At 36.6% G+C, this 144,179-nt stretch overlaps 1 protein-coding gene and 1 pseudogene across 8 annotated transcripts; both read left to right on the forward strand.

The window, feature by feature from the left end:
• The first annotated feature begins 20,153 nt into the window (after positions 1–20,153).
• Positions 20,154–109,568, forward strand: C2CD5 (C2 calcium dependent domain containing 5). 8 transcript variants are annotated; one of them, XM_058558657.1, is made up of 28 exons: positions 20,154–20,335; positions 20,490–20,608; positions 29,125–29,211; positions 35,668–35,839; positions 37,294–37,389; positions 40,144–40,299; positions 41,413–41,611; positions 47,407–47,558; positions 50,514–50,705; positions 52,333–52,418; positions 58,453–58,561; positions 70,644–70,758; positions 73,619–73,714; positions 76,436–76,627; positions 80,726–80,912; positions 83,995–84,159; positions 87,945–88,085; positions 90,286–90,349; positions 90,737–90,798; positions 91,021–91,119; positions 91,938–92,027; positions 92,524–92,611; positions 93,567–93,653; positions 102,803–102,853; positions 103,730–103,831; positions 105,143–105,333; positions 106,140–106,286; positions 108,270–109,568. In XM_058558657.1, exons 2-28 carry the CDS (start codon positions 20,519–20,521, stop codon positions 108,399–108,401), a joined length of 3,348 nt encoding a protein of 1,115 aa, XP_058414640.1. In that variant the 5' UTR covers positions 20,154–20,335; positions 20,490–20,518; the 3' UTR covers positions 108,402–109,568. The 8 variants fall into 8 exon arrangements, with proteins under 8 accessions (XP_058414640.1, XP_058414635.1, XP_058414636.1 ...); XM_058558652.1 differs by lacking the exon at positions 50,514–50,705 and having other exon boundaries at positions 20,155–20,335; XM_058558653.1 differs by lacking the exon at positions 50,514–50,705 and having other exon boundaries at positions 20,155–20,335; positions 103,733–103,831.
• LOC131416498 (leucine-rich repeat-containing protein 34-like) lies at positions 37,814–38,787 on the forward strand (annotated as a pseudogene).
• Positions 109,569–144,179: the final 34,611 nt, after the last annotated feature.

A 144,179-nucleotide genomic window follows, 5' to 3' on the forward strand; every position in this document is an offset into this window, starting at 1 on the left:
ACAACCTAAGTGCTCATCAATGGATGAATGGATAAAGAAAATGTGGTTTATATATATACCATGTGATATTATTCAGCCGAAAAAATGAAAGAAATCTTGCCATTTGTGACCATACGAATGGACATTAAGGAGGGCATTGTGCTAAGTGAAATAAGTCAGACAGAGAAAGACAAATATCATATGATCTCACTTATACGTGGAACCTAAAACAAAAACAAAAACCAAGGTCATTGATACAGAGAAGGGATCGGTGGTTGCCAGAGTCAGGGGTGGGGGAGTAGGTAAAATGAGTGAAGGGGGTCAAAAGGTACAAACTTCTAGTTATAAAATACATCTACATGTGACTTAATGGAGATGTAATGTATAGCATGGTGACTTAATAATACTGTATTACATATTTGAAAGTTGCTAAGAGAATAAATCTTAAAAGTTCTCATCACAAGAAAAAATGTTTGTAACTATGTATGGTGACGGATGTTACCTAGACTCATTGTGGTCACCACTTTGCAGTATATACAAATATCAAATCATGTTGTACACCTGAAACTAATATAATGTTATATGTCATTTATACTTCAAAAGAAAAAATTTTTTAAATTTCAAAAATAGTATTTATGTTAACATCTAATGGGTTTATAATTATTATTTTTAAATGAATTAACAGATTTTTTTTTAAAGCCTCAATTTTAATTTCCAGTGGCACAAATATGAATAGATGTAAACTACATAACCAAAAGCTCTTTGAGGTTCTCAATAATTTTTAAGAGTGTAAAGGGAGTCCAAAAATTTTGAGAACTACTGGTTTAGAAGTTGGGGACATGAGGGGCCAGCCTGGTGGCTTAGTGGTTAAGTTTGCGCGCTCCACTCCTGTAGCCTGGGGTTCATGGGTTCGGATCCCCCCGTGCGGGTTCATGCACTGCTTGTCAAGCCACGCTGTGGCAGCATCCCATATAAAGTAGAGGAAGATGGGCACGGATGTTAGCCCAGGGCTTATCTTCCTCAGCAAAAAGAGCAGGATTAGCAACGGATGTTAGCTCAGGGCTAATCTTCCTCACAAAAAAAAAAAGAAGAAGTAGTTGGGGACATGAGAAGGAGCCAGCAAATAAGACATAGGAGGACCAATTCACGAGGAAGGAGGAAAACCGGAAATGTCATGCCCTGGAAGCCAAGTGAAGAAATTGTTTCAAGAAGGAAGAGGGTGTGAGGTTAACTGTGTCAACTGACAATAGTGTTGTCAAGATGCTAACGGTAAGGAACCAATGGACAGGGAAATGTTGAGCTTCAAGGGAGACGAGGGCTGATCATTTGCAGTAGAGCACTGGAGAAGAGGAAGGTGATGGCGTCCAGAGCACTGGTTGAAGAATTCGCTTTAAATGAGTGAAAAGTCCTCACTTCTACTGAAACAAGAGGTAGTCAACAAAGGATGAGGCAACTGCAGGCAAATTTGCAGGTGCAGGAGCAGGAAACTGAGAGCACGCCAATCTGACGGCTTCTATTTTCACTGAGAAGTAGGAGGAGAGGCGTCTTTTGAGATAAGGGGGTAAAGTGTTTAGAGGTTTAGAAGAGTGAAAAAAGTGAAAGGAGAGGAGAGAGAGCTGACTAGGGAAATTAGAAGGGCATTCCGGTAATGTTGAGTTTCTAGGTGGGATTAGAAATCATAAATATATCATCCAATGCAGCAATCTATATAAGTGATGGATTTTCTCTAGCAAATATTTAACAGCCCAGGTGTTTGTACAGAGAAGACAGACAACAGACCTGCTGGACCCGGGGTAGGCAAGTTTTTTCCTTAAAGAGCCACACAGTACATATTTTAGGATTTGTGGGCCATACAGTCTCTATCACAGCTATTCAACTCTGCCTCTGTAGTGTGAAATCAGCCATAGATGATACGTAAATGAATGAGTATGGCTGTTTTTCCAATAAAACTTTATTTAAGGACACTAAAATTTGAATTGAATACAATTTTCATGCATCACAAAACATAATTCTACTTTTCATTTTTTTAACTGTTTAAAAATGTAAAAATAATTATTAGTTGGTGGGCCATACAAAAACAAGCATCAGGTGATTAGGTCTGCAGAACCCATAGTTTGTGAAACACTGCATTAGACTATGTGGCAGATTAGAAAAAGTTGCACTCTCCAGGAAGAACTACCCCAGGACTCTGAGAGTTCTTCAAAATTGGTTTCTATTTGTTCCCTTTGCAGGGTGCTCTTATGCAGTGTGCAACATACACCTGTGTATGGGACGGTCCTCACAGAGTTAGAGTCTATCAGATGAAATGACAACAGGAAACAAAGCATGGGAATTGAGGATATTGGCACAAAAAAATGGCTAAAGTGATGTGCCACTGCAGTGTAAGCTGGATAGGAATAGAAGTGAAGATAGAAAGTGGATGATAGGGCCGGCCCCATGGCTTAGCGGTTAAGTATACATGCTCCACTGCTGGCGGCCCAGGTTCGGATCCTGGGCGCGCACCGATGCAGCGCTTCTCCAGCCATGCTGAGGCCGCGTCCCAGATACAGCAACTAGAAGGATGTGCAACTATGACATACAACTATCTACTGGGGCTCTGAGAGAAAAAATAAATAAATTAAAAAAAAAAGAGAGAAAGTGGATGATAGACACTTAGTCGAGGGGGTGAAGGAACTAACATAATAGGAGTGACTGAAGGGGGAATTGGAAGGAAGATTAAAGTCTTAGAGTGTTATGTTTGAATTTAAGGATTTTAGAGTGCAAGAGCTCCAGGTAATAACAGGATGTGTGTGGCTCATTTAGGGGTCAAAGTCTTCGATGAGAAAGAGGGAAGCACCAAATTGTCAATAAGTGACAGAACAACAAAGGTTAGAGGTTGATACAGCTGATGACATGACCCATAAAGGAACAGTGAGGGTGAAAGTGTAATGACCTGAAAATGGTTCAGGGACAGAGGGAGGATCCATCAGTTGCTCTAACACATGCCTGACACTCCCTGATCATCTCCCTTCCAAAAATTAGCTTCCAACTTTTTGCCCCTATACCCCAAGGAATTAGGTCCTTCAAGGTCATTTTCTCTCCTCCCAAAGAACTGGTCTGGCAGGGAAACAATAGTGAAAAAACTCAAAAGCTCACAGTTGAGGGAGCAGAAAAGCTGGGGTAACAATTTTTGCTTCATTATATTCACATATTTCAATTGCCTACTGGAATCTCCAGTTGAATGTATCAGAGGCTTCTTAAACTCACTGTGTCCAAACCAGAACTTAATTTCCTCCTTGACACCCTCTACCATCTCCCCCTATCTTTTTGCCTCCTCTTGAGTATACTCTCTCAGTAAAAGACATCACCAACCCTTCTCCCACTGTGACTCCTTTCATAGTTTTCCTTAATCCATCTAACTTTCGTATATCCAGTGCTACTCCTTTGCTTCAGGGTCTCATAGTCTCTCACCTGGATTATTACAATATCCTTTCAACGATCTCCCTAATAATCCTGCCTTTATTTAAAATTTTCATAAGCTGTGCATCGTGGATTTTTTTTGCATTAATTTTGATTTTCTAAAATGTTGCACTTGGGGCTGGCCCCATAGCCTAGTGATTAAGTTCAATGCTCTCCGCTTCAGTGGCCCAGGTTTGGTTCCCAGATGTGGACCTATACCACTCACAGCCATGCTGTGGCGGCAACCCACATACAAAATAGAGGAAGATGGGCACAGATGTTAGCTCAGGGCAAATCTTCCTTAAGCAAAAAGAGAAAGATTGGCAACAGATGTTAGCTCAGGGCAAATTTTCCTCAGCAAAAAATAAAATAAAAATAAAAAATAAATAAAATATTGCATTAAAATATCATTTATCTTGTTTACTGAGTCTTTTGGTGTCTCCTTAAATCGTGCATACAAAGCAAGCGCTTCACTCACTTCACCCTTGTCCCAGCTCTACTTCACCCTTGTTTCAGCCCTGCTTACTACCACTAGTCTTGTTTCCTGTAATCAGTTTTCCATTCAGCAAGGGCAGTCAACTAAAATACACGTGTAATCATGCCACATTTCTGTTTAAAATTCTTCAGTGGATCCCTCTCAGGCTAATTTGACAAGACCTCAAAAAGATCAGCCTTTTTCCAGTCCCTGCTTACCAGTTTAGCCTCTTTTCTAGATTTCCTCCTCCTCCTTTACTCATTGTCCGTGGATAACGTTATGTCTGAGCATAGAATGAACACGCTGTTCTTAGAGATTTACATGTATTATCTCATCCTATATGATGAGGTGAGGTAAGTACTGTTATTAAGTGGGGTGAATAATATTATTTTATTTCTATACTATTTTATAGCCAAGACACTGAGCTATCAAGTTTCACAACTCCCTTCCTCTAGGTCTCTCTTACGCTTTTCCACATGTTTCCACTGCCTGGAAGATGCCCCAATCTCCTTCTGCAGTTACTTCCTGTGGCAGGCTGAATAATGGCCCCCCCCAAAGAGGTTCACATCCTAATCCTTGGAACCTGTTATCTTACATGGTAAAAGAAGCTTGGCAGATGTGATTAGGTTAAGAATTTTGAGATGAGGAGATTGTACTGCATTATCTGTGTGGGTCCAGTATAATCACAGAGGCCCTTACAAGAGGGAGGCAGGAGGATCAGAGAGAGATGTGACATGAAAGTAGAGGTCAAAGTGATGCTATTGCAAAAGTAGGAAAGGGCAAGGAATGGATTCTCCCCTGGAGTATCCAGAAGGAATACAGTCCTGCTAACACCTTGATTTTGGACCTCCATTTCCAGATCTGCAAGATAATAAAGTTGTGTTTTTTTTTTTTTAAATGCAGTGTATTCAACATATAACATTATACTAGTTTCAAGGGTACAACATAATGACTCAATATTTGTATATGTTGCAAAATGATTGCCACAATAAGGCTGGTTAACATCTATCACCACACACAGTTAAAATTTTTTTCTCTTGTGATGATAACTTTTAAGATCTACTCTCAACAACTTATTAAATATACAGTACAGCATCATAAACTATAGTCACCACTCTGTAGGAATGTGTGTTGATTTAAGCCACTAATTTTGTGGCAATTGCTTACAGCAGCAATAGGAAACACTTTCTTGGGGAAGCCTTTCCTGATTCCCCCACACTGGGTTAGATGATCCTTGTCAATGTTCCCCCAACTCCCTGTCCTTGCCGCTCTCATAATAATTGCCTTGCTGCATTGCATTTCCTGGGTAGAAGCCCATCTCTACCTTTAGACTGTAAGTTTCTTTGATAGGAATCGTGTCGGTCCTTTGTATTCCCAGCGTCTAACTTAAAGATACACAGCTGCAGCTCAATAGATATCGGTTGGGTGAATGAATAAATGTGACTTTGTTACCGAGCAATGGGCTTGCTCTGCTTGCCACAATCTGAGCCAATTAATCACAATGAGTTAGAGATCAAGAAAGGAAGCTTTTATTTGATTAGTCAGCATAAGCAGAAGATGGCAGACTAATGTCTCAAAACACCATCTTAAAGGCCAGCCCCAGTGACCTAGTAGTTAATTTCTGTGCACTGTGCTTCAGCTGCCCGGGTTCGGTTCCTGGGCACAGACCTAGACCACTCGTCTGTCAGTGGCCATGCTGTGGCGGCAGCTCACATACAAAAAGAGGAAGACTGGCACAGATGTTAGCTCAGGGTGAATATTCCTCAGCAAAAAGAGGAAGATTGGCAAGAGATGTTAGCTCAGGGTGAAGCTTCCTCAGAAAAAAAAAAAAAAAAACTATCTTAAAGAATTACAGAATCTTGAGGCGGTTATATAGGGAAAATGGGCAATAAGGAGGGGGTTTAGAAATGTCAGCCTCCAGGCATGACAGACTCCAGGGTCTCTCATTGTTCTGTCAGTGATGCTGAATATCCAACAGGTGTTCCTTCTTCTTGGCAGACTTCTTGTTCCTTGGGAACATTTGTTAAGATTGTAAGGACATAGCTATCAGAGTACCTCAGCAGGCACGTGTGAAAATCATGAAAACGTGAAGTAATTTAAAATGATTACATGCTAGAAGGGTTTTAACTAGGAAAGAGTCATTTAGCATGACAAGATGGCCTCACTTCTGTTCACTTACAACTCCTCAATCAAAGAGGGCCGAGATTATGTGTTTATACTAAAAATCATGTGTAGTGGCTATTAAGTTTAAATGTAACCGAATTTGTCTCCCTGGCAAGAAAAAATAAAAATAAAAAAGGCATGTAGTGGGCTGTTCCTAAATGCCCCATGAACACAGAGGGAGGGAGTAGTTACCTTGACAACGATGAGAAACCTGCTCTCCTCAGAGAAACGAAGCAACAAAGCAAGAGGGAGTTAAATAATTAAGAAATTTTGAGGTTTAACAGGGGCTTTTAAGTTTTTTACATAATAAGACACATACTTAGACATGACACATATGCCAGCTATCAGAAGATTTTACTCAGGATAACAGTGAATTAAATATGGCTGTGTTGGGCTTGCTACTACTGAATATGACACCAACATGAATCAGGGCCACAGGACACTTTATTTATTCCTATTTTCCTTTTATAGTAAATCAAATCTTTGTTATGCTCTAGTTTCATAATGTAATTTATGAATGCTGATTCTCTGGGCCAACCCCGCTGACCTAGTGGTTAAGTTAGGTGTGCTCCACTTCGGTGGCCCAGGTTCAGTTCCTGGGCACGGACCTACACCACTGGTCTGTCAGTGACCATGCTGTGGCAGTGGCTCACATACAAAAAGAGGAAGATTGGCAGTGGATGTTAGCTCAAGGCAAATCTTCCTCAGCAAAAAAAACAAAAGAAAAAAGAATGCTGATTCTCAAAGGGAGAGGTCATTTCAGAATTGTGAGGGGTCATTACAGAGTCACCTGAGCTTCTCTCCCATCCTCTACCTCACCAATTTGTTGATGTAAAATAACCAATAACCATTCTATAAATAAAAGAGATAAAGTCAGTTTTACTTGAGTCAAGCTGAGGATTATAACCTGGGAAGGCAGTTTCCACAACGGAAGAAAGTGTTCTGGAGAAGCAAGGTTTTCAGTACAGTTTTATACTTTTTTAGAACAAAGAACATACATTAAACGCCCATAATACATATTCCTCAAAGTTTCAAAGAGGTACTCGGCTGCAAATTAGCAGGTCAACATGACCCTGAATTCCAGGAAAGGGAATTTATCTTCAGGAGTACCAATAAGAGTGTGTCGATATAGGAAGGGAAGTATGCATTCTTGTCTTAAGAGTACATTCTTTTACTTTGAGAGAACGTTTAATGCATTCTTTACTTTAACAGTTAAAACAGATGTACAATGTATTTCGATAGGTCGTAAATCAGGCTTCAGTTCAAGCTGAATCAGTTTTGCACCAGAATAGCTACCCCGTATACCTCAATATGGGAAAATCTCTTGTCAAGTTGTTCGGAAGTCTGGCATGGTGTGGCTGGGATCTCTGTTCAGGGCTGAAATCAAAGTGCCAGCGGAACTGAGTTTTTGTCTGGACACTCTCGGGAAAAATTCACTTCCAAGTTCATTGGGTAGCTGGCAGAATTCAGTTCCTTGCAGTTGTAGGACTGAAGTCCTGTTTACTTGCTGGCTGTCAGCTGGGAGCTGCTCTCAGCAAATAAAGGCTACTCTTAGGTCCTTTCCCATGGCCATCATTGTCATTTCACAACATGAATGTTTGCTTTCTCCTAGGCCAGTCAGTGGACAGTTCTTGAACTTCCCCCTCCTTCATCTAGCCAGAGAAAACTCTCTACTTTTAAAGAGCACATATGTTTAGGTCAGGCCCACCCAGATAATCCTCCTATCTTAAGGTCACCTCTCTCATGTAACAACATAATCACAAGAGGAAAATTCATCATATTCATAGTCCCAGGGGTTACCAGGGCATGCATAACATGCAAGTGGGAAATTTCGGGGCCATTTTAGAATTCTGCCCACCACACCACTACCCATGAAAGTTTATCAGAATGGGGAAAGGGAGTGTATTTTGAAAACAACCCAACAAATAAACAAAAAACACCTAAGGTTTTTCTTAATACTTTTCCCCACATTCCCATAGAGAACCACTCCTTTAACAGAATTAAACTTGAACTTAGAATTATATAATTAGTTTCATTCAGTGTGACTAGTCTAATTCTTCAATCATGACTCTTAACTTCAACTGATTACACAATGATGGTGGCAGGTAATTAGCTTATGCAGGCCACTCCTGCTGGCCCATGAGTTCACGTGAGTTAGCTAATCCATAAAACAACAACAAAACATTTTTCTGGAGAGCTAACAATATCAGGTGATGGTTGTCTTATTGTACTAGAGTTTTGCAAGGTGCTGCTACTGGGGGAAAGTGGGTAAAGGGTACATGGGATTTCTCTGTATATTACTTCTTACAACTGCATGTGAATCTACAAATTTCATCTCAAAATTAAAAGTTTAATTTAAAAAATTTCCATTTTTTTGGTGACACATTAGATCCAGGTGCCACATGTCAGGTATCTGGAATGCAGGCATTGGTTCTGCTCTTTTCAGAAAAAAAGAAGCATGAGCGGAGGCAGGATAGAATTGGAAGCTTGAGGAGTGGGAAGAGGGTTTGTAATACCCTAGGGAGGAATCTGATAAGAGCTCAATGAAAGATGACTAAAAGTTCTAGACAGCCTCTTGCTCAGTTGACTTGGCAGTTTCCAGATTTTACAGAAGGGGTAAATTTGGCTATTCATGTTTTGGAATTTATGCATTGTTTAGAAGATTAGAAATCCAAAGCTTTTTCTAAGTTTCCATTATATTATGCAAAGAACCAGATATTTTTTTTTTTAAAGATTTTATTTATTTATTTTTTTCCCCTTAAAGCCCCAGTAGATAGTTGTATGTCATAGCTGCACATCCTTCTAGTTGCTGTATGTGGGACGCGGCCTCAGCATGGCTGGAGAAGCGGTGCGTCAGTGCGCGCCCGGGATCTGAACCCGGGCCGCCGGCAGCAGAGCGCGAGCACTTAACCCCTAAGCCACGGGGCCAGCCCCAGAACCAGATATTTTAAGCAAAAACATTGTGACTTTTGTAACCACTTAATAGGAAAAGATAAAAAAAAATTTTTTAAGCCCCCGAGGAGCAAGGTACCTATTTTCTCCTACACACTGTTTCTCTCATTCTATTAGAGAAATAGAATGGTAACTATTACCACGTGAGGAGGAAGGCCCATCAATGTGTTCTTCTCTGTGGATAGGCTACACCCTGGGCAAGGTGAGAAGAGAGCTGAAATGAGCCTTTGATTCAGTCAATTATGGTTTCTACTGTAAAAAATATTTAAAATAACTATTAAATTTTAGCATGCTACATAATGAAATTATTTAAATAAAAGTACCATATTCTAAGATTGACTTCAATAGCTAACTTATTTATTCTATTTGATCCCAAGCAAAAATTTTCCAGGCAAGTTTCAGATGCCATCCATTAGCTATTTTTTCCTTGCATCTTAGTTATTAAATCCACATGCATCTTTACTCTAAGCCTGTAATAATTGAGGTCATTGACTGAGGTGTCCTCACTCTGCTAATCCCTGCTTATTTTTCACAAAATTACTAATCTTCAGCCAACGTCTGAAACCATCACTTCTATTTCTGAGTCAGAAAAACAAAAAGTGGAGAAAGTTGTGGATGACAAGGACTCTTGGAACATTAAACTTCAACATGGGCCATGTGACAATCTGTCTTTTATCTGGAAAGAGATGGATTTGATACACTGTCATTAGAAGTTGAAGGTGCCCCAAAGCTAGGATTATTCTATTCTCAATACATAAATTTTAAAAACTAAGACAAGGTCTAGGGAAATAATATGAAGGATGTTTTTGTCTTTGTATCTTACTCTATGTCATGAGAATTTTTGTATGCATGTAACACTTCAATTAAAGGAAGCCCACCTTTCAAGCCCCTAAATATAAAAAATAAAATGTTTTAATTTGATGTCATTTTAGATATCAAGGTCATTTTGCAAGGAGAGAAGTGACTAGATCATAATAATGGGTCCTGACCATTGATGTGCTTTTCAAACTTTGAAAACAATTAAGGCAAGAAATTTCACCACAGATAGCTTTGGCCTTATTGGAATGCTGCCTGAGACCACCACGTTAGAGCCAATCTATGCTACCGTAGGATAGCAGGTCATGACGAGAAGACCTGAGACCCGTAGCTGACAGCCAGTGCCAAACTGCCAGCCTTGTAAAGCCACATTCCAGCCTAACCAACCTATATGCAGCTGCATGAGTGGGCTCAGCAAAACCAACAGAGGAAACATCCAACCAACCCACAGAACTGTGAGCATAATATATTCTTGTTGTTAAGCCACCAAGTTTTGGGGTGGTTAAAATAGATTGGAATAGTTGAGGAAGACTTCATGGAACTCAACATGTACAAAACTAGACTCGTTTTTCTTGACTTGCAGATTTCACTTTTTCTGGTGATTGTGCCACCATTTCTCTTTTACTCTGTTTGGAAAGAGGCGTGTTTTTTTCTTCATTTTCTTTATTTCCTTTCCTGATATACAGTATCTAAGTCTCATCAATCCTTTCTTAATGATTTCCTACTCAACTTTCCCTTCTATTAACATTGTCACCATGTTCCTGTTAATTTAATAACTAAAGTACAGCAATGATTCTGTGCTTTTGGTCTTCAGCAGTTCAATTTATCCTGAATCCTCACGGAACTGTCTTTGTAGTAAAATACGGCTCTAATTACGCTTCTTTCCACCAAAAATTCCTTAAATTCCTCTGCCTACAGAATAATGTTCTTGCTCCTTAGCCTTATTGATTGAATCATCTCCCTTCCAATTCTTCTTGCCACATATCTTTCCAGGCATAAGCTATCTTTCTTCCAAGTTATCACTGTCAAACTTGACTTTAGTGGAGCCATTTTAAAATGGAGTCAGAGCTACCCTTCCAGAGAAACTGTCTTGCTGTCTTGAACCTTGGACTGGGGTAAAATGGCAATTGTTTTGCAAGCAATTGTTTGACAAGTCAGCAGGAGAAAGGGCATCCTGATCACAAAAACTGAGGACTGTGGACTTTCTGAAGATAGAATCAATAGTCTATCAATGTTTAGCCAAGACTAGCTCTCTGCCTCCAACTCCAATTAAAAGTCTTTGTAGTACAACCTCCCTTCTTTGCCTTTAAAAGCCCCTGGATTTTACTCCCAGCGGGACACTATTTGGGTTTCTACTTGAATCTGTTCTCTCCAAATTGCAATTCTTTGATCCCAAATAAACACTTTGCCTCTTAAACTGGTTTCTTTTTTTGTAGGTTGACATCATTTTTCTCCAAAACCCCCAATTCCGGCCAAATTAGCCTAGTTATTGTTTCTAGACTGTATTATAAGCATTCTTTCTTTAATACATTTGCTCTTGTTGGGCTGGCCCCGTGGCTTAGCGGTTAAGTGAATGTGCTCCACTGCTGGTGGCTCGGGTTCGGATCCCGGGCGCGCACCGACGCACCGCTTCTCCGGCCATGCTGAGGCCGCGTCCCACATACAGCAACTAAAAAGGTGTGCAACTATGACGTACAACTATCTACTGGGGCTTTGGGGGAAAAATAAATAAATAAATAAAATTAAAAAAAAAAGATACATTTGCTCTTGCTTTTTTTTCCTCAAATGAATCCCACTATCTAGAGCTTGCTTATCCAAAAATGTCTAACTCAAATTCTACCTTCTATGTGAGGCTTCTTTCGTGACCATTCTCAGGTTTCTTTCTTTTTTTTTTTTTTTTTGATGAGAAAGACTAGCCCTGAGCTAATATCTGTTCCTAATCCTCCTTTTGCTGAGGAAGATTGACCCTGGGCTAACATCCGTTCCCATCTTCCTCTACTTTATATGTGGGACTCCTGACACAGCATGGTTTGATAAGCACTGCATAGGTCCGTGCCGGAGATCCGAACCTGTGAACCCTGGGCTGCTGAAGTGGAGCGTGCAAACTTAACCACTACGCCACCGAGCCAGCACCCCAGATAATTTTTTGAACTCCTTTAATATTTTATTGTCAAAACCATCCAGTTAACACCCACCATATAGTCATTTATTATGGTTACATTTTTTATGAATAATAATGTTTCATCCACACACCTAAATTGCAACCTTCTGGAGATCAAGGTCCATATCTTGCACCTTGTATAAGTATAAAGCGTTGTCAGTAAATATTAATTGATGTTGAAGGAGGCAGTAAGATTTGGGTATGTGGGGAGAGAAGGGGCATTCTAGAGGAAGAAGAGCAACAAGTGAGAAAATGCATGATTTGTTCCAGAGATGGGGAAGACAACATCAAATAAAGGGTCAATTTAATTCCCTAACAACAATAACAACAACAACAAAAGCAGCATTCAGCTACGTTCGTCCCCTTGCTTACTTTTCTCCAAGGCACAATGATGCTCATTTTTGTCTCAGGACTTTTACACTTGTGGTGGAAAATATGATCACCAAAATAGAATTTTAAAATTACTTTGTTGTTCGCAAGAACTGTGTTAACAGGAAGGAAAGAGGGGGAGTGTTCACTAACTGTAGGCAAATTACCACCATACCCCAGTTCCTTAACACATGAAATTACAGGATCTATTTTATACCTATGCCCCCCCTCCACCCCCTCAGAGTTGCCTTGTGGTTAGCGAGGGAGGAAATGCCTTGTAACACCCAGCAGGATGGGGGAAGGGAGAGCACTGTAGTCAAAAGTTTCTAAGAGCTCTTTAAAAGGGATGCTGTTTGCATATATTTGAAAGGCTGTCATAGTCGGTCCAGTGAAACCCTGTGGACTATTATTTACATGAGACCTTAACTTTCTCCAACAACTGACGCATAGTCCTGTCACACAACAAAATCATTTATTCAACAAACATTCTCTGAGTGCCCACTATGAGACAGGCACTGTTCTAGGGGAAACGTACCTTACAAGAAACAAAAATTATTTATGTAAAAGTTGAAAAAAAGTAGGAAAAAACATACTATGAGAATACTGACCAAAAGAAAGCTGGTCTAGCTATATTCATATAAAATAAATATGCTTTAAGGCAAAAAATATTACTAGCGAGTCACTTTGTAATGTTGAAATGTTCACTTCATCAAGAAGATACCACAATTTTATTTCTGTATGCTCTGAATAACAGCCTCAATATACACACAATGCAAAAAAAATTGACAGAACTATAATGAAAAATAAATAAATCCACAATCATAGTAGATTATTATGGAGAAGCTAATTTCTTTACCATCCTTTTTCTCCCTACATCTTTGCATTGCATAGTCCCTTCATTTTTTCAGTTACTATCTCCTCAGAGAGTTATTTTCAAATTATTCTATTTAAAATAGTGTTTTCCTATCATTGTTTATTGTATATATATTTGCCCAAAGTTATAGTATTCATTTACTTGTTTATTAATTTCTCCTCTACTAAAATGTATTCCATGAGGGCAAGGATATCATCTTTCTCGTTCACCATGAAATCTCTGGTCCCCAGAACATATTCTGCTGCATAAAAATGTTTGCTGAATGAATGAATAACTAAACAATAGTTAATAATTGTTGGACACTTCTGTGCACTAGAAACTTTAAATGAATTATCCTAATTCTCCCAACACTCCTTTATTTTACAGAAAGGGGTAAGTAACCTGATCTCAGTTAGTAAATGACAGAGTCAAGATTTGAATCCAGGGCCCAGCCCCATGGCCTACGGGTTAAAGTTCTGTGTACTTCACTTCTGCATCCTAGGTTCACAGGTTCGGATCTCGGGTGCGGACACACTCCACTCACAAGCCATGCTGTGGCAGTGTCCCACATGTAAAGTAGAGGAAGATTGGCACAGATGTTAGCTCAGGGCAAATCTTCCTCAGCAAAAAAAAAAGAAAGAAAAAGATTTGAATCCAGGGATATTGTCTCCTTGTGAGTCCTTGACTTTCCGTTGGATGTAAATCCACCATAGGCTCTTCTTAAACAGGAACATGACATTTTATTCCTTAAATAAAAATGTATGAAAATGCTTACTGTGTGTAATATGCCAGAGATGCAATGGTGAGGCAAACATGGATAGTGCCTTATTTCACGAGGCTTATATAATATTAGGGCAGAAGATATTAAACAACTACTTGCATAATTAATTATTTAGTTATAATTATTTAGTATCAGCAAGAATAACTTAAAGTTTGATGAAACTACATATCAGGATAAACTGACATAGTCTGGGGGATGCAGGGAAGGTTTCTTTTGGGAAGCCACATTTGGATTGAAATTGACTCCTACTCATCTTTCAGATTTCATCCTAAATGTCACGAGCACCCCAGATACGGGATGAGTAAAACACTTCATAGTAGAAGAAAGTTTAAAAGAAAACATTTAGGGCCGGCTCCGTGGCTTAGCGGTTAAGTGCGCGTGCTCCACTGCTGGCGGCCTGGGTTTGGATCCCGGGCACGCACCAACGCACTGCTTCTCCGGTCATGCTGAGGCTGCGTCCCACATACAGCAACTAGAAGGATGTGCAGCTATGACATACAACTATCTACTGAGGCTTTGGGGGAAAATAAATAAATAAATAAAATCTTTAAAAAAAAAAAGAAAGAAAACATTTATTATTGTATGTATCTTTTGTAGGGGTGGAAAAATTTTCCCTTCTACCCTTCTAGGTTCTTTGGCTGGTCTAATAATTAAATTGACATAAGACAGATTAACAGGAGAAAAACAAATTTAATTATGTATGCATGGGAGTCCTGCAAAGACAATGAGATTCAAAGGCAGTCAGGCAATTGAGGCTTACATGCCATCCGGAGCTAAGGAATGGGATAGGGGCCTGGGGCTTCAAAGGGGAGGAGGGCAATTCATAGGAAGATAGGAAGAGCAGATGTTTGGTAATCAGATATTTGCTCTGCCACCCAGGTTAAGTCTTTCAGATAAAAAAGTTATTTCTGGTAGTAGGTCTCTTTGTGGGCCAGGCCTCCTATCTACATCGTTTTAGGCAGTTAAGGGAGAGGTAAAAGTTTTTCCTGAATCTGCTGGGTCTTGATTGCCTTCAGTTCAAAATAATCCACATGCCAGAGTGATACATTTTAGGGTGGCATATTCTGCCCCCCTTCACTTTGAAATACAGAGTTAAAATATCTATAATACTGTTATTATGCCTAAGAAACTTGATAATAAATATTATCAAATATCCAGTCAAATTAAAGTTTTTGTGATTGTTTCAGAAATGTTCTTACAGTTGATCTGTAACATAAAGATCCAACCCGGATTCATACACTATATTTGGTAGAATTGTGTCCTCAGTCCTTTAAAATACATAACATTTTGCCATCTCTTTTTTTCTTGCAATATATTTGTTGAAGAAATTTGGTCATTTGTTCTGTAGAATTGCCCTTATGTTGGATTTTCCTGATTGCATCCCCATGGTGTTATTTCAAATGTTCTTCCGTCTCCTGTATTTTCATAGTTTGACTTTAAACAAACCCAACAAGGCAAAAATAAAATAAAATTAAAATTCGATTCCGACTGATGTCCCTCTCTTTAAGTTCTGGACATTTTTACTTTCTTATGAAGAAAAGAGTCTGACAAGAATATGGGAGTGTCCCCTGATCTTTGGCAAAAAATTCCCCTAAAACAGAGTGATACAAACATATTTGCTATTTAAAGAGATCACTTGGGCGGCTTTATGATGAATGGACTAGGAGAAAGCAAGTGTAGAAATGGGGATACCGGTCTTCCAGGTGATAAATAATGGAGAAAGGAGATGGATTTGAGAGATCTTTAGGAGTTATAAACAACAGGACTTGATTAATTGGATGTGGAGAGTAAGGAAGAGTCAAAGATAATTGTTGATGGTGGCTAGTTTTCCACAATGGTCTTAAGTAGACATAAATGGAAAATCGGTAGGCTTTGCAGTTCAGGCACTAATTGGTGCTGGCATAATAAGAAAGTCAAGACCTAAAACTTGGTCAATACATGGGGGTGACTTGGCTCACTGAGTGCCCTGAAAGGTACTGATACAAAGCAATGTGTTCCACTTCAAGAATCTTCCCATCTGGAGAACATCTTATTTAACATGGCCACTATGCCCACTGTACATTAAGCATGGCTTTATGAAAGGCAAGGGAACCAATGGGAAGATGAGCCTACCTAGCTGCCCATTTGGCTCATTTTTACCCTTTACTCAGCTGACTTGCTGCTTTAGAAGTAAATCAAAGCAAAAATAGCTGAACTGAGTCCCAGCTGTCATCTGTATCCACTCTCAAACTCAAACCAGTGAGTTTCTGGCTTGAGCACTTGACTAGGTAGCTGGTATTGCTACTGTTGGAGATGGGGAATGTAGTGGAGGAGGACCTGGCTTTTCATTTTGTTGTTGAAATTGCTGTTGTAATTGTGGGAGAGGTAAAGAAGTAAGTTTAGTTTTGGATATGTGACCTTAAGGTCACTTTGATACTACAAATGGAAACAGGAGCTAGGCAGTTGCATGCATGGGTCCAGATTCCAGAAAAAAGTTGTGGGCTAAAGATAAAAATGTGAGAATCCTTAGCTAAACAGATAGAAATTGAAATTATGGGCATGAATGAGCTCACCTAGGGAGAGAATGTAGTTAGAAGAGAAGAGGGCCAAGAACTGAACTCTGAGAAAAACACATATTTAATAAGGATGGTGATACAACTATCTACTGGGCTTTGGGGAGAAAAAGGAAAAAAAAAAAAAAAAAGGAGGAGGTTTGGCAATAGATGTTAGCTTAGGGCCGGTCTTCCTCAGCAAAAAAGGATTGGCATGGATGTTAGCTCAGGGCTGATCTTCCTCACAAAAAAAAAAAAAAAAAGGACGGTGAGCAGGCTGAGAAGACAGATGTATATAGCAGAATAGGTAGGAGAAGCGTGGTATCTGAATACCGAGAGGAAGAGTATTTCAAGGAAAGCGTGACCAACAGGGTCAAATGCTACTGAGAGTCATGTAAAATGAAAACTGTTCACTGGATGTAGCAATCAAAGGTTACTGCTGGCCTCAGAGAAAGCTATTTTGGTAGAGTGGTGGTAGCTAAGGCCAGATAGAAATAGTTTTAGGAGTGCCTGGAAGGTGAGGAGTGGGCACCAAATACAGACAACCCTTGAGAACTTTAACCCTGAAGGGATGGAGAGAGACTAAAAGGAACATTTAGGAATCCAAGAAAGAAGAGAGGAAAGTAATAGCATATGTGTTAAATGTTACTCAAATTTGATTCCACAAGCATCTGTTGATCACGTGAAGGGCACAGGGCAAGGAACCAAGAATTGAGAGATGAGTAGGAAAAGGTCCCTCCCCTCAAAGTGCTCAAGGTTTAATAGGGGGGAGAGAGAGAAAGAAATAATTATGTATGGACAGTGCAATAAAATATGCATTTATTAGGTTCAATGGTGGCATAGAGGTGGGAGTGGAGAGTATGTTTATTAGAAATGAGACCAGGGAAGACACTAGAAGTGACATTTAAACTGAGTTATGAATTCTTAAGTGTTTGCTAAGATGACTATGAGAAAGCCATTCCAGTTAGAGCAAAAAGCATAGTTTATTGGAAAACTACATGTAGCCTTTAAAGAGCACGGGTTCTTGGAATCATATAGTCTAGATATAAATCCTGACTTCAACCTTACCAGTTCTGTGATTTGGGGTAATCACCATACCTTTGCAAAGCCTCAATTTCCTGATGTATAACATGAAGGCTGATAATTCCTAACTCACAGGATTTTAGGAGGCTTAAAAGTTGTGAAGCTTTTCAATTCAAAAGTTGTGAATTCAGTAGCTGGTACACAGCAAATACACAATATGCAATCCTACAGTAAAAACAAGAGTTCTAAAACGTAAGAGTGGCGAGGTCAGAAGCTAAAGAAGATAATCAAGAACCACATTATATCAGGGGCCAGCCCGGTGGCATAGCAGTTAAGTTCACACGCTCCACTTCTGCGGGTTCGCAGATTCGGATCCTGGGCGCGGACCTACACACAGTTCAGATCCTGTGGCAGGTTTGGGTCCTGTGGCAGAGTCCCATATAAAGTAGAGGAAGATGGGCAAACATGTTAGCCCTGGGCCAGTCTTCCTCAGCAAAAAGAGGAGGATTGGCAATGGATGTTAGCCCAGGGCTAATCTTCCTCACACACACATACAAAAGAACCAGATAGTAACAGATTTGTCAGGAAAGGCAGCATTGTTCCCAGCATTAATTTAAAAAAACTAGTACAACTATTAGAAAGCAAACTGAAGCCAGGCTTAATTCTACTAAAAAAAAGTCTTCAGGAAGCATCTTAATTATAATCTCCTGTTGATGAAGCCTAAGGCAACAGGTATGTACAAGTAGTTTATACAGGCTACTAATTAGGAGGCAGAACTGCTAACCTCTGTGCATTTGCAAATTTTTTTTACATTACAACATCTTGTAATACAATGCATTATTTTCTATTAAGATTGTTGCTAAACTTCAGTTTTCTAATATTTTTTCTTTATATGTTTCGGTATTTAAAAAAATGAACTAGTAGTACGGTAATATTTTGATTTCAGTAAAAATGCTATTTCAACTCTACCACACCACCAGAATTATCAGATAACACGGTGTAGCTGACCTTGAGAGTTTGGGAAGGGCATGTTTTTTATGTGCGTGTGTGACGAGGATCAGCCCTGAGCTAACACCTATTGCCAATCCTCCTCCTTTTTTTCCCCCAAAGCCCCAGTAGATAGTTGTATGTCATAGTTGCACATCCTTCTAATTGCTGTATGTGGGATGCCACCTCAGCATGGCCAGACAAGCAGTGCATTGGTGTGCGCCCAGAATCCGAAGCTGCAGCCACCAGTAGAGGAGTGCACGCACTTAACCGCTAAGCCATGGGGCTGGCCCCTGGGAAGGGTATGTTAAAGGTACAGTTAGCCTCCACAAAAAGCTGCAGGTGGATCTAAGGAAATTTGCATGGGAACTGTGGCCTCTATCCTTTCCTCATAGTTTGAATGGATAAAGGTTTCTCTTGTCCAAGTCAGCGATTTATCTTTTAAATTTTTATTTTGAGGTAGCCTTTTTCTTTTCTTTTTGGAAGAGTTCAACTTCTCACTTATGTGAACAATGTTCCCACTGTAGAAGGTATCTTTGCCTTGAAAAGATAATCCTGGGTCACCAAAGCCTCCAGCACTTAACCTGCTGAGTTATTTTTAGAGTTAAAAGGATTATCCTGATATCTTCATTTGGGAATTTTCCATTCCAGATGAATCCAGTGGATAATCTTTCCACTGGTATTTTAATGCTGATTTTGGTATTTCATATACATGTATTGTTAATGCTGTTTTTGATATTTGGTATGGAATGATTTGTGTTATGTCCTGTGTATACGCCTCAGTTTCCCTAATCTTTTTCTCATGGCCTGAGCCTACAGATTATGCCTCATTTTATGTAAATATATAATCGGGTTTTTTCAAGATGTTTCATTAAGCTCATCTGGTCCATTTATTGTAGTTGACTATAATTTTCTGTGGTAGGAGATCCTGAATTCCTGGCAGCACTGTTGGTTTTATCTGTAGGCTAACAGACGCTTAATAAACACACTGAGACCATCTAAGAGTGCAGCGCAAAGTCCTTCAAGCAGTGGCTTTGGATTTCAAAGTTTTTGTTTTGCCCAAGCCCTACAGTAACATCTACAACCCAGTACACAGTACACGTTTATATGACTGAATACAAAATGTTACTATGGAAAACTTATTCGACTATCCGAGATGTCCCTGGAATTTCTTCCTTTATTTCGTACAAAACAAAATCTGCACCCCTCCCAGGTAGAAACCAGCTACCTTGATTTCATGAACCCCTAACGGGTCGTTAAAGGCAGATTGAAATCGCTCCTCTAGCAGTGTCTGCCGCTGCTCCTTCTGTCACAGCCCTTCGGAAACGCGCCGCTTGCAGGTGGGAAGGCAGCGGCCCGCGGAGAAGTCACTGAGCCGCACCAGCGCTTCGTCCCCGTCCCCGAAGCATGGAGCAGGCTTTCTGCAGTGCAGCGGCGAGAGGGGCACTAAGCTACAGCCCCCACTCGGTGGATGATGCAGGCCTCCACTCACTTCCCTGCCCTGCAGCTTCCTCGAAGTCCGCCCCGCCCCTTTCCTCATTTGTCCGCGAATTTCACTTCACGCCCGCGGAGAGGGCCGAGCGCCGAATGATCGATGCTTCCTCCACGCCCCAAGAGCCGCCATTTTGGGGGGAGGAGAAACACTTGTCGGGGCGGCAGAGGCTCAACGGGATGTTTACTGGCTTTTGCTTCTCTTGCCAGCACTGTGGGACCGGGGGAGAAAAATCCACCGGGGCCACTCCTCCGGCTGCCTCTCCGGAATGAGGCCTCGGCTCCCGCGCGGGACGTCGCCCTGTCTCCTCCGAGAGTGAGTGGCGGCCGCCGGCGCCGCGCGCCCCCGCGCGCCCTCCGCTGTCAGTTACCCCGCGCGCTCCCGCCGGCGCGCGCCGCTCCCCGCGCGCTCCCGCCCCTCCCCCGCCCGGCTTGGCGCTCGGCGCAGACTCGCTTGTTTGTTTCTGCAGGAGCCCAAGGAGAGGCCGAAGCCGAGACGATGCCTGGGAAGCTGAAGGTGAAAATCGTGGCCGGGCGCCATTTGCCAGTGATGGACCGAGCTAGTGACCTGACTGATGCCTTCGTGGAGGTTGGTGCAAGGTCCTGCCCCTCAAAACACAGGAGCGCCCAGCTCTGTGAAGGATCGTACCCACCTGTCCCCAGCCCCTCAGCCCATTCCCCTTTGACTGCCGTCTCGTGCGCGGTGCTTGTCCAGTCCTCCCTCGAGGGCTGACTGTCGAGATTGCAGCCCATGTGACGGGTGCACTGCTCGCAAGCGTCTGCGGCTCACTTCGCCCGCCGGGAGGCTCTGCGTGCTGGGGTGACCCTGATGTCAGGACTCCTAACAGGCCACCTGCCAGTCCGGAGATCCCAAGGCGTGGCCCTGCGGCCACCGAAACACACACACACAGACACACACCCTTCTTTTGGGGAGGGGTGGCTCTTCACCCCAGAGTGATGGAGAAGATGTTTAAGAATGTAGAAACAGCCCGTTATGGGCACTTGGAGACTTCCAGGGCGAGGAGATCCACTCTCTAGCATATTTTCTGAATCATGATGCAAGTTCTAAAACGACTAACACTTTCTGCTCTTGTATAGACTGGTAAGTCTGATGAGCTGTTTCAAGGTAATTTAGTGCCCTGAGGTAGGAAGCCGATTAAGTGCCATGGATTTAAATTGCAAAATTGCTTTTTAAATCTAATGATTAGTTTAAGACTCATGCAAATTAGCACAGGCCTAGGGCCGGGAAAGTAATAACCTGAAAGAAGCCAGGTAAAAATTGTAATAAAAATTGACATGATGAGCCAGAGCGTTAGAACAATAATCATTTGGGCTATTAATGCTTAGAGTTGCTAGATACATGATAATATATAGCTAGATTTCATCTCAGTATGAAATATTCTTTATGTTCCCTAAAGGTTCTCTAACCTAAAAACTGAAGTCTTCCCTCCAAACAATGCCATAGTAATTCTTAATCACAACTTCATTTTCAGTTGAGAAACAGGTACTGGGTATGTTCTTGGACCAGATTTTAGGTAATGGGGATACACAGATTATCAAAGCGTTGTCTTTGCTTTCAGGTAGGTCGGAGACTGATCACACAGGTTAGGTTAATAGCTAATAACTCACCTATATTGAGTCTCATTATTGCCAGGTGTGTGCTAAGTACTTTTTAATTCTTAGTCTTCACAACAGTCCTGCTTTTGTATTATTATCCCATATTACAGTTGACATAACTGAGGCCTAGGAACAATAAATAATTTGCCTAAGATTGCTTAACCTTGTAAATCTCTATAGCCTTGTGGTCTGTTTTGTTAACCACTGTGCTAATACTGCCTCTCCAGACAAGAGGATGAGGATTGTTGTAGACTATGGAAACGTAATTTTGTCTCTGAAGGTTTAGGGAGGCTTCCTAAGAAAGTGACATTTGAGCTGGGCCTTGAAGAACAGCCAGGATTTTACCAGGCAGAGGAAACATCAAAGGCACAGAATGGGATACATGGTATGTTTAGGAAACCATCTTAGTTTGGGATGTGTCTGGAGTCAGAGGAGATATGTGGAAAGTGGAGGTTGTGAAGGATAAGGCTGGAAAGGTAGATTGGAACCAAACCTCAATTTCTATACTAAAGAATTTCTCCTTTCTTCTATAAGCAGGAGTAAGACAGGGGAGCTTTTTAAGTAGAAATGAAATAAGATGACGTTTGTATTAGGTTGTTTCTTTTTATAGGATAACTTGAGCGGTGATGTTATGGACGGGCTGGGCAGGTGAGAGCTGAGGCAGGGAGATCAGTTAAGGTGGTAAAATTATCCTGACAATATATGCACATTGAGCAATGGCATTGGGAACAGTTTAGAGGAGAAAAATTTGAGGGACATTTCATAGGTAAAATTGTTAGGCCTTGGTATCAGATGGTTTTTGCTGGTGAAGGAGGGGTCGGATTCAAGGGTAACTCATTAATTCCTTCTTTGAACAAATAGTTATTGAGTGTTCGCTATTTGCCAGACTCAGTGCTAGTCATTGGTCTAGCCATGCATATGCGATGGTGAACAAAATAGACTTGATTCCTGCTTTTATGGAGCTTATGTTTTGGTGGGAGAGACAGACATTAAAAGTTAAGAAATGATTAAATATGTAATTACAAATTGTGATGAGTGCCATGAAAGAAACAATAGAAAGAGAATAATAGGGAATGTTTACTTTAGGTTGAGTAATCACGAGAGGCCTCTGAGGAAGTGTCAAGGAAGGAAAGACTTGTTGGACAAGAGGGAACTAGCTGCTCAGGGAGTGTATTTGTGTGTGTAGGGCAGGGATGGGGCATACGAGAAGCTGGAGGAGGAGAGTCTCAGCCAAGGGAAAGTCCTGAGGAGATGTGCTTTGTTTTAGGACGAGAAGAAAGACGTGTGTGGCTGGCATGTACTGAGTGAAGGGGAGAGTGGTGTAAGATAAAAATTGGAGAGTTAGTCAAGGAGCCAATCGCACAGGACCTTAGAGGCCATGATTAGGAGTTTGGATTTTGTTCTGAAGTCAATGAGAAGCAGTTAAGATGAGCACCTTTGTTGCTGTTGGGAGAATGGACTGAAGAGGGGAAAGAGCTGAAGCAGGCAACTAGTTAGGAGATTTGGGAACAGTTCAAAAAAGAGGTGGTGAGGGCCAAGGTAATGCTTTTGGTAATGGAGAGAAGTGGGGATTCCAGATATACTTTGCAGATAGGCTCTAGGAGATATATTGGTAGATTGGAGTAGGGGACCAGGGAAAGGGAGACTAACAGATGACTCTTAGTTTTCTGGAGTCATTGGGGTAATTTTCTGAGACTCCATGGGAGTGATAGAGATTGAGTAAGTAGGTGGAGAATCAGTTTCCGTATGGGCATGTTAGGTTTAAGATATCTTGATGACCTTTAATTGGAGTTGTCAAGGAGAAGGTTGGATTTATGAGTATGGTGTTGTGAGGTGTGAGTTAAAAATGAGCTCATACAGGCCAGTGTGTCTCAACTTTGTGAGACCCAGTGTCACCTTTGTATAGCAGGTATTTTGAAATCCACCCTCTACTGTCTTGGCATGATATTCATAACCTATCTATGCTCACAACTTAAAAAATCAAATACTCTAATTGTGATAAGACAGAGAAATGAAAGTATTTTTTAATGTGTATTTCAACATGGAAGTGCTTGTTTGTGACCACAGTGGAAGACATGAAGAAATCAGATTGAGTCCATGAGTATTTATTGAGCCTTTGTGTATATCAGACACTGTACTGGATATAGTACAGTGTGCTGGGGGTATAGTAATGAATAAAACAAAAATTTCTTTAGTTATGGGACTTACATTTTAGTGCAAGGAGGGAGTTCATAAAGAAGATAATTAAGTAAAAGATAAAGTATACTAGATGGTGAGAAGTGCCCCATGTGGAGAAAATAAAGCAGGGCTACGGGGTAGGGAGTGTCTCACCTATGTGAATCACATGAATCATATGAATATGACTGCTCCTCACCCAGAATGAGACAGTTTTGTAGTTTTGGCATCTTAGATAGGCCTTCACTGCCAGTGGCTATCTGATTTTCCAATATAGTCAATTTATGGGAAGAAACAGAATTGTCCCTTACTTTACATGATGGTTGTATTTCTTGACAATTATGTATGTTAAAACCCCATCACAACACTTTTGTCCATAAAACTGAGTTAGGTTCTAGGTAGGTTTTTACCCATGTGACTCTCTGGTTGGACATTTGAAAGTCATGACATAACTCCTCATTTTTGGGGACTGTCTCTTGCATTGCAGGACACCTAGCATCTCTGGACCTGCCTTGATAAACACTACTACTATTCCCCCAAGAAATGTCCCTAGAAATTTCTAAAGCTCCCTTAGGACTTGGTTCTTTCCTTTTTGCAAACCTCGGACTTAGGGGGAGAGAGAGAAGAGGGATGGATCCTTGAAAAAACTTGACATTAAGCCGTCTTTAAAGGAAGAGGACTAGGGGAAGGAAACTGAGATTGTCAGCTAATTGGGGGCGGGGAGGAAATGAGGAAAGTAATATCCCCGAAGGCAAGAGAGGAAGTTTCTAGAAAGAGGAAACCCTCAACTGTCAAATGATACCGAAAGGTCAAGTAAGAGGACAGAGGAATCACTGAATTGGGCAAGATGGGAGTTGTTACTGATCCTGACAATAGGAATGATAAGGACAGAAGCCCTTAGCGTAGTGAGTTAAAGAGGGTTAAAGTATATGGGAGATGAGAAAGTAGGAATGGCGTGAATAAGCAACTATTTCAAGAAGTAGGGCTGTCAAGGGCAGAGGAGAAATAGTGTGATATTTGGGGAGTGTGTAGCTTTTAGTACTTTTAAAAAAATAAGTTAGAAGATATTAGAACATGTTTGTGTGCTAATAGGTATAATCCAGCAGAAAGGGAAAGATTAATGGAGGAAAAAGGGGATAGTAAAGGATTACAATACAATAAAGGGGTAAATTGTGTGCTGTAGACTGTAAGTACTATACAAGCTCATAGGAGAGGGACATAATGAAGCCTGGGCTGGTCATGAGAAATCTTTGTGCTGAGCTTGAAGGATGGTAAAATTTCCATAGGCAGAGAGGAAAAAGGGGCATTTTTCAGATGAATAGGACAAACTTAGTAAAAGCAAAAGGAGGGATAGAGCATATGTAATTGAAGGGAGGGTTTTTGTTGAATAGAAGTGGGAAATAAAATTGGGCTAAATATGGGAGGGATACAGATTACCAAGTGGTCTGAAAATCAAGGGGACAAGTCTGTACAGCAGAAGCTCTTAACCAGCTTCCATTAGCTGACTGGCTACAGTCCCCAGGGCTCTGCATTCTTTCCATAAGCACTTTCTTGAATACCTCATATCTTTAGATTATTCTCCAGTGTGCCTGTGTGCTTTCCTCCCATCAGTTGGCTGTTATACTTCACCAAGAGGCAGTTTATTCCCAAACCTGTTGTATGCCAACTCTGTTATTGTAGTTTATTTGAACCTTATATAAATTGGTGAAGTAAGTGTGAAAATGAAGTCGATAATGCTATGTAAAGACTTATGGATACAGTCGCTAAAAATTTCTCTTCAATTAGAAGAAGATTGTAAAAAATCTAGGATTCTATGTTCATAGTTTTTTGAGCGATTTTAAGTTCTACCACCACGTTTTAAATCCAAACTGGCAGTCACAGATGATACATTATGGGTGTGTGGTTTATGCAAAAAAGATGATGCAGAACTCTAAACAGGGCCCCCTTACTCAAAGAAGAGGCCTTAGTCTTACATTAAAAGGTAGAGGAATGAATATTTATTTATGTTTTATCTTAAAATGTTTACTGTTTGTATCATTTTTAATGATTCTCTGATTTAACCAAATTATTTGATTAACTGAGCAAATACTGGTCCTGATTGCATTGGTCGAGGGAATTTCTACGATATATGATGTGAGAAGTTTAGGAAGCCATTGAAGACCAAGTAATATTTAAAGATGATTATTCTTGCAGGAATCTCCAGGATGAATGGGGTGGGATTCTGTACAAGGGAGCTATTAATGGAAGTGTATCTCAATATTAATGTGCATGTTGCAAACCGTTCCCACTAAACTACATTATCATTTCTTATTTACCCAGGGGCCTTTGCAGGAACAGGGAGAGGAAAAGAAATTAATATTTCTATGTACCAGACAGTTTGCTAGGTCTCTACATGCATTACCCCATGCAATGCTCCCAGCAACCCCACTTTTCAGAGGAGGAAGCAGCCTTAAATAACAGGTTAAATAACTTTCTCAAGGTAATTTAGCTAATGAGTAGGGAAAGAGAATGCTTTTACTTTACTAGGGAATCTCATTAAAATCCCTGATGTTGTTGAACAAAGTTGTAAGGCATTCATTTAATTGCTGAGTAATAAAATCTCTTTTGAATTAAGTAACACTAAATGAACTGGGATTCTTCTTTAGCAGAAGGGGAATCATCACAATGTTGCCAAAATACACACTCTAGCCTTTTTCTCTTTCCGAAATCTTGTTTTTGTTTGTTTGTTTAACGTAGTGTGGGGACTATCAGATGTTTACTATATCTAGAATGAACAGTTGACCAAAAAAACAAAACAAGGCACAATATAGCACTACGGTATAGTGGGACAAAACTGAGGAGGCCTCTGAAATCATAAATTAAAAAATGATATGCTGTTTTTGGCAATTGAGCCAAAACCCTGAAGTACATTTGGCTTTTGAGTGGTTTTGAATGGTTTTATAAATCCTAACATTTTGCTTCAAATTAAGCAGTTTTTAGGCAAATTAAACAATAAGTATTTCTTTGATATTTTGAATATTGAAATATAATGAAAATTAGATTAGTAAATGAGCAGTAACCTCTATTCTCAGTTTTCTTTTCCCTCATTAAGTTTCATTTCTTTCACATTTATGATTTAAAATAAAATAAAATTATGCAAGTAATACGTGAATAGCTCCCATTGCAAAAGGTTCCAATACTCAGAAGTAAAACTTGAAAACCCCTTACTTCTTACTTTCTACACTGTATTGTATTGCTTAACCCTCTCAGTCCCTTCTTCAGAGATAATTGCTGTCAATTTTTTAGCATGTGTTCATCTACTCTTTCTCCCCTCCTTTAAAAAAAAAACTTTTGCATATCATATTTTTAGAAATGAATGTAATCATACTTTATATATTCTGCTGCTTGGTTTTTTCAGTTATTATGTCATTGACGTCTTCCCATGACACTACGTATAATCGACTTGCTTCTTTAGTAGGGAGCTTGTGATTTATTCACTTTCCTGTTGAATGACTATTTAGGTTTTTGTATATTTTTTGGGAGGGGGCCTCATGTGAAAGTGCTTTTTTAGGATAAATTCCTGGAAGTAGATCCAGAATGCTATAATTTGAATCAAAATAAAGTTTTGACATTTGAACCTTATTTTAATTTTTGTTGTTTTTGAATTTTAAAATAATACATTTAAAAAATAGGTAATATATGGGGCCGGCCTGGTGATGTAGCGGTTAAGTGCGCTCGCTCTGCTTTGGCGGCCCAGGGTTCGCGGGTTCAGATCCCGGGCGTGCATCGACGCACCGCTTCTTAAGCCATGCTGTGGTGGCGTCCCATATAAAGTAGAGGAAGATGGGCATGAATGTTAGCCCAGGGCCAATCTCCCTCTGCAAAAAAGAGGAGGATTCGCAACAGACGTTAGCTCAGGGCTAATCTTCCTCACGAAAAAAAAAAAAAGGTAATATATGTGCATGGTTCAAAATTCAAAATTCAAAAAGGTACAAAATGAGTCAGCCTCTCGTGGCCTTTCCTTTAACCCATCTGTTCCATTCTTTCTCATGGCCACTGTTAACATTTCTTGTATATCCTTCTAGAAATAATTTGTGCATATATAGGCATTTGTTATATGCTTTATAACATTTTGTTACTTTTTTCTCCACAAAGAATGCCCTGCACACTGTTTTGCAGTAGACACATGTATCTTGGGTGTTGTTCCACGCATAGAGAACTGCTTCAGTCTTCTATTTAGCATTGCACACACTGCATTATGTGGCTTTATCATACTTAATTTAACCAGTTCTAAATTGATAGACATCTAGGTTTTTTCTAATCTTTTGCTACTATAATGCTGCTTATATATGTCATTGCCCATGTCTCTCTGAGGATATAGGCATTTAAAGTTTTGATATTCGTGGTCAAACTGCACTCTGTAGAAATGGTTCTGATTTACACTCCTACCAAGAGTATGAGAGTGCCCCACTAACACTGTTTTCAAACTTTTTGATCTTTGCCAATCTGATAAGTAAAAGTGTTGGCTTAATTTGCATTTCTTTTGGTATGAATGAGGTTGATCATTTCTTGATATATTTAAAAGACGTCTTTATTTCCATTTCTTTGAATTGTCTGTTCATGTCCTTTGCCCATTTTTCTGTTGCTTTATTGATCTTTTATTGCTTTGTAGGAACTTGTTAGAAATTGAGGAAATTAGCTCTTAAGCTTCCTGACCACTTCTCAAGTCCAGTCTGAGGTTTCACAATCTCCTCTTTGTTGGAAGCAAGTCCCAGGGATTAGTCTGCTTTCTGCCTTCTTTATTTCTTTTTCACCTATTTTTGGATCTTCATGATTTAGTGGTTGCCAAGACTGGCTGTGAAATAAGATAGTCTCTCCATCCATCGCTTTCATTGTCCCTGAAGAGAGAAACATAAAACCCTTCATGACCGTGGTTTATTGCCGATCACTGTGCGCTGTGAGAGTGTGAGAGTAGACTGAGAGTCAGCTGGCCTTTTTACCTTCGCATTTTATTTTTGCTGGCCCTCCGCTCTTAAGACTTTCCTCTTTTGTTTGAGGTTGTGTTTAGTAAACTGACTCCTTCCTCCATACTGAATGGTCTATGTTTTTAATTTCACTGTAGAGCTAGTCAGGCAGAACAGTGGGTAGTCTCTTTTTCCAGATGTATTCTGCAAACTTACCTGGACCCATCTGTGCTTTCTTCCTTTTTGTCTCAGGGAACAGTTGTCTTTTATCCCCTCCATGGTTAATCCTCCCGTTGGTGGCTGACATTAAATTTTATTTCTATTCACATTTTTGTTATTTATATTTGAATTGTTTCTTATTTGTTTTTAGGTAAAATTTGGTAATACTACCTTTAAAACAGATGTGTATCTCAAGTCCCTCAACCCTCAGTGGAACTCGGAATGGTTTAAATTTGAGGTAAGTTTTTAAATGTCAGCATTTTTGCGGTGACCCTTTTCCCCAGGAGTGATAAGCGTACCTTTTATTTCAGGTATAGTAGTTTTTCTGCACCATAAAAACATTTCCTAGGAATATTGCGTTTTTAAAAAATTATGTTATAGTTAAGAAAATATAGTATATGAATATGAGAACCCAGATTAAAAGAAATAGAATTCCTTAGAGATATTATATTATTACTGTAATAATTTTCTCTGGTTTTAGCATATACCAAGAATCACTTAAGAACAATGTACAGATTAAAAGAATTTTTTTAGTTGTGGTAAAAAATATATGTCATAAATATTGCCATTTTAACCATTTTTAAGTGTACAAGTCAATAGCATTAATTACATCCACAGTGTTGTGCAACCATCACCACTATTTCCAAAACTTTTTTATCAGTCCAAACAGAAACTGTATTCATTCAGCAATAAATCCCCATTCCCTCCTTTCCCCAGCTCCTGGTAACCCCCAATCTACTTCGTGTATCTTTGAATTTGCCTATGTTAGATATTTCATATAAGTGGAATCATAAGTATTTGTCCTTTTGTGTTTGGCTTCTTTCATTTAGCATAATGTTTTCAAGTTTCATCCATGTTGTAGCATGTATCAGAATTTCATTCCTTTTTATGGCTGAATAATATTCCATTGTTCATATATATACCGCAGTTTGTCCCATTTATCTACTGATGGACACTTGGGTTATTTCTGCCATTTGGCTATTGTGAATAATGCTGCAATGAACATTGATGTACAAGTATCTGTTTGAGTCCTTGTTTTCAGTTCTTTTGGGTAGAAGTGGAATGGCTGGGTCTTATGGCAAATTCTATTTAGCTTTTTGAGGAACTGCCAAACTGTTTTCCACAAGTGGCTATACCATTTTACATTCCCACTGGCATGTATGAGAGTTCCAGTTTTTCCATATCCTTGTCAACACTTGTTATTTTATGTTTTTTTAAAAAACTGTAAGCCATCCTAGTAGGTCTGAAGTGATATTCACTGTATAGTTGTAATTATGAATGAGGCGTTTTTATTTTGAATGAAGCAACTTATGATTTCTGTGGCTAAGGAGCATTTGCGTTTCTTTTACTTTGAACTATCTCCTATTTTAACCTTCCAAAGAAGATATTTGGAGATGACGTTATGGCAGTAGACTTACCGGGACTTGGTGACCAGCTTAATACGAAGAATGTAGACGTAAAGTGGTATCTCATTGGTTCTGATTTGCATTTCTCTAGTGACTAATAATGTTGACCATCTTTTTATGTGCTTATTGGCCGTTTGTAGATCTTCTTTGGAAAACTGTCTATTCAAGTCCTTTGCCTACTTTTAAGTTGGGTTGTTTGTTTATTTTGTTGATGTTTTAATAGTTTATAACATTGTGAAATTTTGGGTTGTACATTTTTGTTTGTCCGTCACCATATATATGTCTCCCTTCACCCCTTGTGCCCACCCCCTACCCCCATTGCCCCTGGTAACCACAATACAGTTTTCTCTGTCCGTGTGTTGGTTTATATTCCATATATGAGTGAGATCATACAGTGTTTGTCTTTCTCTTTCTGGCTTATTTCACTTAACATAATACCCTCCAGGCCCATCCATGTTGTTGCAAATGGGACGATTTGCATGTTGTTGCAAATGGGACGATGGCTGAGTAGTATTCCATTGTATATATATACCACATCTTCTTCATCCAATAGTCAGTCGAGGGACACTTAGGTTGCTTCCACTTCTTGGCTATAGTGAATAATGCTGCAGTGAACATAGGGGTGCATAAGCCTCTTTGGATTGTTGATTTCAGGTTCGTTGGATAGATTCCCAGTAGTGGGATGGCTGGATCCTAGGGCATCTCTATTTTTAATTCTTTGAGGAATCTCCATACCGTTTTCCATAGAGGCTGCACCAGTTTGCATTCCCATTAGCTGTGTACGAGGGTTCCCATTTCTCCACATCTTCTCCAACATTTGTTGTTTTTTTGTCTTGGTGATTATAGCCATTCTAACAGGTGTGAGGTGATATCTTAGTGTTGTTTTGATTTGCATTTCCCTGATGATTAATGATGTTGAACATCTTTTCATGTGCCTGTTGACCATCTGTATATCTTCTTTGGAGAAGTGTCTGTTCATTTCCTCTGCCCATTTTTTGATCGGGTTGTTTGTTTTTTTGTTGTTCAGTTGTGTGAGTTCTTTGTATATTATGGAGATCAACCCCTTGTCAGATGTATGTTTTGCAAATATTCTCGCCCAGCTGGTGGGTTGTGGGTTGTTTATCTTTTTGTTGTTGAGTTGTGGAAGTTCTTTTTATATTCTGAATATTAAACCCTTATCAGATATATAATTTGCAGTTATTTTCTTGAGTTCAGTAGGTTGTCTTTTCACTTTCTTGATAATTTTCTTTGATACATAAAAGTTTTTAATTTTGATGAAATCCAGTTTATCAATTTTTTTATTGCTCATGCTTTTGGTGTCAATGCAGAGAATCCATTGCCAAATCTGAGGTCATGAAGATTTACCCCTATGTTTTCTTCTAAGAGTTTTAAGGTTTTAGCTCTTATATTTAGGTCATTGATCCATTTTGAGTTAATTTTTGTAATGGTGTGAGGTAAGGGTCCAACTTCATTCTTTTGCATATGGAAATCCAGTTGTTTCAGCACCATTTGTTGAAGAGACTGTTTTTTCCCCATTAAATGGTCTTGGCACCCTTGTCAGAAGTCAGTTGGACATAAGATGTGTGGGTTAATGTCTGGACTCTCAATTCTATTCCATTGGTCTGTGTGGCTATCCTTATGCCATTACCATACTTTTTGGTTACTGTAACTTTGTAGTAAGTTTTTAAATCAGGAAGTATGAATCCTACAATTCTGTTCTTTGTTTGTGTTGATTTTTTTGTTGTGGAGCATTTTGATTCCCTTTTTGTTTTCTTTTGTGTATCTACAAATTTTTTTTTAGTTTCCAAAATGACATGTATTTTGAAAGACCCATAAAATATTGTACATGTATTAAGTTTGTTGTGCCATTTTAAACTATATTATTGAGGTAAAAATGTGGAATATATGAGTCACTGAAGGTAATTAAAGTAACTTGCTTACATGATTTCAGAGGGAATAAGAATTACAAAGTGCATCTTCATTACCCTAGCAAAACATTTAAATGCTTATGTAGCTTCATTTTCATGGCTTTTTCTTCTTTCCATAACCTAGAAATGGTTAAAAACAAATGCTCTGGATCAGTTACATTGTTACTGGAATGGTAGGAGGAGGCAGGCTTTATGTATTAGTAATTTTCATGATAATAGGACATTACTATTTAAGAAAATGGATATTTCATTTTATTGATGACACAATACTAGAAAAAAATATAATGTATTTGTACTTCTCTGAAATAAGAGATTTTTATGATATTAATGAGCTTTAGTAACTAAAGTTACCAGCCACCTCCCTTAAAATTTAGTATTTTGGCTAGTACTTCTAATAATAGTGTATATTATGTGAAAAATGTTCTGAAACTTTGTATTTGGAGTTACCAGGTTTATCAGTTGTGAATTGTGTTCAGTTATGTATGTCATGAACTCTCAAATAATGTCTTAAAAAAATAGATGTTTAGTTTTCTTTCATGTAAAAGATGTGTTGAGCCAGGCAGTCTAAGGGTCTTTTGGTAGCTCCATGCAGTCATGGAGGATCCTTCTGTCTTTCTCTTCTGTCACCCATAGCCTGGGTGGCAGGCTATGGCTTCCATACTCAAGGTCACTTTAGCCTCCAAGTTAGCAGCTGGAGTTCTAGTTCAGGTCAGTGTTCCAGGCTGGAAGAAGGAGCTGGAATGAAAGGGAGTACAGGAGGAGTGGTGGTGAATTAAACTTACACTTTTCAGCTGAGCCAGCCCTGTTTAAGTTTTTCCCCACCCTATCTAGCTCTAAGTAATGACTTATGCTTATATCTCATTAGTTGCGAAGGAGGCTAGGAAATGTAGTCTTGTATCTGGGCGTCTTCCTGTGTAGCTAAAATTTTTAAACACGTGAAACATTTCTGAGAAAGTCTTAATTTATAACATTTTATCATTGAAATTGGTTCAGTTTATTGGTTTAAATTGGTTTGAAATTGGTTCATTTAATCTATTAAATATTCTTAATTAAAATTAATTCCTAAACTTCTCTATTCATATTTTTCATATTATTAGTTATCTGTATGTATTATGAACTATTTCTAGTCACTCAATTGGTGTGGAGCACTATAATATCAGGGAAGGGATACCTTAGTGTCTCTTGAGATAAGATGATAGTACTCATAGGTGGATGTGTAGGTGATTGAATAAATGTACACAAAAATGTTATTAATAGAGTTAGAAATTGGGGGATGTCTTTGGAGGAATGGTTAATGGCTTAGTTTATGACTCCTTTTTATTAAATGTATAGTAATGCAGTAGTGGTAGAGAGAATGCCGTTGATGACAGGTGATTCAGAATGGATTGGAATTCAAAAGCATTGTTTTATTTTGACATTTCATTATGGAAATTTTCAAACATGCAAGCAACTAGACAGATTAGTATGTTGAACCATCTATCTGTCACCTATCTTTACCTTTACCTTCCAAAGTTGTCTACATTCTGCTGTTCTTGTTTCATTTGCTACCCTACCCCCCATTTTGGGGGGGAGAGGCAGGAATATTTTAAGGCAAATTAAAGATACTATGTGATTTTATCCCTAAACTTTTAATTATGTCTCTTTTATAGAGAAAGACCCCTTTTTTAAAACAAATCATCCAGTTACATTATCATATCAATGATATCAACAATAATTCTTCATGTATTTAATTCTTAAAATAATCTTCAGAGGTTGGATTGTTAGCCTAAAATCAACAAGAAATTAAAAAAGAATGGAGAAAAGCATAATGTTTCATAATTCAGTTTAAAAACTTTAACCAAAGTATAAGGATTGCAGAGATATCACTTGACCAAAGCATGTGTAAGGAAAATATAGAGATTTTAGTGAACCACAAACTCAGTCTGAATTAATAGTATGGTATGTCTGCTGTAATGACAAACATTCATAGGCACATTTAAAAAGTTTTTTAAGGGCCACCCCCGTGGCTTAGCGGTTAAGTGCGCGCGCTCCACTGCTGGCGGCCCAGGTTCGATCCCGGGTACTCACCGACGCACTGCTTCTCCGGCCATGCTGAGGCCGTGTCCCACATACAGCAACTAGAAGGATGTGCAGCTATGACCTACAACTATCTGCTGGGGCTTTGGGGGAAAAAATAAATAAATAAAAATGCAAAAAAAAAAATTAAAAAAAAAATAAAAAGTTTTTTAATATTTTAGTTATAGGAAATAATCCTTTTGTATTCTGTCCTAGTCTCATTACTATCTCTCATACTGTCTTCCATCTAGCTGCTATATTTGATGAGGGGTACTGGCAAATTAGAGAATGGCATGGTATCCAGAGGATGGCAGCCAAAATAGTTAACGTGTCTTCCGTGAGGGAGAAGTCTTTTTTTGCCTTGTTCTTTGTCATAGTCAGTTTGGGCTGCTATAACAGAAGACCAGAGACTGGTGGCTTAAACAATAGCATTTTATTTTTCACTGTTCTGGATGCTGGGAAGTCTGAGATCAGGGTACCATCATGGTTGGTTGGGATGAGGACCCACTTTCTGGTTTGCAGACGGCCATCTTCTGGCTGTGTCTGTACATGATGGGAAGAAAGATTATCTTTCCCTGTCTCTTCTTATAAAGATACTAATCTCATTCATGAGGTCTCCACCTTCATGACCTAATTACCTCCCTAAGGCCGCATCTCCAAATACCATCCTATTGGGGATTAAGGCTTCGACATATGAATTTTCAGGGGACACAGACATTCGGTCCATTGCAGTCTCTCTTTGGTACAGTACTTGGAACATGATAAGTACTTGGTAATGAATAAATAAAAGGAGAGAGGGTAGACATTTATTTCATGAACTTAAAATTGTTTTCACTTACAAATAATATGTTACTTTTGCTTGCAGTTTTATTCTCTGAAATTGTCCTTAGAAATTATGGTGTCATTGTGCTCATTAGCATGCTTACTCTCTGTAGGTAATATATGGACTCTGTTATGATATTCCTTAAGCATTTTTGCTGGATACCATAGGTAGAGTAGTAAAACACAGAATAATATGTAGGAAAAGGAATTAAAACCTAACACTTTTTGTGTGTGAATCATCTTAACTTTGTGCTTGGAGGTAAACTATACTTTTTTTTTCCCCCCAGAAATTTGGCATCTTGTGTAGAAAAAGGAATTATAACTTTTTGTATGTATATTAATCCCTCTACCTTTGTGCTTAGAGGTAAATTTATAAGATTTGATTTTTCAGACATAAGCAATCTTTTACATTTGGTATATGTATACATTTATGGTAATGAAGATTTTTAAATTATAAGATTTAATTTTAAGATATACTTTTAGGTGGATGATGAAGATTTACAAGATGAACCTCTACAGATCACAGTTCTTGACCATGATACTTACAGTGCCAATGATGCCATTGGTAAAGTGTACATTGATATTGATCCTCTGCTGTACAGTGAAGCTGCAACAGTCATCTCAGGATGGTTTCCAATTTATGATACCATACATGGTAAGGAGTATATTTTAAGAAAATAAATCACCACCTTTTTAATTTATCCTTAAAGACTTAGGTGTTACACTTGGTGGTTTTAAAATATGTATCTTTAAAAGATGTTGTCTTTTTTGTCAGCATGTAATAGTAAAGTATCATTGGTAGAATTGTTACATTTCTCAACATAATTTGAAATAATGCCTGCTAAATTTGTACAATATAGTAAGTGAATGCATTACTTAAAAATTATCTAATGTTGGTACTCTCTGTTTGTAAAACATATTTTCAAATAGATAATATTGACATTTTTCTGCTTAAAAATTCTTCAGAGGCTTTTTATTAGTCGAAGCGGGGTTTCCGAAGTGTGGTCCCTAGATACTTGCACAGATTCTATGAAGTGAGATGAGAACTGTTTTCAGCAGAATACTTATATGTCATTTGCCGTTTTTATTCTCACTTTCTTAGTATTCTCACTCTCTACAGTATATAGGTATTATCTTTGTAATCAGGAAATAAATCCAGTCAAATGTTAAATTACCAGTAAAAAAAGCCGCTGGAGAATTAATCTGGGCTTGGATTATTTAAAGACAATAGCTATATGAATGAATGAATTTTCTAAACATTTTATATTAAATATTGTTTATAGTTCGTTTAATATATGGTCCTTTGTTAGTAATGTAATCTCTTATTATTTCAATGGGTATGTGAGCAGGTCACTCTTCTTAGAAAGTCTTCCTCCATAAGTATAAATTTGGCATGAAGTCAGGACGGTCAAGTAAAAATATTTAGTAAATGTTTAGAGATAGGGGCTGGGTCATTTTTATTTGTTAGATATTTTCTGAAAAACCCTTACTCTTGGAATTTCTTAGCTTATTTTAACTTATTATTCATTGAAAAGAATAAAATTTCTTTTGTGTTAAATCAGATTCTTACATTAGTTGTTAAGAGCATTTACTCTGGGATAATAAAGGTCTGACTCTTAATCCTGGTTCCACTGCTTACTAGCTAATAATACTGGGCAAATTATTTTTCTTTTATTAAACTTTAATTTCTTCCTCTGTGAAATGGAAGTAATAATACTACAGAAATTACCTTACTGGGTTGGTGTGGGCACTATGAGATACTACACATAAAGCATTTAGAACATTATGCTCTAGCAAGTGCTCAGCAAATGTTACCGTCATCACCGTCATCGTCATTATCAGTTTAAATGGGACTCCTTTCCAGTTAGTCTTGGTTAAAGTAAGTGGTGACTTGTGGTAAAAATGAAAATTATTCATTTTCTAATGCATGCATGTTCTTCAGAAAATAAAGAAACCACTTAGAATGAAAGTAATGAGGAAGCAAAGTTAGCATTGCTGTTATGATTGATACATTATTTTAAAATCATTAATTGACATTTATTTGCTTGGTTATTTAATTGTACTGTATTTCTTAAGGTAGAAACTTGATTTTTCCTTTTGAAATTATAGGTATCCGTGGGGAAATCAATGTAGTTGTCAAAGTAGATCTCTTCAATGATTTAAATCGATTTAGGCAGTCGTCATGTGGAGTCAAATTCTTTTGCAGTAAGTAAATACATTTTATTACTCATTTAACAGGAAATTTAATAACTGTTAAATATGGGAAATCAAATTAATATTTCAGAAGGCTAATGGAAACCCTACTGTACTTTGGTTTTAATGCCAAAGAGAAAATTATTAATTTTTCAGAAACAATTACTGTAGCTCTGGGGACCATTTATCTGATTTTAAAGTAAATGGTGTCTAATTTTTTACAAGTTTATAGAAGTTTTTGTTAGAAAAATCTGGTGGGGCATGGGTGTGCATGTGGTCATCACGACAACATCACTGTGGCCACAGGGAGGTGTCCACGGGGAGGCTGCCTGGGCTGGCCGTTCCCTCCCTCCTGCCCCTACTTCAGCCCCTTCTCCAGTCCCTGCTTCAACATCCACCCCACCCACAAACGTGTTTAGAAAGAATTCCATGAAACATTGCTGGGAACAGTCAGTTAATGCCAGTAGAAAGAGTAATACGTGAAGAGTTTGGGATTCTTTCCAGTTTTATAGAAGAATCTGCATATTAATGAAACAACTTAATCTCATTTACTTAAACCTTATGTTTAATATTATTGGGTCTGAAGGTGGAGAATTGATTGTTAAAGCACCATATAAGAATACAACTCTGAAATACCTAAGAATGACTGGAAATAAGATTGAAAATAAAGGTGGAATGTTTTGCTGCAATGCTACAAATTCATTTATCCTTAGAGAAATTATATCGAGGTGACTGTGATCTGGGAATGGAAAGTGTGATAGCATTTGCTACAGTCCTAACTCAAAACCAAACAATTAAGGGGATAACCTAAACCGACCTATACTGTATGGCAAACAGTAAGAGCCCCAAGTTCATCTAGGCCCCATGTTGAGAGAAGATCACTGCCTTGTTGAGCGACACGTGTGTAAGCATGATATAAAAACTGTGGTGTAAAACAGGTGATGCCCTGTATCTGAGCAGCAGACTACACTACCTAGGTGTCAGCGGGCTGTCAGTGTTCAGCAACAACATAGAGGAAGAAGGACTTGTTGCACTTTCTCAATCAATGAAAACAAATCCTACACTCTCGTATCTTCATTTAGGGAAACAAATTCGATGAGGCTACGTGTGTATCGTATTTAGACTTAATTCAAATGGGCTGTCTAAAACCAGACAGTGGAGTTGTGGAGCCATTTGTGGTGGGTGGACGTGTGTATCTTGCAGAAGTCTCCAATGGCCTTAAAAAGCATAATTATTGGGCACCAACTTATGGTAGGAAAAGCTTGCAGCCACTCATCTAATGTGGGTTTAACTCTTGTACCAGTAGGTCAACATCTATGAAACACAAGCTCTAAAATAATTTTCACATATTTGTTTCATTACTTTCACTGAGATTAATATTTTATTACTATTAAACTTTTCTTTCATAATTTAGACAAGTTATTTTTTTCAGATGTGTAAAAGATATAACTATATTAAACTTTGTATAACTGTCCAAAAAAAAAAGAAAAATCCAGTGGTGGTATCCTCTAGTATAGGACACTGAAAAGTCCTATACTAGTATAGGACACTGAAAAGTCCTATACTAGTATAGGACACAAAGATAGGAGCAGAGCACTATAGCCAAGCACTGTGGTGCTCTCCCAAATTACACAGACTTCTGAGCCGGCCCTGAAGGCCTAGTGGGTCAGATTCATCGTGCTCCACTTTGGTGGCCCGGGTTCCGTTCCCAGGTGCGGAACCACACCACTCGTTGGTCCATAACTATGCTGTGGCAGTGACTCACATAGAAGAACTAGAAGGACTTACAACTAGAATATACAACTATGTACTGGGGCTTTGGGAAGAAAAGAAAAAAAAAAGAGAGAGAAAGATTGGCAACAGATATTAGCTCAGGGTGAATCTTTCCCAGCAAAAAAAAAAAAAAAAGTAATTCCATTCTTCTGGCTGCTCAGATAAACCAACAAGAACAACAACAAAAACAAAATTACATAGGTAATTTTGGAGGTGGAGCCCTGTGAATGCCATGAAATATGAGTCAGAATTGGGCAGATCTGGGCAATTCATAGCCAGCCTGGATTAATAGGGTTGAAAACTCCTAGGTAGTTGAGTTAGCTTCAAGACATAAATGTCTATTTTAAGAAACTGGTTTGGTGTAGGTGTTCTCAGGTTCTCCTCTTTTTGAATCTGACCAGTTCTTACTTAAATCCAATGACGTTTGTTTTTATGTATTAAATGAGTCTGTTAAGTACTGGTTCAGTACTACTGAACCAGTTAGCCGTATACCGTGAATTATTAGAAACTGCAGGTGTGTGTGACTCTTCATAATATGTCAGGAAGGTAATGGTTTCATTTTGAGACTGCAGTATGTGGTGTACAGAACTTTTTCAAAGGACTTGTAATAATTAAAGATTTTTCTATTCATTATTTGCTTTCTACCTATTTATATAATAATCTGTTAGCTGACTTTGATTTTGGTTTTTTAAACTTTGTAATGAGTGCTGTTTAAGATAGTCTGTAGATGTTTTCTAAATTATAAAAGTACAATTTATATCTACTATGCTTACATGAGAAAGGTGAGAGGCCTCATGAAAGAAAATGATTATTTTTAAGAGTAAAATGGAGCTTAGAAGACTTTTTAATTGAAAGTACTATTATAATTACATTGAGATTATCACAGTAAAAGATATTCTTGTACTATATAGCCAAAAGATAAGAACTTAGTTTTAAAAAATTGGATTTAACCTTGTGACAAATATGAACATAATAGACAATTTCTTTTAACAGCAACATCTATTCCAAAGTGCTATAGAGCTGTAATAATTCATGGATTTGTAGAAGAACTTGTGGTCAATGAAGACCCAGAGTATCAATGGATTGATCGAATTCGCACACCAAGGGCATCAAATGAGGCCAGACAGAGACTCATTTCTTTAATGTCAGGTATTTAAAAAAATAACTTCATTACTGATTGACTTAATACTCCCAAATTTTTCACTTCCTTTTGATATGCCACCTGAAATTTTACAATGAAGACTGTGAGTTGTAGGTGACTGATTCCCTACCCCTGGCCCCATCCTCCTGAACGCACGTGCATTGCTGTCTTAGAACAAGAAGAAGTCTGAATCAGAAACTTATAGTTCCTGCTCAGCTAGGTAGTAAAGGGAAATTGTGCTCATGGAGTGGTATAGTGGAAGGTGCCCAGAGCAAGAAAGTCGGACACGGAGTTCTAGTTTTCGTCTCTCTAGCATTTATTTGCAGTCAGAGCTTAGGTCGTCTCTCTGAGGATTTTTTTCAGATGTGGTCTTTTTATAGTCCTTCTCTGACAGCTTGTAGTTCCTTCTACCCCTCCCTGCCACTCTTACCCCATTGCTTTTCTTTGAATAACTTATTTACCATCTAAAATTTTTATATGTGTGAGTGCATATATATATATATATACACACACCACAGACACTCACATATATGTGTCAGACAATAAATAAGTATAAATGTTATATAATTTTATATATTTTAAATAGAAAAATATAAATGTTATTTAATGTATTTATATATGTAATATTGTATTATATTCATTCTACATATTTGTATTATGTGATATATGTAAATATATTGTATTATATATTATAATTATGATATTTTAGAATGTATTATATGCTATATATATTATATGTTATATGTAATATTTATATTTGTTTACTTGTTTTTTGTCTGTTTCTCCTGCCATTATATAAACTCCACTAGATTTGGGGCTTTATCTTGTTCACCTCTGTATCTCTAGCACTTAAAAGAAAAGAGGAATGCCAGACACATAATACACATCCAAAAATTATTTGGTAAATGAGTGAACCTCACTTGCCACATCTGTAAAATGTAGCTAATAATATCTTACCTCCCTGAAGGTAGGAGGCTGAACCAGATAATCTTTTAGGTTCCTTTCAAGTTCTAAAGATCTATGACTTTTTGACTCGTTTGACTCTGTTACTGCCATATCCAGCTTAAAATTATGTTATGTGGAGATATGAAGCAGAATGAGTTTTCTTCCTTTTTTTACAGGGGAACTGCAGAGGAAGATTGGCTTGAAAGTGCTTGAAATGAGAGGAAATGCGGTTGTTGGGTACTTGCAGTGTTTTGATCTGGAAGGCGAGTCTGGGTTAGTGGTGCGAGCCATAGGAACAGCGTGTACTCTGGATAAATTAAGTAGCCCAGCAGCGTTTCTTCCTGCATGTAATTCCCCATCCAAAGAAATGAAGGAGTAAGTATGAATCCATGAATTGTTCTTATGGAGCTTTTTATCTTTAGCCTATACATTTTCGTTGGATTTGAAACATTTTAGTAGGGTTATTCAATGTACATTTGTTTCTATGGTGATTTTTCTTACCAGAGTTGACTATCAAAACTGGAAGCTTGAAACCATTTAGATATTCCTAATATTTTATTTAAAGCAGGAAAGATTGACTTGTGCAGGGGTCTCAAACTCAGATGTCTACAGAGGCCAAGCAGTTTAAATAAATAACATAGCGGGGTATGATTAAGTAGGGAATACTGGAGACTGTGTAAAGCCTGTTTTGGCAGACATTTTCTGTAAAAGACCAGATGGTAAATATTTCAGGTACTAGCCATATAGTCTCTATCTGTGTTTACCAAAAAAAAAGCAGTTTGCCTCTCTTGATCTAAAGGAATTTAGACTCATACGTTTTCTAAAAACTGTGTGTGATCCAACAGAAACACTTCTGTTGACTGGATTTGGCTTATGTGTCATCATTTGTGTCTAAGGCAGTGATTCTAAACGTGGTGGTGGTGCTGTCAGCAGGGAACGTTTGAAATGAAAATTTTCAGTCATAATGATTGAGATGAGAGGGACAATCCTGTTGGGGGCTAGAAATGCTGACTATCCTACATGGCAGGGGACAACTCTGTATCGTCATGTGCCGTATAACAGTATTTTAGTCAACAACGGACCACATGTACGGTGGTGGTCCCATAAGATTAGTTCCATATAATCTAGGTGCGTAGTTGGCTATACTGTCTAAGTTTGTGTTAAGTACACTCTATGATGTTCACACAATGACAGAATAGCCTAATGATACATTTCTCAGAACATATCCCTGTCATTAAGCGACTCTTGACTGTACAGCAAAGACTTGTTCCATCCTCAGTGCTGATAGTGCTTTCATTGAGAACCATTGATCTAGAGATTCTTCTAGATCAAAAGTCAACAAACATTCTGTAAATGACTAGAAGGTACAGGTAAATAGTTTAGTCTTTGCTAACAGCAACTACTCAATTCTGCTGTTGTGTGAAAGCAGTGATCGATGAGCGTGGCTATGTTCCAATAAGACTTATTTACAAAACAGATGGCAAGATAGATTCTATCTGTAGTGTGAGTTTGCTGACCCCCATTCTGTGTCATCAGGGAGTCAGAATTCTGCAGTCAGAAAACCTGAAATGTTTCCCACTTCAGCAGTAGTAAAAAAGAGTTTGACTAGAAAGCAATCACAGTCTTTTTTTTTTGTGCATGTGTGTGTGAGGAAGATTAGCCCTGAGCTAACATCCATTGCCAATCCTCCTCTTTTTGCTGAGGAAGATTGGCCCAGGGCTAACATCCGTGCCCATCTTCCTCTACTTTATATGGGATACCTGCCACAGCATGGCTTGACAAGCCATGTGTTGGTCCATGCCCGAGATCCAAACTTGTGAACCCTGGGCCGCCAAAGTGGAGCGGGCACACTTAACTGCTACACCACCGGGCTGGCCCGATTACAGTCTTTTTTAAAATGAGATTTTCCTTTTTATCTTAAGCTTATTCTTTCTTTCTTTATTTTTTGTGAGGAACATCAGCCCTGAGCTAACATCTGTGCTAATCCTCTTCTTTTTCTGAGGAAGACCTGCTCTGAGCTAACATCTATTACCAATCTTCCTCCTTTTTTTTTTCCCCAAAGCCCCAGTAGATAGTTGTATGTCATAGTTGCACATCCTTCTAGTTGCTGTATGTGGGACTCGGCCTCAGCATGGCCGGAAAGCGGGATGTCCGTGCGCGCCCGGGATCCGAACCTGGGCTGCCAGTAGCGGAGCGCGAGCACTTAACCGCTAAGCCACGGGGCTGGCCCAAGCTTATTCTAATTATTTCCTTTCTGCTGTCCTTTAGTTATTTGGATTAAATTTTAGTCACAAGAGGGAGCACAGTATTACATATATTGCCTAATTTTACTTGGAAATACATTGACAAGTGAAATAATTGTTTTAAATAAACTGAAGAGTGAATTTGCTTTATATTCCATTTAAAATATGTCTGTAAAAGATGTGACCTGCCTGCTGCTACAGGTAAAGTCAGATTGCAGGTGTAACTTTTTGAGGGATTCAGACTTGTTTTCTTTTACCATAGCAAATTTGAGTAAAGACCTGGGTTCCTCCTTCTCCTGCCCCCCTCCAGCTTTACCTGCATTGCCTGAAGGGGCCTGGCTTTTGCAGCTGTGATGTCTGAAGTTTTCCTCTTCTCATTAAATTACTTAGTGGAAAGAGAAAGCTATAATGCATGTTGAGTCTTAGAATGCTGTATGGACAGTAGGGGAATACATTTTGCCTGCGTTCAGGAAGAGTTCTCTTAATGTAAATCTTCTGAGATTGTGTAAGTTTTCTCCTTTCTCATTTTGTTGTAGCCATTTGCCTTAAATCATCAAAGATTTACACCATGAAGAATTTAAGTTGCTTCATTGAGATTTTCTGAAAGGCATCTTACTACCTAAGTTATGTTATTTAAAAAAAAAAAAAAAAACTCAATACTCAGGCTGCTTTATTGCAACCAGCTTTGTATTTTTGAATAATGAATCAATTTGGGTGCTAGTTTAAAATTGTTTTATGATTCAGCTGATTATAATTATCTGGTATTTAATTATAACATTGTTGATTCTACACAGAGATTTGATAAAAGGTAGTTTGGATTATGTTCCCATCTGAATGGATTTAATATTAGAAATACCACTAGGGTATTATTGTAAGGCAACCTTTCAGGCAAAGAGACTGATGAGAATTAGAACTCCAAGAATTCATTATGTTTATGCTCTAGTGTATTTGGATTTTAATTTGATGTCATAATGTGAACATTTTACAGTGTTCATTTTATTTTACCTTTATTAATGGTGTGTTCTACTCCATCAGTTTTTTTTTTCTTTTAGATGTTTGGTGTAATGCACAAATTAAATCTCTGGTGTTTCGTAGCTGAACTATGTTGATGGTAGAAAGTGCGTTTAAATATGATTTATTGCTTCTCTACTTAAAAAAAGTGTTTTCTAAGAGACTTTAGTTATAATTTCTCCTTTGTATGACATTGATTCTTAGACTTTTTAACTACATTAGTCACTTCAACATAGAAAGAAAAAATAAAACCTCACTCAGTTGTTTGTATACAAATAGATCGCCAATGAGATATTTGATTTTTATCAGTTTTATTAAACACATTTTTAATTTAAACTAGCAAAAAAAGCAGAAACATTTGTCCTATTATAAAATCAGTGATATTTTCAGAAAGTACTCAGTAGACCCTATGAAAGACCATTATGACCAATTAATGATAGCTTATGTTTGAACCTTGATAAATTGTGATTGCCGGGAATGCTCACAAGGCAGTAGAAGAGAAAAGGCCAAGAAAAGTTGGACTCTTGGCCTACTTTTAATTTGAATTCTGAAAAATGGAGATATGATAGTTTTCAGAAGTGTTTTCATATATGATTCTTTTCCCCTCCTTGTGCATAAACGAAGGCATTACACAGTGAAATAGTTGTTAATGTGAAGTCCAGGATTCTTAGTTATATAATGTACCTTTTTTCTTCCTCCAATGAAACTATGCCCTTTTAGCCAAATTTCTTCTTGAAAAATTTAAATGTTAGGGCCGGCCCCGTGGCTTAGCCCGGGTTCGGATCCCGGGCGCGCACCGATGCACCGCTTCTCTGGCCGTGCTGAGGCCAGGTCCCGCGTGCAGCAACTAGAAGGATGTGCAGCTATGACATGCAACTATCTACTGGGGCTTTGGGGGGAAATAAATAAATAAATAAAATCTTAAAAAAAAAAAATTTAAATGTTATATAAGAAAAGTATATTTGTGTATCTGATCTAAATATATATATAGACGCGCATAGATGAGGTCCTAGCAGGATGTAAGTTGTATCTTACAAAATTTCAATTCAGAATGTAGTTTAAAGAATAAATTCTGTTCAAGTTTAAATAATATATTCTGTTTGAGAGCTAGACAAAAAACATTTACATTGCTTTATTAATGTGTTTTTAAAGGCAGTGTCCCCTTGCTTTGTTTTATTCCCAGTGTAACCTGGTTTTCAGCTAAATAGTTGGTGTGCTGGAATACTGGAGTGTTTATATCTGCTTATGTCCATTCAATTCACTCATTTCTCTTTATGCTGTCATTTTTCCTATTCTTAAGTACCCCTGCCTTGAGATTCTAGGCAGAAACAATTCTGTTAGTTGAACTTTTTTTATTGAAAAATATAATTAATTATATCAGCAATTATTCACATCTCAGTTTCAAAGGTAATAGAAGAACTTTATATTTGACTTTTCTCTTTTATGAGTGTTTTCTCCCTAAAATACCATACAGCAAGCTCTCTGGTGATCAAAATAATGATATTTTAAAGCAACTTAAAATCCAAATCTTAGTCTTTTTCTTATTTAATCCCACTGACTATTCTGCTTGCTATTTTGCTTATTCACAATCCTAATTTATTAATCTGATCCTTTAAAACTATAACTATATCCTAACAAATTAATATTTAGCTATTCTTTTTTTATTTCAACTTATTTTTTGCTTGCTAGGGACTAAAAGATATTCCTCTCCCTTAACTAAAGCTCCTTTGAAATTATTTTAACATAACTTTGCTATCTGTTGTATGTATTGTTTTCTTTTCTTCCACTTTGACCACAAATTCCCTCAGGTCTTCGCTGGTTCATCCTCCAAGCCATGGATGCCGCTCGACTCACAACAGCCCAATTCACACTGCTACTGGCTCACGACTTACTCAGAACTTCTCTGTGTCTGTTCCCACTCTCATCTATACTGGTACGAGACTGCTCAGACTCCAGAGCTGGGGAAGGCAGGCCACGGGCAGAGTGGCTGCTGAGGGCAGGCAGGCAGGTAGCGTAGGCAGGTACCTCAAGTCCTTGCTTCCTCCTCTTTTCACTCGAAGTCCAGCTGCAGTGAAGAAATCCTGTATTTAGGTGCCGAGAGGCTCTAACTACATGGAAGTGTAGTGTTCTTGCAGCTTCCAAGGTCTCTTCCATAGATCCTCTAAGAACCCTATCTGGTATACGAATACTATGAATTTTTAGGAGAATCCTCCAGTATGTATTTTTGCCATTATTTCTGCATTTGGTTAGAAATAAAATTGATAATTGGATTCTAAATGAAATAGCTGCCAAAGCTTCCGATTTGCTCATTTTCTTTCTATGCAAAACCTGTTAACGCTAGGGTCTGTTTCATCTGTGGAAGAGAGCTATTGGAAAACAGGTAAGCAACTATTCTGCGTAAAATGCACTGTTTCTGTGTAGCTGTATTCATTTCCCTCTCTGCTCTGTTTTTAGCTGTGGCACTCTTGTTGCTATAGGATAAGGAAACATATTTTTCTTTTGAAGATATCTGTGTGTGCAAATATAAAAACGGTTGTGAATATTTACACACACCATTTGCAGTCATCATTTTTTTCTTTCATGACTTAAAAAAGCATTATTTGAAAATATTTTCAGTCACATATTTATTCTTTGTTTCTTTCTCCTTTTAATATTTTTTACCCCCTTGGTCTGTCATTTCATGCTTTTTTGGTTTTTTACTTGGCTTATTAACTGTTTCAATGCAGATAATTATTTATCTGGAGAATGATGAATGGTTAAACAGCGATTGGTTGTCTTTGGCCTCATACCCAGCTCCACACTTAAGAAACGACTGCTGGCCCTGCCCCAGTACTTGCCTGGTGTTTGGATCATGCTGCCTTCTGTCAAGTCCTTTGGCACATGATTACTTAATATTTCTCCACCTTCTTCTGGCAGGATTCCCTTCAATGAAGATCCCAATCCCAATACTCACTCATCAGGACCCTCAACCCCTCTGAAAAACCAAACTTATTCCTTTTCACCTTCCAAGTCCTACAGTCGACAGTCCTCCTCTTCTGACACAGATTTGAGTTTGACACCCAAAACTGGTAAGGCGCTTCCACCCATCTTTTCTTTTCTTTTTTTTTTTTTTTTTTTCAAATTTGTTTCTATTCCTTATTAGCTTTCCATCCAAGCCTTTCCTCCTGTTTTTGGCATTTAAGTTAAAAGATAATGTAAATACTGATCATTTTCAGTTACTACAATTAAAATATGAAAATTTTGTACAGGTTAGGAATTTTCTCGCTCAGATCTACGTTTTATTGATTTAATCATAGTGTAGATGTGAAGTCAAGGATTTATTTTTGCATGTAGACATTTTTCATTTCATGCTCAAATTAAGAAGAATAATATCTTAAAGCATTTGAATAGAAAGTAACCCTAGTAGCTTGCAATCCAATTCCTCATGCAGTATAAGCATTTTTGAATTGTTTCTGTCAATTTCTGAATTTAATTCTAAGATTTTATAATGAAAAAAGTCTTAAGAACTACTGAAATGGTTATATTGAAGTACATGTATTTATTTATTAACTTCTTGTTATTTAAAATGTTTGGTTTTGCTAGTCTTACTCTCTAGGTTAGAAAATAGCATTTTTACGTATTCTTGCATATTTCTCAATGTATTAAATTCATAATTTTTCTCTCTCCAATTTGTATTTTCATAATCTCTGAGTTTTTATGAATGTTTTTTATGATTAAAAAACTGATAAAATCAAATTAGTTTGTTACTCCTTAAAACAATTAACTTATTTAAATCATTAAATTCTTATTCTTAAGAGAAAATAAATAAAATGTTTAAAAGTTAATAGTTTGCAATTTTTGTAAATAATTCTGTCTGGCATTTTCCTCACCAGATTGATGAAAACAGTTTGCATAGTTCTTGTTTGTGTTATTTTTAATTTATCATCTTTAATAACCTTATTTTTGTGTTAGACAAGAAATTTATAAAATAACCCTAGATTTTATGAAAACAATAAAAAGAAATCTAATTCTAGAACCAGTGCTACTTCCAAAGTAAAGAAAGGACATTAAAAAAAGCCTGTAGATTTAATATATATTTTTATACATGTCACAAAACATAAAGAAGATAATTATGAATACCTAATTCTTTGAAGAGAAAAGCTTTATTTTCACATATACATGATTATGAATAACATTTAAAAATAGTGTGATATTTGCTAGCAGTGGATGCTTTGGAATGTGGCATCTTAACCATATTCATGTCGTGAAAACTGAACCATTCAAATTATAGTGAAGTGTTTTTTGTTTTTTTTAAAATAAAGAATGAGATTCTGGCTTTGAAATTCATGACAATCAAAATATGAAAGACTTAGGATAGTATTTGAAGAGTAAGTTTTCCTAAAAATGTTTTTGAGACTTTGTCCACTGGCTGTTTATTTGTGTATTCCAGGGCACTTTTCAATATTCTTATCTTTATTTTTCTTTGCCATAGCACAGATCAGGTTTTGAAAGTATTTCCTTGGTCTTTCTTTTTCTTTGATTCACCAAAAACACCAAACCTAAAGAAGATTGTCAAGAATAAATTAACTGAACCAGACTTTTCTTCCCTTAACTTTCTAGTAGGCAATCAATTGTATTATCAGTGAAAACTTTTTGCATTTTATTTTGTAGCTCCAAATTTTTAGTTTTTAAAAATTCATTTACAATAGAGACATTATTCTCGTGTATTTCTGTATTTATAAGCTGCCTCTAAATAAATTATTTTGTTTTGCCTGTATTTATTCACTATCTCAATAGCATATTTATAGGATATTAGCAGTTTTTAGTCCTTTGGCCTTATCATGAGTCCCTATATATCTTTGAATATTCCTGAGCAGCATTCCTATTTCTCGTGGAGATTTAAAATGACAAAATAAAGGTTGTTCTAAAATTTCTAAAACTGTAATTCAGCATATATTTCATGATTCTCTGCCTTCTAATTTACCTGTATACAAAATCAGTCTCTTGAGAAATAGTGAGAATAGATAAGCTGATTATGATTGATTTATTATATGTAAACTGGGGAACCAAAAATAGAATAAAGTTAATAAAGCTTAGACTGAGAAAATTGTTTTTTCTATTTGTAGTTAAAGCTATCACTTGTTTTTCAGCTAGGTCTTGTTTTTTAAATATTTCGTATTGGTTTATTTCTGTAGATTTTAATTTTTGACACTTTATAAGGTTTTATTTTCATATTTTTTCCCAAGTACTCAACTAGTAGAATTTTAGAATGCTAGTCTTAGGATATTGATTTGACACCTGACTCAAGCTAATTTTTACTTTTTTAAAAAAGTCAGGCTTTTAACCATGTATAGTTTTTGTGATCCGGAGGGTATTTGGCCCTTAGGTACTCAAATCTTTGTAAATGCAATCAGTACTATGATCAGATTTGAGTATTTAAAATTTTAGAGGCAAGAGAAAAGTATTAACATACATCTTGAAACTGGACAGAAAGAAGTTGGTATTTTATTTATTTAAAATTAATAATGGCAACTGCTTAATGTGGTACTTTTTTTTTTTAATGGGTGTTCAATTAAAATACTCGTAAGTGATATGTTTTAATTAGTAGCATTTGAAGAATGGTACTTTACCACTTTAAATAAGTGTTTATATTTGAGGCAACAAGTTGCTGGCCTTAAAAATGTGTAGCATGTGGTATGTTTTAACCTTACAAATTCTTAAGCAAAAAAAGCCAGGTAATTTAAGTGTTTTTAAGAAATCAGCTAAAGATGATTAGAATAGCATAAGATCCTATGTTAGTGATTTAAAAAATTTTAATGAATGCAAAATTTGTAAAGGTTTTGTTAAGTTTTAGACTATGCCTTTTATTTATACCATGTTGGATAGATGGTCTTGCTAATGACTTCATATGCTTAGTGTAATTTGTGTATGCATTTTAAAATTCATTTTTACTGTTATGTTTTGCTTCATCATTGCTTTCCTTATCCTGCATTTTCTGGTCATCTTCTGAATCTGCATCTTTTCTCTGCTACTTTCCTCCACAGCACCTTACCCACAGGGGCCTAGGACTTACCTGTGTCCCAGCTCCCCCTCTCTCTCTTGTGGTTCCCTTCATCTTAAAAAGTCCTGTCTCCTCCTCTCGGAATCTAGCCTTCCCCCTCATCATTCTAGCCTTGTCAGCCCAGTTCTGAGGAAAAGTGTTTCTTTCAGTGAAGAGCTGTTCCTGGCTGCTTCTGGTAGGATCACATTACGTCAGCTTTTTAATCCCTTTATTTTAAGTCATCTTAAAAGAAATAAATTATTTCATATCATAAAGAAGTATTGGATATTTTACACAGGATGTACTTCTTACTTTTCTTATTGGCAGACAGAGTTAAATAATTAGAATTGTCATGAAGACATGATTGAGGATTACTTGATGGATAATTATGAATATTCCACTAAAATTATTTTATATATTAAAAAAATTATGTGTCTAAGGACATAGATCTGCATATTTCCAATAATTATTAGGTTCTCGTTACTCGAGTTTCTGTTTTAGATACTTTATGTTCTCTCCCTTCACACCAGCTCCATTCACGTTCGACCTGTACCATCATGTTGCTAAACCATATGGTTACATTAGTAAATTATTCTGTTTGAATCAGTTTGTCTCATTTTGGTGATAGTCTTTCATTATTCATTTTTTTCGTCCATTGCATTAATTTACAAATTATTCTGCTGTATTTTCTGATATTTCATTTATCTCTACAAAATTACATTTTTATTTTATGGCTTTCAGTATGCTTCATATGAAGATCTTAGTTTCATTTCTGTTTAGTATTGTATAGTCTCTAAAAATCGTGTTTAGGTTACTACAAGAAAAATAAATTTCTTTTTTATTTTTAAAGAACAGAATGGGACTATACACATGCTAACCTTTGTTTCCTTATCCAAGAACAGCTAAAAATGTAAAAGTAAATTAGTTCCTTTTTTATGTCACTGTAGTAAATCTCACTGTATGTATCTTCAGTTTTTCTGGAAAGGGTGGGATTGAACTATTAACTCTAGTGTGTAGAGCACTGGCTTCTCACCTGTCCCCTGCTTTCTATAATTCTTTGACCGTAGTTGGTCTGTTGGTATTATCAAAAGAATAAAATAAGGTAGGGAAAGAAATTTAAAATCAAGCCTTTAAAAAAATACATCTGAGAGCTTGGGAAATATGTTCTTTCATCCATAACTATGTACATTTGTGATGTGTCTATTATATGTCCGTGATTTTTAGTTTTTTAAAAGAATTTTATGTTGATTTTTGCAAATGAGTGTTGAAAACTATGAATATTAATACTGTTTTTCATGAATGTTGTGTTTAGGAATGGGAAGTTATCAGAAAAGAACTTTGGCTATATTTCAAAATTGCCTAAAATTTGTGCTGTTTAGAGAATTTTGGAATATTTTAAGTAAGCACAATTAGTGCTTTTCCTCTCTATATTTACTTTTAAAGGAACACTTAATGTTTCTCTTATTCTTAAATTGTTAGCGTAGTAAGTAATAGGTGTTATCTTGATTATTTTTTACTAGAAGACTCAACTTTCAAAAATTAAATATTATACAAAAATTAATCACCTTAATTTTTAAAATAATTTTTAGAATAAATTAAGTCTAAAACTAGCTGTGATCAATAAGACTTTGACATCTTGCTTCTAAAGAAGACTTTGTGAATGAAATAGAGTAAAATATGTGTTTAGCTGCCATCCCAAATACTTTAAATATTTGCATCGTTTTAACAGATTTTGACTCATGATATTTATGACGATGAATGCAGTTAAACTTTCTGTTTCTGTAGTTGGTTTTGGTTGTTATTTATGTACCGATGTTCTGTAGGAATGGGAAGTGGGAGTGCTGGAAAAGAAGGGGGGCCGTTTAAAGCTCTTTTAAGACAACAGACGCAGTCGGCATTGGAACAGAGGGTAAGAGTCACTCAACGTTCTTTTTTCTTCTACTGTTAATATGATTTTATTATCATGCTTCCATGTAATTTATTTATGAATAATTTATTATGAATAATTACCTTTAATTTGGAATAAGTATAATTATTTTCGTTTTGTCCTCCAATCTTTTATTAGAAATAGTCTATTTGCAAATATTCATTGAATAATAAAATCATTTCTAATTTTACATTAAATTTATATAAGAGGAAATAGACTTTTTCCGGAAAAAATATTTTATTTGTAATATATTAAAAATAATTCCTTAGTATATTAATATATTTATTTGCTGAGATTATTTTTATCACTGGCCAATCTCTTAGGGGTAAGAAGTTCACAGATTCCATATTTCTACAGATTAACATGACTAATGTAGTTTTTCAGTATGTGAATACATCTCTTGTAAATATTATAAGTTTAATGTTTAGTTAACTATGTTAAATGGGAAATGCATAATTAAAGTTTTTGGATAATTTTTCTCTTTTTTTTTTTTTGTATAAACTTCATTGCTAAGGGAGGATCACCTCATAGGTTCTGTAGAAGGCGGGTATGTTTCTGAACACGTGTGAGAGCCTATTCTTGTATTGGTAGCTTTTCTAGTTTTAATCTTGATCATTTAAGTTTTATTTAAGCTTTTAACAAATGTTGCCAGCTTTTTTTCTTTTCGTAACGCAAAGTTTTCTTTAATTTAATAGCCCTAGGAGGCTCATGTTTTTTTCTTCTACTTACCTAATACAGTGCATGATTTTATTTGTCATGTCAGTTATTTTAAGACACAGTTCCATAGCTTTCATTATGTCTGATTTGGAAGTTATAAGCATTTACAGAATTTTATTTTATGTGCTCCGTTTTACAGTAGGATTTAGAAAAAAAGATGAAACATAGCAAATACCTATAAAAGGATGCATTTTATAAAACAAAAGCATTTCTTTAATAGAGATTGGCTTTTGAGAATAGTGTTTTTCAGATCCTATCCTTACAAACAATACAATTTTTTTTTAGACTTTCTTTCCTTGTGCTGAAAGTATCTGTGTATGCACTGTTTGCCTTCCAGACAAGGCTGGAGAGAGCAGAGCTGAGCTAAGCAGAGTGACGAGACTTTAGCTGGACCCAGTTCTTTGCTTTATACCCTATCAAGCAGTAATTGCCTTTCAGCTGCTCTCACATTTGCCGGCCTACCAACTACTGCCAACAAAAAGCCCACCTAAACATTCAAATGCTCCACTGAAATCGAATACAGGGAAAGACTGAAAACGTGGAGAAGAGGGTCAGAGTGAAAGTGTGTGTGTTATCCAGTTATTATTTTTTAGGCCAGGATGCTCTTATTTCCTCCCACTCCCAGTTTTACGTTTTCTGCAGAGTCTCTTTCGCTAGGAATATTTCCTGTAATCTAATTACCATTCTAGAATTCACATGAACAGAAAAATTTGGGTTGCCTTGACATTTGGTATAATGAGATTTTGCCTGTATGTTGTGCCTATGACTTCTTAGTAAAACTAAGAACTTTTAAAAGCATCTAACTTTAAAAGGAAAAAATACTCATTAGTGAAAATTATTTTGGATTTAGTTTGGATAAAATTTACGTTTTCAAATATGCTTTTAAACATTCTTAAAATTTTGGACACGTTAACACACTGGGCATACCTTACTAGACAAACTTCATGGAATTGACAGCAAAGGTGTGGAGAACTCTAGTTGTCATTTACAACTTTGTGAAACCTCAGTTCGCAATATATTTATGTTACCTAATGTTGCAGCTGCAGTTGCTTGAGTTTCTGGGACCACCTCTCTACCCTGTGTACATAACAAATCAAAAATGCCTTATCATCTTTGGCTTTCCCATTCACCTATGGCTGCCGTTAGTATGGCTTTGTTTTGGGAAAATTTTGTACACAAGTATGAACAATTTTCCTCATATATATTCAGATATGCCTTAACTCTGCCAAATTGAACACTAGATCCAGTTGAATACATGATCTACTTATATCATTTTTTAAATTCATTTTTAAAATATTCACTTCTACCCCTTGGCACCCTTAATAAATTGTGTAGCTTTTTTTTTCTTGAGGAAAAGAGAAACTTTATTTGTCTAACATCTTTTATTTAAATGGATTATTCAAGTAGCAGTTCTCAAAAATAAAAGTGTTATTTTTTTTCTTTTCACAAAAGCATTAAAAAATAAATTGACGATCTTGGTAATAGGTGTCAGATTATTGGGAGATCAGAAATAGAGATAAAAGTTTTATTTAGATTTAGGTTCTGCCTATGAGCTATTTGATGTAAAGCAAATAGATTTAGTTTTCAACATGACTCTTTGACCTGTAAGAAAAATAAAGTTACTTTTTACATTCTGGAATGTATATTTTTCTTCAATAAAGAAACCTAATTGACATAGTTTAATCTAGTGTTTTCCAAATATATTTTACCATGTAATCTTAGATTTAAAATGCCGGTAGTAAGGAACACACTTTGGGAAACATTGATAGAAAGCAAACTCTTTGATAAATTATTATCTTTTTTAGAAGTGGGGTAAAATTATGCAATAAATCTTAGTAGGAATCTGGCATGGAGTTTTTTATCTAGAAAATTTACTCTGGTCTCTTGGGATAATAAAAAGAATATTTGATTAAAAAATTAACTGTCTTTTAAGAAAAATCCTATTTAATTAAAAAAAAATAACTCCTTTTGTGTTCTCAGGTTTTTCAATTAGCCTGTCTTTGAGCACATGCTATTAAATAGATTTATGGTGCATGCACTTGGCTTATGTTAAAGCATCAACTTGTGAAGTCTTATCTAGGTACCATAGGGCAAGATACTTTAAATAGAAGGACTTTCCAGAGAAAATGTCTTCTACAGTCCCTGAAATTCCCATTTAGTCATTGAAAGTAGTGTGTGCTTGGGCTGATCTTAAGGAAGCTGTCCTTTTCAATGGAAGAGAACCTATAAATTCATCAGGGATGATAATAGACTAGAGATTAAAATCAACTCCTGAACTCAGTGTTTTGACCAGATAATAAGGTTTGTTGCTCAGAAAGAGTCTAGGCCCTCTTGACTTCATTTTTTCGCCTAAAACATGGAGATAATAGTGCCTCCCTCTCAGGATATGGGAAAGATTATGAAGGATAGTTTTAAGGTACTTTGCACAGGGCCTGGCACATTGTAAGTACTCCATAGGAGTTGCAGGTCTTGATGAGATGATAGATGTTTAACAGTGGGCTGTAGGTATTGGCAGTAGCTCGTCTGAGAGAGTTGTCTGAAAATGTAGTTTTGGTTAAATAACAATGCCATTTTTGTTTCTCTTGGTTAAATTTTGTGTGTTAAAGTGCGTGGGTGTGCTGTTAGATGAACTGGGGACGTGTAGGACATTGTCGAAGTTGGCAGAGTGGGCTGCTACCTCTTTTTCTGCTATGACCACCTCTACTGTAATGCTTCCCCTCTCATCTCTTTATCTCGTTTTCTGAAAATTGGAGGGAAGTGTCAAGGAACCCAAAGTAGAGAAATCATTTAGATTCTTTTTTTCATACTTACCTAAAATCTTCTATGCAGATGTTTTCCAATATGTAAATTTACCTAGTTTATTTTTCAGTTTTAGAAGGAAGTACTGCTTCCATTTAGCTTACAAAAATTTTATTTTCAGGGGCTGGCCTGGTGGTGCAGTGGTTAAATTCACACCCTCCACTTAGGCGGCCTGGGGTTCACGGGTTCGGATCCCAGGCATGGACCTATGCACTGCTTACCAAGCCGTGCTGTGGCGGCGTCCCACATATAAAGTAGAGGAAGATGGGTGCAGATGTTAGCCCAGGGCCAGTCTTCCTCAGCAAAAAGAGGAGGATTGACAACAGATGTTAGCACAGGGCTAATCTTCCTCACCAAAAAAAAAAAAAAATTATTTTCAGTGTCTTTTGTCCAGAATATTTAAAATGTTTAACTATAAAGATTAAATGTAAAGTGCTTTTTTATACTATGCTTCAGTATTTTGAGGGAATTTAAAAACTTCAGTGTTCTTAAAATTGAAAATAAATCTTAAAGACCTAACTTTATTAATATTAAGTTTCTAATAACATAAGCTTACTTGTACATTTCTCATTTAAAACTTATATTTAAAAAGTTTAGATGGAAATAAGGAGGCATTTTGACTAAACATTTTATAATACATCTAAGTGAAATTCTCCTCCCATACTTTTCCCTTCTCTTCCTTTCCCTCTGCCTATCAGCTGGGCCAAACCTCTTCACATTTCTTTTTTTTTTTTTGCTGGGGAGGATTTGCCCTGAGCTAACATCTGTTGCCAGTCTTCCTCCTTTTATTTTTTTCCCCTCCCCAAAGATCCAGTGCATAGTTGTATATTCTAGTTGTAAGTCCTTCTCTGTGGGCTGCCACCACAGCACAGCTACTGACAGACAACTGGTGTGGTTCCACCACCGGGAGCTGAACCCAGGCCACTGAAGTGGCAAGCGCTGAACTTGAACCGCTAGGCCATCAGGGCTGGCTCTGTCTATCCACTTTCATAGACTGATTTTTTACTCTTTTTTTTACATAGCCTAGATTTTTCTTGCCTTTGTTAATTTAAAGATTACTTTTAAATTCTACCTGAATTTATTTCTAAATATATATATGTGTGTGTATATTTATACACACACATATATATATTTTGTAGTGTATCTTCATGGGTTACTGAGGTGTGCAGAACTGTTTGCCTTTGTGCTAAATGACTCCAAGTTGCTATGCTTTGTGAATTATGCTTTGGTGAGTCTGTATTCTCCGTGCTTTAAGCAGCTAGTCAGTAATCTTGCTGCTTTTAATGTGCCTGCTTCTAGTACTATTCTGTATCTCTTTATCTCCCAGCTTTTATTTGCTGCATTTAATCTGCTGTGGTCCAGAAAAAAAGATACCTATTGATAGATTTTAGAATAAGATCCTAAAATTATGTATTTATAATTACTATATATAATAGTATGAATATGATCTGTGGGGATCTTTTATGAATGAAGTACATAAACTTTAGTACTTGGAACTGTATCAGTTCTTTTGACTGCTGAGAGCCCTGTTTTGCTTATTTTCCAGTTCTCAGTTATGTTCTGAATAGCTGAGGCTACTGGTAAGTGACTTCTGGTTAAGTGGGCTACATTAATCTTGCAGCCAGACAAGTCAGATACTAAGTTTCCGTTACTCGCATCCGATTAAAATGTGAGAGGCCTCTGTATTTGGGCAGCCACAGGAGCTCCCCTTTCTTCCTCAGTGCTATTTCAATGAATTTCCTTTCTCTACCATTTCTCTCTTGCATGCTTCTCTTTATCTTTAAATTGGGGAGATTGATGTCCTTGAGAAAGAGAGGGAGAATGAGCTTGGAAGTACTTGTGGAATTGTATTACCTCTCCCCTTTCCTTAATATACATTTATGTACTTACATTTTCTCCTGCTGCCCTGGTGTTGATAGAGTAAATAATCCACACAGCGATTCTCTGATCCACCTCAATTTGGTATTTGCCCTTAGCTTTACCTTTCTATGTATCTCTTAGCCCACAGTGCTCATCCTCTCCCCCTCACCCCCACAGTCCCACATTCTTTTAGCTCTCTTGCCCCAGGCCTTCAGAGTCTTTACCAGTAGCCTGGAATTGGGTGTGTATGTGAGGGGGAGTCTTCCCCACTAAGAACTAGATATGGGGTGGAGGGGCAGGGGGATCCCTCATCTCATTGTGAAGTTGCATCAGAGTAGGAGTTTGAGAGAGGAAAGAGGAGCGTGTTCAGATATCTCAAATTGGAACTCGGAGAACATTTTCCTCATTGAGAATTGATAAAAAGAGCGTTTGGATTCTGTATAACATGATATATATGGCAAAATGGATTCAGAATTCTAAACACCCAAGGAAACTTTTGCTTACAGAGCGTGTCTAATGTATAATTGGTAGCCTATTGTTAAGGGATAGAATTCATTTCCTTATGACAAGCTTTTTTATAACCGTATTTTTTGTACTTTACACATGGTCAGTTGTATTTTTCCCCCATTTTTTCTACTAGGAATTTCCATTTTTTACCTTGACGGCGTTTCCCCCTGGATTTCTTGTGCACGTTGGGGGTGTTGTTAGTGCGCGCTCTGTGAAGCTTTTGGATCGTATCCACAATCCCGGTATGTTCTTTAAAAGTTTGTTTTCCATGTTTCATTTACTTGAATTGCGATCATTAAAATTGATTTTCATAATGTTTTTTTAAGCGAAATCTGTCTGAAAAGGGAAATGAAAAAGAAAGTATAAACTGGCACATGTTGCTTTAAAATATTTGCAGTATTCTTAATTAAAAATAGACTGAGTAGAAGTAGATTTTAGTCACTTTTTTATATAAAACAAACAAATCTTGATTCATTTTTGGCCAAGGTATTACTTGAAAGGATCCTTAAGTAACTTTTATGTTACTTTGACCCAGGAAGATAACAAATTTTATAATTTGACCATTGTGGCCATTAATTTAAGATAAGTTAATTCGTTTCATTAGCAATAACTGTTTATAGATTATTTGCATAATTTCCTTATTCCTAAAAGAAGTATTCTTTTAAAACGTAGTTGTAAACATTGTGTAGAATATCAAAGAATTTAAAAAGAAAAGTAACTACTGTCTCTGGTTCCTCGGTTTCTTTTATGTAGCTATGTGTTCTATATATGTGAACAAGTAAGAATAGTAGCTTACTTCTTTAAAGCATGGGGCCATGATTGTAAAACAGGAAAGGCATCAAAGTCCTAGTAATTTCAGGATTAGAAATGCTTTGGTGACTTTTCTAAATCTAAAATAGTGTGCTAAGTGTAGTAAGAACTTTCCGTATGGAATGTGCTCTTGCATCTCTCACTGACTACATGCCCAGTAACTTGCTTGAGTCTCTTATTATGTTCATGACATACCTTGAACCTGAAGTTATATTAGTATTCCTATTTGGCATATATACATATATACATATATATACACACACACACGCATATGTAGTTTTGAAAATTTTAAATTGTCATTTCCAATAACCTCTTCCTGAAGCTTGGATTGACAGCTATAAAAAGAGTAAAATGCTTTGAAATTATTGTATGCAAAACATTGCAGGTAGTGATTTTGAGGATACAGAACATTACCATTAAAAAAAATTTTTTTTTAAATTTAATCTATGCCCTGTGGTTTGATGTCATTTGAGTTAATAATTACAGAAAAATGGAATGGAATTTTTTAGACCCTGAATGAGATTTCAGAAAAGCAATACTAGCTAGGATTATTTAACTAAAGCTGAGCAAATACATCTTTTATGCATCAGTCTTCTCTTTTTCTTCTCTGGTTTATTATTTTTTTTCCTTGTTCTTCATTTTTCTGGTCAATTTAAGATCCTTTCTTCATGTAGTATTTGTATATTCTGCAGTAGTTAAAGACAAATTTAGATTGATGTCAGTTTAATGTATTGAGACCTTGAAGGCTGTGCCAAGTTCCATGTCTTTGTGTTTAGGAACTTGAATTATTTGGAAAGTGCAAGGAAATACTGTGTTAAGATATCGGACATTAACTGTGTGACCCAAGGCAAGATACCTGTGTTTCTATGGACCGTTAGCTCAAATATTTTGATAGATGGCACCCACTGGTATAATAGCTCCAGAAGTGGTTTCAAGAATATATTCAGTTGTTGATGACGTCTTCTGTTTACTGAAAACATTTCGATTTTATTGTTGCTTCCATGTACTCTGAGTAAGCTGTAGAGTCTGGGAGAACAAGCGAAGGTTACTTAAATAAGTTTAGGTAGAGAGCTGTATTTAAAGTCACATTACTTTTTAAAGAAAAACTGCTTTTTGGGGTTTATCATATTGCCAGTTTATTCTAGCTGTGTAAGAAATGTAAAAATCCGGGCCCAGTGAAGAAAATAGGAATCCTTATTACAGAATACGTTTTGTGTATTGTAATTACCAGCTCATCCATTCTCTTGCTTTTCTCCCCTTTCAGAATTTTTTTCAATTCACATGTAGAAATTCTCAGTTACTAATGGACTATTTGCCAAAAGCTTATGGGCATATACATACAAATGCTTGTAATGGTATATAAGTGATATTTTAGTTTTGTTTTATTTTCACTTAAATAGAAATCAATTTATATATTCTAAAGGTTCTAATATTACATTATTTTGATATAAATATCATATTCTTGAGATTGTTTTATGTATGTATTGTGCATTAAAAGGGAACATTTTCTTTTAAGGACATTTTATTAATCTCCAAGCCCCTTAAAATTATTTATGAAAAAATTTTAATTTGTTGAAAGAAGCTGAACGTTAAAACAAAACAAAACTCTAGATTGGCATCTACCATAATGATGATGTATTGATTTTATGACACCGAGTTAACTCTGCTAAGAGAAACTTATGGATTGAGATGTGTGTGCTGATGTTAAAAGTGCTGTATTTGCACTTTTCAATGAATCCTGCAGCTATTTTTTGACTAGTGAATATGGGAAATTTTCATTTTACACTGAATGTAGAAGGAAGAACATCTAATTTTAAAACCACTACCACCTGCTAACTCTGGATTATTATTTTGGAGTTATTTGTTTTAGAACTTCCTTTTTTGTTAAATATTAAGCTAACAGGATCATACAACAAGGGAAAGAATGGGGTGGTTTTAAAAATCATGGTAATTTATCTTAAATAATAGACTTTAGTTAATGTTAGATTATGATAGCATGCTCCTCCTTTCCTTTCTATTTCTACTTCTTATTAACTCTGCTGTCTGTGTCTTTCCAGTTCCTGTCCAGTGGTGTTGTCAATTGTGTTCTTGTTTGTAGTGCTTTTTGTTTTTTTCCTACTCTTCTGCACCTAAAACTGATCTACTAATTTGCTGTTTTGAACTCAGCCTTTGTCGGAATTATGGGTAACACAAGATCTTACAAACTGCTAGACTGGAATAGTTTCAATTCAGGTATTTTAATGGTCATTCAGTACTACATATGCTGACAGAAATTATGGCAGCTCAGTGAAGTTTTTAGAAATTTTCTAGATTAAATAGGTTTAATGTCAATTCAGCTATACAGAGACGTTCTGCAATACATATTTTATAATTCTTGTAATTTCCACGGAAATGCAAATATAAAAATGTGTTAACTAAAGTGAATTAATCAAAACCACAGAAATACCATAAATTACAAATGGCTTTTGTTAGGTTATTAACTTTCAGAACAATAATTTTAAATAGTTTTGGACAGTTTTTTTATATCAAGTAAATGACATAGGCATTAGCTTTATGATTAAGGAAATATTAGTTGTTAAATATAAGTATTAAATGACTAGTTGATAATCTTAAAGTACGTTTAAACTTCAATTTAGATTTGAATATAATATATTTAGTGTTCTGTAAATACTATAGAAGTATAACTGTTAGCATTTTTGTTTACAGTTCTAGAAGTGTTTCAAAATTTGGTAAGTAAAAGCAGATTTTTGGGAGATTAACAGTTTTCGTAAGCTTTCCTCCTTCCCCTTCCACGTGAGAATATAATTTTTCTTTCTTAGTAATTTCATATGGATGTAGTTTGTAGCTTTTAAGGAAACTAAGATAACTTTTTAGCTGATGATGTGGTTTAGAGTCTAAGCCAATTTTTCTTTTCTGGTAAAAGCGTATTCTCTTAATAATATAAATGTTTAAATTTTTACATTATTTATATTTTAGAATTGAATTAAATAATAGAACCATATTGATTTAGTATTAGAAGCTGGTATTTTGCCTAAAGAACTTTTTCAGTTCTTTGTGTCAGAAAGTTTATCTGTTTACAACAAAACAAAAACAGAAACACCAAGAGGCTCAGCATTTTAGATAATATCTCATAATCTTTTCAATATTATAAACTTTTTTTGTTCTTAGGAGTCTAGGATGTAAGTTCTGATGTAACTAATGCACGTTTGACTATGAAGTAACTCACGTTCATCATGCAGATTTATCTGAATTCAGTCTAGTAAACACTCTCGTCAGGCCCAACCTTTGCAGATTTAGACTGACATCAATTGGCAAATCTTTAAGGAAATCCACCTCTATTTCCTATCCAAGTTTTTGCTAGCATGTATCACATTGATTAGTATTAAAATTAATCATTTTTAATGTAATGCTTTATACTTTGTTTTTAGTGAGAAATTGAAAATACCCTGCTGGATTCATTTAATGAACATAAGAATATATTTTTAAAACATAGGCAGATTAGTGTAGAGGGAAGAGAAAAGTCTAATTATATAAGAAAAGGACCTTGAGGGCAGATTGATCATTAATACTTGAAGGAGTTGAAACCTTGTGAGGGCGAAGATGTTTAGAGTGAGATGTGTGTTAGATGATAGAACAGTCTTGGAAAGTGGACAAGGCAAAAATTAAATCTTATAGACATAGTCAAGACTTTGTCCATGTAAGCAGAATCACAGAATTTGGCAAAGAGAAACATGGTTGAGGAAGCAGTGTATCTTGCCATCATTTAAAATAAAGTCAGGTAGTAAATGTATGAAAAAAAAAGGTGGATGTAAGTTACAGAATATTAAAAGAACATAAAAGATGACACTTTCAGTTTAATATTCTCATAGTTGTATGCTTTTCACTGAGGTATTAGAATCTTTCTGGTAATAGTTGGTACATATTCAGAAATCAGGCTGATTTTGATATTAGTTTAGGAAAAATAACTGATAATTCTGAAAAAAATGTGATATATTTGGTAAATATATTCAAATCATTTATGTATCTTCTCTGTAATTAGGGAATATTGAGCCATTGCTGTCCTGTATTATCATGGAAAAATCAATAATTGACCACATCAGTAAGAAAAATAATTGTTGATATTAGTGTTTATGAACGCTAGAAATTATTCATCCATACTGTATTTCCTAGATTCTCTGACACTATGTATTATATGATGTATCATCAATTTAATAGTAGCCTTCCAAGAGAAAAGAGCAAGAAACGTTACCATATTAAATATACTTATTAATTATTAGACATTCTTATTTCAGAAACATTAAGTGTGTAAAGGTAGAAAAACATTTTATATCACAATAATATTTCATGAAATACGATATTTCATGTGTTTATTAGAATTTATTTTGTGCCATGCAGTTTGCTGGATAATAAGTGTGCAAAGATGCCAGTCCCTCTGTTTTCACAAAGCTCATATTCTGAGAGGATAGAAAAATATGTAAATGGTTTGCTGTGTGGGATGGTGTGATACAAGACACAGAGTTAAAGAGGAAGGCTTGGTTAACTCTATGTGGCAGGGACGCTTATAGAGGTGGTAATTCTTGAGCTACATTTTGAAGGATGTGTAGGATTTATATTTCAGGCTGTGTATTTGGAGCCATATTAATACATCCTTTGAATGTAGTTCTGAAACTTCTAGCACTTGTAAAACAATATCCTAGCCAGTTACTTCATACTTAAGTTGTTTGCCTTTGACTACAAAATGTCTTGGTTAGTTTAGCTTTTTTTTCCTGTCCCCTTTTCTCCTGTTTTGCTGTCTTAGTATGTGTTAACTACAGTGATAGAGAATATTTTTATAGAGCAGGAAGAAGGGAACTCAATATCTGAGAATTTATTTAAAAATTATTACCTTTTCTTATCTTCTTAGGTTTCAGGCCTTGTAACAGACTTTATGAAAGACAAGATGAATCTTGCTGCTAGGAAGATGGATGCAGTGTTTCAAATATTGTGTGTGACTTGGCAGGCACAGAGGGTGCATAGGAATAAGACAGGTAGCCCATTGTCACATTTGCATTAGATCATTGACTATAGGATGGAGAATGGATTCAAAGGCAGTAAGACTAGAGACAGGGAGACTGGTTAGGAGACTGCAGTAGTCCTGGCCGTATAAGTGACCTAGGATTTGGTGGTGATAGGAGAGCTCAAGTTTATAGAGCACTCTATGTGCCAGGCGCTTTTCTAAGTGCTGTATGGTAGTAGGTCATTTAATCCTCAGAACACAACTCAGAGGTAGGCACTGTTCCTATTTTGTAGGTGAGCAAAATGAAACAGCAATTTTCTCAAGGTGAATAGAAAGTGACTGAGCCAAATTTGAATCTTTCTACTGTGGCTTCAGGGCTTACACTCTTAACCATAAATTTACAAAATATTTAGAATGTAAAATCAGCAGGACTTGGTAATTACTAGAATGTGGTGAGTGAAACAGGCTCTTGGCAACTTTCAGCTTAGAGAGAGAAAAAGATCATGATTATTCCACATATCTACAAGTCTGAAATCCCAGTGAGCAATTGAGTCCTGTCTTTTGGAAACTCACGTCTATTTAAAAGTTGAATTGTAAAAAATATTTTAAGAGTAAATTTTAATAATCCTAGCTCGTTGTTTCTCAAATGGCTATGATCTTTTTTTCCCCCTGAGTTTACCACTAAAAGTATTTCTCAATAGCTCACACATATAATTTTTTAATTAGTAATAGTCTCAGTGTAGTTGAGGAAAATTTGTTATTCTTTCTTTGTATAGGATGGTTGTCAGCTTAGATATTTTTTTCAGGAAGTGGCGAGGGGAACTATACAGTAGTTATATAATGTGGTTTGAAAAGTAGTAGTTTGAAATAGCTTCCAAACTTAGACAATATTTTTAGGCGTGAATGTTTTAAGTCCTGAGTTAGTAAAACAGGTTGTTTAAAACTGGGTACCTTTTCTTTTGATTTCGAGAGTATTTTAAAAAGTTTTTTTTTGTGTTTTAGACAGATTGTAGATTTTAGGGCATATTTATACTTAAGATTTTCTCAATCTTATAATAAACTTTTGCTAATGATAAACCAAGCTTTAGATTAGTGGTCTGAATTTAGAAAATGTTATTCTTTTTTGTTAGTCATCAGAATTACAGTCATTTAGAAAATTCACCTTATTTTGGGGGCAAAAATTAATAGTTAAAACCTATAAAAATAAGTATAATTATTACTATAAAAATATTTAATTTTAACAAAATGTGAGTTAGCTGATGTGTAAAGAAATATTTATAGAATATACATATCAATCTGAACATCCAAGTTTCTGTTTTTTCAGTTTTAAGTAAAAACCTTTTATCAGTGGATGTTCGTGGAGTGCCTGCCTTGTGCTGAGCACAGTGTTGGGGACTGGGAACGCCACTGGTCAGCCAGGCAGACACCTGTTTACATATCCAGTCTAGACTATAGCTTATACTATTTTGCTGTGTGTGTGTATTAGTTAAATGGAGATAGGCTTCCTTGGAACTTGAATTCTACTGATGATCTCAGCAGTTCTTCTTTTTACTACATCTGAGAGATACTCATGAGGAGATGTGCAAAACTAAGCCTAAAGTACTTAAGCAGTTTTTGGTTTTCAGTATTTTAATAAGGTTTTCAGGAAGTAGATATATAGAATTGAGGAAGGCGTAAATGTAGCACGTATGATATGTGAGCTTTTCTTTATATAAAATATTACATGTAAATATAACATAATTTTCTCTCTATGTATAGTGTAACTGGATATTCATTATGATCTATTCTTTACTATCTTAAAAAAAAAGTCAGATATGTAATCTCCTTAATTGTGAAATTTCACATTTGTATATATATATGAAATGTAACTAGATATTCATTACGTTATTATAATGTAACATGTAAGTGTAATATATAATTTTCTCTCTGTAATATGACTGGTCTTCAGTTATATTATATATATATTTAAAGAGTAAAATTTCACAAATAGGGAGTGGATTGCATGTCTCACTTTTTTTTTTTTTTTTTTTTTTTTTACAAATAGTGAATACTCCAGTTTGGTCCAACATGGATTATATGCCAGCTACCATCCTAACATCCCAAATTACTATGTCTTGATGTTTGCTCTGAATTTGCATATCACTTCCTCTGTAATGCAACTCTTCTTCCTAGTCTGGTACTGAATCCCCACCCAATTTGAGGTTGTATACTCCCTTGAACCTGAACTCTCTGATTTCTATTTCATTGGGGGAAATTTATCTTCTTCAAAAGGTTGTTTGGGGTTGGTATTTGAGAATGTAGCTTTTTATGCTGTCCATTAACAAGATAGACTGTTATTGTATTAAAAACCTTTATTTGAGCCTACTTAAAACTTTCTCTCCTCTTGTTCATTTAAAAATTAGATTGGATAACTGTTCATTTCTTTTTTTTCTTTCACAGATTTAAAGATTCTCAAGGGCAGAGTTATTCTCTCCCAGAGCTATTTAAAAATAGAACTAAATTTAACACTTCAGGTAGTCACTGTTTCTTAGTTACAAGTGTGTGATTGCCTAAAATCTCAAAGGGATTAAGTTTTATAAAAGCGTATTATGTTGAATTGTTCACTTCTTTACTTTCCGAGATATAAACTATTACTGTCGTTTTAGGAATCTTTACTAGTTTCACATGCACTTCAGAAACAAAATAAAATGCTAGAAAGATGGCAAGATATCAAGCTATGGCCATGCTCTAGAAAAGTAACAGTAGTAAAATGAATTAATTGTGATGTCAACCCAAGTGTGCTGATATTACCCCTAAAAGAGGCATCAGTGGCGTACTGATACAGAGCTCAGTTCATGCCTATAGGTAAAAGGATTTATTAAAAGATTTGTGAGGGGTCGGCTCCGTGGCTTAGCGGTTAAGTGCATGCGCTCCGCTGCTGGCGGTCCGGGTTCGGATCCTGGGTGTGCACTGACGCACCGCTTCTCCGGCCATGCTGAGGCCGCATCCCACGTACAGCCACTAGAAGGATGTGCAACTATAACATACAACTATCTACTGGGGCTTTGGGGGGAAAAAATAAATTAAAAAAATAAATAAATAAAAAAAAAAGATTTGTGATATTATCTCTGAAGAGTTTTGACCCATAGAAGAAAAACATAAAATAGTCTGAAATATGATTGTATAATATATATAATTTGTGTAATATATATGAAATATAATTTGTATAATAAATAAATTGTAATATCTCCTGAAATGATATCTTTTTATAATTATAAATAATTCTATAGATCATTGGGAGGAGCATGGTATTTAAAGTGAAGATATTTTTTTTTTTTGACGTCTCTGAAATGTTTATTAATTGCCACCCTCACATCTCAGCTGTATAGCCTTCAAATGACTAAATGGTACCCAGTTTCATTTATGGCATGTACAGTTGCCATAAATTTTTAAGCTAGACTTTTTGTTTTGCCTTTTATATAAGTGTGGTAGATCCTCAATTTTGACTTTTGTAGGATGAATAAAATAATTCAAATTCACTAGTGTGTTTCCTATAAGATGTAGTTAGCAGTTTTTAAGCTTTAAAAATTCCATTATAGCGATTAAATACTGTGATATTTCTGAATTTTCATTTGTAATGAGTTAAGCTGAATCATAATTACTACTGGAATATTCTCTGGCTCATCTCTGGAATAAGTATAATATAGGCTTTGAAGACAAATTTAATTTTTCTTTAATATTAAATAAATTGTTAATCTTAACTAAACAACCCCTAAATTTAATAGCCAAAAAATTCATCCTTTGGCTTCGTGCTTACAGTTGTAGATGATTATTGTTAATCCAATTACTAGTTTGTGATCAAGTGCTCCCTACTGTATGCTTGCCTTGCTTTCACCTAGATCTAGGGCCATTACTTTCTGTAACCATTTCAGTGAGCTGCCATAGTTTTCAGTCTGTACTGTCACCTGATCCAAGCATGCGCCAAAATATCCACTGTTTCTGGCTCCTGTCTGCTGAATCTGCTTTGCAAAACCCTTTGTTCTTTGAGCTTTTGCTTTAGCCAAAAACCAAATTTAAGAAATTCCTCAGAGTGTGGATATATGCCATTTGCTTCCTTAGCTGCCATGTTATGTAACTCTTTAGCTCTATTAAACTTGTGAATACTTTATTAAATACAACGATGGCATCCCCATGTGCAGTTGTGTGGCTCGTGTGTCAAAATATAGGCTGCTTGTGAACTTGCCAGAAGAATATGAATGCTCCACTTGCGCTGCATTCAGCTTTTTGCTTTGTTTTTTTTTAAATCAGCCACTTACTCTTTCATAGTGTTTGGTTTAATTATCTGATTATTTTATGTGTTACACCAAGGTAAGTTTGATGTAAATAAACTTTGTATTCTATGTGGTTACATGTATCTCCTAGTAATTATTATTACATACCTTTCCATTTAGACATGCTGGCCATTTCTAAATAAATATATCTTGAGCTTAAGTAGCTTCCTCCATTTTTTATTAACTTAAAAAACAATGTTATGGATTACTTCCTGTAAAATTCATTTTAAAACAGAAAAGCTACCATGTATTACTTGTGGCACAGATGTAGGTAAAACTAATGTGAGAAAATCTATTTTTATAAAAACATAGTATACAATTATTTGCTTTAGCAAATAATATTTTAAACTTCCAGAATGGTTTAAAAAGTAAATAGCAGGTTTTACTAGTGCATTTAAGAAAAGTTAGACTTTTTATTTTATACAGTTTTTCAGGAAAGTATTTTCTAGACTGATATATATTTCTATTAATTATTTTTGATATCTCTTTTCAAAGAATCATAAATAATTTGATAGATTGAGCATCTACTTAAATAATAGTTTGTTTTATGGTATAAAATTCCCTGTTAGGAAAGGATGATATTAAATAGATATCCAAATTGGTCTGGAAACATGTATGTCTTAAAAGAGAGAATGGATTTGAAAGTGTATTTGTGCTGTTAATGTCTACATTTCAGTTAGGAATATGAATAAATTCTTTAACATAAGAGTATGTGCAAAATAGGGCCACTTAATTGTCTCACACATTTCTTAATTCATAATATTGATTGCTAACAACATATTGTAGTCTTTTCTATTTCTCTTCTTTTTTATCTCGTACTTTGATCTTTTCCTCAGTTTCCTGGAGTCTGCATTTCTTTCTTTTCTTCTGAAAGAAAGCTTTAGGGTAGCTCTGTCTTGGATCCAAAACTTAATTCAAGAACTGGCTGGCGTCATTTGTAGTTCTGGCTTTTATCTCCTCCTCATTTCTCCCTTTTGCTGATCTCCTCCCTGTGGAGGAAACAAAATTACATCATAGGAATGTGAGCTATAACAAGCCTTTTAACTTGTCTTTATTTTGCTGTCTTCAGTATTTTACTAGTGAGTATAATTCTACTTATTCTACTTATTTTGGAAAACATATTTTGAAAGTGGATATATACTGAAATTCAAAAAAGGAAGTTTTTGGATTGTTTGATTTTCAGTTTTAATATTGCCTTTTATGTGGAAAATTTACAATAAGAGCTTAGCACCCTACTTAGAGTTAAGTTTTTTGTTTTTTTATCTCAAATTGTTCCCAAATGGAATTGGCCGCAAAAAGAAACAAATTAAGATATGCTGATTATAGACTGTTTCTGTTTTTAACATCTTTGCACATAAAAAGTTACTGTAATTTGCAGCTGCTGTTCACCAGTAGTTTGCAGCTAAATGCAAGTGATTAGGAAGTATGTGTGACAGATGCTCCATTTATAATGCTCCATTACAAGCACTACTGGACTCCTCTATGGTAGTAAAATACAATTCTGTGATTCTAAGACATTTTCTTAATTACAGAGCCATACATGGAGTTATAGTGTTCTATCTGAAATTTGTCCTTGTATACATTAACCAAAATATTTGTATTAATCTTTTAAATGTATTTACTTTCTTTATTTGAATTGGTTAGTCCCTTTATTTCTTGTCATTTTGCTTTAGGACCCACATTTTTTTTAGAAGGATGGCTACAGATGGCTTTCTCTTTTTTAACATCAGCAAATATTTGCCTTGGAAAGAACCCAGAATATAGTGGGTTATAAAAAAGAGATAGCAGGAAATGAAATCAGAACTTAAATTAAGTTTGTGAATATGAGTCATAAAGTGTTCACTCAGTGAAGTGAGACATAGGATATCCTCTCAGTTTAAGATAGAATCTGGAAACTCGGGGTCTACATTTTAAGTTGTATCTAATAAAATACATCCCTATTGATGTCCCTTAAAGTAATAGAGCAAATAGAACTAGGTGATTTATTTTCTAGCAATCAAGTTTAAAATGTTAAACTTTTTGAGAAGTAGCATTAAATTAAAATGTTAATAAGCTTTTTGAGAAGTAGCATTTTAAAGATGTGAAGTTTTCAAGTTTGTTGTAGAACAGTACTTCTTTGCCTTCCAGAGTATGTTTATTTTAAACATTTCTTGCTCATATAGATAATGTGCTATTGAGTAGTGAACTGATTTAAAATTTATTTTTCAGATGAACCAGAAACTCGAGATGCGTGGTGGGCAGAAATCAGACAAGAAATAAAGTCGCATGCTAAAGCTTTAGGCTGTCATGCTGTAGTGGGCTACAGTGAATCAACTAGCATCTGGTAAATGATAACAACTTGATTTTCTAGATGCTGTACAGATTTACAGATTGTCAACTGAAAAAGGAAAAGCTTTATGCGAATATAGGGAAAAGAAAAAGTGGTCCACTTTACCACCGGTCCAGGAGCGTGGGTTTTAGAGTACATCAAACTGAGATTTATATGCCATTTTTGCCACTTAATTGCTGTGAAACCTTCGGAAAGCTGGTCTACTTCTCTGAGCCTCCATTTATACCTTGAAATGGAGATAATAACCACCTATCAATTAAGCTTATTGAGAGATTAAGTGAGAATATAATACTGACTCTGCTGACTCCTTCCTTTCGGATCTTTGGAACCCTTGATCTGTAAATGAACTGCCATGTGTCTTTAGTTTGTCTGTAAACTCTTTCTGCCTTTCTTTACTAATTGTAACTTAACTTTCTCCTGCCAACAAGTCATCCTTCATAACTGCCAAATTAGGAAGGGACTTCATACTCTTAGTTCTCAATTCTTTCTTTTCCTGCCTTTCATTTGAACAACCTCTCCTCCTTTAAAGTCCATGCCATTCCACAGTTCACCCTCCAAAACATTCTTCTGCCTTTCTTAATGACTTCTGTGCCATCTCCTCCAGTTAAACATGATCATCTCCCTTCTAACAGCCTGGCGTTGTACTTTCATTCTCAAGTCCTCTATCCTCACTTGACTTTTAATCATGTTTTGGACTTCATTATTGCTTGCAACTGTTCCTCTTTAAAAATTTGGAACTACAAAATTTCACTCTTGGAGCACAACTTAATATTTTTCTACCCATCCCATTTGCTTATTTACAATTACTTTGTTTTGACCCTTATCTTTTTTTAATTTTGAGGAAGATTGGCCCTGAGCCAACATCTGTTGCTGATCTTCCTCCTTTTTTCCTTTTTTTCCTCCCCAAAGCTCCAGTAGATAGTTGTATGTCATAGTTGTACATCCTTCTTGTTGCTCTATGTGGAACGCTGCCTCAGTGTGGCTTGATGAGCGGTGCATGGGTCCACGCCCAGGATCCAAACCGGCGAACCCTGGGCCGCTGAAGCAGAGCATGCAAACTTAACTGCTATGCCATCGGGCAGGCCCCTTGATCCTTATCTTAACAAAGAGTTTTCCTAGTTTCTTACTTGGGTTCTGACTTTACTTGCTGTCTGCCATCCTTGAACCCTACTTTCAGCTCCTTCAAAAGTTTATAATAGACATCATCTAGAAATTGTTTGACTTTCTGCTATCTTCTTTTCCCACCTTCTATTCTTGGATAATTCTTACTGCCAGCTATTACATGGATAATTCTCTTGTGCTTGTGGTGATCATTATTGTTAGAGAAAAATGATTGGACTGTAGTAAATGTGGGAATTACAGAGCCATGCTATTTCATTTTCCGAGGGCCCTTTGTTTCCTTTGCAGACCATGTATTATACTCTTGAACTGTTCTATTCTCATTGTAGCTGTTCTGCTCTTGTTAAAACTACTAACTTTGTTGTGCTTATCCTCAGTGGATAGTCTTGCCTCATTCATGGATTTAGTGTCATACACTTTCGGGTCCTAGGGATATAGGCCATCAGATTCACATTCTACTGGAGAATTATGACAAGTATAATACATTTTATGATAGAGATATCCCAGGATGTTTTGGGATCCCAGAGGGTTGGAGGTTAGAACTAAGATTGGAATAAAGTGTTAATGAAATAACTGAAGCTTGAACTGAATCTCAGGGGATGAGTGTGAATTACATAAATGAAGAGAAGAGGCATAGGGAGAGTGTTCAAGGCTAAAAGAATAGCATGTGGAGAAGCCAGAGGTGTAGATTCAGTGTGGCTGGAGATGGATCGCAGATGCAGGAGTCTGCAGAAATGAATCCAATTAATTTACTTAGAAGTTTATCTGACACAAACTCCTTTTTTTCTTCTAGACCTCAAAAAATCATTGTATTTAAGTCCCATCTTCGCTAATTTTTTCTGTTCTAACCCATCCTACTTACTGTCATGGGATTAAACTCCTAGAAATGCACTTCTGCTCTCATAGCCCCTTGATTCCGTGGCTTTGGTGGCTCCCTGTTATTCCTTCTGACATTCTCAGTGCCCACTTTACATTTGAAGCCTGGCCTCTCTTGACTCAATTACAGATCAAGTGACCATTTCTTTCATGCCCTCTTAGGCTTCTGGTCCGTTTACACTTTGTTTCCAGTGTTTCATCCCCAGGCTGCTACTTTTCTCATTTGCTTTGGGTAATCTCCTTCAATAATTGTGTTGATTGTTTAATTTTTTGGCTTTCAAATTGAGTGATATGTTATAAAGAGTTTCAAAGAATTCTTTTGAAAATCAGTTTTTATCATACATGTAATGGTGTAGTTTAAGCTCCATTTAGTATATTTTGGATATTATTTGTTTCAGATACCTTTTTATTATTGTCTAAGCTATAGCAATATAGATATTTACAGTTGTGCTTTTAGAATAATTTTAATAAAATTTAATATGCATTTAAAGAGTATTTTAATACAGTTTAATGGGTTATTGCTGGATTTATCAATATAGTTTGTACCTACTTTTATTTTGAAACATTCCAGTCTTTATCACCTTTACCATATTTTAGAGGAATCTATTGTCGTGAATGTTATACTTTATCTTTTACAATTTTTAAGTAATAAAGAATTGTTACCCTCCACATTTTAATAACATTATATTACTTCTATTTTCTATCCTAGGTTTAGGAGGTAATCCTGTGATATTATTAATATTTAATAGAGTCCAACTTGAATTTAAATTGTCACCCTTGTAATCACTTTGATATTTAACGTTTTCCAAAGTTAGAGTGCCTGAAATTGTTTACTTGTTTATGTGTTTTTCTTTTATAGTGAAGAGGTCTGTATTTTATCTGCATCCGGCACGGCAGCTGTACTGAACCCTAGATTTCTGCAGGATGGCACCGTGGAGGGCTGTTTGGAACAGAGGTTGTCATGGCAGCTGGCTTATTTTCCATAAGAGCAGAGAAGGGAGAGGTTGACTTTTTTTCTCTCAGAGCCGGGAAAGTTCTCTATGAGGGTGGATTACAGAGGCAGGGTAGAAATCAGGACTAGGCACTTTATTGATTTTTACCTGACCCATAGCAACAGAGAAGTATTGGGTTCTGCACTATAAGACACACATTTTTACTTCTAGTATCTTGATAAGTGACATGTATGACTACCAATAGAAGAATTTCAAGTATACATTTTTTGTTTGTTACACTATAGGAATAATTTATTTGATTTTTCTCTTACTTTTGTTTCCTTTTGTCGTACCTCCAAAACAGAAAAAGTTCATGGAACAGTTTTCATAAAGAAAATTCTTAATTTATAAGACAAACCCTATATTGTACCAAAATTATATATAAAAGCTTCATGAAAGTGAAGTATAACTTTAATATATGAGAAAGAGAAAGTGAAAGCAGTAGGTAAAATGAGGTTACTTTTTGACTTGATTATTGGTCCCTTTAATCTGTTAGCTTCCATAAACGTCAAAAATACTTTCCATAAACAGATGAAATTATCAAACATGTACACAGAAAACTATTAGTTTGGTACTGGAGTCTACCCAGATGGTATAAATTTTAATTACTCTTACTCTACAGTATGCATGTTTGTTTTTTTTTCGCAGTGTTAATATATTAGTATATATTAAGAAAGCAAAAAAATTCTGTATGTGATCAAATTTAGTATAAATTTGCAAATCTGTATGTAACAAAGAAAGATATTCTAGCTCTGGTAGGCACACAGAAGACCTTGGTAAGTTTCTTCTTTTGTCAATATTAAAAATGGATTTTGACCATAATATATTGCAGAGCATTAAAAAGTCATCATAAATAGGAAAGTGAAGGTAGGACATTTTCAAGTATATTAAACAACTGGAGTGTTCTGTTGAGAAACCTGACTTTGCCAGTGTGTTGACCCAGTGTTGTAATACAGTTCTTACACATGTCAGTAGGTTTCATTCTTGAGTAGATAGAAATGACTTTTCCCATGCAGCTTAGTTATTTCAGTACTGTGGGTTGAATGGATACAGTGAATTCCCTTATATGGCAGTCCGATGCAACAGGTACCATCCCTATTTGTAATAGAGGAAAATGTCTTTTTTTCTGCTATAAAATTATTAGTGCTTACTAGAGAAAATTTGAAAAATACAGGAGAGTAAAAGGAAGAAAAAATTCCTTATGATCTCACTATTCAGAGACAATCCCCTTTTGTACATTTCATATTTCAAATGCTTTCATAAATTTTAATACTTTTATATTTTATGCCTTATGATGTTGCACCACTTATGTTCAAATTTGTGTGAGGTGTTTAGTTAAAAATTGCCCCAGTTTTCATTTTTTTGTGCTCCCTTGTAACACATGGGCTGTGGATTCATACAAACTGGCATTAAAATCTGAGGTCTGCTGCTTAGTACTTAGTGTGACTGAGCAAGTTATTTAGTATCTCATGTTGGTTTCAGGTCAGGTGGAACTAGTGTTTGTTGCTGTCTGCTGGGCATTATATTGGGGTGTGTGTGTGTTAAGCTATAGTTTTCTTACTTAATCTTCAAAAAGAACCCTATAAAATTGTTATTCCGGTTTTATAGAGGCAGCTCTGAGAGGTTAAATAACTTGCTCAGGGTCACACGGCTCTACTCAGATGTCTGATTTCCCTGTTTCTTCTAATGTACCAGAATGCCATCTCAATAATAAAAGAATAATATTTGGGAGTAATTTAATTTGACTTAGAGGGTTATTGTGAAAATTCAGTGAAATAATGTATACAAAGAATCTGCAAAAAGCCTGACTCCTAGTAGATATAGTATGAGTATCCTTTCTCCTCTTTAATTTGACTACTTGCCACGTTTCCACTTCTAAAGGGTTGCTTTAGATTAGAGAGAGCTGAGAACCCACATCTTCCAGAGCACTAGGAGATGTGGCTGTGTGAAAGTCTGGAATTCCCTCTGTTTCCATTCCTCTTCTCCCAATTTCCTGAGATTTAAATGAGTGAAAAAATACTTAATCATTCTAAAATGAATTCATAAACAGCATATTGCAACAAACATTTTACAGTGAATGGGATGGTTGTGGGTTGTTCATTTGTGGTTTAATTATGATATGTATGTCGTTTATGAAACACAGGTGTTTTGGTTTCTAAGAAATATTAAAACAGTCACTGGAAATTAGAAACTTTGGAGTATGCCTATATTTGACTTACTTTTTGTTCTTCTTAAAGGATTTGTTTTTAACAGTGAATTTTTTTCAAATTGTTAGTTTGGTTAAAAATTTTTTTTATGGGAATTTTTTTTGTGATTATGTTTGTGTTATATTTGTCAGACAGTAGGAAAATGTCACCCTTATTCTCTAACCATTTGTTTTTATGTTGTACCCCAAAGAAAAAACTTTGGGATAGTAGTGGTTTTTATCAGGTGCTAAGTCATCAAACATGAATTGGTGCAAGATGACTTGCTACTTGTGGAAGCCTTTCTCTCATGGGAAAGTATATGGTTCTGATTTCATGGTCATTGGTAATTCTTATCAGTCATAGTGATACTCTTACAACCCGCTGTGGTAGAAGTTGTGGTGTAATTTGTACACAAGTACTGTATATATAATAGATTTTTTTAAGAAATACGTAGACTTTTCAATAATGCCTTATTTTTTTCTTAATGTAATCACATAGGCTAGAAGAAAATTTGCCTGCGGGCTGTGGATTTTGCCATATACCATATGATGAACTGAATATGCCATTCCCAGCTCATCTCACATATTGCTATAACTGCAGGAAACAAAAAGTTCCTGACGTTCTCTTTACAACTATAGACCTCCCGACAGATGCAACAGTTATTGGAAAAGGTTGTCTTATTCAAGCAAGGTATGTTTGTGAAAACAGTATTTGGAATCCCTGGACGAGAATAGGGTTTGGAATCAAATAGACCTATTTTCAAACATCTGCTGTACTGTTTCCTACCTGTGTGATCCTGGGCAGGCTGGGCAATTCTAGCCGAACCTTGTATTTTATTGTATGGAAAATTGGGAGGAAAAATACCCTCTTTATGAAACTTAAGTAAGTTTATATGCAAAGGCAGGTTTAAACATTTAAATTCTGTACAAATGTTTATTATTATGAGGATTATTAATTAACCTTGCAGGCTATGGATGTGACTCAGTATGCTTTAATGACATTAAACATGTAAAACATTTTGGAAATTGACTTTTCTCTCTTTTAAAGAGCAGTGCTGTGTAGTGTTTCTTTTACTGCTTCACTTAGCTGTTGAGTTCCTTTTAAAATGTACTGGAGTAGGAAGTGCTACATTGTGGTAGGCATACAGGAAACAGCTGTGGCTGTCTAGGTCGCTAACCACTGCCAGGTACCAAAACCACTGAGCATTTCTGTCCTCATCTTGCTTGACATCTCAGCAGTAGTCACACAGTTAATCATTTTCTCCTTCTTGAAACTCCTTTGACTTCACAATGCCACACTTTCTGCTTTTTCTTACCTTCATGTATAGTCTTCATTCTCCTTGTTGATTCCTCTTCATTTCTTGATCCTTGAGAGCCATGGATCTGGACCCTCTTCTCAAAGCTCTCTCTGTAGTTGAGCTCATCAACTCCTATAGGTCTATGTGCTCTTTATATGTCTATGACTCCCAGATTTATAACTCTAGTCCAGAATCGCTTCTGAGCTTCAGACTCATATACTTACCTGTCTACTTCACATCCCATTTTGAGGTGTCATAGGCATCTCATACTTGTTCCAAATTGAACTGCTGATTTTCTCCACTTCTTTCGTATTAGCCTTCTGTTTTTCTTATTGATGTCTTGATAGTGTATAAGATTGTGAAATTTTGGTTGTACATTATTGTTCGTCAGTAACCATATAAATGCGTCCCTTCACCCGTTGTGCCCACCCCCCAACCCCCTTGCCTTTGGTAACCACCATATAGTTCTCTCTGTCTGTGTGTTGGTTTATATTCCACATATGAGTGAAATCATGTGGTGTTTGTCTTTCTCTGTCTGGCTTATTTCACTTAACATAATACCCTCCAGGTCTATCCATGTTGTTGCAAATGGGATGATTTTGTCTTTTTTTTTTTTCTTTTTTTTTTTTTTTTGAGGAACATAGGCCCTGAGCTAACATCTGCCAATCCTCCTCTTTTTGCTGAGGAAGACTGGCCCTGGGCTAACATCCATGCCCATCTTCCTCCACTTTATGTGTGACGCTGCCGCAGCATGGCTTGCCGAGTGGTGCATTGGTGCATGCCTGGGATCCAAACCGGCGAACCCCGGGCCGCCGCAGCAGAGTGCACGCACTTAACCACTTGCGCCACCGGGCTGGCCCCGATTTTGTCTTTTTTTATTAGCCTTCTCTATTTAATAAACGATACCTTGCTATATCCAGGTCTTCATGCCAAATATGGTATTCTTTGACACTGTCCTCTTTCCTAACCTCCTCATGTGAAATTTATTAAAAGTCATGTTGAGTTTTCTTATAAAATATATTTCTAATCCATTTACTTATGCTTTCATTTCCTCTTGCATCTTAGACCTTCTGTTTGGGATTGTTTTTCTTTTGCCTGAGGTATATCATTTAGTATTTCTTTTGGTGGGTCTGCTGGTGGTGAACTATTTTTTGCTTGTCTTAAAATGTGTTTATTTTATCTTTAAAAACTATTTTGGGCTGGCATTTATTTTCTTTCAGCACGTTGAAGATACCCTTCCACTGCCTTCTGCGTTTCATTGCTACTGTTGAAAAATAACCTATTAGACCAACTGTTGTTCCTTTGAAGGTAGCGTATTTTTTTCCTTAGGCTGTGTGTGAGCTATTCTATTTGTCTTTGGTTTTCTGCAGTTTCCTTATCATATTAAGTATGGAGTTCTCTTTATCCTAATTCTTATACATTGGGCTTCTGGAATCTGTAGATTGGTGTCTTTTATGTGTTTTAGAAAATTTTTAGATATTAGTTCTCCTGTGTTTCATCTCTTCTCTCTTCTTGATGATCCAATTTAAAATATGTTAGACTTTCTCACTGTCTTCTCCGTGTCTGTTGCTCTCTTGTCTATATTTTCTATCTTTTTGTTTCTCTATGCTATATTTTGGATACTTTCTTAGCTATCTTTCAATTCTCTAATTCTCTCTTCAGTTATCTCGAGTATGCTATTAAGCTTAATAATTGAGGTTTTTAATTTTTGTTGATCAGTTTTTTATTTCTAGAATTTTTATTTTATTCTTTTTCAAATCTGATATTACTTATTATAGTTCGTGACTGATTCTGTAACTGATAATTTTAATATCTGAAATCTCTTTGTTTTCTGTTGTTCCTGCTGGTTATTGTTCATCGTGTTTTGTCTCCTTTGACTGTGATAGGTTCACAGGAAGTCGCAAAAATGGTACAAAGAGTGCCAGGTACCCTTCACCCAGCTACCCCTGTTGGTGACATCTTACACAGCTGTAGTAGAGTATCAACTAGGAAATTGACATTGGTATAATACTGTTAACTATACTATAGACTTCATTCAGTTTTTACAATTTTTTAAACTTGCATTGATTTCTGTATTTGTGTGTATATGTATAGTTCTATGTAATTTTATCCCACCAGTAGATTTGTGTAACCACCACCACAGTCAAGGCACAGAACTGTTTTTCCACCACCAAAAAAGAACTCATACTACCTCCTTATGTTTATACTTCCCCATCCCTTGCCCTTGACCTGTGATGCTACTGAGAAGATTTTTAAAAATATATAATTTATGTAATTTTTTTTGTTTTAGGTAGGAGGAGGTTAGTCTCTATCAGCAGTTCTCAGAGTGTGGTCCCTAGACCAATAGCATCACCATCCTCAAGGGAATTTACAGAAATGCATATTCTCAGGCTCCACCCCAGACCTATTGAATCAGAAACTCTGGGGATGGGGCTCAGTAATTGTTGTTTAACAAGCCCTCCAGGTGGTTCTGATGGAAGCTAAAGTTTGAGGACTACTAGCCTAAATAGCCTGGCTTGCCAGTTTGGGAATCTTTCCTTCTTCTTCACTGCTACCTTTTTAGTCCAAGCTCTCATTGTCTCTCACCTAAATAGCCTCTTGTCTGCCATCCCCACGTGTCATATTTACTCCATTCTCTGTGTAGCAATATAAATGATGTCCTAAAATATAAATTGGATCATGTTATTGCTTAAAACCCATCTGGGCTTTCCCGTTGCTGGTAGAATAAAATCAGACTCCTTACCGTGACCCATATGACCCTAACATGGTCATGCCCCTTAGCTGCACTCGCACGCTTGCTCTCTGCACTTGAGCTACAGTAGTCTCCTCTTGGTTCTTCTGATCTGCCAACTCCATTCTGCAGTTGTCTTTCTCCAACTCTTCAGTCCCATCATGTCTTTAAGATCCCAGCTCTCCTGTGAGGCTTTCTGTCTAGTTATTCCCTTGCTTCACCTGGTTTATTTTCTTCAGACACCTGATTCTTAAACACAATCTGAGCTTGCCGGGTTTCTTTGTTCATCCCCCGCCCCCCCCACCACTGAAATGTAACCATGAGGACAGGGACTTTGTGTTCTGTTCATTGATTAGTGCCCACCATCCACAACAGTGCCTGGCATGTGGGAGATACTCAAGTAAGTTTTGTATGCTTTTAATGAGTAAATTAACTTTTTTCCTCTGCTATCCATCCGTCATATGATCATATGGAGTTGTGAAACCTAAGATTTTAAATTATATTCTCTAGTGATTTTGATCAGTATTTATTTCATTGCTAGAGATTTTGAGATTTTTCTTTTTGTTATTGAAATAGGACTTTTAGCCAAAGTGTTTACAGTGAGGAAAATGGCAGAAAAGATTATTGATATAACTTAATAAGCCCATTTGAAACAAGTAAATGTTTTATCAAGTATAATTTCAGAAAGTTTTAAAAATTGGACGTTTCTTAAGATGGTACCAAGAATACCATCCACTGACTGAATTATTTTCCTTCGCAGGTTATGTCGCTTAAAAAAGAAAGCACAGGCGGAAGCAAATGCCACAGCTATCAGTAATCTGCTGCCGTTTATGGAATATGAAGTGCACACTCAGCTCATGAATAAACTGAAACTGAAAGGAATGAACGCTTTATTTGGACTGAGAATTCAGATCACAGTGGGTGAAAATATGTTGATGGGCTTAGCAGTAAGTGTAGATGTTTTGGTTTGGTTTTGTGATTCCTGTAGTTGTAGTAGATTCCATTTCATGTGATTCAGAGAGTCTTTTTATTAAAAAGACTTATTTAAAGAAACTGGCGTCAAGACCTTTAAGAGTTGGGGACATTATAAGAAATAAAAAATCTGGTGATAGGCTTTCAGATATTTTATTTTTATGTTTATAAAGTTATTATTTAAAATTAAATTAGTAAGTTATTATATAAAATTATTTATATTTACATTATTATTATAATATTCTGACCATAACCTCAATAGTCGGATTTCTAAAAGTTGTCAATGACTTGTTTAGTAAGTTGGCCTCCGTTTTTCTGGACTTTATTATGGTTTATTCATTGCTAAAACAGAGTTCTCAGCGCTGTTGACATTTGGGGATGTATAATTCTTTGTTGTGGGGGGCTGTCTTGTTCATTGTAGGATGTTTCTCAGCATCCCTGGCCTCTGCCCAGTAGATGCTAATAGCTTCTCTCCAGTGTGACAACCAAAAATGTCTCCAGACATTACCAGATGTCCTCTGGGGGGTAAAAACACTCCTGAGGGGTGGACCACTGTGCTAAAATAATCTTTAGTTTCAATGGAGAACATAAAGCCATACATGTGAGATACTGTCTACTGTTGGACAGAGAATTGTTTCATCATAAATGTGCACATGTGGTCTGTAGTAGAATGTGCAATAAAATATTGTGTTTCTTAAGTGCTGATCAATTGTGAGGCAGTGAAAAGCTCTTTATCTCAGCTTCATGTTCACCTTGGCTTGTTAGAAAATAAGTTCTGACTTCAGAAAGTTGTCAGCGGGGAAAGTGAGATCTGCCTTTATGAGTAGCCTGAGACCCAGAGAACTAGATGCCTGCAAAATATATATTGATCAGATTCTATCTGATCAATAATATGTGTGGAAATCATCTCATATTCTAGACACTTTACTAGCCAGCATTTTTGTCTATGTCACTGGCACTTTTCCAGTTGAAATTCTCTGCCATCTTTCTGAGACATGCATAGAAATTTCATTTTAAGAAATTTATGGAACTTGGATTCTTTTTCTCGGTATGCATTTGTAGATAAAATGCTAAATTGTTTCCTGCTTCATCTGTTCTTTCTATAAGAGCAGATATGTAAATTTCTGTATATAGGGAATTGTGTGGCGATGATAAACTAGTTAGGTAATCACAATTTTTTAACAGGAGAAATTTGTAATGATTAATGAAAGTAATCTGATTATATTAAAATATTTGATATTTAGATTAACTTGGGAAAAATGTTCATTATAATTCATTCATCTAAAAACTTGCTTAGTGAGGACATAATATAAATGTGTAATTTGGAGTGAATACAAAACTATAGTTATTGGTAAGTGTCTATGGAAACTAAGAGCTTGATTCAGATTCAAAGGTTTAAAAAACGTTGTGCCAACTGTATCAGACACTTCTGATGGTTGAGCCCTAGGAAACTAGTTTGTGACCCTGGTAATAATTCTTCAGTGCTTGTCTCAAATACTGCCTTTTCTGATCCTTACTAATCTTCTTCTTGATCACTAGTGACGCTAATTACAACTGTTTGAGATTCTGATCTTTGTGCTGTGTTTTAGCTTGTGTATTTAAATCTCAAAGTCTTATGAGTAGCTTCCATGATGGTTAATCTCTGGATGAGTGCCTACTGGGTGTCTGGCACTGTGCTACTCCAGAAGGAATGTAATATTGTCTTCCCTTTACAAAGAGGAGAAAGTGGATGCTGTGATAGGTTGAGACTTGTCCAAAATGATGTGGTTACATGTACTGGAACTGAATTTCAAATCCAGGCCTATCTAGTTCCAGAGTCTGTGTTCTCAACCATTCTGGACTGTTGCCTTGTTAGTGAGTGCTGTGAAGAAAGTGTTTGAGATGGTGCACTAAGGCTTCATGTGGCACAGAGGGCATTCTGGGGTTGAACATCAGAGACTGGGTCTCTGGTACAGTCAGGGACACTGAAGAACAAAGAAAAAGAGCTTCTGAGGATCAGTTTCATCTACTGTGCAGACTTCATCATAGAATATCATACCCTTTTTAAGATGGACTTTTACAAAATTCACAGTTGATTAATTTATAAATAATAATATCAACTCAAACAATTCAAAATACACAAATATCTAGCGTTAAGAGAATTGTCTTCTCTTTTCCCTGTTCCACTCCTTTGATGTTAACAATTTGATGTTTATATTTCTATATACATTTTTTGCTTTGCTGATATAAGCATATTTTTTTTACTCTTTATTTTTTTATTTTTATTATTATTATTATTTTTAATTTTTTGTTTATTGCGGTAACATTGGTTTATAACATTGTATAAATTTCAGGTGTACATCATATTTAAACATAAATTATCATAGGTGTGTGTGTGTATTATCTTGTTTTGTATTTCCCCTAATAGTTTTCCAGTACTAATGGCATAAAGTACTGTTACAGAGTCAGAAATTAATAGTCATTGAATTAAATATTTAAAATAAACTGTGTCGAGTAAAGTTTTCTTTCTTGGTCATTATGGAAGTAAGGTGGTCTAGTGAAAAATTCCTGGGTTTTGGAGTGAGAAGCAGGTTCAGATCTCTTCTCCACATTTATTGACAGTGTGATCTTGAGTAAGTTTCCTATCGTTCCTGAACTTTGGTTTCCTCACTTGCTTTGCAAAAGTTGCCCTTTCACTTTTGCATTTTAAAGATAAATTATCTCCTCATTAATGAAAAATTTACTTTTTAACAACTTTTTATCTTTTTTTCTAAGCTGTTTTTTCAGTGTAATTTATTTTTTACAATCATAAGGTAAAAATTGTAAAGTACAGTTGGGTATGCAGTGGAAAGTGAATCCCCCTTTCGCTGCTGTCTCCTACCTTCCCAGGGTTCTCATCAGAAGCAACCCAACCCCTGTGACTGGTGGTTTCTCTCTGCCCTTCCACATATGTCCTAGGCATACACTGGTGCTAACTCTCTTTTTCCTGTGGGGCAAAGACCACATTAATAAATATGAAAACTTAAAGACTGTTATTCTTAGATATTCTTCTGATTATCTCCCCGTTGTTTTTGTAAGTCGGCCACAGGTGTGTATTTAGCAGCTTTACCAACTCCTGGTGGTATTCAGATTGCCGGGAAGACTCCTAATGATGGCTCCTACGAACAGCATATATCTCATATGCAGAAGAAGATAAATGACACGATAGCTAAGAATAAAGAGTTATATGAAATCACTCCTCCAGTAAGTAAAATAAATCTACATTGTGAATACATAAGTTATTGTTTAGATGTTAGTGTATTTTTAGGTTATCTTATTTTGGACATAAAAGATTTTTTTGCACTGTTTAGATTCGCTCTTCTTATTGCTCATTCTGTCACCTCCCTTTGCATCCGTTTATGTCCGTGCTCAAGTGTCTCCTTGTTAGGGAGGCCGATTCTGACCATCCTGTTTAAAAATTGTAACACTCCGGTCAATTTTTGGTACTTCCTATCCCCCTTCTGTGTTTTATTATTTTCTCTTTCTCTTATCTGTGTGTGTGTGTGTGTGTGTGTGTGTGTGTACACACAAAGAGAGAGATTTTTGATTTTTGTCTATTGCTTGTTACTCCCAGTGGAATGAAGCTCAATCAAAGCTGTATTCCTAATGCCTAGAACAGTTCCTCCTGGTAGTAGCCTCTTGATAAATACTTGTTGAATGACTAAATAAATGGCTTAAAATGTTCTTTTTTAGTAAAAAGATAGATTGCTTATCTGTGGTAAAAATGTGATAGAATACAGAGTTTTTTGGTTTCAGCTTCTTTCTTAGAATTTTCCTACTGGTCATTTCCATGGTCAGTCTTCTCACCAAGTTTGCAGTTGGTATCACAATGCCTCTTACTCTATGGATGCCTTATAGCCATAGTCTGAATTGAAGGAAAAATGTGTTGGAGTTAGAAAGAAACTAGTTGTTTTTATGACTATCTGATAATGAAATACTTCTGTAAAAGCAAAGTGTTTGGATAAGATTATTATTGTTGTTTTTATTATTTTATTTTATACATACTATTGAATTTTGGTCTTTTGGAACAGTGCATCTGAATTCTAGCTTCAGACTTACAGCTTTCTAGAAAAGTTGTTAAGCTGGAGGGAATTTTAAGGATGTGACCTAGAGCTACACTGTGGAGTGTGGTAGACACTGGCCACATGTGGCTCTCGAGCACTTGACGTGTGGCTGGTCTGAACTGAGATGTGCTGAAAACATAAAAATACTGTATACACCGGATTTTGAAGGCTTAGATTGAAAAAGAATGTAAAATATCTCATGAATATTTTTTATGGGTACATGTGGAAAATGTAATAAATATTTATTGAAAATAAAATATTTTCAATATTTTATTGAAATTTATTTAATTTGTTTCTTTTTTATTTTATTACTTATGAGGCTTGCTTTGTATTTCTATTGTGCTGGTATAGAACGTCTAAGAAAGTTAATGTGTTAATATATTAATACTTAAATAGCCTTTGTAAAAGCTTTTCACACAGCACAGTAGACTGTTTGCAATACATTGTTTTTCTTGTTTAATTATATTTTGATATTTGAACATCTACTAATAGTGTTTATGCCCATTGGGGAGAATGATTTGTAAAGCTATGTGTTAGGGCTCCATTTATCAGTTCTAATGGTGTGAGCTGAACTCTTTTGCTTAACAGTGTTTATCAACTCTGTGCTTCCCTCCCGACCTCCCGCAGGAACAGTTGACCCTCCTCCATTGTGTTCCTGTTGTACCTGTACGTGCTTCTGTCATAGTGCCTGTTACAGATTATTGCACTTGGTTTTTACATGTCTGTCTTCCTTTACTATCATGTGAGCCCCTTGAAGACAGAGAGATATTTAAATCAGAATGTGAATTATTTTACTTCATCCATTCAATAAATATTTATTGAACTTCTGTTTCAGTAGTACATTTTAGAGGAGGGAATAAATCTGTTATGATTTAAAAAATTTCAGCATATATGCATTTCATGTGTTGAATATGACTGTGTTTCCACAAAAGGACTAATCAATTTATGAATCTTCTAATATGTCTTTCCTTATTTCAGATACTGACTCATTACAGTCTTTTAGCTTAACATCTCAGAATTTGTTTGACACAGTCAGTGTACCAGGCCATTACCCAGATTACAGTTCTGTCTTTTCAATTTTCTAAAACAATGTATGCCCAACCTAAAAATGTGGATCAGAGTATTCCTTCTCTTAGAAAGGTAGCCCTAGCTGAAGTGAATGCTATCGTTTGATTTTTTTCTCAGTACACTGACAAATGTTTCTAATGCAATAGTGTAGTACCACTTAAATGGAGATAATTCAGTCAACCAAAGGTATCAAAATGAGGTGCAAAGCTTTTAGAATAACGGTGTCAGTGGTGAAACCTCAATATGAATCTAAGATATATTAAATACCAGATGGTTACATTTATTAGGTCTGTGATACAGTGAACAGAGGCATAAGTGAATTTTAAGCTACTATGGAATTATAAAAAATAGGGCGAAATCTAGTGGGAAGAACATTGCACTCAGTCAAAAGAACTGATCTAGACAGGTTCCTCACTTACTAGTTTTCAAACACAGCAAACGACTTTACCCCTGAACTGCAGCTCTGTCTCATTTTATAGTCATTATAATAGGCGCCCTGTCAGATTTATATAGGGCAGGTTAATTTGGAATGTAAGTAAGATAAATGGATGTGAAAGTAATGCATAAATAGCTGTGTTATGAAACTATGTGGTGGTAGTCTTATGTAACGTAGGCACTAGCAATGAACATTTAAAACTATGTTTTTGAAAAACGTTTTCTTATAATTTCCTTGTTTTTTAAAAAGCTAGCTTTGTTACACCAACAATAGGCTATGCCCTTTGCATTTGTGCTCACATGTCCATATTCTCCAGATTTTCCTTGTGGCCAACAGGTATTTAGGGCCTCTAGTTAGCTCCGATCTTTGGCTAGGGAATAGGTGAAAGCTTACCCATATAGGATTTCATCATACACTGGCCTCAAAAATATCATATTGTAACTACCAAAGTTCATTTAGCTTGGTAAGTTGCACAGGAATACATGCATAATATGTGTATTGTGTATACGTACAAAGAAATACATTTATCATATTCTTCATTTTACTATGTGGAGCTTCGAAAAATTACCACTAGGGGGCCGGCCCCTTGGCTTAGCGGTTAAGTGCACGTGCTCCACTATTGGCGGCCCAGGTTCGGATCCCGGCGCTCACCGATGCACCGCTTCTCCAGCCATGCTGAGGCCGTGTCCCACATACAGCAACTAGAAGGATGTGCAACTATGACATACAACTATCTGCTGGGGCTTTGGGGTAAAAAAAGGAGGAGGATTGGCAATAGATGTTAGCTCAGAGCCGGTCTTCCTCAGCAAAAAGAGGAGGATTGGCGTAGATGTTAGCTCGGGGCTGATCTTCCTCACAAAAAAAAAAAAAAAAGAAAACTTACAACTGGATAAAGAAAGATATAAAAGAGTAGAGTCCTATTTGGGGACATAAATCTTTAGTTCTTTATGAGCTATTAGGACTTTTGAATGCTGAGTAGAAAATACCTTCTGAGCTGGGACTACTCATTGTAGTGTCTTCTCTGTACACTAGATGTCAGTATTGCCTTCTATGTCTGTGTTAGCGATCAAGTTTCTGGAGTAGTGTTTCAAGGGTGCTATTATCAATCAAAGGAAGTATCCAGGTACTCAATAAAGTGTTAGTTATAGTCATAAAGGTTGTAATTAAATATAGACTGTGAATATATTTTGCAGACTTCTTCCCCCCCAGGTAGTTGTCTATTAATATAAAAATTTAAAATCAGACTGAAGTATACAAATACCAAATCATTAAGTTGTACACCTGAAACTAATATAATATGTCAATTATATCTCAATAAAAAAAGGAAAAAGAGAAAATACTGCAGTTTACCAAAGGAAGAAAAAAGCCAAAAAGCAAAAAAGACAGTTTCATGTGATACAAAGCAATTATATTTCTTCTAGGAGATATCTGAAGAGATTATAGGATCACCCATCCCAGAACCCAGACAACGCTCAAGACTTTTAAGATCTCAATCAGAAAGCTCTGATGAAGTTACAGAATTGGACCTTTCACATGGGAAAAAAGATGCTTTTGTTTTGGAGGTATTATTGCATTGGACTAATTTCTTAAAGTTTTTGGAAGATAAGATGTGCATTTTTACCATCAGATCCTAAATTGATGTGATACTTTTGTAGCATTATAACTGCTATAAATATCAAAAAATATTTTATTATAGAAATTACAACAAACTTGAAAATATCAGAACTTGGTAATATATTTTTTTGTTCAAAACCAGATTACTGATACAATAATGCAGATGGTTCTGGAAAAATTAATGTATGGCTTGAAACAAAATTAAAATAATATTAAACTCTTGGAGCTATTTTTGTAAGCCTGAATGAATTTAAGTAAGAAAGCTATTCTTTCACCTGCTGTAATTATTACCTGCTTTATATGTTATAACATGTTACTATAATTTTAACATTTTTACATGTATTATAATAATGTAAGCACTGTGACTTCTGGGTGTAGTGTTTTCTTACTGAATTCAGAAGATATAAGTGAACTTTCATTATAAAAATACACTCAGAACTAACATTTCTGGAGAATAAATGTGGCACAAAAGGTTTATGGAGCCTCCTCCCTCACAGGTCTGCTCCCCTGCCCTCCCCTGTAGAATGGTTAGCTTTGAAAGAGATAGGTTGGGCCGGCCCCGTGGCTTAGTAGTTGGGTGTGCGCCCTCCGCTGCTGGCGGCCCGGGTTCGGATCCCGGGCGCGCACCGACGCACCACTTCTCCGGCCATGCTGAGGCCGCGTCCCACATGCAGCAACTAGAAGGATGTGCAGCTATGACATACAACTATCTACTGGGGCTTTGGGGGAAAAAATAAATAAATAAATAAAAAAAGAAAGAGATAGGTGATCTTCCTTTGATATTGAAAGAAAGGAAGATAAATGAGAATACTCAGAAATCTTCTGATAAGGTACCAGTTGAGAGAAGAAATCAGATGCTTTGATCTCAGTAAAGCAGGAAGCTGATGGCAGAATTGGATGGGGATGGAATTGGAGGTTTGAAGAGTCTAGAACAGTGCCCGTGAATGTGATCAGGATGTCAGCCATGGGGGATACACAAGGCTTAACTGAGGTGAGAGTGTTAATTTGTAAAAAACTCAAACTATATGAAATTGTGCTTTTTTCTCATAGTTTTCTACAGTCTGAGAATAGAAAAAAATTGGAGATTGGTAAAAGAATATGTCAGGTTAGGGAGGTAAAGAGTTCCCGGGTACTTTGCTGCTGCACGTGTGCCGTGACTACCTGTAGCATCTGCACTGTCTGGGAGCTTGTAAGAGATGCCAATGCTGGAGCCCCTACTTCAGACCTAGTAAATGAAATTTCAAGGTGGGGCCCAGGAATCTGTTTAACAAACTCTCCAGATGATTTTTAGCATTACCATAAGCTTGATGTAGAGCATTATTGATATTTCTGATCCTGGGATCCTGACTCAGTAGAGAACAGAAGTGCTGCAGACATGGGCGGAAGACTGAGGGCAAGGTGCAGATTCAGTAAGAGAAGGGACAGAGAGACAGGGGATTGTGGTTGAGAATGCTTGAGATCTGGGTGTGGAGTGTTGTGGGGAATAGTGGGTTGAGGTATGGCCACAACTGTGGGTTGCTAAAGTAAAGTGGAAGTAAAGGTGGTTCTTGAAGACCCAACGGTGATGTGAGGGGAAGCTTAGAGTGTGTGAGTGAGGACTTAGACCCCTGGTGTACAGATGAATGTCAGTATATGTCCAGTTGGATATTTTCACTATTTATTATTCACAGTGGAATATTGTAATGTAACAAAAATAGGATTTGGACTTATTTTTTTTAGATGCGCCTTTAAATTTATCCCTCCGTAATTCTGTTTTAAAGCAGTTCTGGATTCAGTCAAAAGATTTTTTTCAATTGCACTTAATTAATATAAACAAATAGAGATAATGATTGATTATGGCATCTTTGTTAAGTATTGAAACATACCCTCATAGAGGCTTGAGAAAAGGCTCATTTTTTAAAAAATTCAATGTAGTTTAAAATGTAAAATATTTCACCTAGAAGTATTTATAATTATTACTGTGGAGAAATTTACAGATGTTAGAAAATTTTTTTTTCAAGTTTTTTATTTTAACGTAGGGAAAAAATGGCTCTGCTTTTCCTTGACTCATATGTATTCTGCTAAGTAAATAATAAAAATTATTTTTAAAAATTTGAAATGGTTATGTATTTACTACTTATGTAATAGTTTTAATCTTTTTATTTTCAGATTGATGACACAGATGCTATGGAAGATGTACATTCTCTACTTACTGATGTTCCTCCTCCTTCAGGTGAACAGAAAAAAATTACCTTTGAGATGAGACTAGTTTTGCATATCAGTATTTTAGTTCATCATTATTATAGTACTTACTTTATTTTAAAGACTTTATCAGTGTCACATCCTATGTGCTCTGCTGCTCCAAGAGTGAAAACATAGTTTAAAGATATTTACATGAGAACTTAGGTGAACTGATTTTTAATCCTTTTATGTTTATACATTTTAAAAAACCTGATAATTTAATAAGATGGTCTAAAGTTTCCTGAAAATATAGAGTTTTATAAAAAAAGAATGAATGGATCTTACAGTTAGAACTTCATGTAATAATTGAAAAATGTTATTCTTTAACAAAAATAAATGAAATATTATCATGTATTTTAACTGTAATTTATTTTGACAGGCTTTTATAGTTGTAATACAGAAATCATGCCTGGTATAAATAATTGGACATCTGAAATACAGGTAAACCTGTCATTCTTAATTTTAAGCAAATGAAACATACTTGATTTTAGCAAGTTCCTTCCTAGTATATGTTTCTTTTTGACCTCCTTACTGCAATTAAAATGTTGTCCTTTTTCATACCATATTAGTTATCATTGTTCATTACTTGGCAGTTTTCTCAACTGTTACAGTATTTAGTTAAAAATAATAAAATGACATGCTATTGTGTCTCCCCATATTTAGATGTTCACATCAGTAAGAGTAATCCGATTAAGCAGCCTTAACCTGACTAATCAAGCTCTCAATAAGAACTTTAATGACCTCTGTGAAAATTTGCTCAAGGTAGGAAACTTTCTGAATAACAGTATTTTAGTTAAAACTTTTTTTTTTTTTTTTTTTGTGAGGAAGATCAGCCCTGAGCTAACATCCATGCTAATCCTCCTCTTTTTGCTGAGGAAGACCGGCTCTGAGCTAACATCTATTGCCAATCCTCCTCCTTTTTTACTCCAAAGCCCCAGCAGATAGTTGTATGTCATAGTTGCACATCCTTCTAGTTGCTGTTTGTGGGACGCGGCCTCAGCGTGGCCGGAGAAGCAGTGTGTCGGTGAGCACCCGGGATCTGAACCCGGGCCACCAGTAGGGGAGCGCACGCACTTAACCGCTAAGCCACAGGGCCGGCCTTAAAACTTCTAAGAATCATGAAATTAAAAAAGGAAAAGTGTATATATTGTCTGGACTTCCTTACACAGTTGACTGAATTATTTTTTTTTACATATCAATCTTAACTTTGCCATCAGGTGAAATGCTAAAGTTGTCCTCTCCGTCTTAATATACCATAGTATAAAAGAAATGTATTTTAAGTTATTTTATAGCTTTAAACTTCATAAAAATCTATTGTATATGTATATATTTAAAAAAAACCTTTTTTCTTATTTTTTATGACTGATAAATATGATTAAATCTTATTGTCTGCTTAAATGTTAAATATGTATTCTTAATATAAGATTAGACAAAGCAGAAGTGGACCAGCTTTGTTTTAATCTTTTAAATTTTCCATTTATATTAAAATTTTCCATTTTAATATAATGTGCATTAAAAATTAGTTTTTATAAATTTTTAAATTAAAAGAAGTGATGTTACTAATATTTTCTATTGTGTAGAGCCTGTATTTTAAACTACGGTCTATGATCCCCTGCTGCCTTTGCCATGTAAATTTTACAGTATCTCTGCCTGAAGATGAATTAATTCAGGTAATTAAGATTCAGTCTATTATTTAAGAAGATTTTTAGCTTTTATCTGATCTGTTTTAATGTTATAAATTTGCCATTATTAAATAAGTATAAACTATTTCACTTCAAAATATTTTTAAACATATTAGTATGAGTCAGACCATGTATGTTTCATTTTTCTGAACTCTAGTTATCTGAAGGTGGAATCACATGTGTGCTCCAGCATATATATGTATATATACGCATAGTAGGATGTGTACCTCAGAGCGTTTCTCCAGTCCCCATCTTTTAGAGAAAGTTCTGGAGCTCTGTCTGGAATATCTAGGTTTAGGTATACATGTTGGACTTAGTTGTAGTCTGAATATCTGAGTTTATGTGTTACTCTGGTTGAGAATCTTAACCAGGAGAGGCAAATTAGCCATTAGGTGTAAATTGTTCCATGGTACTGAAAAAGATTTGTAAGAAACTTATTTTGGAAATGATTATTTTGCTAATCATATTGCTCCTGTGATTCTAGGTTACAGTCACAGCAGTTGCAATAACTTTTGACAAAAATCAGGCTTTACAGACCACAAAAATACATGTCGAGAAGTCATTGCAAAGAGGTAAACCTGTGGTGGGTGGGAGCATAGTTCATGTTTGTCTAAGTTATAGTTCAGCGATAACATATAGAGGATCGGTAGATTAAATAAACGACTTGTTTCCTGACGAGATACTGCTACTTTTCTGTTTATCTTTGTCAGGATAGCTGTGTGGATAAGCAGATGACTGGCTTGATAGTTTTCACACATGAATAAGTAGTTGACTAGTTTTTACATAGAGAATGCTTCTGTTTTTTAGACTTAGATTATAGCATGTTAATTATGCAGTAATTTAGAGCTTCCTATCCAACATCTCTGGGGAGGTCCTTAAGGCATTTGAGAACTACTAATGCATCATGTATTTTTCTCAGGAAAGTTCCCATAATATTCAGCAGATTCTCAGAGTTGTCCTTTATCCAGTAAAATTTAAGAAGTGCCATTCTTAATATATTCCAAAGAAACTCAAATTATTAGAAACCATTTATGTGTTCTGAAATAAAGGAGAGGGAAATAGTATATTTGGCTAAATAAAATACTCATCATTGGTCTAAAATTTTTTAAAGTTGGTTGCATTCCGCATGTATAGCATTGAATTTATGTGAAATAGAGAGATGTATTAAATGATTACGTGTTCAGATATTTATCAAAAAAGATAATAACTGGTTTAAGTATCATAGAAACTAGTATGGTACAAAGAGTAGGATAATAATAATTATTGAGTGCTTATTATTTGCAAGGCACTGTGCTAAGCGATTGACACACATTATCCTTTCTAAATCTCACAACAATCCTACCAGGGAAGATAGCACCACTCTAAAAACATCATGCAAGTGAAGGGTTCCCAGGGGAGAAACCAAGGCGAAAATAACTAGAATAAACTGGGTTGGGGGAAATAACGTATGTTATCCCAGATTCTTAATTTTTAAAAAATTAATAATATATCATTACTGAATAACTAGTGTTTTTCTTGCCTCTTAAGCCTCTACAGATAATGAAGAACTTCTGCAGTTTCCACTGGAACTCTGTTCAGATTCACTTCCTTCTCATCCTTTTCCACCCGCTAAAGGTTGGTTAAGCAAGGGAAATGCAAACACACATCCTAATGTCTGGTTCCTTTCACTTGCTTCCTCATTGTAGGCAATGTTCCTTACTCTTGAGATGAAGATTTCTTCTTCTTTCCGTCATTGTAGCTTTCTTCATGTTCATGAAGGGGAAAGAGTAATGTTCCTCTCATTTTAATTTCTGAAGTAATCTCATCATAAATTAATAAGGTGATTTTTCGTATGATATACCCTTCTTCATTCTCAAATGTATTAAGTTTTATTTTCAGAGGTTTGGATTTCCCAAAGTAACTATTCACACGTGGTATATTTGATATTTATATTATATTTGGTAAATTTTTTTCCAGCAACAATCGAACCTTTACAAAAATTTTTGTATTTTCCTAGACAATGTAATACTTATTTTCTTCAAAAGATATGTGGAGAGGTTTTGGGTGGGGGTAGTACAACTGAGAAAGGGATGAGCTCTCTGTCTTTTGGGTGCCTGGTTTGTAATTGAGGAACATTGTTATGTACTTACAGGATTTTTTTCAAATGCAAAATAATTGTCCTTTAACTCAATAGCAGTAAATCTGCTTAGATCTGTACAATCTTTGGAGAAAAATGGGAGGTAGTTTTTTCCATTTCTTTTCTGATTTCAGTGCAGTTTTTATTATAAAAATCTCCAGAATTGCTGTACCTTATTTCATAGCATTACATACATAATAAATGTAGTTTGTATTTTTTCCTAAATTTTTTATTCTGAGAAATGATGCATTTGTTATTTAAAATCAAATTAGCTTTTCTAATTTTTATGTTTTATAATATAAGTGAAATTATTTTATGATTTCAACTTGTCAATTTTTATCTTTATAATTTATAACCAAATTAGTTATAATACAGAATAGTTTTATATTTACATTGCGTATATGTCAATAGAGTCTTTACTAAATCAGTACAAGGCTTATCTATGTAGATAAAGATCCTGTCTCATATTTTCAAGATGAAAAGATAAGCTACTTTCAGATTTTGAGCTTTCTAACTTGGTAACTGTGGTCCCCTTTCCTTTTTGTCTAAGTTAAAATTCTAATTTAGCATACCTCAATTCCTTGAAAGAATAGAGAGGAAAAATCAAATCCAAAGATAATCTGAGATCAGATTTATGAATTAAATATAGCTTCCAGAACAAAAAGCAGAACTGTCAAGATCTTCCTTGAACTGACTAGACAGAATTAAAAAAAAAAAAAAACACCTACTTTATACAGAAACTTATATTTAACACAGGGTTAGTTCCAAACCACTTTTAGGTATCATTTCATGTATCCTTACCCTGCAAGCAGGGAGGGGAGAGGCATGGGGGAAAAAACCAAAACCAAAAACCCAATTGACAGCAAAAAATATTTGATGAGTTGCTAATCTATAGGGGTATATATTTGTGGATTTGGAGTCCCTATTAGCTCAATTTTACCATGTTGTTAATAGCTACTGAATTCTGCAGAAGATTAGATTTAAACTCTAAGTTGGCCATATCTATATTGACAACTTAAAGTTTCTACAGTACCTTTCAAAATGTCTTCAAAGGTGATTATAACTAGTGCTTATTGTGATCATTAGTATATTTTATACAAATGATACTCTGTGAACTGAGGGACAAGGAAAGAAGAATTTGAGTAGAATAAGTCATATCTGAACAATACCTAAAATATTTGCAGTTCATTGAGGGAGCATGGGGAGGGGCCGTAAGGGAGTAATAAAGCAACAGACCTGGGTTCTCCTCTCAGTTCTGCTGCTGATAAAGTCTGAGAACTTGGACCAATTAACTTCTGATTAAGCCAGTTAAGCCTCAGTTCCTCATCTGTAAAATGTGCAAAGATTAAGATTCTCTCTAGTCTTTAAAATTCTCTGATTCCTTGGGTTCCTATAGTTCATGGTTCTTTAAAAACGTAAAAGCTAAATTATGCCTGAGGTCATACTGAGCTTCTGTTAATCAAGTTAAATTAAAAATTTCCCAGTATCTTCAAATCAGTTAAACTAATAATTTTTAAACTATGTTCTTCCAAGCCGTAGAGTTGCTTCAGAGGTGCCTCATGGCCTTCCAGGAGGCAGAGTAGGAAGGGAGCTGAGGAGGGTGGGGGAGTGAGAGGATAGGTCTTTGGGCGCCTACCTCTGAACTAGAGCAGCTTCAATTCAGTGTGCTTTTATGTATTGGTTTTCTATACAGTGTGTGATTTTGTTGGAAGGAAGGATTTCAAAAAGTTTGAAAACCACTGAATCAGATCATGCCACCTTTATCATCATCATCACCACCATCATCATCTTCATAATGATCAGTATCATCACATCTAATACTAATATATATAAAACTTTTTGTACTAAGTGTTTAACTGCAAAACCTACGTGCTTTTCCTTGAATATTACATTTTAAAATCATCAGTAAACACTCCACAGTTTATCTGTACCTTTTCGTAAATAGTTTTGTAAATTGTGGTTTGTGTCGCATGCTTATTTATTGTCTTTGCTTCCTCAAGTCTTTTCAGGAGGTCGTGGGCTATACTAAATATATTTGAAAAAGTGATCTCAAAGTATTTTAGAAGATTTGAGGATAGGATGAGTTTTGAAAATGTCTGAAGAACGTAGTAATAGAACATTTTAACATCAGTGTAGTAAATGAGCATCGTAACATGAAAGCTTTAAATAGAGAGCAGAAATATTTGGAAAAAGTTAAGCTTAGCAATTTAGAGGCGACAGGCAAGAGAGAGAAAGGTAAGAGTGTTAGGAATAAATGCTCAAAGAACTTCTCTACTTATAGGCAACCACAAGAGGCTTAAAAGTCAACTACTGATTCTAAGTAAATAAATACATAGTTTTTATAGTTTTGTTAGGTCAGTTAGCTAAGCTGATAGAGCTTTTTCTTTTTTTAATTCTGAAAACTTTGAATTCTAATTTATTTTTTATGTTCTTATGACAAATAGGATGATTTATTAAAATTTTTAGTTTCCTTTTATGTTGACAGTAGTTTCAAGAGCTATGCACAGTACGTTTAATAATACTTCCATCTTTTCACTTGTAGATAAACCTTTCCTTATCTTTTTATGTCATTGAGAATGAGTGAATACTATGTGAAGAAAAGATGCTTCAATTACATGTATCCTAATTCACTGTGTAGAGTAAGCCTGGGCCTGAATTGTCCATCCGTGTTCAATTTTTTCCTTCCATCCTTAGTTATGTTTGGTTTTGTCTCTCAAAGTAACAAAATAAGTTTGATGTTTGTCTCAAATTTATGGTTGATTTGGTGTTACCTTGCTAGTTATCTTGATTTTTCTGATTTGAAGGACTAAAAGGTGCTGAGCCTGAGTGGTTTCTTAAAGGACAGTATCATATGAAGGTCATCAAAATTCTTTGATGCATACATACTACGAGGAACATAGATGATGTGGCATCAACATAAATTATTTTCATATGAGAGAAAAAGATGGCTATAGTAGATTTTATATACCCCTTTCATAATGTTTTTTCCTCATCATTAATATCTATACTTGAGTTTTCTGAATATCTACCACTTTACTCTGAAATGGTTTTCAAGAGACATTAAAAACAATATATAGAGAAAAAAGAGATATAGCAAATATAGTAAAAATGGGGAATCTGAGTGAATATAATCTGGATGAAAAGTAAAAAAGAATCAGTATGATTTTTCCTCATAGACTGTAGTTAATTTCAAAAAAAAAAAAAATTTATGCATGCAATTTTTATAAAAGGTTAGCATATTACTTTAGATACATGTCTAAAGACCTAAATCTCAAGATATTAGATACCATATTGTGGGGCTTAAGAATTTATATTAGACAAAGTTGTGTGAATCATATACCCCTATAAATATATCTCAAATACTTTATAAATCTAATCTATAATAAGATAATAGTTTTCATTAAAATTATGAGAGTTTAAGGCTTTAAAAAGGCTTCATTAAGGAAATTTTGGTTTTTATATACTGTTGAATGAAACTGTATAGAAGAAAAGTTTTTTGTACCCAGCTTGTTCCTGCTTTCATTTTGCTTTATGCTGGAGTGATGTCCTCATACTCAATGGCATAAGCTGTAGGCTGGCAGGAGTATTCTTTTCGTTGAGCAGCTGCTGCTGACTGATGTGACAAGCGTAGGTCAAATTCTGGATTTCAGTATAAAGGAAAACAAGTTGGCTTATACCCTCAATATATTGTAGTCCGTAATTAGCTAACACATTTGAAGTTTTTTATCTTTATTTTTATTGTAGGCTCTAAGAGTTACTTTTTGTTAAACCAAATTTGATTTTAAAAGATAGTTTAACTTTTTAAATTATAATGACTTGCCTTACATTATTTTAAACTAGCAATTAGGAATATAAATCTATAAAAACTACAAGTTAGCTTTCATTTTTTCCTGCCAACTTGTGATTCTGAATTCTTACAAGTATATATAATTCTTTATACTAACTAAAAATATCTTTACATATTAACAATTCATTGCACGTCTGTTTTCTCTGTCTCTCTCTTGTTTTATTGTGTTTAGTCCTATGACCAAATGGTAGCAACAATAAGAAACACTAAAGTTCTCCACGTTAATGATGGCCTCCACAAACAATGGGAGGTCTTGAAAGGAGAGAGATGCTGAGGGGAAGGAGAATAAGAGGAAAATAGAAACTGAAGAGTGGGAAATGTGTGAAAAACTCATCCAAGAAATGGGAAGGAAGGAAGCAGGATGATGGAGAAGTAGGGATAAGGAATCTTAGCTTCTTCAAGGCAGCTTGAGGACAGTGAAATCCAGAGTCAGAGGAAGAGGGAGTAAAAAGCAAAGAAAATTGAATTGGGTTACTGATAGAAGACAGGGATTATTTGGAAGAGAAGATATAAAGAATGGGAGTGAGAGGAGGAGTGGATGCCTGGAAACAGAGACAGGAAAACTGATGGGGATTGAAGAAGACAGACAAGTGTTTAGGATGTTGTACACCTTTAGTTGGAAGCTTTGATGACCCAAACAGAGAGGCTGTCTGTGTCATCTAATGTATGTATTACCTGTGTATTGTAGTTGAAGTTTTTTTCCCTAGTAGACTATCCAAATTGAAGCTATTTATATCTTTCTCTATGCCTTAGTAATTTTTAACTATAATATGGCAATACATTATCAATCCACCAATATTTGAATACCATTATGGACAAAGTTTATTCTGAATGTTTATGTACGTCATTTGTCTAACTCAGTCATTAAGCCAGATTTTATAGTTATAGGACATAGCTAATCAATGCATTATAGATGGATGGAAATGCGTAAAGGGACATAGAAAGAAATTTTAATCATAATAACTTAGAACTGAGAATGTTTAAATAGGAAAATAAAGCATAAATTTTAAAGACTCCAGATTGTATATATATATATATTTTTTTGGTGAGGAAGATCAGCCCTGAGCTAACATCCATGCCAATCCTCCTCTTTTTTCGCTGAGGAATACTGGCCCTAGGCTAACATTCATGCCCGTCTTCCTCCACTTTACATGGGACGCTGCCACAGCATGGCCTGACAAGTAGTGCATCGGTGCGCGCCTGGGATCCGAACCCAGGCTACCAGCAGCGGAGCGCACGCACTTAACCGCTAAGCCACGGGGCTGGCCCCCAGATTGTATATATTTTAATCTACCAGAGAATCTTTTCAGAATTCGCAGGAATTTTTTAAGTTTTAGTAATTTTCTTAAGATGACCAGATAAGATGTTCTTTAAAAAAATTTTTTTTTTGTTTTTTTGTGGAGGAAGATTCTCCCTGAGCTAATATCCACTGCCCATCTTCCTCTTTTTGTACGTGAGCCGCTGCCACTACATGGCTCCTGACAGATGAGTGGTGTATGTCCACGCCCGGGAACCGAACCTGGGTTGCCGAAGCAGAGTGTGCGGAGCTTAACCCCTAGGCCACTGGGGCTGGCCCTCAAATATTTTTTAATTACAGTCATGCCGTCACTTAACAATGAGGATATGTTCTGAGAAATTCATCATTAGGTGATTTCGTTGTGTGAACATCATAGAGTGTACTTACACAACCCTAGGTGGTATAGCCTACTACACACCTAGACTATATGGTACTAATCTTATGGGATCACTGCTGTATATGTGATCCGTCATTGACTGAAATGTCGTTATGTGTCGCGTGACTGTATTCAGAACAAAGATGATCTGTAAATTCTAATGATACGAAGTGAATAAGTTGTCAGAAGAGTTAGTGATCAGTGTAGAACTTTATCATAGCTGATACCTTTATTGTTGGTTATGACAAATGGTTTAGGAGAGTGGAGAGGTCTCAAACTTCAGAAGCATTGGACCATGGATAATGGAGGGAGGGGGATTCCTTGCCACATTTTTTTTCTTTTTGTCATGAATATGCTCATTTCCACTAAACTGCTTTTAAAGTGAGTCCCCTTCCCCACGTGCTAGAATTGTTAAATATTGCTAGAGTGTGGTAAGAGAATAATGAAACCATATGTTCTGTCTGCCTCACTAACCTTCTGGGGTCCATGACAGGGTTATCACTTGCTGGTGACTTTTTTAAAAAGCAGAGTAGTCTTTTTCTTGTGTTCGTTGGGAAAGGAAATCGTAAGAGAAGTGGCTGCTGTGTAGCTTGGTTGCGACTCTCTTTGCAGCTAGAATGGGGGCCTAGCATAAGAAGTGTTTGTCGGAACTCGTCCGTGTAGATATACAAATGGCCCACACTGAGCATTAGCTCCTCAACAAAGCCCGAAAGACGTTTAGTAAGATTTCCGCCCTGAATATGAAATATGTTGTCTTTTTTCAGTATTGGCTTAGAGATTGCGTATGCGTTTGTTTATTTCTTTTTAACCAGCATTGCTAATCTCTCACTGAGCCAGGTGGCTTATATCTGCGGTACCTCCCCTTTTGAAAAGCCTGTTACCTGGGAAGCCAGACGGTGATCAGAAGGAGCAGAGTCCCTGAGAGCCTGAGATCATTAGATAGTTGAGGTATTCACACCAGTCCGAGGTGCCGATGCCCATCTGCTTCAGGACCAGCTCATCTTGGGCCTTTTCTCTGAGAGAAAAATTTAGATCATAGCAGTCATGTTAGAAAATGAACCTGCTCTCCCTAAGTGAGATCAAAAATCTTGTCCCTCAAACTTTCCCTTAAACATGCCTCCAATTTAAAAACTTTGTTTTTTTCAGATTTTAATTCAAATACATTCATATTTGAGGGCAGGGAATAAACATTTTCCCTCACTCTTTTCCTTCTCTTCTTCTCCACCCTTTGTAAATTTTGGGGGGAAAAGTGATAAATGTACATGGTGAAAAATTCAGATCCTACAAAAAAATCATCGAGTCCAAAGTAAAGCTCCCTTCTCTCTTCATTCCCTTCCCAAGAAGCAGTTACCCTTAACAGCTTATGGTCTGTCTTTGCAAAGATACTCTATCCTTTTTTTAAAAACAAATATTTTACAGATCATTATGTACCTTTGTTTTCTTCACTTGATGTGTTTAGAGATGGGAACAGATACTTTCTACATGTTTAAGTCTTTTTCTGGGCATTTGCCATTAAATTATATACAGTTGCTACTGGGGAATTCCATATTACCCAGATAATATTGAGGTATAGAAGATAATTTTCTTTTAGTAATTTTCACTTTTTTTTTTTTTTAGCTTTTCCCCCCATCCCAGCATTTTTAAAACTTTCACAGAATTCCTGATGCTGACTATATTTTCTGTAAGTCTATACCCACCAAGTCTGATACAGCACAGGAGAGCCCTGGGACCCTCCTGGGATGTGTAAGCCTGGGGTAGGCCGTTTGCTCTCCCAGCTTCTGCACTGAGTCTGTTTTGGTGCTGAGCTGTCCCTAGAGGTCTGGTAAACCTCTGAATGTCAGTTCTGTTCTGGTCTTGTAGGTTCCATCTCTTGCCTCTCAGGATCCTGAATCAGAAGGACTCTCCCTATGTAGATCTGCAGTCTGAGGGCATGATGGTCAGAGCATGTCCACAGCATGGTACCCTCGCCGTCGTTGTGTGGACCCTGCCTAGTGATCCCTTTCATTCAACAGCTCTATATTGTAAGAGGAATATCAACCACTGTATACTCTCCAGTACTAGCTTAGTGGTCACTTGCCGTATAAAAATGGAGATGGGGTGTGAGACAGACTTCCATTGCACCCAGTTAGCAGAAACGTTCTGTACAAATCTTATTTTTGACAAGTATAACTTTTATTAATTTAAGGATATTACCAGAAGATCAACACATTAGGCAGAGAAAAAATATGTATTTACTTAGTTTATAAATGTTTTAAAAACTGACTGACCTAGATTATTCTCAAGGTTTTTTATGAGTTATTTCTAACGTGGCAACCCTGTTCTTTCAGTTATAAAATTCTTTGAAACAAAAATTCAAATATGCTAGTGTGGGTGGAGCCTGAACATTAGAAATAGATTCTGAAGTTGTTTTATAGTGGTACTGTTTAAATTTGTAGAATACCTTAAATATATATAATAAAAATATAAAATATCAGGGAAAATTCTGGATGCTACTTTTATGAGGTTACTGGAAAGGGAGTGATTCTAGTTTGGGATTCTTGGTTATTTCTGTGGAGAGGTCACTTTTTAGTTCCTCAAAGTCGTAATACCACCAGAGGGAGCTATTGCTAGTTAAGTCCTTGAATGAAGGGGTTGGTGGTGAGGGGAGGGTACAGCTAGTAAGCAGCTTGTGTTTATCTGTGAGACATAGGTCATTGCCTTGTCTGCAATTTTTAATCTTACTGGCTCTTGCCCCCACAAATATTTCCCTTCCGTGTTTCATTTCAGATTTTCTCCCCAATACATTGACCCTCTTCTTTGCTCAATGTTCTCACATCTTGCTTTCATCCTACTAACATTTGTCACTGTGTTTACATTTTCATATGTCTATAAAGTTTCTGAAACTCTTTTTGTGTTATAGTAACAAGTAGTCTTCCTTGGCATGGTATTCGTTAACTGAGCTAGTTTTCATATTTCAATAGAAACTGCCTTTTAAACCTAAATACTTCTGTTTGGTTTGCTTTTATAATGAAGCCATAAAGATTTCCTTCTGTTCATCTGGCTTATAGAGCGTATTAACAAACAGCAAAGAAGAGATATTGGCTTATACTTAGCATCCAAGCTAATGTTGTTCATATTGTCTTATTAGAACACCTGGAGAGTGCAAGTTCTAACTCAGGTATACCAGCTGCACAGAGAGGTGAGTTTGTCTAATTAAGCAAATAGTCACCAAAGGTGTGAAATTTTAAACATACAGACATCGGAGAAATGCACTGGACAATGGAATAGACACCAAAATGTGGCTTTATTGTAGTTAGAATGTGTCTTAAAAATATTTATTAAACTAATATTTCAATTTTTTAGCATTTTAATAGTTTCCCAGTTTCTAAAAATAAAATTTTAGCTCTTTAATTTTTTTAGCTTAATAGCAATAAAATTTATTCTTTTTAAAAAGAGAACTTGTGAACCTCCCCACCCCCACCCCATATTATCAGAAGCTTTGGTGCCAATCAGGCGTGGAAACAGAATATTGAAAAAAATGACCCTTTGGCTTTCTTGATACTAATGGTAGAAAGAAGGTATTTTAATAAAAGATAAGTCAACTGGTGATTTTTTTTTCATGTGTTTTTCCACATTTGATTCTCATTATTTTTACTTTTGATTTTAGGGTAAAAATAGGGAAGGGAATTATTCACAAAGATTGGATTGTAAGTTAAAGTCCTGAACTGTAAGCAGCTAAAACGTTGTGAAGTAAAAAGAATGGGAAATAAAGTTAAAACACAGCGTATGGTCCTTTCACTGACGTTTCTGTTAGAGCCCGCTTCTCTTCCCCATGAGAGCGAACACCACTGTGACACCACCAGAAACGCTCAGCCAGCTGACTGAGAACTTGGTTTTGGACACATCAGTGTCTAAAGCTTGACTCTTTACCGTCTCTCTTATCTGACTTGAAAAGGACCGTTCTTTTGCTAAGTTACAGTTACATTACGTCATCGGAGGGAGTATTATGACGAGTAAGAGACGCCATCCATATTCTTTCTTTGTTTTTTCTCTTGTGTTCTGTCTGTGTTTTCAGCAGCGTCAGTTGATTACAGTTCCTTTGCAGACAGATGCAGCGGCTGGATAGAGCTCATTAAACTGAAAGCTCAGACCATAAGGCGCGGCTCGATGAAGACAAGTAGGCGGATGTTTCTACCATGTTATGACCTGAGAAGCACATCCCTGATTGCCCGGTGGTGAAGGCTAGAACTCACTCCCAGCAATAACATTGCCAATCAGTCGTGTGCTGGAGTGTGAAAGCTGCAGACTCTAATGGTCACTTAGTAGAAGTTACTGAAGGGCCTTCAGATTTGTTAATTTTAACTGTAGAATTGTGTTTTTAAAATTTTACTTTTTGCAAAGGTATTCTTAAAAGTATATAAATAGATATTATGTCCTTCTAAGGGAAGGAAATTATGAGCCATCTTATTGAAGAGACACTCTTCCAGGACCCAAGGTACTGTGCAGTATATGGCATGTCAGTCTACTGAGAGTGATATCCAGAGGGCTAAAAGAATGAAGGATTTCCGGAGAGGAAGTAGATAACTCTTATCTCATGGCTAGAATCAGAATCATTGCTTATGTGTTTTTTATACTCCATGTGTTTTGGTAGACTTGGAGGTAAATGTGTTTGAGTGAAAGAGTTTACAGTACATTAAAAGGGAAGGAACTGTGTTTTAGAGGAAAGATCATAGGATATGGAACCGGCCAGATCTGGTTCTGAATCCTAGAAGTGCCATTTTTAATAGCTGTGTGACCTTGGGCAAATTATTTAACTTCTCTGAGCTTCAGTTTCCTCATGTGTAAAATGGGGATAATAATACCTATGTTGCTGGGTTGTCGTAAGGATTAGATATATATACATCTGGCTTATAGTAGTTATTTGATAAGCAGTAGCTATTATTACTTACGTTATTTTATAAACAACTTTTAGACAGCCGGAGTCATTTGTTAAGTTTTTAAAATTATGAGTTTGATCAAAAAGGTTTAGAAAAGAAACCTATTACAACTAGTTAACATAAGGTTTATCTACAAGTTGACAATGATGAAGTCGTCTGAAAAAGATGGAAAAAACTGCACTGGGACATATAACAACTTTCACACTCTCTTTGTAGTAATTTGTTCCTACAGCAGATAATTTGTAATGCTTGACTGCTTTTTCTTTTTCTTCACTCTATAACGGTCATTGTGTGTGTAGCTACACTGCATCTACATTTTCTTTTGCAGGAATGCCATTTTTCTTCCGAAAGAATTCCATTCCATCATCTCCTCTTATGTTTTTCTTTCTCTGTTTTTAATTGCATGCAGTGCATGAGAATTGCTTTTCTTTCGTGACATGGCTTAGCCTCACAGAGAGCTGAATGTTGTCACCACTTATTTGGAAACCTTAGGGAATAATTGAGTTAGCAGCATCTGATCTTGACGCTTTCTCTTCTTCCTCTCATTTTAGCTGTGACAGTTGAAAAAGCAAGTCCAATGGGTGAAGGAAATTTCCGGAATCGTTCTGCCCCACCTTGTGCAAATTCTACAGTTGGGGTTGTTAAGATGACGCCTCTTTCTTTCATTCCTGGAGCAAAAATAACTAAATATCTTGGGATAATTAACATGTTTTTTATTCGGGAAACCACTTCTCTTCGTGAGGTAATTGTATACGTGTTATTTCATTGTTTGTTCATTGTGAATTTTCTCTGATTGAAGATGTTAGTAACAAAATCAAACAAGTTTCAAAGTGTTATTTTTTGCCAGAAGTAACACACACACACAATTTTTTTCATTAACGTGTCTGGATTTATTCTAGATTATACTTACCAAATTTCATATAGCAACTAGGTTTAAAATAGCTTCGTTTTCTCAGTAGTTATTTGCCTGAGATATATTTAAGCAGCAATTTTTAAAGGTTTACATTTAGAAATAGTAGGGGACTGTATTATAGATAGATGTCTATGAGGATAGTTTATATAATTTAGCTCTATTGTTTTCTCCCTCTGAAAAACAATAAGGCAAGTGTGACTGGAACATGGTTCAGAAGGGAAGATGCGGATAGCAGGGAAGTTTCGTTGTTTATATTTACCATTAATTTATTTGAATGATGATGGGAACGATTTGTTAGAGGGAGATGTTGAAGGTCGAGGAGCAATGTGAATCCTTGCCCTGCCATTTATTTACTAGCTGTGTGACTGTAGCTAGTCATGGGCATGTTACAGGTTCTCTGAGCTTCAATTTCATCATCTGTAAAGTAAGGCACAGTAATCTATGTCATAGACTTGTGTTCAGTAAAGGTTGGTTGGTTTGTTCATTTATGCAACAAATCCCCATTATGAAGGAAATTAAAATTATCATCCGTTATATTAAGATTATTTAAGATGTTTAGTACATATTCTTTGACATGTTATATACATTCATGTACCAATGCGTATAGTTTGATTTTCTTGTGTGTTGTTATTTAGGAAGGAGGGGTCAGTGGGTTTCTCCATGCTTTCATTGCTGAAGTGTTTGCAATGGTGAGAGCCCATGTCGCTGCATTAGGAGGGAATGCTGTTGTCTCCTACATAATGAAGCAGTGTGTCTTCATGGAGAATCCAAATAAAAACCAGGTGAGATGTAGTTAAAAATCTCTGACGGGGGAACGTTTGAATTTCTCCCATGGTCTTCCCACCTCCACCCTCCCTCCCAAAAGAGAATTGCTCTTCAGAGGTCTTTGATTCTAGATTCTTAAAACATGTTTTAATGACTGTATTATTAACTATGGTCATACATAGGTCAGATGCTGTTTTTACATCCCAGGTGACTAGTTATTATTCTTAAGTACCCCTGGAAGTTTTCCTTCTAAGTTACTGTCTCCACCATCTTCATGGTAAGTCTTTGGAATACAGTCATATGCCACATAACGACATTTTGGTCAGTGACGGACCACATATACGACAGGGGTCCCGTAAGATTAGTACCATATATCCTACATGAGTAGTAGGCTAAACCATCTAGTTTGTGTAAGTGCTGTGGTGGGGGAAGAAATTTTCCTCTACCCTTCTAGTTTCTTCTGGCCGGTCTAAGCATTAAATTGACATGTGACAGATTAACAGGAGAAAAACAAACAAAAGTTTAATAACACGGATACATGGGAGAAACCCAGGAAAACTGAGTAACTCGCCAAAAATGGCCGAAGCCCTCACTTTAAATATCCTCAGCTAAAGACAAAAGATGTTGGGGTGGGGAGAGTCAGGGAATTCAAAGGGAAGGAAGGCAATTCACAGGTAGGTGAAAAGGAGCAAACTTTTGGAAAACAAGTGTTTGGCCACACAGAAACAGAAGACCACATAGGGGAGCCCAACAAATAGGCTTTTCGAGGTTCCTTCCTGTCTACCACCTAGTTCATGTTATGCTGACATGATCGCTCACTTCCTGAGACAGGTTTTTTAATCTGAATTCTTTTAGGTGGTTAAGGGGAAGGTAACAAGAAAAACTTGGTGAGTCTTTTGTTTCTTAAAAATCATCAGCCTAAAATAATCCTCATGTTAGAGACACACTTTGGGGTGGCAAATTTTGTTCCTCTTCAGTACACTCTGTGATGTTCACACAGCGATGAAATCACCTAACGACACATTTCTCACAACATATCCCTGTCATTAGGCAATGCTTGACTGTACAGTGATGGCTAACTGAGGAGAGTTAGACGCCGTCTAGTTTGGACTATGATGCTGTCCAGTTCTAACTGCCATGATGGGACTACACTGTTTGTTTATGACTAATAATTAATATAATTCTGTTAATAGGGGCAAAGAAGTGTTGCTTAGGTTAAATTTTAGGGTAAATTTCTTTCATCAGTTTTGTTAACATAATAACTCACTTAAAATTGTTAACGATTCCACGGGCCAGCCCCGTGGCTTGGCGGTTGGGTGCACGTGCTCCACTGCTGGCGGCCCGGGTTCGGATCCCGGGCGCACACCGACGCACCACTTCTCCGGCCATGCTGAGGCCGCGTCCCACGTACCGCAACTAGAAGGATGTGCAGCTCTGACATACAACTATCTACTGGGGCTTTGGGGGAAAAAAATAAATAAATAAAAAATTATTTAAAAAAAAAGTTGTTAAAGATTCCTTTAAAAAATTAAATAACTGTGAGCGAGCCCTGATGAACTAGTGGTTCAAGTTCGTTGCTCACCGCTTCAGCAGGCTGGGTTCACTTCCCTCCCGTACCACCCATCTTGTCAGTTGCCATGCTGCGGGGGCGGCTCACATAGAAAAATGCAGATGACTTACAACTAGGATATACAGCCGTGCACTGGGGCTTTGGGGAGGAGGAAAAAAAAGAGGAAGATTGGCAATAGATGTTAGCTAAGGGCGAATCTTTCCCTGTAAAAAAAAAAAAATTAAATAACTATTAATGGGTTTTTTTCAGTTTTCTTTGCTGTGAATTGCCTTCTTATCTTTTGGTCATTTTTTCTATTGGGTTGTCTATCTTTTCTCTAATGACTTATAAGCCTGTGCTTTTTCAGCTATATAGCACTGCCCCTAATATAACAGAAGAATATGAGCATATTGTTGAGTTTGTGACCGAACATGTCCTGTTGTTCTCATAGGCGCAATGTCTTATAAACGTAAGTGGTGATGCAGTGGTTTTTGTTCGTGAATCTGAGTTAGAAGTGGTGTCAACTCAGCAGCCCACTGCCAACTGCCAGCCATCCTGTACTGGAGGAGAAGTTACAACCTGAAGAAAGTGAGAAGGAAAGAGCTCAACTAAATGAAAGTCATCTGTCTCCATTGTTTTGTCATTAATTATCTTACTACACTTTAAAAAATGAACTTAATTGGAGATAATTAAGAAAGAATTGTGGATAGATTTGATTTTTCTGGAATCTCTTAGAGGCATAGAATTTTCAAATCTGGACAATTGTTTGCTAAGCCTAGACGGACAGACCCCGTGGAATCTCGACCCTTCAGTAAGTTCAGATAAATTTCTCAGAGAACCGTAGCAAAGATGGAAGCTTTTTGTAATTTATGTTGATTTTAATAAAATCATAATTTAAAAAATGAAATGGTAAGATTATCAGGAAATGAGGATAGCTACCCTAGTGTAATTTAGAAAAACTAAGCAACAAATTCACAAATTGTTAATGAATAAATTATCTGATTTGGGAAATGTGTGGGGAAGATGAAGAAAAGTTTTCAGAAAACTCTGTGGGTTTCTTAATGTGTTTTATTTTGGTGAGGTTGGTAACAACTGAAAGGGAAAAGTGCTTCAGCAAAACGAGTGAAAATTCTGCAACTTATATCCATAATATGTCCTAACTACTATAAAAGGAGAAGTAATTTATCAGAGCCAGTGTCCTTCCATTCAAAGTTTTAATAAGGTCTCTAAGGAGGGAGGAAAAAAATTACTATAACTCTGTTACTGGCCACATTTCAGTTAGTGTTTAATTTGTCTAGAAGAGGCTTGACTTCAACTGGGAAGAAACGGTCAGTGAATTTTGTTGAAATCTCATTGATCTAGTAGGAACATAAAATTATTTTCTAATAAAATCATACTGTACTATCAAATAAACAGAATTCTAGTAATGTAGGGATTTTTGATGGTGAATTAGACTGTATTTGGCATAGAATTTAAAAATGTAACTTGAGTGTAAATATGTTACAAAATGTTGAATGTATACATAGAAATACTTTTTTGGTCAATGCCCAATACCTATTATAAATGAACTTAAAAAGTACATTCCTCCTTTGCACAGTAAAATTTCTTTATAAAACTCATGGTTTTGTTCTTCCACGATAACAAACTGCTCTAAAGATTAGGAGTCATTTCCTTGTTATCACAGGTGTCAATATTTTTCTGTATTTTGTTTATAATTTTATTTTTTAAATAAAAAGTTTATAAAGATGAACTGGAATATTCGTAAATCACTTTTTTGCCTCCTTGATGTAGTACCGCCAGAAGTCTGAAATCACTTTCCATCTGCTCATCTCCATTCATTTCTTCATCAACAAACTTCTGTTGTGCGTGTAGTGTTTGCAAGGCCCTCTTCTTAATTTGGGGGAAAAAAATAATATATGCATAATTGTGGCACTTTGGTACGTAGGTATTCATTCAACAACCATTTATTGAATGCCTGGGATCTAGCAGGCATTCAAATTCTTCCATCCCCCCAAGAGAGTTCCCCTGTGTCCCTTTGCAGTCAGCCCACTTCCCCTTCCAAGTAAATAGGGTCTTATGCATCCACATATGGACAACATTTTTGGCTGTTAGGAATAAAGTGATTGGGCTCGCCCTGTGGCTTAGCGGTTAAGTGAGCGCACTCCGCTACTGGCGGCCGGGTTCGGATCCTGGGCGCGCACCGACGCACTGCTTGTCCGGCCATGCTGAGGCGGCGTCCCACATATAGCAACTAGAAGGATGTGCAGTTATGACATACAACTATCTACTGGGGCTTTGGGGGAAAAATAAATAAAAAATTATAAAAAAAAAGTTTAAAAGGAATAAAGTGATTTTTTATTTGATTTTGCAGTTTTCTGTGAAAATTTAATTTCTGTTCTATAGGGTTGACTTTTTCTTGTTGATTGATAATCTGCTATGTGTGTGACAAAATTTCCCCTTATTTTGTTGTCCATCCACGTAGATTATGGCAGCTTTTATCATATCCAAACTTTTAATTTTATTGTGGACAATATGACTATCTTTCTTAGATTTCCTTGGCTCAGATGATCTCCCCTTGATTTTTTGGCTGTCTTGATGGTTCATCAAACTTAACATGTCCTGAATTGCTCCCATCTTGGTGGCTCCCTGTCAAGCTTGATACACTTCATTATGCCATCCCCACTTAGCCAGTTGTACCTTGAATCGGATACCTAAGGGAAATCCAAAGCCTGTACTCTTTCCACTACATCACCCAGTCTCATGGAACAAGATGCATAGAAATGTGGGCACATGAAAATGTATGTTGTGTGAAAGCAACACACTTATTTACAAACACTTTTGTAGTTGATCCCCCCCCCCCCCCGAGGAAGGTCTTTCACAGAGTACTGTGAAAGTCTGATCTAAACTCTGGAACTTACCCAGAAAAATAAGCATACATGTGAAATTTTGCACACTGCTTCAGGACGTTTATTGAAACCCATCCTTGACCCCGGGTTAAATCTAGTATAGGATGAATGGAGGGGAATAAGGAACCAGGCAGAAGGAAACGTTATGAATGATTGGGTAAATGCAATCCTGAAAAGTGTGGCTTTTCTCCGTAGGAAAGTCAAGACATTTTTAAGATGAGATTTTTAACTATTAAAAAAAAAATATCTAGGTAGGCAGAGTAATGGCCCCCAAAAATGTCCACAGCCTCATCCCCAGAACCTGTGAATATATAACCTTACATGACAAGTGGGACTTTGCAGATGTGATCCAAGTTAGAGACCTTAAGATGGGGAAATTATCCATGGTTGTCTTTGAGGGTCCTAGAATCTAATCACATGAATCCTTAAAAGTGGGGGAGGCGGGAGAAGAGCGAGTCAGAGAGATTCCCAGAGAGGTGGCCTCAAACTGCCACTGCTGGCTTTGAAGAAGGAAGAGGAGAGCTGCGAGCTGAGGAATGTGGGTGGCCTCTAGACACCAGGAATGGCCCTCAGTTGACAGCCAGCTAGGAAACGGCGTTCTCAGATCCACGACTGCAAGGGACTAAATTTTGCCACCAACTCGAATGAGCAAGGAAATAGATTCTCCCCTAGACCCTCCAGAAAGGAACAGAGCCCTGGATTTTATTGAGACCCCCATCAGACCTCTGACCTGCGGAACTGTAAGATAATAAACTTGTTTTAGCCACTAAGTTTGTGATAATTTGTCATGGTAGCAATAGAAAATGAATACAAATTCTTATAAATTTAAACTACAGAGATATATAAAGTTACCATATAGTTGTGCTATTTATGGTAACATCTAATAGGAAATGCTTCACAAGCTCAGGTACAAGAACTGTTATTTCTCTTTTACTTTTCTAATTAATTTTTTGAATACCCACCTAACTAATTAGCAGAAATCCAGAATCTCCCACCTTTGAGGTCGTCTCCACTTCTAGAATTGTCCAAGAACTCTAGAGACTCAACGCAGTCCCCAAAAGTTTAGGTTCAGCTTTCACACCCAACCTGCGAGAGTACAGGGACCAATTTGGTACTCTGTTGCATTTGCTTCTCACTGCCACATGGTGTCGCTGTTGGAATGGGTTCCACATAGTGGAAGAAGGTGCTGGTCTGCAGTGATGACGCCAAACTGGCCAAGACTCCTTCATAGGTTTCCAGGATTCTTCCCGCAGGTAGTCTTATTTCTTCCATGCACACGCCGACCAAGGAAGCCTGCCAAGTTTCAGTTCCCAGTGCTCAACCAAACTGTCAATTGAGTTGTGAGAGTTTCTTATAAATTCTAGATAAAATTTTTTTCTTTCAGTCTGACTTATTTTTCATTCATTAAACACTGTCTTTTGGGGAACAGAAGTTTTTAATTTTGATGAAGTCTAATTCATTTCTTTTTCTTTTGTGGTTTGTGCTTTCTGTGTTTTATCTGAGAAATTTTTGCCTAACCCAACATCAAAAATATTTTCTAGAAATTTCGCAGGTTTTGTGTTTACATTTAGGTACATGACCATTTCAAGCTACATTTTGTATATGGTGTGAGGTATGGGGCAAGGCTTTTTTATTCTTTTTTTTTTTTTTTTTGCATATGGCTGTCCAATTGCTCCAGCACAATTTACGGAAAAGACTAACTTTTCTACATTGAATTGACTTGACATGTTTGTTGAAAATTGATTGACCACATATATATATGTATGGGTCTATTTCTGGACTCTGTCGTGTGTTTTACATATCTGTCCTTTTTCTAATATCACACTGTCTTGGTTCTTGTAACTTGATAGTAAGTCTGGAAATCAAGGAATGTGAGGCTTAAAACTTTGCATTCTTAAAATTTTTTTTTGATGATTCTATTTCCTTTGATTTTGCCATATAAATTTTAGAATAGCTTGTTAATTTTTATATGAAAAAAACCTCCTATATTTTTTTACTGAGGTTGTGTTGAATCTATAGATCAGTTTGGGGAGCAGTGACAGCTTAGTAATAAGTCTTCCAATCCGTGCACATGCTAATTTCTCTGTGTTTATTTAGGTCTTGTTTGATGTCTTTCATCAATACTTTGCAGGTTTCAGTACACAAATCTTGCACATTTTTGGGAGGAACTTCATTCCTAAGTATTTCTTGTTTCTTGGTCCTGTTATAAATGGTACTGTTTTAATTTTAATTTCCATTAGTTATTTTTAGTGTATACAAATATAATTGATTTTTTATATTGCCGTTGTATCCTGCAGCCATCTATTGATTCTGGTAGCTTTTCTTGTGATTATTTGGGGTTTTTCTATAGACAATCATTGTCATGATTGTGCCGTGATATTTCTTCCTTTCCAATCCGAATTACTTTTATTTTTCTTGTTCCTCACTAAATTGGCCTTATTAATAATTGCCTTATTAAGTACAATGTAGAGTGGTAAGAATGGACATCTTTAGCCCCGTTCTAGACCTCAGAGGGAAGGCATTCAGTCTTTCACTATTAAGTATGATGTTTTCTGTGAGTTTTTCCAAGATGCTCTTTGAATTTTGTCAAATGCTTATTCTCCGCCTCTTAGAGATGATTATATGAATTTTGTCCTTTAGTTTGTTTGTTGATATGGCGAATCACACTTACTGATTTTCAAATGTGAAACCGAACATTCCCTCCTCTTCTATTTTCCAGAAGAGTTTGTCTATAATTGATGTTATTTATACCATAAATTTATTATAGAATTTGCCAGTAAAGCCATCTAAGTCTTGAGTTTTCTTTGTTGGAATGTCTTTAACTATAAATTGATTTTATTACTAGATATGGGGCTATTCAGGTTATCTTTTTCTTCTTGTGTAAACTTTGGTAGTTTGTGCCTAAGGAATTTGCCCATTTTTTTCTAAATTGTCATATTTATTGGTATAAAGGTATTAATACTATTTCCTTATTATCTTTGTAATATCTGTGGGATCTGTAGTGATGTGTCCTCTTCCATTCCTGATATTGGTAATTTGTGGCTTCTCACTTTTTTTCTTGATCAGTTTGGCTAGAAGTGCATCACATTTACTGATCTTTTTGAAGATCCAGCTTTTGATTTTATTGATTTTTCTCTACTGTTTTTTCCTTCTGTTTTCAATTTTATTTGATTCTGCTCTTATATTTATATTTCCCTCCTTATACTTGCTTTTGGTTTAATTTGCTCTTGTTTTTCTGGTTTCTTAAGGTGGAAACTTAGATCATTGATTTGAGGCCTTTCTCCTTTTCTAATATAAGCATTTAATGTGATACATTTCCCTCTATGTACTCACTACACACTACCTCAATAGGGTCCCCAAATTTTGATATATTATTTTCATTTTCATTAAACTCAAAATATTTTATAGTTTTCTTTTTAACTTCCTCCTTGACTAATGAGTTATTTAAGAGTTATTTAAAAGAATGTTGTTTAATTTCCAGCTATTTAGGGATTTTTCCAGATACATTTTTTGTGGTGACAACAAATAAGATCTAGTCTCTTAGCAACTCTGAAGTTTATAATACAGTGTTGTTGGCTATGATCATGATGCTGTACGTTTGATCTCCAGGACGTTTTTATCTACTACTTGCAAGTTTTTAGCCTTAAACAACATCTCCCCAAATCTCCCACTCCCCAGCACCTGGTAACCACCATTCTACTCTCTGTTTTTTATTTTATTATTATTATTATTTATCTATTAATTTTATTGATATAATTGGCATGTAACTTTGTGTAAGTTTAAGGTGTAAAGCATGATGATTTGATACATTTATACATTGCAATATGATTACCACTGTAGCATTATTACGTAGCTATCACATCACGTAATTGTCATTTCTTTTTTGTGGTGGGAATAATTAAGATTCAGTCTCTTAGTAAGTTTGATGTTTATAATACAGTATTGTTGTCTATAATCACTATACTGTGAAAGTTCGAGTTTTTTAGATTCCACGTAAGCGATGTCATACAGTATTTGTCTTTCTTTGTCTGACTTATCTCACTTAGCATAATGCCCTCAAGGTCTTTCCAATTTCCTATCTCCACTATTGACATATAAGTTATGCCTCTTCTTAAAAACGTTTTAGTGGTTGCTCTAGACTTTTCAATATATACTTTTAATTTATCACAATCTACCTTCAAATAATATTATAATATTTCTTCAAATAAACCAGCATAATTACTTTGTGGTCGGAGAATATTCTCTGAATAATTGAAATCAATTTTCTTATTTAGTTTTTTCTTACTTTAGGCTTTATCACCTTCCTGGGGTGAATGCTTAGCTTGCTCATTGTCAGTCTTCTTAGTTTCTAAGTGTATCTAAATTTACAATTCCTCTGCAATTGCTCTTTTATCATCCCACAAGTTTTATGCAGTGTTTTTATTTCTTTTAAATCTGAATATTTATAATTACCATTGTGATTTCTTCGTTGGTCTATAAATTATTTAGAAGTGTATTTCTAGTCTCCAAATGTATGAGTTTTTTTCACTTTGAGGTTTTCTAATTAAGTTGCACTATGATAAAATATTGTGATCTAAATGACAGGTTCTTTGGAAATTGTTGAAAATTCCCTGGTTGCTTTTCTGTTCAATTTGTGTAACTGTTTCATATGCACTTGACAAGAAAATCTGTTGTTTATTTGTTGCGTGCAGGTTGTTTATCTCTATGTCATCTATCTATCATCTTTCATCATGTATCTGTAAAACCAAGCTTGTTAATTACATTATTTAAATCTTCTATATCCTTACCTTTATTTTTGTCCCCTTGATCTATCAGTTTCTGAGAGAGGTGAATGTGGTATATTGATACATTGATGGCTCTAAATAATGGCCTGTATGTAACCATTGCATTTAGCACTGTGACGTTCCAGCTCCACCATCAAGGGGTGAAATCTGTTTCCCCGTGTCTTGAGTTTGAGGTGGCCTTCTGCCTTGCACTGGCCAAGAGAATACAGCAGAAGTAATGATGTGCCTACTCTGAGCCTAGATCACAGACGTATTGTGTGCTGCTGCCTTCTTTCTAGAACCTCTACCATGCCATGCAGACAAGCCCTGGCTAGTCTGCTAGAAGATGAGAAACTTTGTGGAGCAAAGATAAGTCATCCTAACTGTGCCCATCCTGCACTTGAATTAGTTAACTAATTATTTTAAGCCGGAGAGTTTGGGGTAGTTTTTATGGAGCAATAGCTAGCTGATACATATTAAAATTCTCCATTGTAATTATGCAATTTTCAATTTGTCTTTATAATTTTGGCATTTTTACTTTTTATATTTTGAGGCTATGACTTTAGGTGCATATGTAATTTTGTGTTTTTGTGTCATTTTTGTTGCTTATGTTTTTTACCAATGAGAATGTATATTTTATTAATGTGAAATGTATTCCCACTAATACATTTTTTAAAAATCACATTTATATTTTGAGCAATATGAACATTGATGTACCAACTTACTTTGGGTTAATTTTTGCCTGGTATGCTCTTTTCCCAACCCATTATTTTTAAATTCTCTGTGAATTTTTGTTCTGACTGTGTCTCTCTCTCTTTTTTTATTCCAATTATCTTGTTGAGATCATAATGGTTTATAACATTGTGTAATTTCAGGAGTACATTATTATTTATCGGTTTCTGTATAGACTACATCATGCTCACCACCAATAGTCTAGTTTTTATCCATCACCATACATATGTGCCCCTTTACCCCTTTCGCCCACCCCCCCAACCCTCTTCCCCTCTGGGAACCACTAATCTGTTCTCTTTATCCATGTGTTTATCTTCTACATGTGAGTGAAATCATGCAGTGTTTCTCTGTCTGGCTTATTTCCCTTAATATCATACCTTCAAGGTCCATCCATGTTGTTGCAAATGGGGCGATTTTGTCTTTTTTTATGGCTGAGTAGTATTCCATTGTATATGTATACCACATCTTCTTTATCCATTCATCAGTTGATGGGCACTTGGGTTGCCTCCACGTCTTGGCTATTGTGAATAATGCTGCAGTGAACACAGGGGTGCATGTATATTGATGCATTTGTGTTTTCATGTTCTTTGGTTAAATACCCAGCAGTAGAAGAGCTGGATCATATGATAGTTCTATCTACTGTTTTCCATAGTGGCTGCACCACTTCATGCTCCCACCAGCAGTGTGTGAGAGTTCCCTTCTCTTCACATCCTCTCCAACACTGGTTGTTTCCTGTCTTGTTAATTACAGCCATTCTGAGGGGAGTGAGATGGTATCTCATTGTAGTTTTGATTTGCATTTCCCTGATAGTTAATGATGTTGAACGTCTTTTCAATGTGTCTGTTGACCATCTGTATATCTTCTTTGGAAAAACATCTGTTCATATCTTCTGCCCATTTTTTGATCAGGTTGTTTGATTTTTGGTGTTAAGTTGTATGAGTTCTTTATATATTTTGGAAATTAACCCCTTGTCAGATACATGATTTACAAATATTTTCTCCCAGTTGTTGGGTTGTCGTTTTGTTTTGTTGATGGTTTCCTTTGCCTTGCAGAAGCTTTTCAGTCTGATGTAGTCCATTTGTTTATTTTTTCTTTTCTTTCCCTTGCCTGAGTACACATGGTATTTGAAAAGATGCTGCTAAGAGCGATGTCAAAGAGTGTATTGCCCATATTTTCCTCTAGGATTTTTATGGTTTCAGGTCTTACATTCAAGCCTTTAATCCATTTTGAGTTAATTTTTGTGTATGGTGTAAGGTAATGGTCTACTTTTATTCTTTTGCATGTGGCTGTCCAGTTTTCCCAACACCATTTATTGAAGAGACTTTCCTTTCTCCATTGTATGTTCTTGGCTCTGTTGTTGAAAATTAGCTCTCCATAAGTGTGTGGTTTTATTTTTGGACTTTCTATTCTGTTCCATTGATCTGTGTGTCTGTTTTTGTGCCAGTACCATGCTGTTTGGATTATATAGCTTTGTAGTATATTTTGAAGTCAGGAATTGTGATGCCTCCAACTTTATTCTTTTTTCTCAGGATTGCTTTAGCTATTTGGGGTCTTTTGTTGTTCCATATAAATTTGAGATTCTTTGTTCTATTTCCCTGAAGAATGTCGTTGGGATTCTGATTGTGATTGTACTGAATCTGTAGATTGCTTTAGATAATATGGACATTTTAACTATGTTTATTCTTCCGATTCTGATTGTGTCTCTTATGTGTGGTCCACCATTCCTTTGCTTCTTTTTGTTTTCTCTTTCTCTGTTTTCTGTTGAATTCCTCAAGTCCTTCCACCTTTTTTTTTTTCCTTTACTGGTTTGAAAATTGAGAGTTCAAAAAACTTATATGCAATATCTTGTTCTTCCCCATGTGTGTTCTGAAGCAGTTGAGAGACAGAAAAGAGAGTAAGACAGATGGAGAACAAATGCCACCTTTATTACTAATAAAGGTTTTGGAGAATATGACTTTAAGCCTATTATCCCTGAATTAGGCAGACTTACCTGGTCCCTAGCAGTGTTGAGTAAGCACAGGACTCCTTCCTCAGCGAGGAGCAGAGCAGAGCAGAAAGCATATTCTCTGCTGATGAGCAGATCCCAAGAGGGAAGAAGATTAGAAGGGGCTGAGCTAAGTGTTCAGTTGAGTTGGAGGTCATCGAGATGATGTGATCACCAGTTGACCCACGAGCTGGACCTGGACAATCAGAGGTTCCTCGCATCTCCCCTGTCCTTGGAAGTTATGCTCTGCCCACTGTTCCTATAGCGGGAGCTGTTCCAAGGATACAGCCTTGAGAGAGTAAGGTGTTGTGGAGACCATCTGGATGATACATTTGACCAAACCCAGTTAAGATTCTGATGGGTGAGTGTGGAGATCTACTCGTCTTGTGGTGCCCAAGACAAGCCTCATATGTAAGTTCTCTTGCTTATTAAACCTGCCACCTACCAATCTGGAGTGATCGGCCTCTTTCTTTGGTCTCTCCCTGTCCTCCATGTACAGGGGCCAGTTTGTGAACCTGAACAAGTTGCCTCTCAAACCATCACTCAGAGAAGTCATTTTGTCTCTACTGCACAAGAGTGGGAGGGAGTGGCCTGAGTGCCCAGGAGCATTATTAATAAAAATCACTCTTAGAAACATAAGGAGTAGAGGCATAAGTATTCCTTGAAAATAAGTCATATATTCTGCATCTATTTTTTCAGTGATTACCCCCACATTTTTAACATATTAGTTTCCTATGTGTGCTGCAACAATTACTAGAAATTTGGTGGTTTAACACAACGCACATTCATTCTTCTACAGTTCTGGAGGCCAGAAGTCTGACAGCAGTATCACCGGACTGCAATCAAGGTGACAGCAGCACTATGATCCTTCCAGGTGCTCTGCAGTGTGAATCTGTTTTCTTTTCTTTTCCAGCTTCTGGAGCTGCATTCCTAGCATTCCCTGGCTCATGGTCCCTTCCTCCATCTTCAAAGTCAGAGGGTTAGCATCTTGCTTCAGTCGTCACATTGCCTTCTGTCTCTCCTGTCATCAGATCTCTTATATGGACCCTTGTGATTACATTCAGGATCCCCCTGGATAATCCAGGATAATCTCCCCATTTCAAGGTCCTTAGTCACATCTGCAAAGTTCCTTTGCCATGTAAAATAATATTCACAGTTCTGGAGATGAGAACAACGTGGCTGTCTCAGGGGCCATTATTGTCGTATATATTCTTAATGTTTTATTCCTCTAAGAAGTCTAAACTTAGAGTAGCTCTATCCTTCTCCCAAATAAGCAAGGATTTAATGTTGTTGTCTATGATTTTTTAATTCTAACGCTTCTAAACATGTACATCTTGTGGTTGTTTTTATATTTTAAATTCTTGTTTAGATTACCAATGTGCTTTTCTGATGTCCACTTATTATTACTTTTTGTATACCGTTCCTTTCTTCTGGGTTCATTTTCCTTCTTGCATCTCAAGCATATTTATTAGAAGTTAGTTTACTCAGGTTCTGTGTGCATCTAAAAATTTGTATCTAAAATTGTTTTTATTCCACCTTCGCTCATGATGTATTTTAGTTGATTATATAATTCTAGGTTCATAATGTTTTTTTCCTCAGAACTGTGCCACTATTCCTAGTAGAGCACCAGACACCCAGAGATGAATGAATGAATGAACTTTACAAATGTTAGGAGGACAGAATAGTGAAAATAATCCTGGATTAGGAGTCAGAAGAATGGGCCTTAAATGCCAGATCTTCTGCTTATTACAGTTTGGCTTTGGCAAAGCCATTTAACATAACAATCTTACCTGAAAGTGGGAGTAATAATCTGCATCCTAATTCACAACATCCTGTGAATTTCAAAAGAAGGAGAAAATAATGAATTTGAAAATTATTTGTTAATTGTAGAATCATACCATTTCCAAATGATTAATTATTGTGAAATAATTAATATCAATCGAGAAACATTTCCAAAATACTGAATTAAATCTACATCCACTTTTTGAGTTTGATAATGTGTCTTGTAAATGATTCAGAATTTTTGGTAAGTTTGGTTTATTTTTTATTGCTAAACAATCGAATCATTTTATTTTGTTTCCTAGATGTAACTCTTATCTGTGGAATTTAATTATATCAATTAGTAAAGAGTATACTACCGCAGCAAAAATAGATATTACATATTTGAAGACTCTCCTCCAGCGTATCAATATAGTGTTTTCATTGTGCTGGTTTTTGAAGTAACTTTAAGTTGTTGCTGGTAGTGTGGTCTAGTCAATTCTGACTCCTAGCGACCCCGTGTACAGCAGAGCAGAACCCTGCCTGGTCTTTCTGCGCCATCCTCTCACCTTCTGGTGCTGTAGCAGACAATGCTCCACTGCTATTCATAGGATTTTCATGGCCAATTTTTTTCCGAAGTGGGTGGCCATGTCCTTCTTCCTAGTTTGTTTTAGTCTGGAAGCTCTGCTGAAACCTGTCCGCAGTGGGTGACCCTGCTTTTATTTGAAATATTGGCGGCATAGCTTTCAGCATCACAGCAACACGTAGCCGCCACAGTATGACAACCAACAGATGGGTGGTGCGGGTCCCTGACGGGGAAACAAGCCTGCGCCGTGGCAGTGAGAGCGCCGAATCTTAACCACTAGGCTACCAGCGCTGGCTTTCAGTATAAATGGTTAATTGGAAAACTCGATATTCCTAGCAGTAATGTTTTCTTGACAGGAAATTATTTATTTGAAATTGTTTAAGGGAATTGATTAGATCTGTAGAGAAGATGACAGATGAAGCCTGGAATGAATAATGACCCAGAATCTATAACGGTTAGAAAAGTTTTTCTCCTCTTGCATTGCAGACAGTCACACACGGCATTTTATCCTCACAAATAAGATTTTCAAAGAAACTGCTAGAGATCAGGTTGAAGGAACAGGATGGATTCCTTTTGGCTAAGGATGAAAGACACTATTCCATACCCTAAGAGACACAAACACACACATATATGTTTTAATAGCAGAATAATCCAGTTAAATTTTTCTTGGCTGCCTTGGGTGGTGTTTGCTAGGCTTACTTAGAGAAACCGCTTTATTTACAAATGTCATTCCTGTCTCTTTCCCACTCTCTGAAACTGAGGAAAAATTATTTCTATTTTTGCCTGGCCATACGCAGTTATGTTTGATGGGCCTCCTCAGAATTTAAATTGATCAATCTCCTAATCCCCCACTTTGAAATAAAGTACTCAGCCATGATTGGTTCTCAGTATAGGTATTATAAATACTTCTTGGTGCGTGAGGTTTTCCTCCACACGTTGCCACAAACACCTCATTTACCAAAGTGGTTATAATGGTGGAAATAAAAGCTGAAGCACCAATTCATAATGGGCGGAGGAGGTGGGAGCAGCTGGACCCAGCAGCTTGATTGCTATTTGTCCCCTTGGGCATTTTCCAGAAAGGCTTTTCGTATTTATTTTTATCACGTTCCGGAGGCATGAGCCTAAAGGTGGCCGCTTAATGGTCCCAGCCAGAGACCAATTTTCTTTGATACTCAATGGGATGGACACAGGTACCACTTTACCCCTCAGATTTTAGGTCTTAAACTATTAATAACCTGTTTACAGTTGCTTTTATATTTCTTCAGCTGATCTTGGCATGTTAAGAAGAGTTCTACCGCCACCAGCACAGTGATTGGTATATTAGGGCACAGTAAATATTTATGACATGTAAAATGAATGAAAGCTCTTATTTCTTCCTTTTTACAAAAAAAAAACAAACAAACTGAACTGCTGTTGGTTAGGATCCAAGATAAACTTTTAAGCATAAAGCTGTTTAAGCTAAAAAACAGTTAATTCTCTTAGTGCTTATGTGTCTCTAACAGCGTTACCATTTTAGGGTCACGCTGAGTTTTTTCTTTTTTTTTGAGGGAGATCAGCCTTGAGCTAACATCCATGCTAATCCTCCTCTCTTTGCTAAGGAAGACCGGCTCTGAGCTAACATCTATTGCCAATCCTCCTCCTTTTTTTTTTCCTCCCCAAAGCCCCAGTAGATAGTTGTACGTCATAGTTGCACATCCTTCTAGTTGCTGTATGTGGGACGCCGCCTCAGCATGGCCGGAGAAGCGGTGCGTCAGTGCACGCCTGGGATCCGAACCCAGGCCGCCAGCAGCAGAGTGCACACACTTAACCACTAAGCCACCGGGCCGGGCCGGCCCAATCTGAGTTTTAATCTATCCTGAGCATTACCTTGTGTGTCTTATATATTAACATTATATTATTCTTTGATCTCAGTGTTTCAGGATCTTTTAAAATTTTATCACTTCTTTTCTAGGCTTTTTTAGGAATCTCAACTTGATATTTTAAAACTAAGGTCACTGGCCAAGAACCTTTTAGTTGATTCTCTTCTAAACATCCTGGTTTAAAATATCTACTATCTAAACAGCAATCAATCAGGAAAAGAATAAAAAGCCGATGAGGTCAATTATCTCTTTGCCCAAACTCCAAATTGATATTCTTCAATTCTGATATTGGTTTTCTCTAATTATTTAAAGCTTTGGCAAAAGTTTTGATGAGTAAGAAAGTTGACATTATTTCTGTTTCTTTGTTTCTTTCTTTCCTTGCTTCTTTTTATTTTCTCTATTTCATCAAGATTTTCAAGGTTTATTCTCCCAATGTCACTTTTTGCATCAAAAGTTAGATGTGTTTTGTTGCATAAAATACCATCCATCTAAGATAGTTATATTTCCATTTAAAATGACCAGATGACGGAGTAGTATGCTATATTTTGTTATTTTTTAAGAAAGATTTTTTTTTAAATGATCTTTTAATTTTATTTATTTGTTTATTTTTTGCTGAGGAAAATTCACCCCAAGCAAACATCTGTGCCAATCTTCCTCTATTTTGTATGTGGGTCACCGCCACAACATGGTTGACAAGTAGTGTAGGTCCACGCCTGGAATCCTAACATGCGAACCCAGGCTGCGGAAGCAGAGCGTGCGGAACTTAACCACTACACCACGGGGCCAGCCCCAGTAGTATGCTTGGAAGTCCACCTTCACTTTGAAATAAGAATTATGCCACCAGAGTGAAATAAAAAACTGTAAATAGGCTTTGGCACAATCATTATACCATCAGCCTGCCGAGGTCTGCTGGCAAGAGTGCTGGTGTTCAGGAGACTCATCCAGTCCCGGCTCTTCTGCTCATCAGGTATTATTACTTCTTCAGCTTAAAGTCACCTCCATGAGGTGAGAAACTTGATAATCTAAAGAAGCCACCCAGTCACTCTCTTTCACATCACCTAATTCTAATTCTCTACATAGGACTTATCACTCACTACTTATTTTCCTTGTTTTTTTCTTTTGCTTATCCTCCTAGAATTTAAGCTTCAGAGTCTTTACCATTGCTGAATATCCACCATCTAGAAGAGAACCAGGAATATACTATATCTCATTGAATCTAAGATGACATCAATTGTAGGATACACCATCATTTTATGTATGTATGAAAAAAAATGCCACCATTTACGCTATGGGACGGTGTCTTGTTGTCACTTTAGACTTTTTATGTCAATGTATTTAAGAGCTCTTTTAGATTTATTTAGAAAGACCATAGATTTATCATATATCTTACTGTACACTCTAAAATGAGAATGTAACCAAAATGAAATTGGTTAAACTATTCCTGAAACAACTTCTCACTCAAACTCTTCAGAATCAATTTTCAATGAAAAGTTGCCAATCTCACTATTTTCCACACAATATCATCATGCCATCAATGCGTTGGTGAAGCAGTATTTCTTAAAACATTGCTCCATGGTTGTTTTTAAGATTTTATTCCCATATGGTGACATTCAATCTGCAAATTTTGATGCTCAAGGGCAGTCGATGCCTGGCAGACAGCAACTCTAAGACTCACCCTGATTTCAGAGATGTCAAAATGTGAAAAATTATACATCTTGAAACTGCAAAAATAGAGTTGTAGGTACTCAGTAAATAAATAATTTTTGAATATTTGAATAAATGATTGTTAACTCTCTGTGTCCTTGGGCAAACCAGTTTATTTCTTGAACCTAATTTTTCTCATTTAGAAAATTTAAAAAGAAATTGTAAGTGCTTTGTAAATGGCTGGAGCTGTATAAATGTAAGGCAATATAATTTTAGTGAAGTATTAAAAAAAAATACTCTGTCCAACCTTGTCTTCAAGGATTCAAGGTTCCAGGTGAAACAATAAGATTCCCACCCAGCTGGTCTTTCATATAATTGATGAGAGGTGCAAGAGCTCAGCTCAGAAGATATGTTACATGAAGTGTGGGGATTTTTGCCACAGCTAGCTGGTCCCTTTCTCTCTCTCCCTGGTTGTAGCTGGTTAATATACAGCATAGAGAGCACTGCCCTCAGAGAGAGAAAAACTAATCAATGAGAGGATTTACAAACAGGAAGAAATGTATGCTTAGCTCTTCTATGGCTCAGTTCCCAGGAGGTAGGGAAGAGATGACCTCTGGACTCTGCCAAGGTGAAAAAATACTTGGAGGTATCAAGCAGAGACCAGGCCTCTGGTTGCAGCCACAGTGGACTCTGTAGCCAACACAGGAATATCTGGCTTGGCTGCAGTGACTCAATGGGCAGAGGTTAAAAAATCTTGGTTTTCAAGATTTTTCAATGGTTTTCAAGTAAGATCTGTCTGAACACAGCCCTCAGGGTCCTACATCTCCAGATGTGGCTTAATTGACACTTTGTAATACAGAATTGCTCCTTTGTAAGCCTAAAGTCAATGCCTACAAATTTGGAGAGCAACTCCATGATCCACCAGATGTCCTGTATGTATATGCACACCATCCAGCTGCAAATGGCTTTAGGCTCAAATGTTGTGTAGCCCAATATGGCTACCTACACCAATTAATCCCTATGGCCTTCAACTTGCTATACATCTCGCTATGTTTCTGGAGGCCGTATCTTGGATCCAGTGACCTCCTGCTCATCAGTGAAAGGACTGAAACTAGAATAAGGAAAATTTGGATTGGTTTCTACTTTGTTTCTTCTGTTACTGAAAGTATCTGACTTTATTGTAATTAACTGCTCCCTGCCTATTTCTTTCTCTACGTTATGAGATCCTCCCCAGAGAACTGAGGAAGAACAATGGAGTACAGTATTACCTAAAATCAGCACATTCCTTTTTTTTTTTTAACCATCCTGGAACAGATAATTTATCATAGTTTGATGCCTCAGGAAATATTCCATTTTGGTTACATGACACAGAGAGAAGCTGTCTTAAACCTCCCTCACAGAATTCTTCACATACTTGGCATGATGCTAACGCTTCACACTGGTGTGGGAATCTTCTCTTCCGAGCATAATTTGAATTTCTACTTCTAGGTCAGAATCAAAGAAGGATTAGGAAGAAGTCCATTTCAATATTTAGAGACCACTTCAGGAATACTTATCGTATCCTGCCAGTTATGAATGTATTACCTTTACTAAAAATTGCTAAGTACCCTGCCAAATTTTTTGTTAATATTATAAACAAAGGTACTCAGTTATTGGTATTTCTGCAGCCACTGAAAATGCCATGCAATTAAGTACAGAATATATTTTCTCCTCTGAAACTGCAAAGCCCGGGAGGTTCAGACTAATAGCCATGCTCTTCCGAATACATTATTCATCGTAAACTAGCTTTCCACAACCCTGCATTATGGAAAACTAATTACCTGTCACATTTTAAACCACATGTATGCTAATTTATATTGTGAGCATTTTGAACAATCTTTCACTCCGGGTCAACGGTTTTTCAAATAATAAAGGCACTGAACATTTTTTGGTTAAGCTCAAAAAATTAAAAAAAAAAATCACGAATTAGGGAAATTTGACTAACAAAGAATTTGACACAATTCCTTATTAGATGCATGATAAACAAGTAAAATGGAAGATGGGTAAGAGATTTATGTGCTGGATCAACTGTTAAATGTAAGCCTTGATTGCTTATGATTCTATACAGATGCTAGACCTGAAATGGAGATGATAGGAGGTATGCCTCCGGATTGAGGACGTGAAAGATACCACTTATCAGTTGCAGGCAACATCTTTGAGAAGATTAGATGAGATGCTTTTGCTAGGTGCTCTGCCCCCCATATACGGAAGTTTACCAAAGGATAATATATGGAATTATACGCTTGGAGGGGGCTTTTCGGCCACCCGGATCTGTCTTCTGGCAATTAAGTTTATCCTTTGCTACAGTTTTTAGGGAAGGGTGTTCAAAACTAGTCTGAAATATAAGTGTTCAAAAACCCTTGGAAGTCCTTAAATATTATCATATACAGAGCAAATATAGAGAAAAGTTAAACAATAACAGCAAAAGAGATATAATTGTATTAGCAATATTTAGAAGAAAGAGCTCCCCCAGTCAAGCTGTCTGCATTAACTGCATCATTCTGCATTGATGTCTCACTACATTTAGAGTACAATTAAAATCCTGCAAGATTCTGCTTGAATTGTCCCCTGCCACCCCTCTGACGTCAGCTCCTACCACTCTTCTCCAGTGTTCCCGGCCTCTTCTGCTTCAACTACCAGAATGTAGCTACAATGTCTCTTCATTGCTGTGTCCCTCACATAGTAAATGTTTGATAAATATTTACACAAGGCTGCAAAAAATGAAAAAGTTTTATCTATATGCATATATATAAAATATATGTTTGTATGCACATACATGTATGTAATCATTTAGATAGTGGTGCTGTATAGTTTTCAAAGTACCTTTAGTTTTTTTCATTTGATTTTTATCTTGTTTCCAGAAACTTCTATCAGTTTTCTAAAAACTCCCATATTCTTGATGTCAGGTTATGTGGACATTGGTAGTTGGTAGAAGTAATTGATAAAATAAACCAGTCAATCGTTATGGCTTGTTGGTGGCATTGAAAAAATAAATCAGTACAAAAATAGATGGGAAAAGTGTGTTTATTGCTGTCAGAAAATACATGAAAAAGTCAGTGGCTCCAGTTAGAGAAGTCAGACTGAAAGTGAGAATTTTAGCACAGTCCTCCTGGAAGTGAGGTAACATAAGGTACGGAATGGAGTGACTCAGCCAGCCAAGATTCAACTAGTGTAAAGTAAAGAAGCTGTGTTTAGGGGTAACCTTGTGAACTGTAGACAACAGCCTCGAACCAGAGCCAAAGGTCACCTGTCTTTAGTTTGGAAAGTCCGTGATGTCTTTCAGGCTTGCTTGTCTGAAGGTGGCAACAGCACTTTCCATCACGGCACCACTCAATGAGAGTAGAAAACCCGGGCTCCTGGGCCCTGCACAGGAAGAATGATTAACACATGTGCTCAGATTCTGTTCATGCTTCTGCCGTGAATGGAAGTTATTTTCTAGGTGAATGAAAACAACCTTACCTGCCTTGTCCTAGCTCCAGTTCCAGCCTACGTGTGACCCCAGTGAGGGTCTTGACCGCACTGGCTGTGCTCACTTGCCCAACTCTGAGCTTTCCCCTCCCCGACTTGTGATATGACAAAACATCAACAGAAAAGACTTATGTCTATTTTACACACCTCTGAGGTGGAGCTGTGAAATTAAATGGTTTGGTTTAAAAGCCAGACCGCTGTTTGAAGTATGTTGAATGGAGGGAGGATAAGCAAGCAGAAGAGTGATACATCCTTGTGCCTCCCCCACCAAGTTTTCATCATTGAGCATTTAAAAGAGACACCGGCCCAGCTCACCCTGGGCCTAATCTGCCCTGGGTCACTGTGCAGCAGATTGTATTTTCCAAAACTGACATGGCCAGGCATGTGCGAAAGGGAGTTTTCAGTTGATCGCAGCCCTCAGTTTTGCTCATGACCTTTCATTTGGGAGGCTTGCCGTAGCCTAATTCTGCATGATTTGCCTTGGGCTTCTGCACATGTTGTCCACTCCACTTGGAACACTCTTCTCCTCCTCTTCTACGCAAATACACATTCTTCATTTTAACTCCCTAACATAACTCAAAATCTCTCCTGTAGGGACTAATGCTATTCTCTTTACTCTGCAGATCCCTACACACAATGAACTCCTTTATACTGTATTTATTTTCATTCATGTATGTTTGGTTTTTCTTTCTCTTTGCTCTTTCTCACAGAGCCAAGTTCTGAATATTCAATTAGACTGCTAATGACTAGAATTTATCGGAGGAGCAGTGTCAGGTGGTGGATTAAGAGCATTGGTTCAAGGCCCAGACCATCCAGGCCAGGTTACTGGCTCTACCATTTACCAGCAGTGTGACCTTGAATAAGCTACTTAATGTCTGTATCCGTCAGGGTCCTACCAGAGAAACAGAACCACTAGGAGATATATCTATGTTAGGTATATACACCCACACGTACATAAATACATACATACACATGCACATATCAAGAGATTTATGTTAAGGACTTACAAATTGTGTGGTCTAGCTGGGCAAGTCTGAAATCTATTTTCTTGCCACACCAGCTGATACGATCCCAGCCTGGGCCACTTCAACCACCTACCCTTTTCTTGCAAATTGGTGCTGGAACAATCTTGGTTGGACAGTGAGCAATGCGTAGTAGACCTCATCCTGTCTCTGGTTTGCTACCTCTCGCCTTCCTCCTCGTAGCTATTTCAAACCTTATCTGTTCCTCTCTCGTCTGTCAGAGGAAGGGTAATCCTTCCTCTTTTCTCAGACTAGTCCCTGTACCTGAGTTTTCCTCCTAAAACTCCTCCAAACTCTAGTCCATCTGTTTTATTTTCAGGCTTTCCTCTCTGCTTGTTCTTCATCTCAACATGTCAACTTGTTCCCACTCTTCCCCATGTCAGTCTTTAGATACTGGGCCTTCCTTTGTCAAACAAACTTCCTGAGAAAGTAGTATATTTTGCTGTCTTTACATCTCACTTGCCATTCACTCTTCCATCTGCTGGAATCTAATTTCCACCTCAACCTTTCCACTGAAGCTGCACTCACAATGTTGACAATCTAAACCATAGATCCAAGAGATGACTAAAAAGCATCTTTCCTGATCTTGTTCAAATCTCAGTAGCTCTGGACATGTTTACTACTCTGCTCTGCTCAAACTCCTCTCTTCTCTCGGCTTCCACAGCGCTGCTTTCTCGTAACACATATCTCCTTTAATATTTATAGTAATTGCTCAGTCACCCATTAGCTCCAATTAGCAGGATTTCGTGTATTTCTCTCATCTCCTCCAATCAAATGTGTAAGAACCTGAAGACTGCTTGGTCCAAAGGAGCCAGTCCTGTGTCCAAGTGCCAGGTGAAGAAGGAATTGAAGACTTTGATCAATCCACCGGGAGACTTGTTTTTCAGCTGCTGTTATTTCTGTCTTTGCCACTCAGCATTACTGTGGAAAACCTGTGAGACATAGAGCCTTCAAGTCTCTGCCTTGAACAAAGAAAACGCTGACCAAGTTGAAAGAGTGGGTTCACCTAGAAAGAAAAGAAGTTAAGAACTCTAAACAGCCAGTTTTAAAAAATCCTACCTAGGGGTCAGCCCCTGTGGGCCAGTGGCTAAGTTTAGCACATTCCACTTCGGCAGTCCGGGTTCGGTTCCCAGGCGTGTACCTACACCACTCGTCAGTAGCCATGCTGTGGCGGTGGCCCATGTACAAAATAGAGGAAGATCGGCAACAGATGTTAGCTCAGGATGAATCTTCCTCAGCAAAAAAAAAAAAAAATTCGTGCCTAACTGAGCATCATCACATTTCACAGAGAAATTACTTTTCAATGACATGAAAATATAAATATTTCTTGGAATATAGTCACTTCTTCATGTAGTTTAGACATATAAAACACATTATTTTGTATTTTGGGGGGGAGTCAAACTAATTTTACTAGCATTAACTGCTTAGATTATTATTTATGGACGCTGATTTGGACAGTTCCTGGCTTATACAGTGTTATTAGTATTAAATTTGTGGGCCGTAACCTTAGGGTATAAATTTTATAACCCACCATCTGCTATGAAAATATATGAGATGGGTTTTAGGGATGTCACACTACCAAGTGTAGAGCAGAGAAAGCTAAGGGGCCATGTAATAATTGCCTCAACTGGCTGATGGGTAGCTATAAAGAAAGTGCAATCAACAAAAAGGGGTCATGAATGCCTTGAGGTGACTAGACTGAGTCAGTAGTTTTCCTGAAGACCAAACAAGAAGAAATAGACTGAAATCATGAGAGGAGGGAAGACACCAGCTCTGTCTCTGCTGTCCTTCATTTCCACCCCAACAAACCACAGCAAAAATAGCTGACATTTCTATCATGCTTATTATATACAGATACTCCGAATGCTTTCCATCTATTAACTTCTTAATCCCCACAACAATCCTACGAGGGAGGAATTTTACTCTCCTCCTTTTTTATTTCAGGTGCTCCATGAAACACAAAGAAATGAATTGATTTTTCCCACAGGCACACAGCTAGTAGTGGCAAAACTATCATTTCAATTTCAACTCCCTGAGTTCATCATTGCAATCAAGACTGGACAAAGCTCTATGGCTCTCTTTCCCCAACATGAGTGACCACAGCTGCGTCTGTTTTTATTTTAATATCTTTTTATATTGCTACTTCTTTTGCCACAAGGGCAAGTGATACAATAGAACAAAGAAGTGCTTCTCCCCCAGGATATCTACTATATACCCCAAAGACAACAAGGACAAGGAATTACTGGTGCTGCTCCAGGGCCATCAAAGAAGTGAGGGAGGAGAGAGGGGGCTGGCCTAGGAGCTGGGGGAGGGATGGAGGGTTTCGAGGGCATCTGCATTTCTCCTGAGTCAGTGGCATTTCGGACATTTATAATTCTTTCAAAAGAAAGATGCATATTGGCTTCTATTCCACGTTAGATCATTGGAAGCTGCTAAAATAGAAATTACTGTGAATGCTCAGCAGATGTGGAAAAAAGAATCTTCTGACGGCCTTTTACTGGCTACATAGAAAGTCACGTCTTGCTGATATTCCTTGCGTAGGCTGAGGTGCTTTGATGTTTGTGTTGTTAAGGTTATAAAAATAAAGAAGTGGAAAAAAATAAGTGAATGAACAAAAGCACTTCCTAGTTATTGAATAGATTTCCATTCTTAAGAGCAAAGCTTTTTTTTGAATGACATGATTTTTCTTCCCCAAATCAAAAGGACTTATTTTGCCTTTTTGCTCTTTTGGATTCAGATTCCACAGGACTGTACATCTTGTAAAATGTAAATTAACAAGGAATCTATTTTCATATTTCAATAATAAGCCTCAACAGCCTCTTTTTGGATACTTCCTGTGACAAGAAACTACTCACAAGGCAACTTATTCTTTTTTTTTTTTTTTTTTGGTGAGGAATATTGGCCCTAAGCTAACATCTGTGCCCATCTTCCTCTATTTTGTATATGGGACGCTGCCACAGCATGGCTTGATGAGTGGTGCGTAGGTCCACGCCCAGGATCCGTACCTGCAAACCCCAGGCCACCAAAGCAGAGCTTGCGAGCTCAACCACTACGTTACCAAGCTGGCCCCAGCTTATTCTATTTTTAAAAGTACAACTCAAAGCGTCAGAACATTGAGAGACAGCCCTGATGGCCTAATGGTTAAAGTTTGGCACACTCTGCTTGGGCGGCCCAGGTTCAGTTCCTGGGTGTGGAACCACACCACTCGTTTGTCAGTAGCCATGCTGTGGTCGCAGCTCACGTAGAAGAATCAGAAGAACTTACAACTATACATAACTATGTACTGGGGCTTTGTGGGGGAAAAAGGAATAAAAAGAGGAAGATTGGCAACAGATGTTAGCTTAGGGTGAATCTTCCCCTGTAAACAAAAAAAAATATCAGAACATTGACGTTAGGTAATTGTCAGAAAATGTTTTGACAATATGTAAGAACAAAATATTCCTCACAGTTTGTGGCTAAGTAAACGTCCGGCTGATTGAGATATAGTCAGGACGCTGTTTTGGATCTTTAACTTCCAGTTTAAGGGACTCCTCACCTCCTCCCTCTCTCCCCATGCCCCTGTTTGGCCCCGTGGTTGCCCAAATACTAGTGGTGCTCCTCCTCCGCGCTCACATGAGACTGGGACCTGAATCTAGGGACACGCTTCAACGCAGTCATGTACTTAGTGACACCACCCCATCGAGTTCTGGCAGAGAGCAATTCTTCATAGAGAATGCTTACAATAGCAAACCTCTACGACTATAATTCCTAATTTTCTACTTCAGACAGTTATTAGTTTTTCTGACCTTAAGAGCCAGACTTCTAGCATAAAGAGCAGCTTGTTTCAGAAATCCCATTGAAAAATCGTACCAGTAAAAGAGAACACTTGCCCTTTTCATTGTAATACTGACATTAACAAGTTAAAATTCTAAGACAAGTGCTCTCTCTTTTCTTTAAACATCAAATAACACATTGAAGGTCCCAGCATGGTTCTAAGACAGTGGACACTACTCAACACTCTTCTGGGAAAAAGGACCAGAGAAGTAATTACTGAAGTTGACTGTGTAAGACTGGATTTGAAAGTCATCCAAGATGTTAGCATCATCCTAGAAAGGAAAGTTATGATATCCCCACACACCACCACGAGGTAATATTTGTTACCAGTGGTACTGGAAGAGTATGTGTGGGAAGGAAACATTATCAATATTTTGAGCAGTTTTCCTTCAAGAGTGAGAGTACAACAGATACACATTTGAAACAGTGAAGCGATGTATTTTTCTTCCCTTTAAATCATGATGTCCTGGGACCTTCCACCAAATGAACCAGTGGGTTTCAACGCTTCAGAGGAAGGACAGAACATGCTATTTACTGCAAGGATGCATTTACAGCTCTTATAAAAGGTGGCTCCTGAGAGGCATGGTTTGTTGAGAGAGAAAAGGATTTCTACATTTTCAAACTCCTTAAAGATTGGGTCTGAACCTCAAATTTTACTAAGGGTTACAGGAAGAGGAAGAATACAGGTTGTCATGTAGGAAGGCTGCTGTTTGCCTAGGGAAACATGGGAGATCTGCAGGGGTAAGTGGAGAAGAGGAAAGGAAGGGGCCATAGTCAGATTTATGACTTCTTCCTCCCTGCTTCAGGTCGAGTCCTGAGAGTGAGGCGTTAAAAACAACCGGATAAGGTTCAAACAAGATAAGGTATATGGGAGAAGACAGACTTTCTCCTCATTTCCCTGGACACAGGCTGGAATTTCAAGTCCCCTCAGAGAAGGAGAACAACCAACAAGGTGCAGCCCAGGTGACAGGTTGGAATGGTTGAGAGGGTCCCTCAACAGAGAAGAGGAAGAGTTAGCTTCTCTTCTAACTAACCAAGGCCAAGTTCAGTCATCGTTGAGGGACCAGCACAAAGAGAAAAGAAACAAGTTTCTCTTCAGGTGGGTTTCAGTAGTATATGCCAGAAAAAATGCCCAGGGTCCTGGCAGGATGAGAAACAGCCTCACAGAGGTCAGGGAGGGCCAGGGGCACAGTGCAGGACCCACCCCCAGAGCCCCAGACCCCAGGACCCCTTTCTCCTCACTTCCACACCCAGACACCCTCTGATAGGAGAGATACTCTGAATGACTGAGCAATTACCTGAAATAAACCAAGTTAAACCCAAATAGACTTTTAAAAAATAAGGGAGCCTGAGTTATCTTCAATTGGCAAGTTTAATTGCCCTTTTGCTTCAAGCCTTTACAGGATAAGGGCCTCAGATCTAGATGAGAAAAGCTTCTTTATTTTCTGAAAAATAGAAATGTTACACCTTTCTTATTTTTTTTTCCTCTGACTGTATTGTAGAAATGCTGATTCTTCCACAGAAAACAAAGCTTTAGGTGTAATTGTTGATCTTATTTGGTCCAGGCACTAGCTCTTGTTGAGAAAATTCTGGTTCAAAAATAATTTTCTATTTCCCGTGATCATACCAGCTTGATAGACTGTGGCAAGGACACTGCTATATGCTCCCCAAACCGTGTTTCCTTTTTCTCCTGGGCACATAGTTAAATTACATTTAAATTAATTATCAGCCTTCTCAGTAGTAAGGTGGGGTCATATGATTACATTCTAGTCAATGGAAGTGATGTATGCCAACACCAAGCCTGACTGCTAGAACCTCCTATACAGTCCCTGTTGGTGTATAGGGACTAGATGCTGAAGATCTAGGTGAGGACTCTGGCTGGAAGAGCCACTAGATGGAATATGCCTGGGTCCCTGAATGATTGTGTGAAACAGAGCCCCAAACTCCACTGGACAAGATTTGTGAAGGGTCTAGGATTATACTCCACTCACAAGATAGCAAGTTAACCTGTTACCGTACCATGGGTGCTGGCAGAAGACACAAAACTCCTGAGTCCGAGACAAAGGATATTATTATTCATGGCAAAAATGGTAGCCAGAGCTTCATATTGGTTTGTATCTATTCTCCCTGTCTCCGAAGTTCCATTCAGGCAACACAGGACACATGAGAGATGTCTACACAGGCAGCAGGCGACACTACAGGAGAGGAGCACTGAGCTTGGGGAATTCACTACTTTTACAATAAGCAGAGGCAAGCCTGAGCTTTGCCCATGGGCAAGATGTTACCTCATCTCTCAAGGTTGCTCACAGCAAGTCTAAGCCTGAGAAAGGTCGTGGTAAAGAATGGTCAGGGTCTTGACATGGCTAGCTAAAATTTCAGTGATGCTCAGGGTCCATGCAGGATAGGGCAGGAAATAAACCTCTACTGGGTTAAGCCACTGAGATCTTGGTTGCTATAGCAGTTAGCCTATCCTACCTGATTACGTGGACTCACCTGGGAAGAACCTTCCTTGCTCATCCCAGAAATCTAGCGGTAATTCCTCCTTCTCTTCTGCCTCCTTCCTTATGCTTCATTTTCTCTATCTACAGCTGATAAGCATCCAGGGGCTAGATTTTTAGACTAACGAAAGTATCCATTTTTTCCAAAGTAACTTTTTTTCTCAAAAATTATGACTAGAATTTAAGTATCAAGGTTTCAATTTTATTAGATTCAGTGTTAATTTTTTTATTTAAGCATCTACATTTGAAAAATTTGATTAGCAGCAATTCGGACAAATTGACAAAGATTTTCAAGGTGTCCCAATTAATGAGCCATTGCTAAACATAACAAATAAATCCTATTACTTTTGTTATACTAGTATTTAGATGGTTGTAGTAATAGTATTTATATTATTACTATTATTATTAACTTTTTAATAGTTATTTCTTTTACTCACAAAGGAAAAGTCAAGTGCTAAAAATATTATAATGACAAGTGTTATGGAAAAGAACTAACAGCGTGATGTTTTGCATTATCCAGGGTAAGCCAGCAAGATCATTAGAGTATGTTTCTTCTCCGTGAACTATTATTGTGAGTTCTTTTAATGTTTAATGCTGAACTAGGAAAATTTAAAAGAGAACACAGTTTTCTGTGGAAAATAGCGTGAGTTAAGTTGTTACTAGGTCCCACATGAGTTAAGTTGTTACTAGGTCCCATATGATGTCAAAGTACTTTATCTTATATCAAAAGCAAAACAATAGTTTACATTTCTTGAAATAATATTTAACATTTTCCACTACTGATATGAGTTACCCAGTGTCTGCCGGGTTCATAATGATTGGCTCTCTTTCGTTTCAAAGATGATTCTACACCTTGCCACCAGCAGAATAAGCCATTTAAGTAGCTTTCCGGTAATAGAAATAGATTCATACATTCCCACTGCCCCCCCCCCTTTTGTCCTATTCAAGGGCAAATTGCACATTGTAGCCTGAAAACAAGGAAAATTGGCCGACCAGGGGATTGAACACATAACTTTGACCTCATTACTGGTACTTTAGCACCATTTTCTACTCAAAAACCAACCCTGTCACAGATTCTAGGTCCCTGCCACCGTAACAAGAATGTTCTTAATCAAATTTCTGTTTTCACAGGATTCCATGCAGGCTGCACTATGACTGCATCACATTGAGTTATATTTCTGTTCAAATATAGAGGTGTAATATATTTTTTCTTCTTAGAATTGATCATTCTGAGATTTTATGTTTTATAAAAATAGGAATTTCCTATCTGGATTTCTGGATGACTTGATTTATGACTATCCAACCAGCTTCAACGACTGATACCTGCTGTGGCAGAACTAGTGACTCTTTGTAAGGATATATGGATAGATGTTGTTTCCTGAAGTGATTTGTTGATGTTTGTTTCCCCAGTAGATTTATGTTGTCTATCAAGTCTTCCACCACCATCTGGTATAATTAATGACTTGTGAAACTTGCCCCTTGTAGCACAAAATCCATTGCATGGCAGACAATGCAGATGGGCATTCCATGAGATGAGCCAAGATTTTGAACACAAAGGCTCCCTCAGCCATGTGAAGAGCTTTTGCCACCTGGAATTAATTCTCCTTCCCCATTCATTGTCCCAGAACGTAGGGCAGCAGCAAGAATTTGACTGTGACTGAAACTGAAGCTTCAGCTAGCAACAGTGTGAGCCTATAGCCCAAACCTACATCATCATCCGGATGTTGACTTTAGACTTCACTGTTATGTGTCAGTACCTTTGTTTTCTTGTTCTTAATTCACAGCTCTTTCCTTCACTCAGTACTCTGTTCTTCCTTTCATCTTTTCCCTGACCTGACAAATTACCATTTTTTTCTAGCTCATTTCTTTAGAGGTAATACATGCTCATGATAAAAACATTCAAATATTAGAAAAGTATTATGAAGCAAAAGTCTGATATCATGCAAAAGAAGTTAATTTTCACGTTGTTAATAGGTTCTTTTGTTTCCTTGGATAGATTTTCTGTGCATATTACAGTGTAAATAATATATATATATCTTTGTTTTATACAAATAGAATCATACTATACATACTATTTTGGATTTTCTTTTCCTACTTAAATATGTTTCAACATCTTTCCAAATCAGTACATATAATCTCACTCCATTTTTCATACAATGAGGGACATTTATAATCTTATGAACAGAAAGTCCTGAGATAAGAAAGCACCAAAGTTTTACTCAGCTATTAAGGGCAAGTTGGCTTTCTCTTGGTTACAAAATGGCTGTAGTAGCAGGGATAGAAGAAACCTTTCCCGGAAGGTCTCCGGTAGGTTTCTCCTCACATGTCATGGACCAGATCATACCAAATGCCTACATCTAACCCAATTACTGGCAAAGAGAGTGGGGCCACAATGATTGCCAAAGACCAATTAGGATATACCCTAGGAATAACCTGGGAATGGGGCATTCTTTAAGTCACATAGAAGGAGATGAACACAATTAGAGTTCTGCTAAGAAGAAAGAAAGAGGAAATGATTGTTGTGTAGACAATTTTACTATGTCAGTTATATTCCCTTTACTCTTCTTTTTCCAAAATTGTGTCAGTTATCCTTGGACATTTATTCCTTTATCTGAATTTGAGAATCTGCTTCTCATATTCTCTCAAAGTCCACCTGGATTTCGATTGGAACCACAAAGAATTTCTAGATTGTTTTTCTTTGTGTGTGTCTTTGTGTGGGGAAAAACGTCTTTACAAACATGTGTTTTTCAACTATGAACATTGTTATCTCTATATTTATTAAGTTCCTCTTTTAAGTGCTTTTAGATTTTAAAATTGTTCTTCATGAAGTTCTACATATTCTTTGTTAGATTAGTTCCTAGATATTTTATAGTTTTATACCTATTGCTCAGGGTATCATATTTCCTAGTACATTTTCTAGTTGGTTGTTGCTACTATAGAGGAATGTTGATTTTTATATGTTGATCTTGTATTGAACAATCTTGCTGAACTCCTTCATTCTAATAAGATTCTCTGTACCAATATTTGTTATTTTGTCTGTTTTCTTTCAATTCTTATACCTATTATTTCTTTTTCTTGTCTCATTATGTTGGCCAGGACTTCTAAGACTATTTTAAAGAATAGATGAGATAGTAGATAGTGTCTTAGTAACGATTTTAAACAGAATGTATCTAAAGTTTCTTCATGAAATCAGATGATTGCTGTGGGCTTGCAGTAAGTAGCTCCTTTTAAATTAAAGAAGTTCCTTTTCTTAATTTTCTAAGAGAAGCACACTTTTTAATGGCTGCATAGTATTCTTTTGCACAAATACATCATTATTTAAGCAATCTCCTATTGAAAAACATTTTAGTTATTTTCTTTTTTTTTATTGAGGTCCACATTGCTTTATAACATTATATAAATTTCAGGTATACATAATTATATTTGGTGGTGCATCATGTTCACTACCAAAAGTCTAGTTTCCATCCGTCACTGCACATGGTTATTTTCAGAATTTTATTTTTTTTTGTTACAAAAAATGCTACAGTAAAAATCTTTGTATATATTTCTTTCCACATTTGTGTAAGTATATGTGTAGGAAAAATTTCTGGAAGCATAATTGCTGAGTAGGATGTGTTCCTTAAAATTTTTCCTAAATGTTATCAAAGAGAGAAATTAATCATTTATTCATCTTGTTCTGTACACTATTTCAAGCTAACTAAGGGGCCTTAGTTGATGAGAGTAAGTTGGTTTTACAGAAGAATTCCAGATGAAAATATCAGCAGAGCGATAGCATTATAAATGTACCATTTTGTGACTTCTAAAGTAATAATTGATTCAAGCAGTGGTCATTAATAACGGTTGTCAAAATCACCAAGAGGAAAGTTGATGATTATAGCAGAAGGCTCCAACAATCACTGTTTGAACTTACTTGTGAGTCTTAACATCAAGACAGCTAAACAATGAGACCTTATGAAATACACAGCACAACATGTGAAGTATTCTTGCAAAAAAACTTGAACCAGAATCTAAGCGAGGTTATAGACCTAACTTCCAGTTTGATGGGAAGAGAGCCAAAGGGAAAAGTTAAATAGCACCAGTGGGAAGCAATCAGACAAATCCACATCTTATTTCGTCCACAAGTCAATGACATGAATATAAAAGGGAGAGGTGACTGTTCTAGATTAACAGAAACTTAAGAAATGTAACAATCAAATGGCATATGTGGACCTTGTTTGGTCTCTGTTTCAAATGAATCTGCAAAAGATATTTTTAAGACAATTAAGGAAATATTACAAACAAGGTATTAAATGATACCAAAGAATTATTATTAATTCTCTTGTTACAAAAGATAATAGGATTGTTATTATGTGAGAATATGCCCTATCTTGAAGCGAAACTTAGGAAAGTATCTATGATTTTTAAATAAAACAATACCAGGATTTTCTCAAAAATGCTATAGCACCAAACCCCCTCCTCCAAACAAAACAAAACAAAAGGAAGAAAAAAGAATAGTTGAAACAAATATGGAAAAATGTTGATAACTGTTTAATCTGAGGAATATGCAGATCAGTTATACCATTCTCTGTACTTTTGGGTATGCTTGACAACTTTCATCTCAACAAGTTGTTTTTTCAATTTTTGCAAATTAGCTAAAGTCCAAAGGATTTAAAATCTGAAACCAAATTTTTTGCTTTTCTGAGTTATAAATCCAAAAAAATTAAGGTCCTAATCAAATTTTCTTGATCTTTGAAAGTCCAAAGAAATTATAATCTGAATTTATTAATTTAAGTTCCCAAATTCTAATTTCCCAATCTCTTTTCTGCTCAGTCTCAGCCAGATGAATCCCACTTCAATGCGTGAGTAGATTCAGAGTTTCTTTCACACAATGATTCTTTTTTTTTTTTTTTTTTTGATGAGGATGATTAGCCCTGAGCTAACATCTGTTGCCAATCCTCCTCTTTTTGCTGAGGAAGATTGGCCCAGGACTAACATCCGTGCCCATCTTCCTCTACTTTATATGTGGGACGGCTGCCACAGCGTACCTTGACAAGCGGTGTGTAGGTCTGTGCCCGGGATCCAAACCCACAAACCCCAGGCGGCCAAAGAGCAGTTTGTGAACTTAACCACTACACACTGGGCCGGCCCCACACAATGATTCTTAATCTGATGTCTGGGTTCTTCTTCCTGAGTTTCTGATTTCATTTGCTTGAGATGAGCTAGGGAAGTGGGTCTCAAACTTTAGTGTGTCTTAGAATTTTTTGGAAGGCTTAGTAAAACACATGTTACTGGACCCTACACCCCTAGTTTCCATTTCTAACAAGTTCCCAGGTGTTGAAGGTTCTGGTCATGGGGACCACACTCTGATAATCACTGGGCTGTGGAATTGGCAGTTTTTAAAAGCTAGGCATTGATTTTAATGCCAGGCCAGGCTGAGAACCACTGCTTGAACAGCTTCAGCAGGTACTGTCTTTAATGGATATGGATGCGCTTTTTTCAGGATCTCAGAAAGTTAATTTAAACTTGCCTCATCTTTAAATAACAGGCTACACAAGATAATCACAGTTTCAGCCCCTCACACCAACTCTAACCACAAAATTAAAAGAAAAAAAAAAAAAAAACCCAAGCTCCTAGACAAGAGCTATCCCAAGCAAACTGATGTTCCCAGAACCTAGTAGTTGGTAAACTCCAAAGATGAGAACTCTGTGGTGAATGAGTGAAGGAGACTCATGAAGAAGAGACAACCTTGATTTCAGGCTCATCAGGATGCTGGTCCCTACGAGCGCATTGTTTGGATTCCACGATCTGTGAATGTCAGTTCACCAGAGGTAATTATGGCACTGTGTATTTGCACACTAGGGGAAAAGATCCACCTGTGTATACTATTTTCTGTCTCAAGAGCACAGACATTTCAGTGATGGCAGTCCCAGTCACCAAGTCTTTTGTGACTCTCTCTTTTTGCCTCAACAAGAATATTCAAAACCTCTTCGTTTCCATTGACTCTTTTAGTGTGGGCACTGTCTGGCAGCGGCTACCGTACTTTTGTGAGCTAACAAGTCCAGGTCATGCCACGGAAGCCACTGTCACTTCCTCTTGCTAAGGAAGTGCCTGTGAAACCGGTTTTCCTCTGGAATATTTTCACTTGGTCTCAACTGACGTTCCAACTGGAGAATCAGCCTTAGTAGCATCATGAACTGAGATTCTCTTTGTTGGATCTCGAGGGTGTGCCTCTGGGGGCATAAGGGGGATCGATGCTTCTGCCACGTGCTCCTCAAGACGGGCTTGAGTAGCATTTCTTACCCCTATACCTTTAATTTTCCAACTGTGGGATATATCTCGAGTATTTCTTTCTCCTCTGCTCTTCTCCCACTCCTTTCAGAAAGGCCCAGCTGAGTCTCTCACATTTAAACTGCTTTTTAAATCAGGCCCTTCACTTCTCTACAGTAGAAAAATCTAAAATTAAGGGCATTTTTTTTTAATTCCTCCTTCTTCCCAGCCCCCATGTTTGTTTTCTCCTGTACTCCTTTAGAGTTTGTTTTTTGTGGTGTCCCACTGTAAGAGAGAGAAGTCATTAAGTTATGGATCTACTAAAAGCATCCCCTGTTGAAACAAACCTCATCCATCTTCACCTTTTTAAATTGGCTAATCGGACACAGGAATATTTTTCCATTCAGCAAACGTCTAATGCAGGCCTATGCCTGATCTATTGTCCTGCCTGGCTCCCTTTTATCTTGCCTCATCTTTGCTGTGTCTTTCCTTAAGTGTCCAAATTCCATAAATTTCTTGGCATGTCCCTACAGGGCATGGCTAATGCTTGCCTTGTCCACTTACAATAGACTTTCTGTTACTTTGAAACTCATCCAGTAATTCTTTAAAAATTTTACTCTATTCTTGGGTTTTCCCCCTCAAATCTGTCCAAATTTTATCTAGCAACTTGGCATAGCTTTCCCTTGAATAAAGGCAATTCCTCCAATGAATCTCACTATGGCCTCTCTGCACCTTTAATCCCGGCTCCTGTGGAGGACGAGGGGTAGGAGGTCACTCCGGGTGACTGTCTGAGACCTCATCTGTCTTCCTTTGTCAGACGTATTTGGAGTCCAGTCACCTTTTCTGCTATACAACTTGCACATCTCTCTCTTTTTCAATACCTGGGTAGATCTCTTTTTCCATTTTATGTAAATCTATTCTGGTCTCTAAAATCTCATTTTCTCCTTCATGTCTCTAGTTTTTCCTCAATCACACTTCCTAAGAAAATATCTTTCTTCCTTCAGTTTAATCCACTTGTTTTCTTTTATTTTGTTTTCATTTTTCTGCTATTTCTGTTCTGATAGTCAGTCAGTCAGACTAGTGGTTTGAAATCTGTGTGTGGTGTTTGTGTTAAGGACATATCCATATGTTCTCATAGTATTGAGTTTTAATAATCAAGATTAGATAGTAAATTTTATCCGCTGTGCTTTGCTTTCTGAAAATTTTCAGTTCCTATTGTTTTATGTTTGCTTCTATTATTTCTAAAGATGTTCCCAATTTCCCCCACCTAGTATCTTCTTTTCCTAACTCCTTTTTATATTTTCAAGCCATCTTTCACTCCCATCCTCCTCTTTGATTATATTATTATGTACTCCTTCCTCTTCATTTTCAATAGACAGTTTTACTCTCTTTCTCATCTATTCCCATTATGATTTTCTATTTGGATCATGGCTCAGTTAAAAGCATATTTCTTTACTTCCAAACATGAAATTTTTCCCCATTATATTTTTGTTACTGACTTTTAGATTAACTGAATTATGGTCGTAGCATATCACAATATGACTTCAAACCTTTGAAATTAAACTGAGTTGTTTGAGAGCCAAGTCATGGCCAATTTTTTAAATGATTCATACGTATTTGAAAGAATGTGGTTTTCAGTGTTTGTACAGTGTTCCATGTCTTTCATTAGGTCAGGTTTGTAGAGTGTGCTGTTCAAATACCTCCCAGTCTTTTCTTTTTTGGTCTGTATTATGTCAGATACTGAGGAAGATGTGTTAAAACTTTTCGATTCTTTTCCTTGTTGGTGTTAACTTTCCATTAAAGGTATGTAAAATTTTGCTCTATACATTTTGTGGTTATGTAAATAGGAGCACACATATTTTAAATTGTTACATTTTCTGCTGTATTAAACCTTTTATTTTTATGAATAAAATTTTTCTCTAGGATCTTCAGTGAAATGTTACGTAGAAGTGGTAAGAGTGGACATTCTTTTCTTGTTCATGATCTTAGGGGGAAGGTATCTAGTCTTTCACTATTAATTATATTAGCTGTGTGGTTTTTGTAGCTGGCTTTTATCAGGTTGAGAAAGTTTCCTTTTATTCCTGGTTTATTGAGTGTTTTATTATGAACAGATGTTGGATTTTATCAAATGATCTTTCTGTGTCTGTTGAGATGATTGTGTGGTTTTTGTCCTCTATTCGATCAATACGGTGTTTTACATTGATTGATTTTCGTATGTTAAACCAACCTTGCATTCCTCAGACAAATCCCACTTGGTCATGTTATATAATGCTTTTTATATGTTTCTGGATTCTGTTTGGTAGTATTTTTTTTTTTTTTTTATAATTTTATTTTATTTATTTTTCCTCCAAAGCCCCAGTAGATAGCTGTATGTCATAGCTGCACATCCTTCTAGTTGCTGTACGTGGGACGCGGCCTCAGCATGGCCGGAGAAGCGGTGCGTCGGTGCGCGCCCGGGATCCGAACCCTGGCCACCAGTAGCGGAGCGCGTGCACTTAACCGCGGGGCCGGCCCTGTTTGGTAGTATTTTGTTGAGGATTTTTTGCATCTATATTTATAGTGATATATTGGTCTGTAGTTTTCTTTTCCTGTGATGTATTTGTCTGATTTTGTTACTAATATAATATTGGCCTCATGAAATGAGTTGGGAAGTGTTCTCTCCTATTCTGTTTTTTGGAAGAGTTTATGAAGGATTGGTGTTAATTCTTCTTCAATTCTTTGGTAGAATTCACCGGTGAATCCACTTAGTCCTTGGCTTTTGTGGGAGTGGGGGTGGGGGGACATTTGTGATTACTATTAAATCTTTTTACTTGTGATATGCCTATTCAGATTTTCTTTTCTTCTTAAGTCTATTTTAATAGTTTGTGTTTTTCTGGGAATTCATCCGTCTCATTTAGATTATCTAATTTGTTGGCATATAATTACAATAGTGCTCTTTTGGAATTCTTTTTATTTTTGTGAGATCAGTAGTGATGTCCCTGCTTTCATTCCTGATTTTAGTAAATTGAGTCTTTTCTCTTTTCTTTTGTCAGTCTACCTAAAG

The sequence above is a fragment of the Diceros bicornis genome, chromosome 17 (assembly GCF_020826845.1).
Source record: "Diceros bicornis minor isolate mBicDic1 chromosome 17, mDicBic1.mat.cur, whole genome shotgun sequence".
Taxonomy (NCBI): domain Eukaryota; kingdom Metazoa; phylum Chordata; class Mammalia; order Perissodactyla; family Rhinocerotidae; genus Diceros; species Diceros bicornis.

Coding starts and splice junctions, on each gene's coding strand:
- C2CD5 (XM_058558657.1), top strand. CDS start 20,519: ATGCCTGGGAAGCTGAAGGTGAAAATCGTGGCCGGGCGCCATTTGCCA. Junction 20,609..29,124: donor TGACTGATGCCTTCGTGGAG/GTTGGTGCAAGG, acceptor ATTTGTTTTTAG/GTAAAATTTGGTAATACTAC. Junction 80,913..83,994: donor ATATGTTGATGGGCTTAGCA/GTAAGTGTAGAT, acceptor TGTTTTTGTAAG/TCGGCCACAGGTGTGTATTT.